This window comes from Prinia subflava, chromosome 2, assembly GCF_021018805.1.
Source record: "Prinia subflava isolate CZ2003 ecotype Zambia chromosome 2, Cam_Psub_1.2, whole genome shotgun sequence".
Taxonomy (NCBI): domain Eukaryota; kingdom Metazoa; phylum Chordata; class Aves; order Passeriformes; family Cisticolidae; genus Prinia; species Prinia subflava.
In genome coordinates this window covers 37,024,810-37,168,988 of record NC_086248.1, presented here as the reverse complement: position 1 = coordinate 37,168,988, position 144,179 = coordinate 37,024,810, and the positions used below count along the sequence as shown (strand labels likewise).

Below are 144,179 nucleotides of genomic sequence, written 5' to 3'. Positions count from 1 at the left end.
TATTGGATTTTTTCTTTCCTATATAGTCTGCTTTGTTCAGGGTAACTGATGATAGCAGTGAAAAAAAAAAAAAAAGCAGAACTTCCTCAGTTTTAAACAACACCCTGTTGAATTAGATTAATATTATATGTTTATTAAATAAACTGACACCACAGATGAGTATTAATATTTGAAATTTAAATATTATGAATTAAATCCCTGCTGCAACTTAAAACCAGTAAGAAGAGGGTCAGATCAAATGCACCTAAGGGAAGAATTGATTTGATCTACTGATCGAATGGATGCAGATGTTTAAGGATATGGTCTTTATTAAGCTGCTCCTTTAGTCCACAATGAAATCTAAGTTATAACACAGATGAGGCTGAAGAGATAATTCTTCTCCTTTTAAGCAAGATGTAAGTTATGTATATGTCACAAAGACAAAAAACAGCTTGCAGTCACAAAGATGAAAAACAGCTTGCACTTTTTCCTTATTTAACTACTATTTCTAAATGTCTAGTTTCCAGAGACTTGCAAATGCACTCAGCAAAGCTGGCTACAACATTTGTTATATGCTATGGGTGATAGATATAATCCTATAATTTCCAATGCAATAATGAGAGGTTTAATTTTCCATTTCTTCCTTCTGTGAGATGGTGTCTGGCTTTGAATTCTCATTTATGTCTGCATGAGTACACAAACCTGATCTACATCATTGTGAAGTCAATACCTGCTCCGACTTCTTTTTCATTGTTATAAAGCAAAGCCTGACCTGTAATTCAAAGACATAAGAAAAAGTTTATCCCATCAGGAGTCTCTCTTTTCTTTACTTTCAATCTCCTCTGATACGAGGACTCCTTGAAGGAGCTGTTAAGAACTGTATCAGTTCCTAAAAGGTTGCTTTCTTTCCTTTTTTGTGACACTCCTTGAAAGGTTAACAATGATTTTAAACTCTGTAAACCAGCACATTTGCAAACTTGCTAAAATAACATGCAAATTTTTTTTTCCTGAAAGGCAGAGAATCCCTATCAACTGTGAGACTAAATCACAGGGGACTAAACACAGAGAGAAGCCAGAGCAGTTCCTGCCCACTGCCAGGGGCTGCTGGGACGTGAGAGCTGGATGATTTCCACCACCAAGGGAGAAGAGGGGGAGGCAAGGCAAAGGGCCAGGAAAACAGTCTTTGTTCTCTCACAGAGAGAAGATAGTATGTAGGGTTGCTATTCTCTTTTCTCACTAGGGAGCCTTTCCAGCTACCCAGAAGGAGCTTTCCTCTTTTCCCCTCACTTGAGGGGGTGGAGGTAAGTTTGGGTAGAGCTACAATAAGTAACAGCTTATTGTTCAGCATTTTCTGTCCACAACAAGCTGAAAACCTCAAAAGTTAAATACAAAACACATTTATCCATCTCTCTTTTTATTGTGCTGAGAAGTGGTTGTAGTTTTTTACAACACAGAGTAAAATGTAATGGCTTGTCTTTAATGCTTGGACTCCCTTTGAGTATATCAGCCAGCTAGCACTGTCTGTGTTTCACATGCTTGTGTGTGAACACCAGGGTGAAACTGCCCATTACAGCAGTGGAAACAACAGACCAAAACTATTTTTTTTGTCAAATATAGTTGTATGTGTGGAAAGGTTCTCAAAATATAGTTTTCCAATACTAATGTCCTAATTTAAGTATAATTTGTACTTTTTTTGAGGGATGGAGGGTACTGGGGCAAAGGGCGAACTGCAAACATATGAAAGCAAAGAGAATTAAAAAAAAACACACACACACAAAACAATTTTAGCCAAACGCTGAAGATTTTTGCAGGGAAATATTAAAATACATCTTTTAACTGAGGCAAAGCATCTCAGCAGTCCCATAAGCAAATGCTTCAGTTCACTGTTCAATATGATCCTTGTAAGCTGTCACAACACTTCATAAGAACTGTATTTTAGGAGCCAAACACTCTCATTTTCACAAAGCAACACACTTCCTCTGAACTGTTTTCCAACCACTGTTCCCATTTTGTACTGCAAGAAGTCCCTGAAGTAATCTGTGCCTCAGTACAGACAGGGAAGGTTGACCCATTGAGGTGAACAAACTATGAGCTATTTGCATTTCAAATGGTGGGAAAATCACAGTTGTGCCTTAGAAAAATACAGTTTAGAAAAAAGCCACAAAAATTTAAAATTGTAGTTTTTAACACTGAGTTGACCCAAGATAATACCTCCTGGTTTGGCTAAATAAACCAAGACATTGTAAATTACACTGGAACAACTTGAAATGAATATTTTGCATTTTGTTTTCAATAAAGGATTTTTCATGTTTTAAAGGAAAAAATACAGTCTTCCAAGAAGAGTAGGGACATGTTTTGATAATCTCTACTATTTATATTGTATCATGGGCCAGAATTTGTACCAGTTTATTCTGGTACAAATTGGGATTAAACCTAGAATATAATTGTGAAATCAAATTCTGGGCCATTGAAGTGACATTGAATACTCAGATCATAAAACTTCAATCCTCAAGTTTAGTTCTGTAGCCTAAACTGCCACTAAGGGATGTCATAAACTGGCATGTCACATAAGTGTCACTGTTGTCTCCCTGGGATGCTCTACTCCCCCTCCAGCTCAGTGCAGGGCAATGCAGAAAAGACCGTCACTTCAAACTCTTTACTGTGCCCTTGCTCATAAAAAATTTGCAGGGTTTCCAGTTTATCCGTGGAAGGATTTTCAAGGAAGAAATTTTAATATGCAGTTGAGAAAATTCAAACATCCCTTTAGGTATGTATGTATGCATGGCAACTACATAATAGAAGTAAGGACAACTTTTACTTCACCGTTTTCCAGATCTGCATAAGCTTTGTCTGTGTAGTTCTACATACCCATTCCTCCAAGGTAGTTGAGTAAATGTATTTATGCCATTTTATATGTGAGATTTTCTCTGATTTGTTAAAGCCACAGAAGCCACAAAGCAAGTTTTTGGATTCCTGTTTTCCTTTTCATCATGGGTCAAATGTCAAATGTCTCTTCAAATTCCGTAGCTCTTTGTGAGGCAGTTTTGGTATGCTTGGATAAAACCAAGCACAAGTAAAGTAAAACACCATTTTCCTGAGCATAATAGGTACCTGCTTATTCTGGAACAACTCCATACATTATTAAAACCATACCACAATCATAATTAGGTTTAAAAAATAAATAAATAAACCACACAGACCCATGGTTGTAATTATGTTTATCTTTATGTAATATCTCGTTATCAGTTCAACTGCTGCCCTACCATTAAGTTGCTTGGTCCTGAAAATTTACTAACAGGCACCAGTGAGGGATGTATGCGCCAACAAAGTTACTCATCCGTGCTCCAGCCCCCACACACCCTCCTTGAATCATTTCTTTATTTCTGTAACACTTTGTTTGCTATTAGGATTATGCGATTTGTTTGTTCAGATTGGGAAGTCTCTTCCTGATGAGCTACTGTGTTCAGTAAACAGCTCCCAACAACAAACAAGGATTTAAATAATCACTGTGTAATCAGTAGGCACCAGCACATCGGATCTCATCTCTTCAAATCCAGGTAGCTGTCTGTCAAATCATGTCTATCACACTAAAAGTCAGATGTTTAGTTGCTTCAGAAACGTTCCACTCACTTTCTAAGGAGTCTTTACTAGAAAACTTACAGTTCTAAGGAGAAGTTACTAGAACAGAGTAATGGACTTTCTGGGTTTGCATAGATTCTGCTGCAATGTGACAGTCTTGAACTTAGCATGAAAGCCCTAAGCAGCACAAGGGGTAACAAGACCAGAGTACTGAGCAGTGCTGACTGGCTATCCCCCAGTCTGATTCGTGCCTAGGAGGGAACATTAGAACAATCAAGCAATAGTCCAGCAAAATTCAGCCCAAATTAAACACCTTTCCAGCAGCTGCAGTCAGTGTCTTTCGGGTTTGGCAGGTACATGTTTATTTGATACAAAGATGCCCAGAACTCTCAAGGAGCTCAGACAATGAAAGCAACTCTGAACTACAGGGTGTATGCACAGGCCAGTGACTGAGTCCAAACAGCAGATGGATACAGGCTGCTCACCAAGTTCTTTAATGTGAAAGGATTCATAGTATTTAATCCATAAAGAGGAGGTGAAAAGTAGGTAGAATGAAAACAAGTTAGATGAGATAAAGAAACTCCTGACTATCAATAAAGAAAAAATGGGCACTTAAAGTGATCACTCTAGAGCGTAGAAAGTGATTTTTAAATTACTTATCTGATTAGTGGGAGGTAATCTGTCAAGTAGAAACAAAGTCACATAAATATTCCATAAATTAAATATTCTCTTGTCACTGAAGCTGCTTTCGATTGTTGGTGGAGATTTTTTTTCATCAGAAGGAGGCAGATTATTACATTGATTTCAGCCTCCAGAATGCATTCTCTAATTACATAATTTTAATTGTCTGGCATTTTTATTTGTATGAATTTCAAAGGTATTGACATGAGTTAGAAAGAAAATCTAGTCTCAAATCTGAAAAAGAATCAGCTGCAATCCTGTACTAAAATACAAGCTGAAGCATATGCTTAAGCCCATATATACTCAAGCCCATATATACTCAATGAAGTGTGTAACTTGTGTTTCATCTTGCTCCTAGTGGGACTTAAACAAGCACAAAGCAGCACATGAACCTACACCTCTGTTCTTGTAGCTGTTGAAGGTGTGCACTGTGCCTTACAGAGGCATGTAAAAAGACTCAGGGATCTCATTAACATTTCAAGAATTTGTTGTTCAGCTGCTGTTTGTTTTCTCTGACAACCAAATGTTACGCAGAGCACTTTTGCCAGCTACAATCTGATTAGGTATCACCTTTTCCATAACACTGCCAAGCCAGTCAAACTCTGGTACAGAGAGAGCCTAACCTTTTGTAGATCTCATAATAAACAACTCCAAGTTTCAGGAGAAAATCTCTGATAGAGAGAGCCTGACTACAGCTTGTAAATCAAAGCACTCAGATAAGATGTGAGAGCCAGACCTCTCAGAGTTGATCAAGATGACAGTTGAGCTTTGAATTCTTACTTTATAAATCACTTTCTTACCAGGCATCTGCAAAATCAGGATTTGTAAGCCAAGGGGAAAAAAAGAAGACGCAGTTTTATTTTGGATTTATTGGTATGATTTGTAAATCTGTTCTAGGACTTACAGATCTGATTTAAGATTTGTTAATCCCATTTAGGATATGGAAATTTTTTCTCTACTTACCATGTACTGAAATGCTTCAGTAAAAAACGAACTAAATATTACTGGTCTAAAAGATGGTTTATAAATCAAGGGTTTGCAGTTAGGATTTGCTGGCAGGTTCTATAAACTGCACAGTGCATTTATAACTCAGCCTCTTACAATGGCAGATTTATAAATCCAACTTGCAAATTGTCAGACAACTGCTATAGGCTCAACTCTAATCTGAGAAACAACAGATGTGCTTCCCTGTGTTTCAAAATCCTGTCCTTTTCCATTGCTGCATCCCCTGTGGCCATCTCACTTGCACCAGGGAGACAAGGGAGGGAAAAGTCCTCCTGTAGCACCATCACTATCACCCTGCCAGGCAAGGAAGCAAGGGTCTGCGAAAGGAAAAACAGGAGAAGAGATGAGGGTTACAGTTCCTGTGTCCTGTTGCACAGCTTCTGGAGCAGCCCAAGCTAGAAGCTCCCTCCCACAATTTTAGCTGGTACCTGGGGGCATAAAGAAAGCAGGTAATCCTAATTCCCAGGATGCCAGACTGCGGGCAGAGTGAAAAATTAAACTTCATGTACAAAACGGTGGAAAACTAGAATTAGCAGGAGAAAACTAGGGCAAGCTGAGGATTTTTTTTCGACAGTCCCCATGATGTCTGCCTGTCTTATCTCATGTTACAACGAGGAACTTCTGGGAGAAACCCTGGCCCTGTGATGGCAAATATCCCATTGATTTCACAAGGATAGGATTTCACCCTCTGAAAAGGGCATTGGCCAGATTCACAGGAGTGCTCTGCCTGCCCCACATCACCCTGGTCACAACAAGCAGCTGTAAACTCACATCTCTGCTGCGGCAGCCCCTCTCCCCAGGGAGGAGAAGAGGAGCCAGAAGTCAGGGCTGTGGCAGCATCCTGAGGCTCCAAGTCAGTGCCAGCAGCTGTGTCTGCCCTCCCCACAGCCATGCCCATGAGGAAAGTGCAGAAAGCAGCATTCCTCAGTAATTGCAAGAAAATTTACACTTGTACTGGGAGTTAGTACTGCTTCCTTTCAGGCAGTTTTACAGTAGCCATCAGATTTTATCCTGAAGCTGAGGGTAATAACAATGAAATAATAGCACTATTTTTCTCCTAGAATGATTGTTTTTTATACAGTGGGAAAACTGTTTTTGATAGGCAATGGTTACTTCTAGATCCTATGCAGGAGGTACTAAAATACATTAATGCCTTTTGACTTTTTCTGAGTTCCAAGCTTCTTTGTTTTGATAGCTTTAGAAAGTGACCTAACATATTTTATTGTCTACTATATTTGAAATTTGGTTTATTCTCTACTATATTTTGAATTTGAAAGTTTTATCAGTGACCTCTTGCTCTCTTCTATTGCAATGCTTTTTTCCCCTTGAATTGCTTGTTGCCTTGGATTTCTTACAAAACAAAATAAATACAAAGATGCTAGAAAATATAAATTTCATAATTTCTTCCTTCATATTGGCCAACATTTTAAAGTCAAAGATCTGATCATTGCAAAACTCAGCAAATATTCATGAGTGTGTTCATGTATATATATACATATATGGAGCTAAATTTTTAGGTACTTTAAGTACATAGAGGATAAACTGCATGTTCAACTGGCTCTAAATACTATTACAAGGGGAATTGAAGCAGGTAGTGCAATTAGAAACAGGAAAATTTGCTTTCATAGCTTTGCATTTAACTGAATTCTCAATTCCACATGCAAAATATAATCTGAAATGGAGGATGGAATTGGGGGGAACTGGTTAATATTCTATAAAATGCTGTCAGCTCTTCATACACTATACATAAAAAATGTATGAAAATCAATTATCCTGAAATCAGACATCACTTTTTTGCTTTTTCATTGTGTATTCCAAAGTACAGAACGTCACTCTCCTCTCGTGCATGTGTCTGACAGACACAGAGACCTACAAAAGTTTGGCCTTCTCCCTTGTGTTTAGCCTAAATGAAAAATGGTAAGAAGAATATATTTGCAAGGAGAAATAGTCTGTGGGAGGCCTCTGAAAGTCAGCTCTCACATCAGAGGTGAGGAATTGCAGCTACAGTTGGAAAAACACTATAAATAATTGCTTTAACAAACAGATGGTACAATTTAATAGAAACTGGGGTTTTTCACATAATTATCCTGCAGGTGATGAATGAAACAGACCTTTACAGACAGTAGCCCAAATGATGTGTTGCAATGCTGAAACTCACTGCTATTTTCCTCATTCCTTTTCTCCTTTTCAGAACACAAGAACAGTTCACTCATTTCAATAACATTCAAATGTAAACTCAACACAGAGGCTATTTCTAGACTGAAGGCAAAAGGCACTTCTTCCTGCCATCCCAGTGTTCTGCCTGTCCACCTCAGCAGACAGAACAGGTCACATCCACCTTCTTGGGTTTCCTTTAAATGGAGAGACATGGGAGGGACAGGGATGTCCCCTGAAGCACCATGTGGGGCACAGCAGGGAACTCTGGAACCCAGGTTAAGAGCCAACAACACAGGCAAACCACTAGAACTAGAGCTCTTCTCTGAGGGTGTAAAGAATCTGTTGCTAAGCTCTTTCGACAAAAATCAAGGAAAATGAAAGGGGTTTTCTACAGCTGCAGTACAAAGAGCACATTTCAAAGTCATAAAATCCATAGCATGAGGACAGGAATAGGAAGCACAATATTGTGGCTGCAATTGTACACTTTTATGGAGCAATGAATTTCAGCTCTCCAGAGGACCAAAGACCTAACAGTGAGCATCTTTTATTTAAAATTTAAGTTGAAAGATTAAAGCCTAAAATTAAACTGAACATTTTCTAAAATTCTAAGTGTCAAGAGCACCATCTGATCTACTCCAGCATCAGCAGAGGTAAAGGTCAAGGGAGTAGAAATGATAGAAGACAAAACCAGTGGCAAGAGAGAGAAACCTCCTAGCTTGCCTGTGAAGCAAAGACACATACCTACCATGCTACTAGCAGAGATGCAGACCATAATAAGCCTATGGCCTTCATTTTTCTGCTGTAACAATACCAAACCTAGCAAAAAAACAACTCTGCAAGGAACTGAATACCTTCCACACCTGTCCTACCTAAACTTTTTTGCTTTATTGGTCCATTCATTTCTCATTTCAGAAAAATGAAGCTAACATGTTCACTGCAATTATTAGCAAAATCTCAGATCATCTAGGAACAGTAACTACACAGTGCAATATACTTCTGCTATGGAAAAATCCACACATTCATCCTTACTTGAATTCAATCAAATTCAAAATTTTTTAAAAAGGAGAAATACTAAGGAAAAATTGTAAATTTTTTTAATGTATATTCCTTCACCAGCAGTGGCAGCAGTAAACATTTTTATTGAAGGTTTCAAAAGCCACGAAATGAGGGAAAAGTGTCCTAATTAAGCTTTGATAAGTTTGTCATTTACTCTGTTAACTTTTTTCCAAAGGTCACTTCACCAGACATGATTAGACTACAGCTCCTTGGGAGCAGTGGAAATTAGCTTCAATGTTTGCCTCATTGATGAAGTTCTGAGTATGCTGGTGGAATTGAAATAAGCATATGTACTTAATAGTAAGCACGTGTGCTGCTTGTCATCTTGAAAGCAAACTCTTCAGCTAAATCATCTGATCTATTCATTTGTAATCCTCTTCTCCCACAATTGGCTGGACAAATAAAAACAGGTCTCCTGAAAGTGTCTGAACTTTCAGTAAGAACTATAAGGCCTTGTCCTTCTTCTGGACAGCACAACACTGGAAAGCACTGGACATTACAAGTTTAAAATACCTGATGCCTTCACCTTTCCACCTATAGGGCCTCACATGGGTTTGATAGTAAAGATGCTTCACTGTTCATCAACAGTTTGAAGCTGACCAAGATTTATGGCAAAAATTTATCACTGTCAGCCTGCCAGCTGATATTCACTTTTCTCTTCAGGGCAACATTTAATCTGGAGCACAGGAATTTAACACAGGTAAAGACACTACCTTGCAAACCCCGAAGCAGCACGGGAAAGGCTCTCTCTTCAGCCAGATATGGGACTAACCCCAGAATCACAAATTCTGCTTGAACTGTGATTCTATCTGAATCTCAGACACTAGTATCATGAGACCTGTGGCCCAAGAAAGGAAATTCTGGATTCTGGCAAGACTGTCAAAGGCCTTGTTATTTATTCTCTACCATGGTTTAAAACAAATGTCCTGTCTTACACAAATATGAAAGCGTGCTGTCTAATTCAACTTCTACCCTTATCACTGCAATGCTGTTGCTCTCCTGTTGCTGAAAAACACCTCCAAAGTCGGGTGTGGAAGGCAGATGTACCTCTGCATTTAAATTATTTTGCATGGGACCTCCCAAGGAGTTAAATACAGCTTTCCATCACTCTTCCCATATGTGAAAGGCTGGAAGGATTGCTAGCTCAAAACATTTCAGCTGTATCTCGGCCTGCAGTGGCCACCAGTCCCTGAAACTCTGGAGGCAATGCTCCACATCTCCCTCCTGGAGCCCCAGTCCAGCCTCAGAAGGGTGAGATGACTGGAAGTCCCAGCAGGAGGAAGGGAGAAGGCCACAGGCCAAAGGGTACTGAGCCCAGGACATGTGGCAAGCATGTGTTTTGACCTACCACCTGTTGGAATTTCTATCAGCTGAACACCACTTGAACCAGGAGTGGTACCGATACTTGTTCTTTCCTATACTTTTTCTGTCTCTTTTTCTCTCTCTTCTAAGTCCCTCTTCTTGGAGCTTTGTGTAAGGTAAAATCAGATGGGCTTGGAATTTAAGTTGAATGGGCTAAGTTAATGCCTTGAGAAGTGCTTTTTGTTGATTGAATGCTGCTCTAAACTTCTGCCAAAGCCTTCTGATTTTCTGAAGTTGCCACTGAAGCTCTTTTTGTTGTTTTGACCTCTTGAGAATATCTTATCAGTATTTCTCCTATGCATCTAACTCAGAGTACATAAAATACCCTAAACCCTTGTCAGAGGCTCGTTGAGCAAGTTTTCTGGGTCCTTACACCAGGACACCCGAGAAAAATGCTGGAACTCTGTCTCTTCAGGAAGCTTGACCAGATTTCTATGGCTTCATAGGTTACTCTGTCAACTGAGCTAACCTAGTCCATAATGTGAATGCTTTTGGTGCATTCCAGTCACAACTGCTGACTTACTTCTCAGCAAAAAATACATTGAACTATGACAAGCTTAAAATTTGGCATTAAACTTTTAGCATTTTACTTTAAACTGAGGTGGGCTAAAAGCACAAAAGTAGTTGTGGCAGAATAACGTCTCAGATCATCATCATTTAATTGTGACTACTTGAACCCTAATAAGTGATAACTCAAAAGTTTGAAAATATTTCAAAAGTTCCAGTTTATTGAAAATTGAGAGAAAATACTTTAACCATTACAGAGAGTAAATGATAAATGGATCAATCTTTACTAGCAAACAGTAGTAATTAGGTCATACCTCATTTCTTTATTAGAGAAAGGCTTTGGTGTTTAATCATCATTACATAATCATTTAGTCTTCTCCAATCTCTGTCTTTATAGATATTGTAAACTTGGGCCCTGATGCTTCAAATGGTTCTATGCAGGAGGAACCCCATGATCAGCTATTTGAATCAAGTCTTGATTTACACCATATTTTCATTTTACAGTCTGTGTTCATATGATAACACAGATAAAACTCCCTGAAGGATTCTAAGAGAAAAGTTCAAAACTGAAATGTCTTTATATGAAGACACTGCTACAAAAATGAGTCTGAAATCACTAGTAAGACACAAGACAAAGCACGGCCTAGGGCACAATACCATCTTGGAGAATGTCCAATCGCCCTCTATTGTCTGAATACAGATGTGCAATTCACCAGATGGACCATGTGTTTGCTTTAGCACAGATCAGTATTGAACTGCTCATTTTCTGAAATAAGCCTCTGAAATCCAAAAAGAATGGGAAACATAATGAATGAGTTCTAAGAGAAATAAACAATGTCAGATCCCCTGAGCCTATGGTTTTACTTCATGACAGACATTTTCTTAAGCCCATTTCCTCTTAAAGGAACCCAGAATGTTCTTATTGGCTGGTAAAAATCCAGTCAGCAGCCACTTATGAGTACAGTAACGATAAAATCAGTAAGGCTTACTCTAACAGGAATTTTTCTTTCCCAAGACTTTGAAAATTATTTTGCCTTACAGCAATTACTGCAGGGAGGAAAACAAAATGTTGCCTCTGTCAGTTTCCTTAGAGAGACAAGGCGAGTTCACACTTCACCACCTGAGAATAGCTCTCCATGAAACACAGGCTCACCTTCTCTTCAGGGGTGTTGAACTCTTCTACTATTCATAAGGAAAAGGAAAAGCAAGTAAAAAGTTAAATGTTTCCAAAAGCACAAAGACATTTTAATTGGAATAAAAACAACTTCATGGTAGGGTGCCTTTTCTTTAGACATTTTAGTGCATGTTAAACAAGTTTCCTTCCTAACCACAGGCAGTAAGACCTAAAACCAACTCAAAGGTCTAATGACAGCCCAACACTACATTGTAGAAGTGGAAATGCTTTGCCATGGTCTTTCCCTAAGGGTCCCCACTTGAGGAATCAGAAAAATAACCAAAGGAAACTCAGTGAGACTGCTTTAATAAAAACATGAACATAACCTCCAAAACCTGTCTTTCTTTCCCACATTTACCTCTTTTTGTTAAACCTGATGGAAAACATTTGGTTGAGCCTCTAAGCCTCCTTCTGCTCACATAACTAAAACTGCAAAGCCTCCTGAGCAGCCCTTCACGCCATGTAAGCTCCCAGCATCCCAGAATCAGCAGAGTGGTGCAACTTCAGGACTCTACACAGTGAAAATCACCTGCCTGATCCAGCTGCTGAGCAAATGTCATCACTCCTAGGTCATGGCAGCTTCTTTTTCATTTCCTCTGATGCTTGGCTATAGTTATCACATTTGTCCTCTGTCTTAACAGAGAGCAACGTGCTGTTGCCAAAATGGGAATTTCTCCTTCCTCCTTTCTGCAGGCACATTCACTCAGCAACACAATCCAGTCTTCTCAATTTCAGCAGTACTGATGCACTATGAACTCTTCCCCTCTCTCTCTCTTTTATTTTTTTTTTCTTTTTTTTTCTTTATGCTTTTGCTAAGCCATCTTTAGCTATTCATTGTGCTGAAGCAAGGGAAAATTGATAGCAGTGGTAGAATGGGGAATGCAAGAGCAAAACTTCCCCTTCTGGCATCTGGAAGCTGCTGGAGCAGCACAGTTATCTTGTCAAATAACATCCTTGTATGACACACTCTTTCAACTTCATTCTTCTCCAGGTTCCATTCACAAGGTGTCAGATAACTATTTGGTAGTTAGAAATTAAAATAAAAAGAAGGGCCCACAAGCTCTGTAGACAAGAAACACTAGAAAAGATTGACAATACTAAATAGGAAGTTGTCAGCAGCCACTGAAAAGTTTAACATAACATAATGGATCCAAACTCCAAAAATTCCCCTTTCACAGGATGATTTTTCACAAAGTTCCTGGTTTTCTGTTTCCTACACCACTGGCTGAAAAAAACGCTAACCTTTTGAACTCGTTCTGCTAGCTAAGCAATAAAAAGAAAGGGAGGAGGCAATCAGAGCCCTCACAACAAAGCACAGACAACACTATCATATACAACCATATGGATATGCATGGGAGGATGGCTCCATGCTGCCATTAGTAGGACACAGAATGTGTCCTGTAATAACATTTCTGACAGAAAGTGACCTACGAACAGGACATATTTCTCATGGACAGAATGAAAGCAAAAACAAAACCAAAGAAACCACAGGGCTTGATGGAGAGAATTAGGTACTTTAATGACCCAAGACATCCCATCTAAAGTACGTGTTGGAAACTGTTCTTGTCCTAAAATTGTCTATTTTTCTCCATTAGGATAAAGAGAGATTAACCTGGCTAGCTTAGGTGTAGTGGTTTGTATCTCAAACACAAGACAGGCAAGGTACAACAATTGTCAAAGTTTGTGGCATTAACCTATGGCAAACATGTGTGTGACTTAATCTAGGTTGGAGTTCCATAAGCATACCCAAATACCCTCACCCTCTAGGTTTCCCTTTCTCATTCACATCCCTGTGTCCTTCACCACAGCTCCTTTGACCCCATACACTCCTCTCTCTCATTTCTGTTCTAGGGATGCCTCCTCCCTTACCATTGGCTTTCACTGTATTAAAGTGTATTTGGGTTGTTTTTGTTGGCCTGTGTGCAAGGAGATATGAGACATATCTGCTGCAAAGCCTTCTAAACTAAAAATCACTAATGTGTTATGACAGGTGACTAGACTCAGTGACTCAGGCAGTGCCTTCTGTATAAAACCTTTTGGTTTAGGTACAGAGCAAATTTTTCACACGTAGTATTCACCTTTCTGTTATGGAGGGCCAGTATGCACAGCTAAAGAATTGCAGCGTTACCAAAACCGTAAAAAAATCTATTTATACCTGATATCCTCTGATTGCCTTATAACTGTAAAAGTAACAAAATGACATTTAAATGAACACAATGAATGAATTTTGAACAGATATGACTGAGATGTACATACATGTGTTGTTCTCCAACAGCTTCTTACTCCGTTGCTGTCCTGGTCTCAGCACTACTACCCCAATAAATAATCCATATCATAAGCTAAGTGGCCATAACAACCTACTCAATACAGGCATTAGTATGTACTCTTTACATGCAGTACATAGAAAACTAGTGAAAGAAATGGGGAGGAAATTACACTTGGTTTTGTATTTAATAGAGTGATTTTCTTTATGATGGTTCTCTGGAGCCCACTCATTTTGTCATGGGTTTAATTTACATCAGGAGACAGTCGGAAATCGCGGTGCTCCTGAAAGGAGGGCCTCGCTGGAACCTTCGTGACAGGGTGACATTGGATCTGTTTCAAAGGGCATCTCGGGAGCACAGGAGCGCTCCTCTACTTCGAGAGAGCCTGTTCTAACCACCAAATTTCAGAGACACACAGCTCTGTGCCCAGGAGCACATGAATGTTTTCAGTGCTGTTTATAAAAAGCAAAGCTGCGCTAAAATGCCTATTTGCCCCCTGCTGCTTAGCAATATTAAAGATTAGAGCCAATTGTTTTGTATACTGAAGAGACTGTAATGGCTTCTAGAGAAGAACGTGTCAGCAAACTAGATAAGGTTCCTATTAAATTTTTGTTGCTGTGGACTGCTGACTTGGGTCATTATACACTTAAATTGAGTTATTGTCATTGTTATATAACAAAACAGAGAGCTTTTTGCCTCCAGTAATGTAGCATATCTTTTAAAGAATGAGCTCTCCTGACTGATTTATAAAATAGTTCTGTTTGTATTACAGTACCAGGCTGCTGGGTGTTTCAAAGTGATTTACATGAACTGTCCTAGGAGTTCGTGCATATTTCAAAAGATAAATAACAGAGTCTTTTGTGAACCTGCTTCCAATAATCTTTGAAGTTTATTGAGTGACAGTGAAAGACATAGTAAAATTACAGCTCTCCTCTCTCCCATAATCTAAGAATGTTTCATTCCAAAAATGTGTGCTTAAGGATTTGTGAGGGAGTTTTAATTCCTGATAATTATTTCTTCAGATTTAAAACCAGGATTTGTCCTGTTTTCTTCATTCCAGGAATATTTTTCTTTTAAAATCTCAGGGTTTTATTCTTAAAAACAGTTATGTTAACACTTTAAAATTTGAACAAAGAATGTGAACAGTGGAAAGATCAGATGACCATAAAAATTAACAACTTCAAGCTACTTTATTTCAAACTAACTATACTGCTGGGGGACACCGTAACCATTCCTTTTCACCATTGTCTTTGCTGGAGCCAAGATTTCACTCTGCACATTTTCTACAGTTTTTTCCCCTTAGATGCATCTAATGGCAGTTCAAGACTGGGTGAAAGCATCTACACATATGCTGTTTTACTTAAATTCTTTTAATTCCCCATGCAATGTCTCTGAAGAGCTGCTGTATTTTAAGAGAAATTCCATGGTGAGTAGTAAAGGAACCAAAATCAGCAGATGTAGGAATATCTGTCTGGAAGAGTTTTATTCCCAGAAGTCTTAGACAAGAATATATTCAAGCATTACAGGCTTACATGAAATACTTCCTGAGTCTATAATTTGGCTAAAAAATAGAAGGACTTTTTGTTTTCTCTCCACTCCCCTCACAGTCTTCCTGGCCTTTCTCTGCAGATTTCCCGCTTCAGCTATCTTTTACAAACACAGGTCATTGGGCTTGTACAGTGATAGTGAAGATCCAGTCACATTCACTTTTCCCTCCCTCTTAGCAGACACATCCTAGAACTGAATTTTCTTTCCATAGCATTGCATCTTTTCTGCTCCTTGTGTCATTCTTGATCAAGCTTTCTTTTCCCTCTGTTCTAATGGTAATACCCTAAATCACAGCAGAAAATCTTTATATGATGTTTGTATTTCAAATTTTAAATTCCATCTTCTTTCTGTGATCACAGTTCTCAAGGTCATCCAATTTTTGCCACTGTCATATTATGATCCTCTTTTGCAATAATGATGCCTCCTCAATTTAAACCATCAGCAAAATTCATTTGGGCTCCAAACATTGAGCCTTTACACAGACATAAATTAAAAGATTGCAGGAGACCTCCTCTAATAGTTTCTCCAGAGGAAGTCTAACAATAAACTCCCACTACCCTATATCACAAATATGGCTATCTCCTTTTTTTAGACAGTTCCTCTTCTGACAAGTTGGGGTTTTTTGTATCATGCTTATTATCAAGTTTATCTAATGGGAAATTTATGCACTATTTTATTGCAATTCTGATTAGTTAAGTATACTGTATCTGCCTTGAAAATAATTCATTATACTAAAGAAGGTGAGAGGATATGCTTGCAGATTTCTACTCTGGTAAGATTTTTTTTTTTTACATTTTATTCAGCCACTAAATTGTTTTGATACCCTTAATTATTATTTCTCTCAAAATATTTTTTCAACTTTATAGTATTCAGCTAAATGATATAGGTTTCTCTGATTATTTTCCCTACAAACAGATTCTATACCCAATGTAGAATCACTTTGAAACCAAGAAAACCGCTGAAAAAGCTGATGCTGGATCTGTGGTTCTGTGGGTTCATTTTCATGATTCTTCAATAACAGTTATCATTATAGTTGCCTTGAAATCATCCATTTCTTTCACTTTGGACATTCCTAGGGTATTCCTTTAAGTGAACCCTGATACAGCTGCATTTCCAACATATTTCTCTCTCTTTCCTGGGTCTGAAATTCTAAACTCATTTTCCATGTTTGATTTATTTACAAGTTTCCTTCACAGACAAGTCTGTGAATATCTCACTCTGCTGCTCTCCTTGGCCAAATCCCCTTCTTTGAGAGCACTTCTCTCCCACTCAGACTGAGAACTCTGCGGGCTCTCCTTTGTCTGTTCTTTCACTCAGACTGAAAGACATCAGGGCCATTCAATTCAAAGTACTCTTGTATTACAGTCTTTTGTCAACAATCTTCATGCAAAATCAAGCTTAAAATAGCATCAGATTTGCTAGTTCAGTGACTATTGGGGAAAAAAATGAAAGACTGCTTTTATAAATAAGGTGGTGGTGGACATCTTCACATCATTTTTTTTTCTAATTTATCCTGGATAAGTTAGGATTTAGTCAAATTAATACATTTCCAGTGCCATTTAGCATTCTGAAATCAATACTAGATCCACAGGTATAGCCAAATCAAGGTCTGATGGTCCATTGCCAATATTACAGCTTTTATCATCTTTCTAAAAGTAATTTTGCCTTCAAGATAGTTTTATCCACTCTATTTGTGGTTTGGTTTGGTTGGGGGAGTGTTGTGTTTATGACAAGCACTGAGTGAAGGTAATCTCATTGATTCTGATTATTTGGACTCTGAATATATCCCTGGTCCAGCCATGGGCACCTCTCTTTCATCTGTGATATTCAACTTCCTTCAGTACATCAACAGTTCTAATGCCTCCATTCTTTGGCCCACACTACTTGCATTGATATTTCGCCTTGTGTATTCCCTTGTGGCCAACCTCAACCCAGTACCTATCTACTCAGAGTAACCTCTTTGTTTTTAAAAACAAAACATTTATTTTCCCACTTCCTGACATTCATGTAATAATATTGTAATTATTGTAGCAAAAATAATTCTCAGATAAAGATTATACAGCTGTCTCAGGGTCATCATCTCCTGTCATTTAACCATTTAAAAAACCTTTTTTCATTTTTGCAAATCAGAATACAAGTATCCTAGTTGTTCAAATGAAATCCATCTGCAAAGAAAATATTTTTCTGTGAATGTGTTCTGATCTTTCTTTGATCCATGATTTGATCTCTGTTACTTTGTCATCCTTTGAGCATCTTTCCGGGATATTGAACAGACAGAATCACAAATGGGTAAAGTTGTAAGGGGCCACACTGGGTCATCAGGTTTAACCTCCCTAGTCAAGCAGAATCATCCTAGAGCACAATTCATGGGACTGTGAGGGAGACATCACAACCTCTTTGGGAAATCTGTGTCACACACACAGTAAATAAGTTCTTCCTCATATTCAGGTGGAACATCCAGTGCGTTATCTTCTGCCCCATGTTTCTTGTCCTCTTGTTTGGCACAACATTCCATTGAAGGTCACTCGAGTCTTCTGGTTTTGATTGTTTTGATCCATTCCTGGATATGTCCAGCTGCATCTGGATATATGATTTGTTCTGTAGTGGAAAACAGGCAGTCATTCTTGCCCTACTGTGTGGAGACTGTTCAGCATGGTATGGAAAGCTTAAGCAGGTTTTAAGAGCATGAAATCTTAGCAGTAACCATGTTTGAAGAGTGCACAGAAAACCAATGTGTGAGGGTATTAAACACAGTTTTAAAAAATTGTCCCTTTCTTTAATACCTAGACAGGTGCTGGGGTTTTTTGTTGTTGGGTTTTGTATTGCTTGTGGGGGTTTATTTATGGTGGTTGCTGAACACCACAAAAATTTAAAATCCTGACATAATCACTGTCATTTGTCTATAGTGACAAAAATAAACCTCTCCAATATGCTTATTCTGTGTGGCTTTATATTTTTCCAGCAAGAAGTCTCTTCAGTAAGTCTCACATGATTTAGAATTGCAAATTCTGAGGCATTCCCATCCCATTCATGAGACTAACAGACATACTAAGTGGATACATCTGTAGTTTCAACAAAAACTTCCGGGGTTCCATGAATGTTCTTGAAGTGCAAATGGCAAAATCTTTTGCAAGAGTCAAAAAAATATAGCTCATGGGTAAATTTTATGTTTACAAAAACATATAAAAGAACTAAAATGTTATGAACTAAAACTTAGTAATTAGTCTCAATCCATCAACATCCATTGCCAGTGGCATCTCCATCAAAGGACCCACTTAAATCAAACAACCTTTCTTCTGGTAAACACTTCTGCAGAACCACCAGCCTTAGCAGCCAACATATCCAGTTTTTACCAGTCCAGAGGCAGAGTGAATATGACACAGGAGTTCTTCACTGAGAATGAGTTTTCTCAAGAGTGCTGAGCTGGTCTAACAGCTTCCTACCACTAAAAATATGGTTCAGCTTTCCCCTTTTTTCTCCATCTCAGCTGTGTGTACTTACCACTTCCTTTGTGCTAGCTCCAACAGTTTGATGACTCAATTCAGCTCGCTCAGCAAGCAAAAAAAGGGAGATAATTTTCTGCCTGTTGAATAAGCTGACATGTCTCATCAAGGGGTCAGACTCGCTTCAGAGACAGCAAAAAAAAAAATGTACAGGATCACACAGCCAGAGTGTGATGGGGAAAAGAAGGCACAGGATCTCCTGTGCTGGTAAATTAGCACAACCATCTTCTGAAATATGTATGTCTTGTCATCCACACCTCAGCACTGAAAATGGCACTGATAATGTGTATTCTCAGATTTATTCCAGGTACTCTACTCTCCATACACCACCAGTTGTTAAACTCAGGCAAATACCTCAAGAGTTTATCTGAACATAAACAAAACTCTATTGCCTAATCAGTAGCTGAAACACTCATAATGTTCACATCTTTCTTTCCCACAGGATAATCAGATATACATATTCACTTAATAATTTTCTTCTAGCTGGAAGCTACATTCTCTGATGGTATGTGAAGAATTTGACCAATCCTGTGACATAAGATCCTGTTTCCTGGCTGCAAATTTCATTAAAAAGACTTGAAATATCTGCCTAATATTAGGCATTGTAAGTAGTGTTAGCTCTGGTAATAGTGGTTTCATTTGTCACAAAGACAGCACAGGATCACACCCAGCAGCCTAGAAGTGGAGGTATTCCGAAATAAACATAAATAAATATCCTTTCGAAATGTGTGTCACACACACACACACACACACACACACACACAAAAAAAAAAAAAAAATCAGGAAATCTTAGTCTAGCAAGTTAATGAACCAGTAATAAGAAAATACACACTTTGGTCCTTATTGCATCTCTTACACAAAGCAGAAAAACTGGTCCCTAAATGTGAGGCTGTGAGTCATGTTTTCAGTTTTGGGCCCCTCACTACCAGAAGGACACTGAGGTGCTGGAACAAGTGCAAAGAATGGCAAGAAAGCTGGTGGAGGGTCTGGAGCACAAGTTCTGTGAGAAGAGGCTGAGGGAGCTGGGGTTGTTTAGCCTGGAGAAAAGGAGGCCCAGAAGGGACCTAATTCTTCTCTATAACAACCTGAGAGAAAGGCCCACCATGTAGGAGCCAGTCCCTTCTCCCAGGCACCCAGGGAAAGGACAAGAGGAAACAGTCTTAAGTTACCCCAGGTGGGTTTAGGTTGGATAGTAACAATTATTTCCTCATGCAAAGTGTTGTTAAACACGGGAATAGGAAGTGCTGGATCACTATCCCTGGAAGTATTTAAACAGGTATGGATGTCACCCTTGGGGGCATGATTTAAGTTGTGGACTTGGCACTGCTGTGTTAACAGTTTGACACAATGATCTGAGAGGCCTTTTCCAACCTAAATGATCCTATGATTCTATTTTATCTGTTGATCCACAGCTCGCTGACTGTTGTATCTCATGCTTTTTTTATAAAGAAGCGGGAGGGGAAAGCTGTCCATTAGATTTGTGAGAGGAGGTGCTCCTCGGGTCAAAGAAAACTCTCTGTAGGGAGTGGGGGTGTGCCCCCAAGCACACTTACCTTTTAGATTCCAGGGTGGAAAAAAGCACAGACTCTGGGGATCAGGAGCAGACACACAACTAGTGTTAAGATCACAGACCAGATTTTCATAGTGTCTGCTGTAACCTGGGAAGACACTAAAACTGAAAGCAGAGCTGGAGGAAAGGACCTGTCCTTCAAGGAGCAACGATTAAGAGAAATAGTTGTTTTCAAAGCTTTTCATTTCTACTCTTCCATAGCAGACTTCAATTATCTCAGTTTCAAAACTAATGTATTCAAAGCTAGTCCAGTAAACAAGGTTTTGATACTGGATGCCCTTTTGGAGGAGAAAGGTGCAGGCAGCTCCTCCTTAGTGCTTTGGCTTGTTGTGCATTCTGTCTCCCTTGGATCAGCAGGCTGTGCCCACTGCTGACCACCCATGCTCCTCCACACTAAATCCCACCAGGCCAACCTTCCTCCTGCAGAGCAGCTTCTGCCCTGTCCCACCGTGCCTGCAAGCACTCAGCTCCCTCCAGCACAGGGCCTGCCCATCAGGAACAGCTTCACCACCTTCCCTAGAAGCATTTCCAGCCTTGCCCAGCCTCTCTGTGCCACACAATCTGATATTTCACCCAAACCCAGGGGCTAGGCATGGCCTTTATCTCTGCATTAAAAATGCCTTTATTCTTTTTAAATTAAAAACTCTAAAATATTGATTCACATCAAAGAAAACTGCAACAGATGTTCTAAGACTAATTTAAAACATTATTCAAAGACTAAAAACTTTTTCATGAATAAGCTTTCTGCACACTTGAGAGTAGAATATGACATACTGAACACAAAAGTAATATTACTCTTTGAGAAAGACAAATTTCCTAGTCAGCAAAAATTTGCTTAAGTTGTATACTTTTGTAAAAAGAAATTAAATCACTGAGCTGCTCTGGAATCCTTTACAGCTAATAGTTAAAAAACCAAAATCTTCTTTTCATCCTGTAATAAATATAGCTAACAATCAAGATAGATGAGACAAAACTAGAAAGGTTTGTTGGATGATTTAAGTTGAAGGAGTTACTACATCAGTATATTGTACTCTAAAAAGGGCATGCATCATTAAAAAAGAAGGCTTTATAATTAATATGTTTTCATACAACCTACCTTATTTCCCCTGAGATCACTAACCAAACCCTTTTAAAAATCGATTAGTTCAAGCACTTAGCCTAGTACCACTTTGGAATGTAGCAAGACAGATATTAGCTGAATTTAAAATTACAACAACTTTATTTTTAATTACTTTCTAAAATGCCAGTTTACATATTATCAAATACATTTCCATGGCAGAACTGACCACTAAGCATTTTTGGACGGGGCAAGAAAAATTAATTATATTCTTTCTAAAAAATTCACTTAGCATTCTGAACACCTGCATTGTTGTCAGGGGTAATAAATGTGATTAAACCTGTATAAATTTCACTATATTAACCAGTACAATGACTCAATAGCTTTGCTGAACTGAGCTGATGTTATACGCTGATGCAACACTGTAGTACCCAAGCATAATGTAGGGGAGTCCTTGAAAAAGGTTTGAGTTCTGAAGGGAAGAATTGCAACCTGCCAAAGACAAATTCACCTTCTTAAGCTGTCAGTAAAAGGGAAATTCCTGGAACTGAGACATTTTAACAAAAAAAAAGTTTAATCATACACCATGCACTATTAAGGCATAGCAATACAATTGTGCTACTTGTGCTAATATATTTAGTTCTCAGGGTCTGGCCATTTTTATTAAGAAGAAAAAATTGTAGCAGAACATGGTTCGTGTTTTGAGGTACTACCGTTGGCTGAACCTAAGGGAATTTTGCAGTATCTCTATGCCATTCTACAGGAGGCTTATGAAACAGGAATGGTGTTTGATCCATCCAAGGAAGCCATACTGCTAACAGTTGACACCTGCATCCTGAGCAAACAAAAAAGCATAAGTAGCAGTATTTCCAGGTAAAAGATATTTTTCTTTTATTGAGGTGAAGTTCCAGACTCCAGAGAACTGTCTAGACAAGCAGTAAAGCACCCTAAACATCTCTCAGAAACCTGGTACCTGGTGCATGCCACTGGTGAGGACAGGAGCTTGCCCTGGAGATCCTTTATGGTGCTCCAGATCATCCAGTGGGAATTTGCTTAGTGCAAGAAGAGGAGATACTGAAAGCGTAGGCCTGATGTGTCCCAGAAGTTCGAGTGTGCAAACCGGAATGTCACGGCTCACCTAGAGGCAAGGGAAGAACTGTGGGTATCTGCACAGGACAATTTCTGCTGCTTAGTCTTCTCTTTTACGAAAAAGTACGCCCCTCTTTATGGTACTTGTTTCTCTGTCTGCCGACTACAGGTGAAGCTTAGATGATGAGAAAAGGAGTCTTGTCTGTGTTTAGATAGTACCGAAGGAGATCTCACTCTGAACTAAGTTTTGCATTTTTCCAAAAGGCTATGCAAGATTCACAGGAGCAACACCCAATCTCTCCACCTAAAAAACATAGTCCTTAGTAATCAGAGAAGAGTGCTTGAGAACCTCACTGCTCAAGTGCAATGTAGATAATGTGCAAACAAGAGCTAAGGACGGGGATACGTGATCTTTGTTTTTGGCCCAGTCAACAAGGATGCACAATTTACAAACAGTGGAGTCAAAACTGAGGAATGAAAATGTGGTGACAGATGTGCTTATTAGAATGTCTGGTCAAACTTGGCATGTCTCATTACTCATTCCTAGACAATGTTCAAAAGTTACAAATATCATGAAGGGAGAAAAGTACCCAGGGACCTTGAGTCAGCTGATATGAAAAGGGTAAGTTATTGAAGGAGCATTGCAAGTAGAAGAGCATATGCAATGGTACCAAGCAATTCAGAGCATGAGGCAAAGGCTGATGTATGAGAAAACATTGACAGGAATCTGAAAGAAAGTTTGAAAGCTTCTTATCCTTTTAAAAAATCCACCTCAATTAGTATAATACCCATTTGAAGTGCCAGAGCAAAGAATATTTTGTGGTGAGGCAGATTTCTGCTTCTGTCTGGGGGGGACTGTTGAATTGATTTCTTTATTTATGTCATGGTCATGAGGAGGGAAATCAGAAATATTTCCATTCACAGGCAACACATCCTACATTAAGTTGTAACACAGCTATTTCCAAGGCAAAAATACATTGCCTTGTAAGTAATGGTGATGCCTTATGGTAATTCACTAATTTAAATTCTAGGGACAACTATTCCAGGGATTAGTTAAGTTATAGGAAACTGATAAAAAAAATAAAGCAAAGATTAAGTCTTGTTTTAGTCTACCCAAGGAGAGGTTCCTTCACTATGTTTTCTAAGGAAGACTATGTTTATTGTACCTATCAATGTTGTAGCTGAGCATCTTTTATCATAGAGAACTTAAATACAATGTTGACAGAAAAAAACACTGCATAATAAGTCCTGTTTCCTGCAGCATATGGACTCAAACCATTGTCATCAAATCTTAGCCTTGTTCTAGCCAGGATAAGAAAGGTCATGATTTAAGCTTTAGATAAATCCAAATACTTTGGTCCTGCAACAGAACTTGGTGCACTCATCATGCAGTTCCCCAGCTCTGGGGAAAATGAAAACCAAGGAGATAAACTTCTCATCTGAGTAATAAAGTGACAGGAAAGTCAAGTTACCTGTCTCTTCCTCCCATGTAGGAAAGCTCCCTCAGTTCTTTTTTCCCATCTCTTTCCTTTCCAGGCCAGAGAAGAACACAAGACACTACAATTTGTCCCCTTCTCAAGGAGTGAGTAATGTGAGGAACCATAGGATGACCTGTGGAGTAACAAGTTTTGGGTGCTTAAAGGTAGGCAGACAGACAGTAATGAGACTAGAGACCAGCACTGCCTTTTCCTAAACCCATGGTGAAGAAATAACATTATTTGTAGAATTACAGTACACATGCATGTAAATACATGCACACAAACACACAAACTGCAAGGGGCAGAGGGAGTTCAAAAATTAACAAAAAGCCCAAAATATAAAATATGCTTTTAAAAAGCAAATATTCACATTTGGGTGCCAGTCTCAAATTATGGGGCCTGGCTCATGATTTTTGAAACTTTAGTATTAGTACCACAGCCTTTTACGCTGTAATTACAGCACTCTTAATTAGATTGGGAGATTGTGCCAAGATTCCTGAGACAACTTCTGTAACAAATATAGACACCCACAAGGCAGCCATATACATTTATGGAAACAGCAATTTAAATAACAGCTATAAATGGATCAAGTGGATCTGATGACATCACCATAACGAAAAAGTATTCTGACACCACCATATGAAAAATTATTTTGAAAGTGACTCATTCTTGTTTTTTTCACTACATCAAAACACACTGATGTGATTTAAAATCACTCCTGAAGGAAACAAATGCTATTCTTTCACTCATCCAGTACAGCACACTTTCTGAACAGAAGTTTATAAAGAAGTTGTGTTACATCAGAAATGGTTCTGCACACCCCGGCTGGACCAGTAGGAAGCTCTTAAATGCAACCCTGACACGGCGTTCTTTGCTTCAGTTGCTCCATGCATGAGGTTACCAGTTCATATGATGAGATTTAAACACATTCCTATATGTTTTTCTTGTTTTCTACTTCTTTCCTAGTGTTTACCTTACTAGACAAATCTAATTTGGGTTTAGCAAATATGAAACAAAGATTGCATTGCCTTGCCAAATTCCCTCCTACCAAATTACTGAATTACTGAAGGCAATCCCTGTTTCAGTAGACTTTGGTTGTTTTGCTTGACCTCCAGCAGGTGTCCAATTAAGTCTGAAAAATTTATATGATATTCCCTTTCCATTGATAGTTCTAGAATTAAACTGATGAGATCTCTAGAGAAGGATCGTCAGTGTTACACCTTTCATCTTTAATTACACCGGTTGAAGATGAATGGATGTACCAGAAAGATCCCAGCTGGGAAGTAGCACGCTTATTAGATAGCTGATAATTTAATATATACTCTGAATTCTGATTATTTTCTTAAAACATCTGAAGAGTTTTGAACATATTTTATCACAAAATTGTAGTACTTATTCAGCTGAACATTGACTGTGCTCTTTTCCTTTAAAAAAAAATGCTGCCTAGATGCAGGCAAAGAACTGTGACTAGCATACAGAACAAAGAATTTTAGACAAGGTGAGTTAAAGGTCCTGGTTAATACATTCAATCTGTTGTTTCTAACAACTGTATATATATAATATATATAATAACTGTATCTAAGAGAGCACATAGAGAAGCAGAGCAGAAGACTCCTAGACGACTCCTTGGAAGAAGACTCAGTCCCTCTGCTCCAGCACTACAGCTCCATGTCCTCCTCATGTATTTTGCTTCTGAGAATGCTTCACCAAAAATGAAATGCTAAATGAGTTCAGCTTCAGAGTGAGTCCCTGCAAAAGAGGCTTGCTCAACAGAGTCTGTAGTAGAGACACTTAACATTGTCTCAGCCACTCGAGGTTGAGAGCTACTTGTCTGGACTTCTTGTAGACTGTTGAGAGAAATAGGTATGGAAATAACGCCTTTCATCTTCAGAAGAGGTAAGAAAAGAAATTAGATAATTCTGCAAAAGTACCACCCTTAGGGGACAATGTGAATGTAACTAAACTGTTTCAGTATTACACTCTTAAAAATACTCAAGTCTTGCCCAAAGCCAGATGCAGTTAAGTACTAGATTTTGTTCATATTTCTCAAGTAGCAGGATGCTCTGCCTAAGCAGGAATACAAGAGCTCAAAACTTGTATCTTTTTGCAGGTTGATAGCTTGAGCAAGGAGAGTTTGCCCTTTGTTGGATCAAGGAGGGTTTGCTGATTTTAGTGTTGGTGAATGCTGACATCATTTTGACCAAACCATCAGACTCCACCACAAGGACATGCCAGACATGCTCCTTGGGGCTGGGACCAGCGAGGAAATACAAGTGCTGACACAAAAGTGAGAGTCCAAAGTGTCCAGCAGTAAAATCAAAGAGCTGCTAATACCTTCTTTCTGCACAAAGCATTTTTTGCTAAGCAAATCTGACAAAACATAGTCTTAAAAATGTCTGTGACTGACAGTCCATCACTTCATACCATGTAAGGCCAGTCCCATTTTGCATGGTGAGGCCCTCTAGCATACATCCCTAAGGCATGTGATGGTCCTTGCCTTGAGTGGGGATGCACCTCAAGGTTACTTCTTGAAGCTAAGAGAAAGGGATGTGCCCACAGTCATTAATAATTGTTTTTTCTAATTTTAATATAACTTTCTGTAAAATTGCATTAATATAATTGCTTCAATATTGCTTTAAAAACAGCTCTAGACTAGTAGTTAGAGCATACTGCATAGTAAATAATTCTGATTAAGCTCTCTTTTTTTGTCCAATTATTATAATTTTAATTAACTCAAGTAAATAATTCATTTTATTTATATAAATACATCTGAGTGGCCATTTTTAGTCCTGTAGGACGAAGATTTATAGAAGTCAATTACACCTGTATAATCACTTAGGAATGGTTGACTGAACCTGTGGAGATCCAGGCTCACCAAGGCTCCTCTCTGAGAGAAGTTACAAAAGCAAGGAGGTCCTTTCTGCACCTTGTGACTCAATGGGAGGACTTGTCTAACAATTTTTTTCTGAAGCTCCCACTCCACCCACAGCAATCACATTGATTTGTTTCACTTGAGTAAACTCACTCTCACATGAACAGTGCCTCTTTCAGTTGTTCAGGGCTTGCCTTGGAAGGGAAGAGGTACAAATGATAGCCTGGCACCTCTGCTATGTCCTTCTAGACTCCAGTGCAGTCAAACTGGACTGCTGCAGAAAGCATATCCTCCACAACAGAAACTAAATCTCAGATCTTCTACTTACGTCTATTCATTGGTAGACACAGCAGAGAACAAAGATAATTTGAAACAATTATGTGGGAAGCTTGAGTAGTCCTTCCACTGGGCATATTCCTATGCTGTATTCTTATTTCCTTATTAATTTGCTGCTTCTTGTTCAAACATGACAATTCACAATACCAGGCAAAAGCCTGCTTAAAGATCACACACACTGAACAGAAACACACCCATTGAGACTAAAAAGAAAGTCAAGGGTGATAGCACTAAGGTCTCACAATTTTTTTGATAGGTTGCATGACTCTGTAAACATCAAATCCAGCCAGTAAACTATTCTTTTACTCCTCTTGTACAGAAATTACAATCCTTTCTATCAATTATTGGCTAGTACGATCGGCTAGAAGTAAAAAAAATATCAGAAAACATTGACTCTTCTTTCTTCCTCTGGAAATCAAAGAACTTTGTGACATTTCAAAACATATTGTGAAGTTTGCTTCATTTAAATTCTGAAAAACTTGAAAGTAGATATTGTCCTGAGCCATGTTCAGAGTAATCAGACATAATATTCATAGTTACTTTGAGAATCATGAAATGAGACCCTACACAGATGCACAGCAAGACCTACAGAAACATATACACACAGCTACAAGTGCCTTCCTCTCTTGTTTTTTTCTGTACAGAGAGAATCTATTCTGCTATTTTGGATTCAGTCTGTTATCAATTAAAAATGTTTTACAGCTCAAACAAGACAGCTCAAAACAAGATCAGTCAAACAAGGGGCTTAGTAAATGTGTTATTTATACAGTTATTTGTTAAAATGAGCTTCATTACATTATAGAATGTTAAGATAAATTATTGTGCCCTTTAGATTCATTATAGATGACAAAATACGAAATAAATCTTAAATAAGCATTCACCTTTCATCACACAGGAACATAAGTGGTTAGATTTTATCAACAGGGGAAGTCTTTTTAATCTTCCTTTATTAACCATAGAAAAAAAATTGTTGTTTTTCCTGCCTTCTTTAAAAAAAAAAAAAAGTCTGATAATTCTTGGCATGGTAGGGGAGAGTGAAAGCAGATCATCTTTCAAGTAAGGAGCACATCAATCTCAGTGAAGGAAAGTCTAACCAGCCTTACTGACTCTGGCCTGTCTTACAGAGACTCCAGTGAAGTATCAAAGGCAAACCAGCACTTTATAAGGGTGCTTTATTGTGCACAAGCAAGGAGTGCATTATCTTATCATCTGGTTTTATAACTTCCTGCTTCATTGTGCTGCAGATTAAAAAAAAAAAAAAAGAGGATACAAATGTCATCTTCTGTGTCATTAACCTAAAATCTATTAGAATTTTATTAGAAAATAAGTAGCAACACAGTACAGATACATTTCCTCCTTTATGCTGTGCTAAATTGCTTGTGAAAGTGATATATTATGACTCTTACTCTACATCTATTGCAAAACATGGAAGAGAAGCCCACATACTGTGTACATTAAATGGTAATGTTAAATTTGCAACAAGGGAATGAACATTTCCCTAAATCGCTAAGCTGGTTCTACAAATTTCCCTTTTGAAGGATAAAGACAAATAAAGAATTTTTTTCCACCTAGGACTAAACAAATGATACTAGTAAGCTTCCTCGTTGATATACCCAGGTCACAAGCTATTAAACTTTTTTTAAAGATACTCTTTTTTGAAGAATAACCAGAAAAGAAAGTGGTCTTGTATTTCTCTGCTTGAGACAGGCAGTTCCTTTTTTATTAAAAGTCAGAAGTCTTCAGAAAGAAAATAGATTTATGAGCCAATATTTTAGAGGCTATGAAAAGTTATTAAGGTTTCTGCAAAACAGAAAAGGTGTCAGTTCATTTGGATTTTTAAATTATACATATTGGAAAGCAGAATTCAGGAGGTATTCAATTTGTCCCTGATTAACTGGTCAGCACAAGGTTAAATAAAGAAGCAAATTATTTGTGGACTTTAGGCTCTCTCTTTAAGGGTCAGTTTTACCCCAAATGGAGCACATGAAGAAACTGCAAAGGGTAGATCAAAAAAGCCAAATAATACATCAGCAAGTGGCAGTCTTAAGCCTCTCTTGGGAGCTCTTTGCTCCCAAGTAAACTTGACACCTTGAAATTTAGTCCTTCTCCCAGAAGGATGCAGGTAGCCTCAGTAAAAGGCCATTTCCAATTCTCCTGCTCCCGTGGCTGTGGATAGTGATGATAGCCCATAAAGCATTCAACTGCACAGAAGAGCACCAGGAGAAATTAAAGCTCTTCTGGTTGGAACTGCTGTTGTAGAGTATAACTGACCCATCCTACTGGCTACTGCTTTCCAAGCTTTGGAGGTTTGAGCATGTGTATTGGGACAGGGGTTCCAGAAATTGAATCAGCGTGCAGGTATGAGCTGAACCAGCACATTTTCAATCCAGTCTTAGTTCAGTTTAAACTGGGATTAAAACCCTTCCAGCTTGGGTCCAAGTTCAGGCCCATAATTAAGATGATTGGGCCCAACCATTCCTTGGAGCATCTAACACTGAAAAATGCTGTATTTAAAAACAAGAATGTGACAAAGGCATGTGGCAAAGGTAAAGCATCCTGGCCCAGCTCAGCCAGAGGGAGGGCTCCTGTTCCCCCAGCAGCACAGGCACTCTTCACACTTAGAGCACAGTAGGGTCCTCCTACCACTCACATCTGACTTGAGAAGATGGAGAGGAGCTGCAGCGCTGCAGGGGTGCTGCTGTGCTGCAGAAATCAAGCAGAAGCATGAGGGAAAAAAGCTCTCTGCTATCTGCATATACCCCAGAGGTACAGAAACTCATATATTCTACAGCAATGCACCCCACAGGACTGCCAAGGTTCAAAAGAGATATAAAGGGCTTTGCTGCATAAAAATGCACCATTCCCTGTTGTAAAACAAAGAAAACCAAAAGAATTGAGCCAAGTGAGCACAAGAAGCACCTGAATTGGTAAGTACCCAACTACCAAGTATAATGGCCTTGTGTCATGGTGCAGAAATGAGGGGTTTTCCTGTCCACACCAGAGTAGGGGAGAGACAGAAGAGGGTTAGGAGCAGGAGAGGCTCTACAGGATGTGGCCTTGTATACCCTAGAAAATTTAGACAATAAATAGCACACCAACTCAATAGCACACCAGCCGAGATGTCACTTTATGGTCAACTCAGCATTTTCAAGTGGCAACTCTTTGCTGGTTCAGTCCCAAACTGACTATAATGATTTCAAAGTTAAAATTTTGTGTCTATCTCTGTGTCAGATAAAAAACTCCAAGATGTGAACCAGCTGTATGCTTGGAATTAGTGGAGGTTTAGCTGATTGTGAAGAAATGAGGGAATAAATAGCCCCATATATGGAAAATTACATCTATTTTTCTTCACAGTTAACAAATTATACCTGATTCTCTTTGTCCAGAGACAGAAAAAATAACTAGATCTTCAAAATTACTGGTGTTGCTGCCACTGTCAGAAAGGCTGTTGGTGAGCAGTCTTCATCAAAGGACATTTCATATCTGCATCCACACCCTTCATATTCTGCTGCCAAAGCAATGTCAGGCTGGGTCATACGCCTTCAAGGCAACTTTAACAAGGGCACATTTCTTCAAAAGACACGAAAAATTATTTACATTTTTCCTGACTAAATCAGCATTTTTGGTATCATTTGTTTCTGTGCCAACTTCCTCTCATTCTTCACCTCTATTCTGGTCTGCCTTTCCCCTCCCTTGTGTGCTCCTGAATACCACCTGCATGCCAAGAAACCCATATTGATGAATGTGAAGTTTGCTTGGCTTATTAGAGAAAACTATATTATACACCCTCCTATGTAACCTACACTAACATTTTTTCTAACATCGGCCTACATCTTTCAAGAATAGGAGTAATTTTTCTGAATAGGATACTTCCTTTACAAGTAGCACATACCCCAGATTTGGACTTTTTTTTTTCTCGTTACATTTTTTGACTCAAGCAGTTAATGCCAAGATGACAGAAAGTAGCACACTGTGACCTCTATCCTGCCAGGAGGAGGCTGAGACGCAGAATTTTGGACTTGGAACAAGCACTCAGATACTGTGGTGATTATTTCACACTGATTACTGTTCTTTACTGCTGATATTTTCCCTGACTGGTTAACTTTTCCCATCCATGTGCCTCTTCCATCAAGATAAATTATTAAACAATCCATTTAGTTTGCTTGAGGACTGTTGGTTTGGGGTTGTTTTCCCTTTCCCAGAAACACATTCAATTTACCTTGCAGCAGTGTGCAGCAGAAATCACAGTGCAATTTCAGGAGGAGTTAACAGACAAGAACTGCACATTATTCATATCTCACAGAACTTGATAATAAGTTGTTATTCCTCACTCTCAAAGGGACAAACTGTGCCATGAGAAGTGGTTGCTGAGATATTCCAGTGCTCCTGCAGGCACACTGGTGTGAATGTTTCCAGTGTGGCTCAGCATACAGTCTTCTACATTTACTGCCAATGCCAAGCACACAACATGAGGGCCCTAAAGTCCTTTCAGATGTTGATGACTCACACTCTTTAAATACATCGCATGCCCTGACAAATCCACCTTCCCATAGAAGGCACCAAATGCCATTAGATGAAGCAGATGTTTCTAGGCAACCTGACCATGACCGTGAAGTGACCCTCATCTATTTTGGATTTATCAAACCATCAAAGGCTCCTGCTCCTGCCAATAAGACTTGGGGCAGGCGATTCAAAGAGGTCATTATATAATGACCAGCTGCCTGAGCCAACTGAGGTACAAAATACTGCTCACAGGGGATTTGGGCTCTTCCTGAGGGAAGAGGAGCCCCTAGGAGCCAAAGGGACACAGAACAGCCAGTGTCCTCTTCTACCAGGGTGCTGACCCACCACAACTGAGAGGAGGGGGTCCAGTGACTGTGGCAGCCATCAGCCAGCCAGGGACCATCAGGCAGGGTGAATGAGTCAGACCTGGGGGCTACTCAGGAAGATCTTTTTGGGAACGAGAGGAGACAGGGATGGGGACCTGACTGGAGCATAGGTTTGAGATCCCTCCAGAAAATCCCATCAGGAAGTCAACACAGAAAGACTCCGAGCAACCCTCAACATTTCTCAGTCCGGGCAGAGGGGGACCTGTACCAAACTGGAACTCTTTATCCATAGGCAGGGCATGCATGGGTGATAATGGCAGCAGAGGCATTTGGGTGCTCTTATGGCCCTGACAGCATCCTTCCCCTTTTAAAGGGCAGTAAATGCCAAGGTTAACCAGCCAGCTTCCACAGCGCTTTTTATCGTACACACACTAGAGCACAAATAATCACAAACATCTGGAGGGCAGCAACTCCAGTCAGCCACCTAACACATCATACTAAATCAGATACCAGATATCAACCACAGTGTCAAAAAGAGGCATTAAGGCAAAGAAAGGCCACTCAGCATTTGCAATTTTATTCCAGAAAGTCCTGGCTTCCCAAGATCTAGCAATACCACATTTTACCACAGAAAATCCACAGCCCACTTACTAAGCAAACATGCCCAAGCTGCAACCATATAAGTACTGATAATGTCAAATTGACAATGTGGAATACAGAGGAGGTAGTACTCCCAGACATTTACTCAGTAACCTGGCAGCAGTGTTACATATGAATTATGCTGTGAAACAAGAGGTTAACAGTGAAAAAAACTAGCTGATAAAGAAGCATTGTAGCAGTTTATTAGAAATGTGGGCTGTGTCAAACCCCTTACTGTAATTACAAATGGAATAGCTTCTGTAGCAATGAGGGAGAAATGAAAGCCGATGACTGCACAGAAAAGGCTCTTTATGAAGTGCTCAAACACTAAGAACTTCTCAGCCAACAATCCTTTTCTGCTTGACTGCTCTTTCCAAGTGCTTTATAGTTTGCTCTCAGAGACTCACACGATCAAAGCCTGGAGTTAAAATGATGGTTCCACATCAGGCAAGTAGCTAAAGGTAGTTTCCAATACTTGTATCAGGCACATTCTTTTTCAAAATGTATTAAACATCTAGTTTACCAAATATAGATCACAAGTTACTCCAGATTATCAGTAGGGAGGAAAATGTTTTGATATCTAACATATCCTGTTGCCTTTGAGAATTTGATAGTGCTATGGTACTTTACCAATTCTGGCATAAACAGGGAAAGCAAAATCAGTAATTGACTTGGGCAACTCTGAAAAGTGGAAATTTCCTACAAAATCAGGACTGATGCTGTCACTGTGGAAGAAGGGTGGGACTGCCTGGAGCAGGCAACTCCACAGGCTCAACTGCTCCCCTGTCTCTGGTCTGCATCTCTCCCTGTTTCCTCATCCTCCCTCTCTCTTCAGAAGCCACCTGTACTCCCAGGGGCAAATCCTGCTGTGGTCTGTGCTGCCCAGAAGACCAGAGCAGGTTCTTGGACTGGCAGGCAAGACGTGGAAATCTGCTGATGCAAAAGCAGCTTTCAGTGATGCCACGCAGCATGCTGCTGCAGCCCCAGTAATAACTGACTTGGCAAATTTCTTTTCCAGACAATCTAGCTCAGAAATGGCAAAGAGACTCTCTTTCTGTGTTGTTTACCTGCTAGGAAGCAGGGAACAAATGAAGCATGCACATGCATGTGCACAACTTTTGTATATTGGGAAAGTTACCTGTCCTTCACTTTCTCATTTATTAAACTCTTACTTTGACAGGTTCTTGCACACATGCTTGGACAATTTTTAGAAGTATCATCAATCTAAGTACAGCTGAGTTGCTCTCTCACCTCCCTGCTCAGTCTTTGACTGAACGGTTTCTTTTAATAAATGAGTGATATGGCTGGGTGTTATCAACCTACTGTAACATTTAATAGATATTCATAACATATATTAATCATGAGCAAGTTTACAAAGGATTCAATCCTGCAAGGTATGGAGAACACTTGAGTCTCCTTGAAGTCAGTGAAAGCAGAAAGGGTGAAATTTTTGTCCTTCCAGGTGCTGCATTACAAATGCCAAGTCTTCCTTCTGGACATTGAAAATGTGAGTGCAGCTTTCTGAAGGAATGCATGAGCCATTTGGTTAGTTTGTTTTACCAGTACCCTGTTCTTTGTGGACAGAAAGATCTACTTTTGTTTTAAAAGTGATACTACAAACAAAAGCCCTCCATCAAATTTATCACAGGTACAGAAATCTGCTCTTTAGCAGAACTTTCTGCATTTTCCCTGCATGCTTTGAATCACAGCAACACTGCTTGGCCTATAAACACCCTTAGAGAAAACGGCAGTGTCCCTGTTCCTTTCCACATGCAGAACTCACAAAAACTTCATGAATAAAAAACCAATCAAGTACATAAGAACAATAACACAGCTTCCCAAAGTCTAGCAACCTATTAAAATGAAATAGAGAATTACAATTAAGATTAATGGGAGACAACCAGAATGAATTTCAATCAGTTTTATTTCAAATGCATGTGGGATCCTGTCCATCATTTATATGAAATTATCAAATCTAACCTCATTACTGTTATTTCTTCCTTATATTGGGGTTTTAAAAATAAAGTTCCAATTCCTAACATAAAATAGTAGGGAAAGAAAATAAGAATGTTTAATTCTAATATTGTTTGTTGAGAACTTTTTTCGTAACAGGAAGATGGCAAAGCTGCAATACACATAACTCTGTTCACTAGATACCCACCAAATTTTCTGGTTTGTTTACAGACACATTCTTGCCCTGACAGCAGTTCAGCCACTTCTTCTCATCATATTGTTATGTTAGATATTTCACAAAAGCTTACAGAAGATGCCACCCAAATTCTGTACACCACAGGAGATTATGGGTTTTTCCCCCAAACAGTATCCCAGTTCTGTAGTTCATTTCCATCTTGAAAAGAGTGATTTTCAGTACCATCTGCAGACTTGGGCTTGGGTGTCGTAACCCGTTTCTTCATTTTTAAACTGAAAAGGTTACAGGTAAGGTCTTATATCTCCACAGATTATATTGAACAACGAGCCTTTTCTCTGAGAGGATGTCTTGACTAGTGGGTACCTTCATCATAAGCAGTACTGAGTCATAAGCAGTCAGAAAATCTAGGTGATTTTCCAGTTACTTCATTCTTCTGAACATTTCTGAAAGAATTTAAACGTGATAAGAAGCAGATACTTTCTCTTATGTCACCAGAGTTAGTGAAAAATCACAGCAAAGCCATTGCCGTGTCTTAGGAATGGCACTCCCCAGTTTAGTACCTTCTCCATCCCTCAAACAAGACTCTGAAACCAGACACCACTTACTTGCTCCCCACCCCATGCCTTCCCCCTTCCCACTCCCGGGATGGAACTCAGAACTGGAGACAAAAAAAGGTGAAATTTACAGGCTGAGATAAGAACCATTTACAGGAAACAGCAATGAGATGAGATAATGAACAGTAACAACATTTATAACAAAAGGTATAAGACAAAGACACAATTTACACAGAAAAATCGAACCAACCTTCCCCCCAGAAATACCAGGCCCTTAGTTCTGCCCCCTGCAAGATAGCATCAAATAAGATTATGTCCCATCCCACTAAAATATTAACCCTGTCCTGCCCAAAACTAGTCCACCAACACAGCTGTTTACTTTTCCAGACAGCAGAAGGTTGAACCTAAAACTAGGTACAAGCCTAGGAATGCAATATTTAGGCAGCTGAAGGAGATTGCACTATGACCCCCGACCAGTGTGAGTAATTACATTCAAAAATATTTTACTTTTGCTTTTTCTGTATTTATACTTTGGGCTCATTTTTTTGCAATGTTCTATGCAAATTGCTTTGCCTCCATAGCCCATGATGAAATGTCAAATTAGATGATACTGCAAACTAGAGAATATTCAACAGCCATGAAGAAGGTTTTCTTCACCCTCTTCGGGCTTCTATATGTAAATGTCTCCTTGTCTCCTTCAACACAATCTAGGCTATTTTAGGCATTCTTTACCTCTGGACATGCTTTCAAATCTCATTATGCAAATCCAGTATGTGACACATAAGTAAAAAAAAATATGTTCAAGTTATTAAGTGCAAAACCTGAATTCTTTTCAAGAAGGAGATACCCAGTAACAGAAATTAACACTGTTAACTGAGAATCAATTCTTCAGCTGTCAGTTTAACAAACAGCAATGAAAGTTTTTTAATCAATTCAGTTGGCTACCTGATGTTTCCCTCAACAAGAGGCATTCTTCCCATGACAGGTCATTGGGAGGAGGCATGACAAACCCCATATACATGGGCAGAATGTCTGTAATGGGAGACATCCTGCTGGCAACAGCCCCTGGAATATCCCATCTCTGATGGCCTGCAAAGGGGTCAAGCAGGAAGTAGAAGGTAGCCAGTGCTGAGTGAGAAGAGGAAATGGGGGAACTATAGTCACAATGAGAAGAAAAAAACAGATGGTGCCAGTAGGCTGTAAGATTGTTGATTTTGGTTTATAATTACAACTGGCAATTACTTTGAAACACTGCTGGTTTTTTTAATTATTCCACTTTGATTGCAATTACCAGCCAAAATCAACAATCCTAATAATAGAGCTCAGAACAGAGCTCCTCTGATTAAATGGTTAAACTCCCAAGTGTTTTTAACTAGACCTTACAAACCTGCAATTTAACAGGAAAACTTATTAACAAGAATACTTTCTGGATCATAAGTTGCATGCTAGTGTAATCATAGCCTAGAACCATGAGAGTAAGAAGGTTACAGTGAGGATAGTTGAAACTTTCTTTTGGAAGCTGAATTACCGTCAGCAAAGGCAACACTTACAAAAGTGCAAACAATTTCATGCACAGTTTTGCTGTAGAGCATAGTTTAAGGCAAATTAATGTCTCAAGACACACCAAAGCCTAAGGTTTTCCAAAGCAGTGAAAATTTTTAAAAATACCATTTTGACTTCTAACTCATTGGAATCCATGTGCCATGTATATAGTAAAACTCATCAAATTTCTTAAGCATTTGCAAGTAGGGCAGGTGTATTTTGAAGCCTACCTACTAGGCTCAGCCAGCACCACAGGCTCACACAGGATGCAAAAAGTCCATTCTAAACATGTGAGAGGTGATCATGAGCATACAAGTGTAAATCAAGTCAAATTATTATCTTTTTTCTGCTAAATAACATCTTTCACCTCACAGTTGCTCTTGAGAAAGAATCTCATCTTGACAGGAAAACAAAAACAGATTAAGCAAAAAAGTTTTAGAAAATCATACTGAAATGACCTCAAGAGTACATCTAATCCTTCCCCTCACTGAGCTATACCCAAGCTGTGCCTGAGACAAGTTCCTCAAGTAGAGATTCCACAATCTTTCACAGATTGCGCTAAAGTCTTTCTGTCTTTGTTCTCATTATATTATTCCTAACTTTCAGCGTGAATCCTCATTACATCAGTTAAAGCCTGTTATTTCTCATTCCATCAGTAGAATGTGAAAGGAACAGTTTTCCGCCCTCCTTTAAGTTGTGCAAAGACTGTTATGTTTCCTGCTAATGTTTTTCTTTCTTTACTTAATCATTCCAATTTTTTAAGCCTTTCTTCATAAATCACATTTTCTGCTCCTACAATTGTTGTTTTCAGCAATCTCTCCAGTTGAGCCAGGTATTTGTCAGAAGTTAGGGCTCAAAACTGGGCATAATATTCCAAATGAACTTTAACCAAAACTTAATAGACCCGGAGATGATTTCAAATACCCTACAGGTAATACTCTTGTGTAACTATCCTATTAACTCACAACAAAATTACTTTTTTCTTATCCTGTTCAGTAGGTGATTCACTGTGACGGGAGATTCAGCCTAACCTCTTATTCTCCAGTGAGGAGGATACTCAATTATCCAGCCTCTTATTCTCTCTCTCTGTGGATGTAAGAAGTTATTCCTGTCCAAGTATAATATCTTGAAATTCTTCTTGTTGAACTCCTGCCTTAGACTGCATCTTTAATGTGTCAAACTCTTTCTCAAGACTAATCCTGTCCTACAGTATGCTCCTTAAATGTTGGTATCTTACGAAAATTCACAAAAAATTCTGAAAAGTGACAGTGAGCTATTAAAAACTTTTAAAATGCAGTTTTCCAAATAGAGTGCAACTATTCTTATTACAATTAAACCTATAGAATACTTTCTCTGCTAGTTTATGAAATGTCATGAGCGATAAAATCAGAATTTGTCAGGAGAAAACAGCATGTCATAGGCTGTTTCTTTCCTATCTATAAGGGTAGTTATTTAGTTCCAGAAAGAAATTAGACAGCTGACATAATCTGATTTTGAAAAATCTATAATGACTGTTAATTCATCTCCTCATCATCCTCCAGATCTTTAAAGATACTTTGAATATTTGTTGTTGTATTACTGCAGAAACTAAAGCCTAGCAGACTAAAGCATTAATTCAAACAGCTGGTGTAAGAAGTACAAGGTACATCATGGTACTTTTGAGTGAGACTCTGGTCAGCTGGAGTGAGTAGGTGCACAAGAGTCTGACTTGCAGCAGCCACTGGCATTTTGGGGTTGTAGTGGAGCTCGTGGTTGTAAATGTTCACACGTGGAACGAGACCTGGGATCATGTCACATGCCAAGAAGAGCCACCATCAAAGACATCAGAAGAGCACTCTAATGTAAGTCACAGCATCATCTCCCTTCTTCTCATGTGCACACTGGAGGTCAAATGCAGACTGAGAAGTGGGGTAATGATGCATTCAGTGGCTTACTGTACCCTGCACCTTGTGAGACATCCCACTCTGACGTACCTACCTCCATCTGCCTTTGCTGCACCTGCTGATGACTCTCAGCCTGCTTTTGCCCAAAGCTTCAGGCAGACCTAAAGATGGACCAAATGGCTCCTTTTCTCTCTATTTTCTTCTCAGTTCCCCAGTCTGTAAATAATGAAATCTCTCCCTCTCCACCATACCTCTCCCTTTCTCTGAGCAGTGCAATTGGAGCTGTGTCAGGGCAGCTAGTCCTTTCTTTGCTCTGATTGAATAATAATGAAAGCATGGGAAACAAAGACTAGCAGCTTTTGAGATTAATCCCCCTTCTGTTCTCAGCTGTCAGACTTACTTATTTTTTCCTTTTTTCAGCTAAATCAGGTCATTATACTACAAATCTTTACTCTGAATGAAAGATTAAACTCAGGTATTTTATTTTCATCAGGGCATAATATTCAGCACAGAATAATTGGCTAGAGTTTCATCTGGATATTTGTATGGGGCCTCCTATCAAATTCCACTAAAACCTTACCGACTCTTTCCATTTTTTTAATTCTTTAGGATCTTACTGTAGTAGACTCCTGGCAAATGGAATCTTTCACTCAATAACACCTATCTCTATATATGAGATGTCATGTTTTCATGAAGCCTCTTTAAACAACCAAGAGAATTAAAAGGTCTTCAGGGTTACCCTGTAATAAAAAATAAAAACAGTAACAGAAAGTAAGAAGAATAATAGAAAATAAAAAAATCCATAACATAAGCGATTGTCCTTGAGATAGTCATTTTTTCTACAATGAGAAGGAAAAGAGGAGGAAGGGGGGAAAAAAAGCAGCAGTAAATAAGAAAAGGTTTTCAGACTAACATTTAACTGCTTTGAAGCCAACAATAAACTTACCACAGTTAAACCAGAAGGCCAAAAAGGCATAGGGTCATCAAAACCAAGGCTCATTGAGCCAGTGTGTTTGGAGAGATGCTATTTCCACTTTGTCAGTACAAGGAGTGCTGTATTGAACAGAGAGAACAGAGCTCATGCTGACATAAAATTAAAACCAGAAAACACCAGGTCCATTGTGGTGATCTCACGAGAAGCAGGCAGCTTTGCTATACATTAGTAAACTCTCTGGTGTGACTATTAGACCTACCTTGATGTTTTTTACTTTACTGATTACTTTATTGACAGTGTCTTTTTAAAAAAGACACTATCACAGAGGGAATGTATTTTCTCAACTGAGAAAAACTGGCTTTATGCCACGTCTGCTCTACCCAGAATCGACCCAACAGTAGCTTTGGGATTTAATTTAAACAGAGAGAGACAAAGCGTGACAAAAGCATAGGGCATAACAACCCAACATGGGCCTCTGCTAACACACAAATTTTTGCTGCTGCAACAAATCAGAATATTTTTGGACTTAGTCTTTCTGTTCATGTTTTGCTTTGTTTTCTCTTTAAAAAAAATCCCCATTTAGAAGTAAAATACTACTATAAAATTCTCCTTAAAAGCTAATAAAGGGCAATGGGACTGACTGATGTTTAGAGCCCTTGAAAAGCTATGCCTTATATTAATGCCTAAAAATATTTATGAAACATTTCAGGTTATTTCTCCCAGAGGTATCAGATTTTCATAATATAAAGGTCATGGGAAGAGTTCATATTAGAATAGGTCGTGCAAAGGCTATTTTGTTGATTCCTTTGTTCTTATGAATGGATAGCACTTCAGACACATTTTTAGTATATGCTGTGCAAAGATAAGTTTAGTCCTTGTGCTCTATGATACAGGCAGTCCATTGACTTTGGGCAGGAGAATCCTAATAAGAATTGCCAGAAATAGTGCTTGGATCAGCAGCAGCACTAACAACTTTGAAAGGTACAAGGCAAGCAGTGTCCTCTGAATGGGCAAATGTATAACTCACCTCTTCTTCGGGTTGCTCATGTCTTGTCTGATTGATATCATTCTGGGGTTTCTTTCAGTTTCCTCCTTTGGTTGAGCTTAGTTTCTCTTGCACATACCACTGCTGGGAAACAAAATATTCTATCATGAGAAACATACAACTAGGAAACAGAGCAAGTATAATGTCCCAGTGACAGCAATGGCAAAGTGGTGCTCAAAGAGAGATGCTTGGCAAGGGCTGGAGGTTCAACCATGGCGCCTCAAAGTCATAGCTCAGGTAGGACTGGGGAAAGCCTTCCACATGACTGCCAGCATGCTTTAACTAAGAAGTTAAACCAGCTTTTACACCTGAAGAAATGAGGGCTTTTATCACCAATGAGCGAGTGAAGTACAGAGAGGAATAAGTGAGGAAACCAGGATGGGGTCCTGAGCAACATGGTCTAGTGGAAAGCATCCCTGCCCATGGCAGGGGGGTTGGAACAAGATGATCTTCAAGGTCCCTTTAAGGTCAACCCGAATAATTCTATGATTTTTATGTTACTCTGAGCTGGACAAAAGCCACCCAAGATATACTGAACCTGAATAAGCACTCTTTGGTTAGAGCAAGAGGAGGTTGCCCGGTTTTCATCCTGTAGAAAGGTTGAAGGATGATCCTGACATATTTCAATGCAATTGCACTTTCAAATGTATCCTGGAAAACAACAGATTGCAGTGATATTAACAAACAACCCACCAAGCTCTGAAATCCTATAGAAACTTGTGGAATTTTTGGACCTAACTAACTTCCTTTAGATGTCTTTGAACACCTCAGGCAGGCAGGCAAACACAATGCCACTTTCAAAAATGCCAAATGAAATTTAAACACTACTGAAAGCTTCATAAAAGTCAGTGAAGAAATCCTTCTTCTGTTTATTATTAATGGTTACAAGATAACCTTTATTTATAGTGCCTTGGGGACTTATTCAATAGGATGTAGTGACACTGATGAGAAAGATTATTTTTTGTTTATACAGTTGCTTAAAGATGAAGGCACTGCATAAATACTCTGGAAAGTATAATTCCATGAAAAAGCTCTTCATAATGCATCAAAATACTTCCTGCATTAAAGTTATTCTGGACTCACTCTTTCCATCACAAGCCACATTTGCAATGCTCAGAAGGCCTGACTGTATCCTTTATCACACAGTATCTGATATGCAGTCAGTGTAAGAAAATCATAGTTTCTATTTGGTAGTCATGTAGTGCCAATAATATGCAAGTCATATTGACACCTTTTGAAAAACCAAGGAAACTGTGGGCTGGTTTGACAGAATTTAAAAAAGAAAGTTTCGAAAAGTACATTAATAGGCCATAGAACTTGCATTCAGAAGTGATAAAATGGTTTGATAAGGACTACATGAAGAACAAAAACCTCCCCATTTTGTGTAAGTACATTAAAATACACCATGTTATTACTAGGTTGTACATAAGCTCAGAAATATCTTAAGTTATAAAAAACACACTTTTGTCCTTAATTTTTAGAACAAATGTAAAAAGAAACTTTATGCACCTGAGAGGCAGGTCAGACAATGCAAAACCTCTGGTTATCACCTTAAACTCTTATTCCTTCCCTCCTGTCACTGGTATTCACGTTGATCATAGGATAGTTTCCACCATGTCTGCCCTCACTTTACACCAAGACCACCAACAATAATGATTTAGTGATTAGCTAAATATATGAACTATTCACACAACCTGTAACAGAATAATTCATGCCAGAAACCATTTACACTAGAAGGACCTGCTGTTTGCCCCATGAGCCCTTTTCTCTTGTGTTCTGTGCATTAGGCTTCTAGTAGAATTTGTCTTATTCAATTCCTTTATGTCTTTATAGGACTATGAATTTTTATATATTTGGAGACTGTTATACCAAACACAACTGAAATCATTCTTCATCATGTTTCTTTTTTCTCTAAGCTCCAGGTCCCAGGGTCCAGCTTTTCCCAGATGTAATGTGCAGTCTAAGGTAGTTTTCAATGAATCAATAACCTTTAATCAACAGAGCATCTCTAGGGGTTGGTTTTAAACACCAAAAATAAATCTGTCTCAGGAGACACACATTTCTCTGTGTCCACTGCAGAGCTGGCCACTCAGACCAGGCACCTGACTTCTGGTGTCCAGCATCAGGGAAACTGAGTGCCACCATCTCTGGGGTCAATTGAACTAAGTTATAACAGTTATTAGCCCATACCCTTATGCTGTTTCAGAAACTAAAAGTTTGGGAAGCTGAAATGCTGTAAATTAATCATAGAATTATAGAATGTTTGGGAGTTGCTATGGATTTTAAAGATCATCTAGTCTCAACCTCACTGCCATGTGCATGGACATCTCCCACCTGACCAGGTTGCTAAGGGCTTTATCCAACCCGGCTTTGAACACCACCAGGACTGGGGCATCTGCAACATCCTTGGGTTCAGAGAGGTTTTGACCAGTGTCTAAACACACCTCACAGTGAAAAATTTATATCTTTTCTTTAATGGAGGACTGGGAGAAAAAATATCTTTATTTTATGGGAGTCATGGGAACAGAACAAAGAGTTATTTTGGCTTTTTCTGCAGAAAGAAATCCTCTGTGAATAAGCCCTCAGAAATTTTTTGTATGTTGAAAAAGATTTTCCGTTAAACTTTTCTGGGCAAATCCATCTAGGGTGTATTAAGACAAATCTAGTTATACTGATCTATTACTTCTGTCTGAGCACTTAGTTTTCTTCAATTTATAAACAACGTGAGGGAGTAGGAAAATCTTTAAGCAATGAGACATGACATACTATACCATGCGGCACTGTTGATTAATGTGTATCCCAGGTGTATGGGGAGTAAGATAAGTGCCTGCACCATATGTGGTGAGTGCATTAATCAATATTAACGTGTATTAACAGGTACAGAGAGAGGGTACTGAAGGAGAGCTGGTTTTGGAGCACAATCCTGCTGTGATGGCAATGGGAGATTGAATCTTGTTGACTCGAGGAGTCAGCCCAACCTCTGAGACTGTGATCTTAGAAAAGAACATGAATTTGATGGACTCCACACCACAGGATGTTGCAGAAGCTAAAAGCTTACATGGACCCAAGGAGAGGCAGGGCAAGTTCACAGATCTTTTAAATAAATAAATAATTTTTTCATATTTTTAAAATAAATATTTTTCATTGTTAAATTATTTTTTTCAGTAAATTTTAAGAAACATCTCCAGGTCAGGAAGTCTCTGACTGCAAATGATTGGAAATAGGGAGTGTGCCTAAGGAAGTATCATGTACTGTGCACCTTATTTTTATCCTCTTTCCTAGATATCCCCTTTTGATTGCTAGAGAGCCATGTGGTACAACTCCATTCAGTGCTTTTATAGTCTGGTGATTTATGTCCTAAATTTACAGCATACAACGAGTCCCCAGTAAGTCTGTGCAAGATGTTCAGCATTCGGAGTGGAGCAGTTTATGCAGCTGCATGCATACCTCCACTGATCCACTGAACAGCATCGAGACTCAGGGAACCTCCTCACTGCAAACACTGGCAGGAAGTCAGCATGGTCTTCTACCACAGAGACCTGATACCACCAGACATGTGCTGCCAGTGATGCAGCACCTCCCTGGTCAAAGCTCTGGTGAGGCATGGAGCCCTGAGAGATGCTGCCTGCCTGAAGGTAGAGAACCAGCCAAGAGACGTAAGTATGGGACACTTCAGGAACCCCACAGCACCACTGCTCCAGTCACAGGAGAGGACTGGGATTTTCAGGAATGAGGCAGCAGCTCTTGCTCTCTGCTGAGTTCAGAAACATCCCCATTTTCTACCCTGACAGATAGAAACGTTATAACACAACTGCCGCGTTAGGGAAACTAAAGAAACAACAATAACATATTGCTTATTGGAGCATATTAACATGCCCCACAGCAGTCTCATTATGACTGTTAAACTTTCACCCAAGATACCGAATTAAACATCTTTTTTATTTACAGCCTCCTCTCTAGACTCTCTGTTACTTCCAGCCCTTCCTACCAGCACAGAGCGGTTCAACAGCCCAACAGCCAAACAATGCTGTCAGCTGCCTACTTTCAAATTAAATCAGGCTTCTCTAATATTTCTAACTTAATGTATTCATGCACATGACAAAAGCAAAGATTTTGGGTTGGCTTTTGTCTGATTCATGCAGTCCTGTGTTTCAAAAACTTTTTTGAGATGCTGAGGTGGCTTTTAAACTATAGTTTCAACTGATAAGTAAACCAACATATTTGTATGGTGATCCCTTTCCAGCACTACAATTTTGACTTTCAAGAACCTTCTATTTTAAAGGTGAAAAACTCTAAAAACTGCACATGGCAGTAAAATATCTCAGCTATGTTTCCTCCTTTGTCTCCATTCTAGGCAATATGAAAGAGCATCTGTAGCTTACATCCAGCTATTAGGATCTGGCCCTGTGTTGATCAATAAAGACCTCACGACTTTACTTTTCAGTTCCAAGCCTTAACTACTCAGTAGACAGCCTGTAATTTCAGCAAGGGAAGAGAGCGCCTGCAGGTGTTGAATTAATGCACCATGAAAGCAGAACTCTGCTGTGTTGCAGTGGAGTTAAAATCAGGCTTCTCTGCTGTTGCTGGCAGTATTCAGCTTCCAGTATATTTCTGACTTTGGATACATAGGATACCCAGTAATTTTGTCACATCTTGAAAATAGAGCAGAGATAAAAATACTTTTAGAGTCTTACTACCATAGGTCATATTTACCATTTCCTAACAGACTATTGTGTTGTGAAAGGAGCTTGCTTCTCCAGTCCCACCACTGAAAGTTTCTTTTGTCTCACTAAAACTCTCAAAAAGGAACTCAAAACAAAAAAAATCAGTGATTTCTTAGGAAAATGATGTAAGTGGGAAGTTAACCAGAAAAATATCCTCAGTAAAAGTCAAACTTTGGGAAAAAAATTATTTTGAAAGAAAAGTGTTTTAATGACATTTTTTTTAAATTTTAAAAGCAGAGCCAAAACACTGTACTGAGTATTTCAATGTCACTGAACCCACTGACTGTGGATGAGAAAATTGACACAGGCAGTGAAGAAAAGCCATCATCAATGCAGCTGTTTTTTAAGCAGACACCTGCTCAGCTATGCCTCTGTGGGTCACATCTAGTTGCCAGTCCATATGTGTGACATTTCTGTGGCCAGATTGCAGTTTCATCTCCCAGTACCTCAGTAAAGCTGAGAAAATTTAGATGTCTCACTAAGGCCATGTTGACACCTGTCTCTGCTCCTAACCTGTACCACTGAGCCACCCCATGGGGAGAAAGAGGAAAACCCTCAGTACTGAGGTGGAGAAGAAGACGTCTGCTCAGTATTTTGAGTACAGCTGCTCTGTTCCCCAGAGCAAGTTTTCAAGTCCTGAGTAGAGATAGTCATCAAGGTGAGGTGATGTAGGCAGCTGCCTCAGGCAGCAGGCTGCCAGGTGGAAGTCAGCCTTTGCTGTGACTACAGCTGGAAACATGAAGGGCAGCAGCTACTTCTGGGTGGGAGAATGAGGAGCCTTATTCAAGAAACAATTACCATTCCCCTCTTCCTTTTAGCAATGATAAATCAGGTTCCCCAAGGGTGTCCCTCTATTTTCTCCACCTTAGTTTTACCTCTCTCCTTGCTAAGAAATCTAAGATTCAGAGAGACAGAATGTCCCCAGGTAACTGCTACAGATTTTGGTATCCCAGTGAGTGATATAGCTTATGCTACCTGTGACCTTCTGCAAAGCCAGGCCAGACCAAGTGTTATAGTTAACAAATCTAGTCCTTGTGTCAGTCCTCTAACATGCACTGGAGTTCACAGCCTTCTATAGTCAGAACAGTGCAGGTTGAAAGGTGTCTCCCAAGGTCACCTTGTCCAGCATCCCACTTGAAGCAAGGCCACCACAAGCACTAGACCAGCTTTGCCTATCTAGGGCAGATGTAGATATCACACAATCTTTCTCAGCAACCTGCTCCACTGTGGCACTTATGGCACAAGATTTTTCCTAATGATAAACCTGAATGCAGTCTCTTGCTGCTGCCCCCGGTTGGATGACCTGCCACCACTGTCAAACCCTGCAGTTGTATCATCTTTGCGACCGGCCTCCAACCAACCTACCTTAGTCCAGGTACAACACCACCAGCATGGACTGAGGAAGAGTTTATTTCCTTTGTCTACCCACCACACTCCTCCTAACATACTCTGCATGATGTGCCTCACTTTCAATAACGCTGCGTTGTCACCTCCTATCCATTTAGGTATCCACCCAATCCTTTTCAGCAGTTATCACTTGGACAGTCAGCTCTCAGTATAATTGGTGAGCATATTTTAAGCAGAGGAGCAGATCAGGAATAAAAATGCAAAACACATCCATAGGAGTTCGAAAATAACATATTCAGTTCCCATTAAGCACTTGTTCTCCCTTCTGTATTTGCACTGCCCACACTAGGCTCTGCCCCATGTTATTATTAAATTCAGCTGTTGGAACTGCCAGTACCAAAGCATTCACAGATGCTTTTAAAAACAGGCTTAAAATCATGATGTTCCCAAATGTAAATGGGACAACTGCTATCGGTTTGATCATTATTTATACATGTTCATATAGGCAGAGTGCATTAAGGGTATAGGCAAGGCAGGGACAGAGTCCTCACTATATTTCCCTGCTATGTCCACACAAGCAAGAAGTGCAGCCCAATAAATGGGGGTTTTTTGAGTGAAATAGTGCTGAAGACTCAGCTTACATTTTACCAGAATTTCAGGGCATTTTATTTCTGACTAGCTCCAGTCTATTCCTATGGATTTGATCAGCCATGAACAAAGTGAATTAGGTACAAACTGAGAGCACACCTTTCATTTTACTTTTATGTATTCCAAGATGTCTCTACAATGTGAGCCGAATATTGTAAACTGTAAAGATTAGGATTTGTGCTCCAGAGGTGCTCTCCTGACTTGAACCAAAATGCTAATGCAGATGTACCTGAGTTTCTTCTTTGTGCACTTCCTGACCCTACTCCCTGTCTCTCAGTAGCAAGAAAAATACAATCACTCAGATTGGAAAATACGTTAAGATCATCGAGTCCAACCTTTAATGTATCACTGCCAAGGCCATCACTAAACTATGTCCGTAAGTGCCACATCTACACCTCTTTGAAATACTTCCAGGAATGCTGACTCCACCACAGGGTAGCCTGTTAAAGGAAAGGAGAAAGGCAGGTGTTGCATGAAAAATACATGTGGTAGAACACAAGCATTCTGACTGAAAATAGTATCTCATGTCTATCAATGTGTGTTTCATTTTACCTTCCTCAACTTGAGCTTGGTTTGTGCTCAGTTATTCATTTTGCATCATTCAAAAGGAAACAAAACAGATAAGAATGTTAAATATAACTACATAAAATGCCTTACTCTGAGGCCCTGAGAATCACTGTGATTACAAGAAAATTTCAGATGTTCAATACCTTTCTCTTTATCTCATGCCTGCAGTTCAAGAACCATTATTGTTTCCTTCTCTGCCTCACATCTCTCATTGCCCCTTTTTTGCAGCATGTATCAGTGCAAATTTAAATCCTTCCTGAAACACTTGAAGGTTGCTCAGTTTATTTACATCCACTAGTACATTAATACTTTCCACTGTGCAATATGAGGTCTTAGCTAATCCTTGGACACTAATTTAGTTGAATAGGACAGTTACAACTTTCTAACATTGCTTAAGTTAATGATCTGATACTTTACAAGAGAAGAGACATTTCAAATGAAATTGATTATATTAATAATTTTATTGAGCAATATTAACAGAAGTGTATTGTTCCACAATGTCCTCAAGCAAAGCCTTTATTGGCACATTAATGGTGACATAATGTCCAAATCCATACTAAGAGACACTTTTTATTTCTATGAAATACAATTATGGATAGCCCAAAATTCTACATTCGAAACTTATAGCCATCCCACTCTGCTTGAAAGCCCTGTCTTCTGTGGGAATGTATGGATAACTGCTGCATGCAAATCACCCGATTTTATTGACAGATTCCCTGTGTTTCCAGCTGTCTGTGCTAGAGAAGAGGACTATCTGGTGGAAATGGGATGAATTAATTTGCTTCTGAGGTACTGAATTGCTTCTGAGGTACTGAAATATCTGGGAGCCCATTTGACATTAGAAAGAGGGGAAGGTAGCCAGCATCTTGAAAAATTAGACTTTTTCAAAGCAGTGATAATAGAGCATTTCAAGTCTTTGTGATGAGTATTGAAGAAAACCTGGTGAGGAAGGCAAGAGGGAAGGGAGTTGGGAAGGACAGGTATACTCTGCTTGAGAGAGTCAAAATAGGCCAGTCAAACGGTCCTGATTCAAAGCTGTTGAAAACCAACTCACACCTTACTTGTTATCTCAGTCTGCTGGACCTAAAAGGACTTACTCAAGCCAAATGTTTTCTCAGCTAGAGGAATGCTGCACTGGCCCTCATGTATATGGATCAAAGGATCAGTTTCTCACACAGATCACAGCCCAAATTCAAAACCAAACTTTTCTTTTCACTGTGGCCATATCATTTATGTCAAGTTGAGTGCCAAGTATGAATGAAAGATTGGAGAATTTTCAATTTTAAAATTTTCTCCATGTCAGATTGCCAAGTGGTCCAACCTCTGTTTCCAGCTCATATATACAGTCACTCTTTGTGAAGCTGCATATCATTATAAACAGCTATGGTCAATCAACTAATGCCATATAATTTGCAGCAGGTGCAATAGGGTTATCTGACACAGTTTAAGGCATAGTGATGAAGAGAGAGTGTCTTCTGCCACATTATTTTAAGCACCCAAACAATGGAAAGCAGAAGACAGTACAGGTCAACAAAATCTTTCATCTCCATCTGCCCTTAGCATTGGGTGTATTTGCCTGACATGACACATCCAGGGAAGAAAACTAGAGGTCATGTGTGATATAATACAATAAATTCTGCCCATGAAGTGCTATGTCAGACTAGCACTCAGAGGGTTCTACCTCAGGAGCTGTGATTGTTTTTTCTCTGCCGGTGGCATTAGTTTATCTCTACTGATAGCAACCTGAATTGCACAACACTCCCTCAGTGTGAGACACCATAGTAGTCACAAGTCGTATGAGAGGCAAACACACCGAGCAGTCTAATTACCACAGAAACATAGAATCATAGTATTGGGCTTGGGTTGGAAGGTGACCTTGAACTTCATCTATATCCAGTCTCCATGCCATGGGCAGGGACACTCTCCATTTGACCAGGTTGCTCAAAGCCCCATCCAATCTGGTCTTGAACACATTAGGAATGGGGCATCCCCAAATCTGGACAACTAGTTCCAATGTCTCACCACCCTCGCAATAAAGAATCTCTTCCTACTATCTAATCTACATTTACTCTATCACTCCAAAGAGATATTTTGGATGCGCTTTGAACCTTGTAGCATTGGTCAAAAACTCTGGCTTGCAAGGGCTTGAAGTTTTCCTTTTGTCATCTTTTATAGTGTTTTCAAATAAAAGTGTCAGACAGTCTGTGGGATGTGGTGAGCATGCCCATAACCCACTGAAGCAAAAGGCTTGTGAGGCATTGCCTTCGAGGAGTAAGACTATCAAATCCTCCAAGCAGCCTTTAGTTACATAGAGTTCTGGCACCCTGCTAGATCAACAAATAGAAAAGACAATAAAGACCATCCCAACTAATAGGGTAAAGAAGCCTACATGGCAAACACTTCTGCCATTTCTTCTGTGTTTTGCTGCTTCCTCCCCAGGTACAAATGATTTCCTGTGCTTACAGTTTTCAAGAGCGAGCCTTGGAAACTGTGTACGATGCAGCAAAGTTTAACAGCAATCCAGCAAGGTGGGCAGCTGAAAAAGGAGGCAGAGGCAATCAGGGGAGAACTGCAGACAATTGTTCCACAGCTGAATAGTAAGCCTGCACTTGCAAACTAAAAAATCTATCTCAGATAATTGACATTTATTTGATTGAAACAGCAGGGTGCCCTCCATCAGAATGGGAGGAGACCATATGGAACAACAGTATGAGTGGAGATAATGTTTGTCTGCTGAGTGTGTCAATGTGTTTAGAGATTATTCAGCGAGCTCAAGGGATTCCAGTATGGTAATGTTTCAGCTAAATTAGAATCAGATTAATTGCTCTAATCTAATGGAAAGACAATGTTTATCAAATTATTGCTCCTTCACCACATGATATTGTGGTGTCATTACTCTTTGTGTTAAAAAAAATAAATAAAAAGGCTCTCTTGTATCACATCTGCTCATGAGCACTGATTTCTGCACAAGAGAGTTAGTGCAGTTTATAACTCTGTAAAGAAATTAATGAGTTAGAGTGAAAGTTTGGTAGAAGACAAATTCTTCATACTATGAGTAGACCTAAAACTACACTAATTGGAATGACTTTGCCTTCTTTTGAACTTGGGCTTTTTTTGGAGGGATTTTGTCTTCAAATTTTGATACTTTTTTACTTTTTTCAAATTTTATTTCAGTGGAATGAGCTTGGTTTTTCATAGTAAGTAGAACTAAAACGGAACCATATAGCAAAAAAATGTAATGTTTTCCTCATTTCTTTCATCTTATTTAAGTTGCATCTGAAAATTGCAATGAAATGACTACAAAAATTGAGTGTGCAGATAAGATGCCTAAAATCCTTCAGATATACTTGCCATTATTTAATGCTTAGGGTCATTTTAGATCGCCTGTCAAATGCCAACCCAGAGGAGATACAGAGCTCTTCAGCTACTTTAAAACAAAATGGAAATCTGCAGTTCTGGTAGCACTACACTGCAAGTGCTGAGTACCTCAGAAAGTCAGATAGTTCTTTAATTTTTCCACAGCCTGAATGGTACAATAGCCTCCAAAGATGTCTTTTAAAAGCTGATTCCAGGTTTTTTACGCTTGGCTTTTTAGAACACTTTCAGTATATGTTATACATGCTAAAACAACATTAAAATATTAGCCCTTTTAAAACTTTATCTAGTAAGCACAATCCTCAAAAGGGGTAGAAGCATGACCTCTTCTCAAAAGTGCTAATAAACCCACCAGGGATACCCCTCCAACCTGATTTTCCACTGTGTTGCCCTGATTTAATGCTAGTGAAAAACGCTGGGACTTTTTCACAGGACTTTGTGTATCAGACCAGAACAATATAGAAGACACTCAGACACTTTGTCTCAACTTAATTTATAATGGTGACACTGTGTTTGTGAGGCATTCAGGCTACGGGCTCAATAGAGCACCGAACAAATATTTTCTAGGCTTCTATAGTAACTAATAGTTTTTCCTGTCTTAAAAGGGTCATATATCCTCTCAAGACATATTTCACTGAAATTCTATTTAGTAAAAGTGAATACCTTTGTTAGTCAAGTGTTCATAATGCCTATTAAAACACATAGTTTATAAAAGTGGGCTAAACACAGCAGCAAAAGTGATTGAACATTGAGCAGAAAGCACTGCTTATGCATTCTGTCCCCAGCAGCTTTCTCTCCCAGGTACAATTCGGCAGAAAGATGCCAAGTTTTTAAGGTCAGGACCTGTGCTGGCAGGATATTTGTTGTGATAATATTCTAGGATTCAGCGTTTCCATAAGCCATTTTCCTCCACATGCATTTTTCTCAGACATATACAGCCAAGTTTTCTGGCCTTCTAGAGAGACAAACTCTCTTTCAGTCTTCCTTATTTGTGACACATTAGAAGTTCATGGCAATTGTCCCACATAAAGCTTTGGGTTTTAAGCCTTACTTGCTAAAACTTAGATCAAAGGTGTAGTGAGATGTGCAGTGTAACTTGGCTGCATAAACCAGATGCACTCTGAAGCCATGATGACAAAGCCCTAGACACTTGCTCTTTTCCGAGTTTCATTACAAAGCTGTTGTTAAACCCTTTTTGGCTACCCAGCTTTTTTATATATCTGTTTGAAACTAACAGACCATCTGCCCTCTTTCCCAGAGTCTTCCCACTACTTTTGAAGTGAGCAAGGCTCCAGAAAGAGCCAAGGTGGGTGGCAGACAGAGACTTACACTGTCATCACTTGGTGCTTGGATCTCACTTGGTACCTTTTGTTCCGAGAGCTCCAGCAATAGCTTCCCCGTTGTTTGCCCGGCTGTAGGAGCTGTGAACTGCCAGCCCAGCCACTCCCTGCTGGGCTCCTGAGCTCTGTACAGCACAAAGATCCACACTCACGTCGTGCTGGGCACGGAACCACACTCCTCACAGATATATATAACTTAAGGATGATGCAGCTTGCTGAGGAATAAAGTGACTCACTGAATAACCCACATCACAAAAACACTCTTCAGGAAAAATATACTAGTTTAGTATGGATCTATAGGCTTTGAAATACAGATGGCTAATCTAAGTGCTTAATTTAAATAAATGACTTATTCATGATCTTTAAATTATCCACTACCATTGTTTGGAAATGATTTAAAGTAGCTGTAGTCCCACACGGGAGAAATGGTAACATGCTGTCGGGAAACCTTTGTTGGTAAAATATACGGATTTATCTGTTTTGATCAAAAAAATGTTGTACACATAGGACACTCCATGTGGTAATGAATTAGAAGATTTGCAAACTAGCAGCAGGGGATAGTGTTTCTGAAGAAAAGTCCTTTACTAGAATCGGCAGGGTACTTCAAAATTGCTATTATTACTATCTATTAAAAATTGCAGTTTTAAAAATGCATAGAATGTTCTACAAAAAGATTAATGTTACGGTTTATTCCTTGCTCCAAAGAATTTAAAACACAGTTCTGCCTCTGGAGACGTTATTGCCATACTCACAGAAGCCTGAAGGACCCAACAAAGTCGAAAGAAGTTGCAGCCTATGATAAAGAGCATGGCTGGGCATTAATGGAGGCAAAACAAGAAGAAAATGTAAGAAAAACAAGATATTCAGATCTGAGAATTTTGACCCTGACTCCTCTTATAGTCTAGTTTAATTGCACTGTATGGAAACCTGCTTTAATTGGGAATCAATACAAGTTTTATCATCTATTTAAATGCAAATTCAATTGACTTCAAGGAAGTTTCCCCAGTTTAGTTTGTGTTTGTGTGTGTATCTATATGCACATATTTTAAGTAAACAACATGAGTAAATTTTGGAAAATAGAATTGTTTACTTTTTTGATTTTATCAGTACAGTTTACCTACACCAAATCTTTGTCCAAACTTGCATGCACTAAGAAATTACACAACTTACACCTCTTTGGTTTATATACCCAAGCAACAATATAGGAGGAATGTTCCCAGATAATTAATTTTGATTACAGTTTTGTTCCAAGCTGTCATTCCTACATGCATACAAAATTCATAAAAAAATGTGGTCTTCTCTATAGAAAGTCACAGATAGCTTTAGACCTAGGAATGACTGCAGTGAGAGGAGAATAACGACTACCACCCTACTTACTTTCCTGTAATATTTTTTCATTGCCTGGGAGCTGTACCAGCAGAGCAGAAGCCTGTGCTGACATGACTTGGTAAATATCTCACAACTTCGGTATTCAACCATGGCATCTGCAGGGTGATCACAAACTGTTGCATCAACATATATGAGGATGTGCATTTTCAATTACATACATTTTTTTTTTTAATCTCTGACACAGATGTATAAAATACTAAGAAAACAGGTTATATATGTGCTACAGAGTAGTTTTACAGCACAAGGGCAACTTTTCACTGTTCAGTAACTCAATTTTTTTCTAATTATTGCAAATTATAACACAATTTCTGAGCCAACAACATTTTTGTAACTGATTTTCTGCTTAAGCTGTAAAAACACTAAAAAAACCTGAAAGTGCCAAGCTCATGTGTGTAATTGGGAAAAAAAAACAGTTTCTGGTAAACAAAATGTGCCAAGGTTTTTTACCTGGAGTAAATTATTACATGTGTTAATAAAAACTATTTAAATAGCTTTCTTAATACATGAGAAACTGCTCAAATAGCTCTGGATGCGGCTCTTTAGTTTTGTTTTATGGGAGCCTTGTAACTGCAGTTGAAATAAATTGACCATAGAATTCAGTATTGCAGGACTGGTGGCTCCTGTAAAGGGATAAACATTGCTGTTTGTCACAGTTGCAGACTTCGAAAGACCCACTTGTACTTCTCATCTATGTCTCAAAAAAAAAAACCCACAAAAAAAACCCCCAAAAACCTAAAAAAGAGCCCACAACACCTCTTCAATTGATTTGCCCTTTGTCACTGTCACAGATATGTTTTCCCTATTTTGACAGGTAGTTGTAATTCTATTAGTAGCCCATCGACTGCCCCGTGAAATCAATCTGTGTTGGGCTACCTAGGTCTTCTTAAACTAGATGATTTATTGCTTCTGCCTGCTAAAAAAAGAAATTAAAAAGAAGAAGAAGGGAAAAAAGAAGAAGGCCTTGTCTGAAAATGAATAATTTTTAGTTTGGCTGCTGGCTGTCCCAGTGGCAGATGAGCAGTGACCTCTTGCCAGCAGCTTTACTGAGAAGCCTCCTGGTGCTGGCATGTATAAGTGATTGTCAATTTCCCTTATTCATTTACCTGACTGCCTCATGTATAACCTAGATCTCATTCACCCGAAATGTCCTCAGCATCAATCCGTCATGTTTACCTAATTTTGTGATTTCTCACTGGGCTGCCCAACTGCCTGACACTGGAGAACCACTTAAAACCTATTCAATGCTTACTCACTGCTGCAGGCAGAAAATTGGGGCACATAAGTGCATTAACCATTGTTGCCATTCTAGTTCAGGTCAGAAAAAGAGGCTAGCATCATATTCATCTTATGTAGTGTCATCTGACCTACAATTCACCGGGGTCTAAATGATGTCCTGGAACTTTAGATTATGTCCTAGTATCTGCCTTGATTGCTCTAATTCTTTCCTCCGGACCAGAAAAATAAATTACTGGCCAAAAAGTAAATTTATGTTGTTTCAGGTTGTTGTGTGGAATTTTTCTATTATCTGAAAACATGAATTTTTGACTGTGGATACAAAGAGATGAACTTAATGTACTTGGTTATCTTGACCAAAAGTCAGTTTCCAGCTGCTTTTTCTAATAGGCTGTGCAATCAAAGCAGAGATTTAAAGAAGGAGAAATACTTTTTTCCTGAATTTAGTACTCCTGCTTCTTACATAATTTACATTCATTTTTTCATCAAGCATGTGCAGTTTGTTAATGAACCCTGAACTATTTTTATTGTGTACCAGAAAGGGTTACAAAAGTACAGAGATGCTGTGTTGTAGGTGGTTATCAGGAAGAAAGCTGACCCACCCAAAACATTTCAGTCTTTTTCCCTCTGACTCATTTTAACATCCATTATAGATCTAAGAGAGCATCTTAATGCTGACTCAAAAGGCCCAAGAAGTAAAAAAAAAAAAAGGCAACCAAGAGCTGTGTGGCTTTAAAAAAGGAGAAAGAGGCCTAGAAGCAAGTACACAAGTATGCACTGAAGATAAAGGAAGAAAATTCAATAATACCCGTTTGAAATGGAGCAAAATGATACTGCTGGAGATGGCTATTACAGTTGATATACTATACTTGGTAAAGAAAGGATATACCAACTAAAAGACTGAGATGAGTAGGAAAAGAAGAAGCTGTCTTGCAATACCTACATCAGAAAAATGATCTAGGACATCTGGGCTTTATTTAGTCCTTTCAAATATTAAAGCCTAAAGAAAAACACAGACCATTGCTCAAGATAACACCTTTTAGAAAGATACTGGCAAAAAGAATTTGAACAAACTAGCAGAAATTTCTCAGGTAAGATTCCAGTGAAACATCTCAGAACACAATGATTGTAGTACTTCCAGATAAAAGAAATATTACTAGTGAAAAAAGCAGAGCCTGAAAACCAGCAGCAAGCAAAAAAGGGGTGCATTCAGGGCAGGTTTTGGACAGGATCAAATCACAGACCTTCGCTCCACAAACACAAAGTTCCCTGCTGGCAAGACACCCCCCAAACTCCCTGAGTAGAGATGACAATGGGATCTAGACCAGATGATCTCCCACTTTTCTGGTCTATTCACTCCCACTGCAGTTCTTTTCTCTGTGGATGTGGCCTAGGCTATGATTTTGCCAAAAGACAGGAAGACATTTCCCACCAGGACTTGGGGCTGGGGTGAGGGTCCTCAAAAAGTCTTCAAAGTCCTACTTATTTTAAAATTAAGAGTTGACCTTCTTCCTTGAATTTTTTATGCCGGATGTAACTAATTTTGTTACAGAACACATTGACTGCCAGAGAACAGTCAGACAGATGTTCTGGATGAAACTGAATTGGGTTATTTGTTATCACAGGAGAAACTGTCCTTTTGAGAATCTGTGGAATGCAATATTACTTGCAGAGGAAATTGTTTGTAATACTGATAAATGTCAACCATATATGGGACTCTCCATAGAAAACAAGGACTTGTTAGCCCTGGCAGTTGCCCAGTATGGCATTTGACACTGACTTCAGCTGAGTATAAATATAGAATAGTGTATAAAGAACATTGGCCTCTCACAGAAAGGAGACTCTGAGTTGAATTTACGTATACAAAAAACAGGTTCTATGGGAGACTGTGTTGCACAGAAAGTTCTTCTTCCTTCCATCTCTTTTCCCAAAGGATGGGACCATAAAGCAAACCTGTGTTTTTTCCTGTCTTGGAGGTGTATGTAAGGATAATAGACTGGAGAAATGTAGTGAAGAAAACACAAATGTGAAGACACCAGCAGGGGTTGTCAGCCCAAGGGGTGGAAGGAAACTGTAAAGTATCAACTTTACAGAACTAAAAGAGGCAGCAGGTTCAAAATGAGTAAAAGGGTAGGTGACAACAGCAAACTCTACTGATATTTGAGACATCTTTGCTACAAGAGGCAGTCATCACATATCCCTGAACAACAGGCTCCTCTTTTAATGGTGAAGCTTAAAGAGCAATTCTACCTGACTTGTGTATCTGACTTTCACCTGTATTTTCTGCACCAAAAGTGACATTCATCTCCTACTCAGGTCTACATAGCAGACATGAGTACATCTGAGTTTATCAGAAGAGTTCAGAAAGTAATTTGTTTAGCATGCTTTTGGTCAGATAAATGATCTTCACCGATGATCTTGGTTAGATCATCAGTGACCACAGCAGCAAACTTGACACCCACTCAGTCATGGATATTCCCACCTAAAATCGCACAAAATAGTCAAGAAGTTCTCTGAAAGAAAGTGCCCAAGCTCACTGAGTAGTGGAGACATGTCCTCTTAAGGGATTTCAGACTTAATTTAAAAGTCCTAGAGAAAAAAAACTTGTTAGGACTGGTAAGGAAACAATGCAGCAAGTGATTAATGGGGAGCTATAATCACAGTGTGCTTGATTTGCTTTGCAACACAGACAAATCCTCAAGTTAAAACTGCAGTAAACCTTACACAGCTTTTGAAGGGAATAGTCTGTTTGTCTTCACTGAACTGAATCCTCAACATACAACAGCTAATTAAAGTCTCCAAAGTCTGTAAATACTTTGACAAATATTGATATATAAGCCTGCGATGCTCACTTGGCTAGTTGGGTAAGTCCTGCCTCATTTACTTCAGTGATGCTCCAAATGACTGTGGTGATCTCATCAACTGAAACTCCTAAAAAACCAGCTACTCCAAGGTGTATGAAGAGGATCTCCCTGGTATAAAAACTAAAGAAATTACTTTTGATAAAAGAGGAAAAAAGGAATCACTCACTGTACATGCCCACTGTTGCAAGGTATCTGGGAAGAATGTTTCCCAAAACCCTTTTAATTAAATTAAATTGAACAATAAAACAAATTAAAATGAACAATAAAACAAATTATCTAATTCAGAGCTGGCTCAAAAATTTATCAAAAATTGGACTCTGACAGAGTCAATGTATTTACACCACTTAGACCAATCTGGTCTAAACTACTTAAAGCATGGTTAGTTGGATGCTTACAGTCTGATGCCTCACATTATAATGTAAGATTTACATCTTGAGGAATATTTTTTCTTTGTCTTTTCCTAGTTCACAGGGCCACTGGCAGCATATATGTGGATACCAGTTTTTCAAATTACACCTAAAGTCTAACAATGGTATCAATTTTTGTTATTTTCCTAGCCACTTGATAGGTTTACCCAAAGGTTATAAGTATAACACAAGTAGCAAGCAAAGGTACATAATGAAGATGCATCCAAAATACCCTGTGCAGCAAGTAAATATTTTCTTCTTAATTATATTATTACTTGGGTTTATGTAACTAAATTGCTACACAATTCCATATATAATTGATTTTCCAAGAAAAGTATTACTGAAGTGATTCTGTAGTTCAAAACAGCATGAACTTAATAATACACAAACAATTTCTATCTCACAACCTATAGTGCTGCATAGTATTTGTATGCTTAAAAAAACATTCCTTCATATTAACAGTAATTTTGAACGTAACATAAAAACTCAAGGGCTTTTTTTTTCACTTTATTTGTTTGGAAGAATACTAACAGTGCCTCCTGTGAGGATATATGTTGTAGGTTCTTTTGCAGATTATGAAAATAGTCGTGAGGAAATATTTGGATAAAGGAAGACAAAGCTCCAGGTAGCAATAGGTTTCATACTGAGTTGATAAATGCAATTAGGGATCAGAAGGATGAACAATTACTTCAGAGGAGTTTTGATACCAGAGTGCAATATCAGATGATTAGAAAACTGGAAAAATATCATCTTTTTCCTATTGCAGGCACATCTAGCAGCCTCAGCACAAGTGAGAAAACCATTGTGCTATGGCAATGGATATTGCATGCCCTGAAGTGTTCATAGGCACAGTAATCAAATATGAGCCTAAAGGAATACCTTGAGATTTTGAGAAACTAAAAAGCTACATTATCCCAGCACAATGCAAGGTGAAGAGTTAAAATTAAGAAGATTTGAGGGATATCCTCCTTGGCCCAGAAAGTTTGAGATGGTTGAAAACATTTCCCCTCCGTGCAGGAGAAGAGCGTGGATGCAGATGACACCACTGCAGTTCTGATGAAAGGTACATGCACTCCACAGCCACTTTTAATGAAGGAACTGTGAATGTACCAATGTTAATATCTTGCCAAACCAATTATAGCAATATCACAGGGTCTGTGTAACTAATTGCCAATATTTCTTGTCTAATTGATTCTCAGAGAGCAATATTGCCTGCAGCAGTCCACCACTGCTGTGAGATGCTGAGCACCTGGGCACTGCCGACTGCCTGAGCTCCTGCCACCTACAGAGGATGCTCAGCCTCCACCAGACTGTGAGACACGGAATGGATCCCTACAGACCTTCAGAGCTGAAGATTTCGGTTTTGAAGAAAAATTAAACTGAACATGGTAACTTAACCTCTGATTTGGTCTCTTACTACTTGAAGAAAAAAAAAAGAATGAGATAATAAAACCTATGCTGATTAGCTAAGCAACACTAACTCAGTTTTTGTTTCCATTATATGACTAATAGTCTCTTCTGAACAGGTTTGATTCTTTTATCTGTTTTCATTAGAGTCAATTTGTGGTATGAGATTGGTGTTATTTATTGAATGCTACACCCAGCTAAAAAGTTAAAACTGTGAAAAGCTTCAAGGAATTTTATTACACTACTGTGAGACACAGTCTTGTATAGATGCTATAAATTAAGTTTAGCAAGTATGATTGGTGTGGTGAATGGTTAAATGGAGGTACCAGATCCATGAAGTTTCTCTGTCATTTCAAAAACTTTGAGGACTGCTGTTTTGACCTGTGTTGACCAGACTTTTAGAACTTGCTTATTTTATGCAGATATGCATTCAAAATCAAGTCAAAAGTCAACTTTACCTAAATATGTAAGGCTAACCTAAGCCTGAATATGTTCAGACTTGAGGCAGGTTAGTATTCAGTATCACTGAGCAATGTGATTGCACACTGGTGACTCTTTAATACATTTGATGCTGCAGATTTTTTCATTACTAAAAATACTTAGTATTCTGAAAGGCAGAATAAATTTGATAGCAACAAACATCAGTGACTTTTTCTATTTTGTCTAAACCCTTTTGCTCTAAGTGCTACAGACAGTCTCTCTCTTCTTGTTCCAATATGTAATTGACAGCTCAGCCCAATGTCCTTCTCTACCTCTTGATTTTTCCCTGGCTGCTAATAGCATGCACCATTTTATACAGTCTGAGTCTATTAACCAAGTGCCTGACCTTGTGGGATGCTGAACACCTGCTGGAATACACTCAGAGCCTGTAATTCTCATTGATTTCATTAGGAGGAGAAAGAACTTGCACTCTCCCAGGTCATTTAGGCTGACCTCCTCCATAAAGACAGTGCTCATGGTGGACTGCTGTTCCAGAAAGTCAGACTAACACCAGAGGTAGCTGCTTCCAGAGCATCCAACTTGGAACTGATGCCAAACAATATTAATTGTCAGGAAAGAGAAACTAGGAGCACAGCTCCTCTTCATTCCTTACACAGTGAGTGGAGGGAAATGCTAAGATGTGCCCCACTGGGTCTGACCAGTAATCCATTTACCCCAGTATCATGCTTTTGACTTGCACAAGAAGAGAGACTACTAAGGAAAACAGAGAAGCCAGGCTGTTTCTACTGCCTTTTCTTTACCCCAGCACCCACAGCCATTGCTGTAGGTATGTCAGAAGGAATGTTCCTACCTCTGATACTGTCTTCTAGAGGGAGGGTTTGGTGAATAGCAGCAGTTCTATCTTTATCTTATCTAGTACCCTGGTGACTTCAGAAACCTCAGTCTTACTCCCTAGTCTTTTCCTCTCCAGATGAAGTATCCCACATCTTCTAACCCCTCCTCATCAGGCAGCTGCCTCTGACTATTAATTATTATACTCACCCTTGTCTACATCATCCCTAGTCCCTCGATTCAAAAATTGGTGTGTCCCATTTTTGACCACTGTAAGCACTTCTGGCCCAGTTTCAAAAACCTTCCAATTCTTGAAACCAGGCCAGAAGTGCTTACAGTGGTCAAAAATGAGGCACACCAAAGGCATAAAATGCAAAATGGTGCCTTCTACTTATTCTGAATGATGGAGGATCTGACCTGCAGAGCTTTGTGTTTATATGCCAGTGAACTGAAGCAGCCATGTACATCCAAGCCAGTCACCTTAACCTCCTTTTAGGCATCAGTTATCTGATTTAAATTTTCACCTATTTTAAGATTAAACGAACAGTACCTTCTAGGTGTCTGTTCCTTCCTGCTGTCTGTAAACATAGATTACATAGATAAGGTAGTTACAGATGCCTGAACTATAGCCATCTGTGTTCTGCTGACCCTAAGAAGCTCTTCTGGTGTACCTTTGATTTCCACAGCTACTCCCTGCCTCCTTGCACTGTGATATGAGGAGAAGCAATCTAAGGGATGGGGTCCTGAACCATCCTGAAGTGAATGAAAACTTGCTTTGATCCAGGCAGGTGTTAGAGAAAAATGGGAGATGTTCATCTAGGCTACAGGTTTTCTGGGCAGGTTTGGTTAAAAGGCAGGGAAAACAAACAAACCAACCCTGGCATTTGAAGCATTACATTTGCAGAGTGATGTGAATGAGAATATAAACTAGTGATAAAGGAATACTGAAATATGATCTAATGAAGGCTGCAAATAAGAAAAGGGAAAGGGGAAAAGACAGATAAATAACATTTTCTTTTGCTTTTCCCTTTCCTGGAGAGTATGTTTTTTGTTTCAGGAATATGACTAGTTTACAATAAGGTGTAGGAAGTGACAGAGAGAAGAAAAGGTTGAGTGCTAACTGCTATACCACCTATTATGTTCTATTCACTATTGCAAGGGTGATTCTTCCTGCTTTAGTTTACGTGCATAAATTTGGCACTACTCAAGAAAATAATTTTTAGGGTTAGTTTAAAAAGAAAAGAAGAAAGAATTAGTACATGAAAAGATAAAAAACAACCACTACACTCCAGTCCAGTCTTGTTTAAGCATCCTTTAAGCTTGAACAGTGAATTAACCTCTTGAAAGACACTTCATGTGTGATTCATTAGGCACCTTGCTTTGGTTTCAGTGAACTTGCCTGTGAGGGAGCACATTATAATCCACTTTGGAACACAGAGTTAGTCACAACCTCTATGGAGACACAAGCATCCCTTAATAATATTTACTTACTGGCTTATTTATTTGCAGTTCTCAAGGTAGTATACTAATAAGCTCCCAGGAGCCCTGCCTGCCCTGCCTATTGCTCCTGAAAAACCTGTAGCACTCCATCCCAGCATTCCAGTCACAGGACTTATTCCACCAAGTGATATCACTAATACCAGTGATACCATAGCTCAGGGAACTGACAAATGCTTCCACATCATCCTCCTTGTCCCTCAAATGCACTTCTAAAAATTCGTGTCATGCCGGTATCACTGCTTTTTCCCATCTTTTTGAGTGATGAATAAATATTTTAGGGAGTCTCCTCTTCAAACTGTAGCAAAGCTGATGTGGACAGTATATAATTATTGTGGAAGGACTGAGTGATTGCTATCAATCTGTCCTTCAGTCTATAAACAATTAGAGCAGTGAGTGAAGCTGCTGAATCTACTAATCATATGCTAAATATTCACATTTTTTCTTCTCTTGTTTTCATGAGATTTTCCCCCCGACTTGTTACCTGAAATCAATAGGGTTTTTTCCACTGACAATTGAAAATACTCCCTGAAATGCCCTGAGTTGCTATGCAGAAATTTCTTGCTATAGAGAAAGAAAAGAAACACTGAGCTGAATAAATAAGCTCATTTTGTTCAGACAAGAAACAAAGTGCACTTTTTCTTTCCCTAAACAAAGCATTTTTAAGAGCAGGATAGAGGATGCCTAAATCAATAACCATTAAGAAGCACAAAGCTGCTAAAAGAATATATCTTTGGAGAAAGAAATTATCAGGCTCAGCACAGAAATTACTGGGTGAAATTCTATTTATGCAGGAGGGATCTAAATTAGATGATCCTAAAAGACCTTTTTGGCATTGCAGTCTGAAAAACTATGAAGCATAGTTTTGAAACATGAGAATAAAATAAATATTGCTTATCCCTGTCATAGCTTTTACAGAAGGCCTCCCCAGTGACAAAAATACTTCACTCATTTGCTTACTGCATTGAATTTATTGTTTTTCTACATATAGTTTATTAGATTAAGTTATTCAAATTGTCAAAATCATGTTTTTGATGAGGTAAATTCCAAGTCCTTCTCTTCTTTTCAAAGTGAAACATAGAAGAGTGTAAGCACAACAGCCACACCACCGACAACTCTATCAAGAGCCTGAGACAAAGAGGTTATAGGGGCAGGACAGGTAAATAACACTACAGGAGTAAAGGATGTTCAATAGACATCAGAGTAACCCCAAGAGCCTGGAAGCTTCTTCACAGGAAAAGCAGGGCCACAATCAACTGATAGTGCCCAAAGCCCAGGAGGCAATAATCTGATCCTACAGATGCCCTTGGGAGTTTTGCTGTTCACTGAGGTGAGCTTTATACTATTAAATACTGAGTAACTACTTTGATTGCCACAGGAAAAGTGTTAAAACATGGAGCTAGATCCTGCCTGGGTCAACACTAAAAGACTTATATAGTCAAGAAAACATGCAGTCTCAAACATCTGGAAATCTGACTCTCTGTCCATTAATGACTGGATTTCCAAGGTCTTCATAAAAATCCTGTTTTTCTGTGAAAGATGGAAGGACCATTCCTTGCTATCCCTCCGTGGTAAGGTAGCATTTCTCCTTCTACCTGATGTGGGTGCTCTAGAGCTGCTACAAGAAAATGGGCTACGACATCTTACAGCCTGGGCTGTAGAAGAAGGTAAAACACAAATGGTCTCTGTGGTGGCTGTGAACAGTTCATTCCTCCCCCTGTTCCCACCCTAGTGGGTTACCCTGCACTTGCCTCTAGAGCTAAGCAAGTACTTGCAGGCCTACCTCAGGAAAGGTCATTTCACTTCCTAAGGACAATCCCCAGAGTATGCACAAACACTCCACACTTCCACTGGAGCAGTTCAGGAGAGTTAGGTTTTCCAGGAAACGCTCTCAGTGCTGATCTTCTATGTAGCTGACCAAGCAACAGGAGACTTATATCAATGTAGAGATATCAGTTTAGCTTCTCTAAGTGCCTCTGCATCTTAGGGTTAAGAGCAGTATGACATAAGCCTCACATTTCTTCTTAAATTCCATAAAGGATATCTAAATACGTGTAATCCCTCCAGAACATGATGACACAAAAGATATTGCTGTGCTCAGGGTCTAAGAATGCATTGCTTCTCTCACTGCTAATACATCAAAATCTTTAGAAATAAACACCCACACTTTGGGGGTTTTTCCCTTCTTGTTTTAGGCAATGTTACTTGCAAAACACAAACCGTGTATTGATCATCAGGATGGGGGAGTGCACCGTTCTGGGACATAGCATTTTTATGCCATAAATTGCATTCCAAATCAAATGAAGATTGATATTTCCTCACACGTAAGAGCACTGTGATGTGAATGAGTTCATCAGAGATGAGGGCTTGTTCAAGAACTTGAAGGAATAATTTTTAGTGTAAAATTGACTATTGGAATTTCATTAAGCTCAAAATTAACACAATTTATTTCCAAATAGTATCAATCATAGTTACTATAGTTCTGCTTCTGACTGCTCTGATACTTTCATCATCCATTTGGAACCTAAATAGAAGCTTAACATGCTCACAATTGCTTGTTGTCAATTGACAAAGTTATTACTGAAACAAAAGAAAAATTAAGTTGCATCTTGAAATGATAAAAACAATACAGTCAATATTTCAGCCATGGTTAAAAAATCTGATTACATAAAGATATATTATCAGAATGGAAGTAGAAGCATGGGGAGACAAACAGCAACTAATCCCTCTGTGAAGCAACTTCAATAAACTTCACTGTAGTTATAACACTGCAAGGATTAGCCCACAAACTTTGAATTAAAGTATGAACCATGCTCTGACAACATTATTGTAATTTTTTTCATTTTAATCCTTGATGAGAGAAAGAAATTGTACAGACTCCAGGAGCACAAAAATAATTGTTACATTTATTTTTCTCCAATTATGGATTATGGGGACTGCTTCTTAGCCATCTCTTTGGTCTTATGAAGGTTTTATAACAAGGCTTTTGAATAAAACAAGTGTTTTCAATAGCACCAGTAAAATAATCACATACTTTTGTAAAGGAGGAATTTTCATTTTGCTTTGATTCATGTTACAACTTATGGGCAATCAACCCTCTATTTGTTCAGATAACTTAATCCTCACTTATGTTCTTAATTTAAGTGAATACAAAGAAAAAACCTCCTAGGAGTGGTCTTTACTATTTCCATTTCTCCCTATAGCATTGTTGGAAAGAGGACATACTTTTAAAGGAATGAAGTCTTAAACAGAGAAGAAATGCAAATACTGTTTTATACTCTGCTCAGCCTGAACTACTCTCAGGGGTCCGGGCTAGAAAAATATCTCCTTTACATCTCAGTGTAGGCTGAGACAGTAAACCCTGAACCCAATCACAAGTTTTCATATGTCAGCTGACCTCTTGGCCAGGTCAGCAGGAAGGGATTGCTAAGGGTTTCAACATCCATTTGCTTTACATTTGATGCCAACTCCAGAAAAGCAGAAAAATTAGTAGTTCACAAATTTTCCTAAGGAATGTTGCTGATTCTCTGCCTGATCTAATACACTATTCTGCATGAAGATTCTATACCCACATACAGATAAAAACAGGAATCAAAATGTAAAACTGGCCAAGATTACATAATTTATTCATTAATTACAAGATTATTCATAAATCATAGATGATAACATATATGATATGATGAGTTAATCTGACTTTTCCCCACACAAATTTAACAACAGATCCTTATACCAAGTCTATAATGTCTCAGTGTTAGCCTGTATCTGAGAAAAATATTAACTATTTATTCAAAAAATCAGGCAATTGAAAAGCTCATATTCCAAGTTAAGTAGATTTGTGGATTAATCACCTTCAATACTAAAACCACACATCTTGTTTTTTAGTCTTATCTTCTGCCTATTGGATCCCATTATGCCTTTCTACAGCATTAAAGACCTATCTCTATGAATATCTTCCTTACATAAGTGTAAATAATAATCAATTCACTCTAAATATCCTCTTTGGAGAATCAGAATACAAGTAGTTTTTACATCTCTAAATTTATGGTATATTTACAGACTTGAAACTTTTTTGTTAAATCTTGGTGAAAGGTTTGTGACAAGGGCCCTAAGATTTCCCTGGTTTTCAGTGTCCTTAAAGATATTCTGGCCTGATTTATTAGTAGTCCCATAAATACCTCTCCAACCCTGAAGAATGCGGGACACCAGTTTCCTGTTCATACTTGATATTTCTTCCTTTCACACCTAAACATTGTGTTTGCCCTCTGTCCTTAGCTCTTTCCAGTGAGTTCTCTATTCAATGTCTAAGCATACCATTACCCTTTTTTCAGCCACACACCTTTTAGCATATAGCACTTGATTTTTATTTTTTTTTAACCACAATTGGCCCAATTTTGCTAACATGAGTTGTTCTGATGAAACTCCACTATGGAAAAGGCACAACTCAAAGGGCCAGATCCCAACCAGCATCAATGCACACAACTCCCCTTGCCAACTCATCCTGTGACATCAGCTGACACAAATGAAAAATCTGGCCTCATGCATTCAACACAAGACATCCTTCAAGCCATTTCTCCCACAATCCTTCACATCATTTTCTACCAGATAGGGCAGAAAGAGGGCAAGGGTTCCACTGGTTTTCCCCAAATACATCTGGAATGTAGGTAGATGATCTGCTTGTCATGGTGACAATAATTATGGAGACCTGACCTGCTGACATGGAGGCTCAGTGAATTGCTGGGAAAGAAGGATACTGCAGATTTTTGTCCTTCTTAGAGGAGCAAAACATTGACTCTGCCTAGCGTTTCATCCATCATGAATAAAAAATCCTAAGAAAAAAATAATCTAAACTTATGTAATACTTATATTTGTGCACCCCAGTGCACAATGACAGGTTTTCTTTTTTTATTCTGATAGTTACTTTAAGTTCTAACAAAAACACATTTTTGTAACATGTCCTTTTCTAACCTGATAAGTTTTTCAGCTCTAGGTCATCAGCTGGGACTAAAGAGGGACAAAGCAGGATTTTAATGTGAAACCAGAGACAGCAATGAGAAGCAAGACACTTGAGAAGTCTGCCAATGTTCATGCCATAGAAAATAATGGACCTACATTTAAAAATTATAGGTCTATTAAAGCACGGAGATATTGCACTAAAGGTGTTAAAATAACCAATTAAACATGCAGTTTTACTCCTGCAAAAATACAGAACATTTCTGTGGAAAAAAATACCACTGTCAAGAATTCACCATGACTGCTAGAAATCAAAATAAATAAATAGATTTAATTGGAAAAAGAATATTTGAAACCACAGTGCAGTTTTGTGGGCAAAGCAAATCTGTTAGCCAGTCTTTTAATAAGTCCACACTGTACTGGATTCAATTTAGCTTTTCTGTGAACATGGACATAACCTGTTAATAATTTAACACACCTCTGGTAAAGCAGGAATGCAGTAAATAAAAGGTAAACTAATAAAACAAAAGCAGGGCTTTGTTTTTGCAACTAGATTGTAAATTAATGGCAAAGATTGCTATCACAGCACAAATTCTGAAAATGATATACACACAGAAATCATGACATCAAAAATTTATGATTCCAAGAGAGGTATTAGCTTTAACGTGTAGCATAATGCAAATGACATGCTTTTCTTCTGGAATGGTTTTTATGTAAAGTGTGTGCTCTCAGTCCAGCTCAGCAGCACTGCTGTAGGAATTTCATTTTATGAAATTCTTCACTGCATTTCACTACAACTCTTTCTCTACATTTATTTTTTTCTCTAGACAGAAGCCGTGTATATTTGATATATGTTCTGAACAAATGATTGAGGAACATGAATACAAGGTCCAACAGAGTTCTCATACACTCTGTTGTAAGTATTGTATGTTAGTGCAATAAAATTTAGTGTATTTATTTGAATGAAGAATGAGTGATAGCTCATAATTGCACCAGGGGTGGAAATGCACTTTGCATTGGTTCATGTACCTTGGTGCATCACACTGGCTGATTATTCCAAGCTTTGCATTGAGTGAAGGTGATGGAGGCGATGAAGGCTCCAGCCCACAGAGGCAAGAACAGCCAGGGGCAGCCGCTGCTCTCCTAAATTTCTGTCTGAGCAGGCTAACCCAGGCCACAACACCTGCACTGGATACCTTTGCTGCATTGGCAAGAGCAGTGTAGCCCTGTTGGGCTGACACCAGCTGCTGAGGGATACACAATGTGTCTGCTGAGGCTGACTGAGCTGCAGGCAGCTCTGCACACCTTCCCTTCCAAAGGCTCCTGTGGGGCTCACCCTGAAGGCAGCAGGACACCAAATCTGCTCCCTCCTAACCCCTCAGGGCACCAAGCCTCCCCTGAGTCAGCCCAACAAGCCTAGACACTGACTGGCCCCTTTCCTGGAGATAGGACAGCCTCCCTGGGCTTCATCAGTTCCCAGCATTCAGTGCCCAGACAGCCTGGGCACCCTCTTCACCTGAAGTTCCCCTCACATTATTTCCTTTGCCGTTCAATCCCACTCTTCTCTGTCTAGAAGCAGCTTACAGGCCCAGGGAGATTCCAGCTGCCAGCACATTTCTGGCTGTATTTGTCACACTCCGCAGCACTGTGGGTCTGCAGGCAGACCCTTTTTGAACAACCCCGGAGGCCAGTGCTGCTCTAGCTCAGAGGAAAGGCAGTCTGAGGAGCACAGCCATCCTCTATGGGATAATTCCCCTATTTGTCAAGCTCTCATTACCTTCCTTCCATAAATCTTTCCGGTTTCCTTTCCAAACACGGTGGAAACTTAAACTGGGCCTGCCTCCACTGTTAAACTTCTATTGAAGGCAAAACTTTGAGTTTATTATATTCTGCCACTTGAGGAAAGCAGAGATTTGAATACTAAATAGAGCTCCATAATCCATAGCCACGTAATTGTGTGTTACGCCAGTAACTTCTGTTAACAACGGAATTCAGGCAGAGGCACCAAGCTGACATGGAGACAGAGGCTGCTGCTGGGAAAATTGGGGGGAAAAGGATGTTTAGGAGGAAAGGGGGAGGGAGGAGAGAGGAATATCACTGAGAAATATGTGAGTCCTGGAAAAGCAGTAACAGAGAGCTCCTGGGAAAGTAAGAGGCGAAGACAGACTAGTCAAGGAGGCTTTGTGGCAATATTGTGATGGGATTCCAGGAAGAGCCTGCTGGAGTAGGTGGCCTGTGGCACCCAGAGAGACCTCACTAGGAAAACACAAAGATTGGAGCACTGTTTTGGTAGTGTGTTCCCCTGAAAAATCTTACCTACACTCAGAGGGAATCTGTGAAGTTGAAAAAATCACTCAAGTGTATCATATCTTTTTTGCATGATGCATATTTCTAGCAAATGTGGAAGAGTTTTAGACAGCTGGTAGTGGAGGGGCACATGGCAGGAGAAAGGGAGATGAAGTCTTTGGTGAGGAGCTTGAACAGAGGTAGAAAGGAATAAGCTTGAGAGCTGCTGCCTTCTGACCTGTCCAGCATGGAGTACTCACAAAGGGCTGTGATGTGCTCATTTACATCAGGATGCCATAGGAAGATGATGGAGCCAGATGTGAAGACCTAGCAGAAAAGGCAGGGGTTTGTTGCAGATTTGTGAGCCTTGCCAGGCATTTGTGCTGAGCTTTGCTACAGGGTTGCAGATTCTGTGTTTTCCATATGGTGATAAGCTCACACAAGCAGCAGTGAAGGCACTGGAATATGTCTGCTTTTCTTATTTCCTTTATATTATATGTCCCTTCTCATTAAACATGAAAGGATCACATTTCCAGTTTAGGATGCATGAGTGAGAACAAGGACAGAAAGATAAGAGAATTGTGCAAAGCCTCATCTCTCTGCTTTTTATTACCCTTGTCATCTATCAAGAGACTGCTTCTCTTGTTTTTGCTTTTTTGTTGTTGTTTTTTTCCTCCAGCATATTTGTAAATGTTATTTACTTATTGTCACTAGCTCCTCCGGGCTGTCTACTTTAATTTTATATCACAAATTGTGACCGGCAGCATTTTGTTGCTGCTGCTTTCTTTATTAATTTGTATCTTACCACTACAGCAACAATAAACAGTCTTCAACCCTCACATAATTTTTGCTCTACTTTGGATCAAAATCTCACAGGAATATTGACAGAATTCCAAGCCTAGCAGGGCTGGGAAGGTACTGTGGATATTGCTATGGCATACCCACACTTCTGATTCAAGTCCTGGGCCCTTCTACACAGAGGAAAAGATTATGCAACAGTATCATTATCAGCACTATCACATTTCTTTTCTCATGACTAAGCCTCAGCATCGGCATATTCTGAAAAATTTTACTAGCATTTAGAGCTTCCATAGTTCAAGTACATAATATAGACCTAAAAATAACGCTTTACCCTTTAAGCATTTTGGACAGAAAATTTTTCTGAGTCTTGAGCAGTTCAGAAAAATCTTTCTTCAGCCAATTTACCATGCAGGGTTTATGCCATCAGAATTATCATTCTACTCAAGTGACTGGCCTGGCCAAGTTTCTCTTGAGTCAACATGTCCATGTTTATGTACCACTGAATTGACTATCTTTTATCTGTGAATACAGTAATGGGATTAGAGGCCTGACTCTTTCCCTGTTTAATACTCTGTTTCTGACAGTATTCATTCCTAATTCTCTTAATTTGGACCATCACATTATCTACAACCAGCCTGTAAACCTGAATGTGATGGTCTGATTATTAAAAATAATTGAATTCATCTTCTCTTTCCACACTTGATCTTCTTTAAATACTCATGTTTTGCCAGAAATAAAATTTGTATAAGCAATTCTTAGTCCTGTTTTTGTGCAGTAGTGCTAATAAAAGCAATAAAATACATACTTCTTGTCATGAAAAACTTGTTTGTGTGTGCAGAGTAACTATTTATATTATGGGATGCTTATTAGTAATAAACTAGTACTAGTAATAATGAAGAAGCTATATTCTATGAAGGGAAGTTCTCCAGACACATTTGGCTACAGGGACCCCCAGAAGGCACACAGTATTGCAGCAGGTCCGGATTTATATTTTTTTTTACTAACATAAATTGAAACGACAGCCTCTACAGTACAATATATTACATTAAAACATAAAACAGATATAACTGAGGGGAATAAGAGGAAGCAAAAAAGGTCAGAAATCTGTGATATTAACCCAAAAGAATTAACTTGTTTTCAAAATGTGTTTAATTGCTATAGGCTTGAGTTACAGTGTTTTAAAGCACTACTCTTATTCTTAAAGGTATTAGTCAGGGTACAGGAGCTGCGAGATAAAAATAAGATTGGATAAATGTGCCTGTGGCTCAGATCAACACCCGTTAAGCAAAAATCTGCCTGTCATTATGCCTGCTTTGTATGCCATCACTGTTGATCCCTGAGTGCAAGGATTCATGGCATTATCACAGCTTCCTTCTCTAGACCTAAATGCTGGCTTCACCGCCATTTGTTTTTTTATTATTATATAGTAGGAAAATTGAAAGACTCACACTGCCCACACACATTGGCTGATGCATTTGTACTCAGCAGTCAGAGCCAAAGGTTGTCTAAATGATACACAGAGTGATGCTTTGAAAATTCACGATAAAATGAGATCTCCCTCTCATTTCTAAATTACCGCTCTTCCTACTTGCAAATGTGTATGAGGCATCCTCACTAGGAAACAAGCTTTTTTGCTATGCCAGGGCTGACCATTCAAATAAGGACTTTTTTTTACCGTCACATCAATTTAAAAAGAAAAAACCCTCTCTATAGGATTTGTTGCACTTGAAATATATAGTGAAAACATCATAAAAGACTATTAATGACTATTAATTCTTAGGGGTTTTAAAGTAATTTCTGTAAAAAAGTATTACATTTTTATTGAACTTGTTCAAGATTTTTAATAGATTTAAGGCTAGAAGGGACTATGGAGTCATTTATTCTGACCTCCTGTATTACTGATAAAATGGCATCCAGTTAGTCCTGTCTTGAGTCCATTGCATTTGTCTGAGTCACACACACCTTTCAGTTTCAGCTCATTCATTCTGAGGGATCCCTGGGTGGAATTGCCTTTTCAAAATGTGGATGGAAGTCACATTTGAATTGGAAAGAAAGGAGTCCTGTTGCTGCTTTTTTCTAGAGAAAAAAAGAACAGAAATTATGAGAAATACAATTCCTGTAAAGCATTTGAAAACAAGGAAATATTGATTACGAGGATTCCTCTTAGCAAGTAAAGCTATAAATTGTTATCTGCTGTCCCCTAACCCTTAATAGTCTGTCCCGTGGCCTGAACTAATTATAGTGATCTAATTAGGTCACAATTTTTGAAACTAGCAAGTCATAAGACCTCTGGTATTTTTGAGGTGTCTCCTCTGGTATGAAACAAATTGCATCCCACAAGTGCCTAGTTTTCTTCATTAATTAATGAAGAAAGACAATTAGCTCAGTTACAGACAGCTGTGCTTGGGCAGATGAGTCTTATTCACAATGACTTGGTATTTAGCAGTCAAAAGGAACAAAAATTAGAAGATCATTATGTAGCATTGCTCTGCTTCACATAAAGCTCAGGGGATCTTCAATACAGTGAATACGAGAACTTGGGATAAACTGCAAATTTAACCTATTAAAAGGTCTGACAGATATTGCTGTCCTGCCTAGAAGAAAAAGTCATGAGAAACAGACTAAAATGGTTCTTATTCAGGGTTAGAAGCACCTAACAAGTACCAATGAGAAAAATGCTTAACCTTCAACCAAATTCTTAAAAGACAGGGCTCTGCAGGAAATAATTCTCTCTCAAGACTTTGTTAGCATCTATGTGCAGCCATGAAATGGTTGGACCAGACAATAGGGGCAATAATCCAGCAGTGACACACAGCACAGTGCAGCCTTCACTATCCACCACTCCTGCCCAAATCCTGGCTGCACCTTCGTGGTGGCTGAGCCCGCTGACAGCAACCCCAAACTGGTACTGGGTCACACACCATCGTAAAGTGGAAAAGCTTCCACCAGTGGCCATACCTCTGCTATTGTTCAGGGAAATGCTGGGGAATGGGGGAAGGAAATTACACTGGCCTCTCATCCCCACAAGCCAAAAACAGTTTGTATTTGAAGAGTGACTGGACAACCTGAAACCTGTGAGACACAGAGGATTTTGTTGGAGGCTCTGCAGCAGACTTCAGAAAGTTTTTGTTACTGTGGAATAACCATTCTTTGACACTGCATGCCCACAGTATTTAGTTTAGGTTTGGATTTCTCAATCACACCGAGCTCCCAAGGAGCCATGTCTATCGATAACGCTTTCTTTTATCTCTGATTGGTTAAAAAACTCCACCCTAAGTAAGTCCAGCTCAGTTATATATGCCATCATCAACTCCCATCTGGATTTTACCCGGTGCATTTTATTTGAACATGAAGTAATCAGACCTTCAGAGATACCTACTAGCTGATTACAGTGAACAAATTATATTACTTTCTCCACTGACTCCACAAAATATTGAATTAAGCTCAAGATTGCAGTGTTTATATTCAAAGTACTCCTGGGACCTCACAAAGCTCTGTCACAATGAAGCTTTATGGTGTAAGAAGAAAAGTTATTTGCCTGAAAAAGAACTGCTTTGTGGTCTAATTTGCAGCTCCTGAATTCCACTAAGCATCCCACTACTTCCTCCAAAGTGTATTTTACACTTAAAAACAACAACAACAACAACAAACAAACAAACAAACAAAAAAAACAAAAAAAAACACCCTACAAAAAACAAAGCTCATGAACATTCACCCCTTTTTCCCAGGGGTGAACTGGCAGAAAAAATGTTATTTGTGGCAGTAAATACTTCAGGATTTTGATGACAGTAAAACTGCTACCACAGTGAACACATTCTAAATGTTGCCCTCTCTGACAAAAGTTGTCATCTTCAGATGGATTAATAATCGTAGAAATTACAGTAATTCTTCTTCATTTGCTATTTATTATTCAGCTACTCTTTTCCTGACTTTTATTGCAGTTGGAGCTCTGGAATGGACCAGAGAAAGTATATATGCAAATAATCTATTCATAATGAAATAAAATGGCAATACATACTGTGAATAACTTCCTTCTATCAGAAGTCACAATTTCTCAGGCAGACACAGGAAGGACAGATTTTCCCCAGTTTACTTATGCTTAGGAAAGGTTCACTTGTCCCCTTTCTCCACCAGACAGCTCCTGAGGTTTATTACTAACCAGAAGATTATATCAGTAATAATATTATTTTCCTACAAGGTAGTGCCCACCAGGAATAAAAGATTAAATCGTGTTTGAGTTTAGACAACTGTTAGCACACACCACAAGAATTCATTCCTGCCAGTTTTAATGATTCTGTCTGAGTGTTTACAGAGCCTGTTTCACAAAATTGCTAACTTACTTTGCAAACCTTTTGCACATAAGAAACTGGGGAAGGGAGGAAAGAGAGAGAAAGAGGAAAAAAAACCAATTTTCCACACAGAGAACAAGGATCCAAATTTTTGTTCTCTATAAGTGAAATACTGGAACTAGTTGCGCATGGAGTTTTGGGGGAATTTGCAAGGATTATCTCCCCCAAAACAGATTCTGTGCTTTCCTCTTGTTTTTCAATCACCTTTAGGAGAATGTTAGCTCCAAAGGCTGGATTTCAAATTGTCCAGTGTTAAGGGGGAAGGCAAAGTGACTCTCTGATGGGGACGACTGTAAGAGGGGACCTGGCAGCCATCAGAGCACAACAGCCATTAACAGCTCTTCCCGAAGAGCAAAGGCAGGGGAACAGCAAGTATTGCTCCTGAAACCAAATTTATCAATGTCAGTGTCGTCCTTGCTAGCTCAGATGCACAGCTTTCAGCCAGCATATTTATTATTAATTATTATTAAATTTATTTATTTAAGTGTGCTTTGCATAGATAGACACATTGTCAGTCACCAAGGACTTAATATCTAAATTAGTTAGGACAAACAAACACGAGATGAAACAACACTGTAACAAAGAGCATGTGAGGGGATTACTAATGAAGAGAGAAAGCGAGAAGTAATTATTTGAAGTGGTGAGTTGAGTCTTTGAAGAAGAACCCACAGATTTTAAAACCAGGGATTATGATCATTAAAATAATCATATGATGCCATAAACAATCTGTAATGTCAAAACGGACATTCACTCAAACATTTCAACCTAGGTCTTGAACCCACCTCACAGGAGCAATTCTATTCCATGTGTATTCACCTCTTTCTGGGATTATTTCACTTCCTGAAGAATAGAAAAAAAATACTCAGAAGATGACGACAAAAAGGTTTTCCCGATAGTGGAAAAATAATCCAAATTCTAAAGAACAACAAGAAGAAAAAAAGAAGGCAAGGGAATAAATGGAGCAAGTGGATTTAGAGGGAACCAGAGTATGCCTGCTCAGGTGAGAAACACACAGAGTGATCATAGGGTAATTAGCCTTACAGGGTTTTAAAGAGCTAACTATTAAAAGAGATGGAGGTAGAAAGACAGTGCAGAATTAATATGTTCAGATCAGCTGAGAAGGACAATAACTGTATCAGCAAAGCACCACTAGATAAAACAACAAGGAATGAATAGGGCATGAAGGCCAAATGAGATCTAAAATGTCTTTGGCTCCTTAATAAAGAGAGGCTTTTATCTGAGGTCTTTTCCATTTCCAGATAGAACAGACCAGCAATTTCTATCATTTATTAGATAAACCAGAATCCATTCTTCAGTGGGTGACTAGATATATATTTGAATTCTTCCAAAAAATGATAAAAGCAGAAGAGGAAAGTACAAGGACTCCCAAGCTTTGAAGGTCAGCTACTTCACCCTTGAGCATCCTGTAGACTTGGTTAAAGCAACTGACAAAGAAATTATGGGAGCATAAGAGACTTTCCACAGGTCATTTTATTGGATCTACTCCCTCTTAAGTGCATTATCAAAAGATTTCTTTTCATCTTGATCCTGCTGTCCCCTTTGGTGGTAATCTCCAATTGACAACCCTTCAATTTCTTTCCATAATATGAAAGCTGTGCTTTAGTAGAGGTTCTCTAAAGCCCAAAATGGCTCATAAAACATGGGGTTTCTGGTTGCTTTGCATCAGAGTCTGCAGATGTTTCAGAGTGCATGTGAGCTGCGTCTGGCTTGTGCAGGTGTGAGTCCTGCTTAATAGTTTTCTTAGGCTTCAGAAATGGACCATTTAGGAATAGAAACCAAAACTGGAAGCCAGAGGGCAAATATTTTCAACGTCTGCTACCCTTTGTGTGATATTCCTCTGCTTGCAGAGGCAGGATTCTTAAAATTATTTTGTATGGCTTTGATTCAATCTCTGAAGTGCATTTCTATAACAAAGAAATACTGTTACTGGGATCTAGTGTCATGGGAAACAAGATTCTCCGATTATAGGGCATAGGCACACCTCCCTTTCCTGCTTGTAGCTATGTAGCTCACTTTCCCCCCTGCAAAGATGACTTGTGGCACTGGCAGCAAATTCTGACATAGAAAAATGATGTCGGAGAAGCATTTAATCTCTTTTCACCTGTTCTTTATGAACTCTAAGTCCCGGAAACAAGAACCATGCCCATGTTATTAAATATCCCCACCAGCAATTCTATCTACGTACTACCGGCAAACCACTTCAGTGTGATTCCTTCGAGCATATTTCTCCCATCCTGCAGTCTCAAGAGCCTGGCTAAGACACATGCTTATTCTTGTTAGATCTCGTTCAAGCACATTTGAGACATTGCTACCAGGTCCAGAACACTTTTCCCAGGGCACTGGATATATTTTTCTCTCATGAAGAATTAATATTATTATCTCCATCAAGAAAAAAATGGAAATCTAAAAAAAGCCCACAGAAAGCATTATTTTAAGCATGCACATTTGCAGGAAAGTCCCAGAAATCAGGGAACATCTTTGTGATAAGAGAAAATAGTAGGAAGAAAGAAGCCATTATCAACAATAATAGATGGAGATTGTTCAAAAGTAGAGCCAAAAGCTGAAAATGCTGACAGGTCATTTTCCAGGTAGGGTGTACAGACATGTAATAGACCACAGCTTTATGCTTTTAGAAGATACAATCATACAGAAATTCTTTGCTTGGGATCTGATGCCTAAAGAAAGGGTGCCCATTTGTAAATGTACAGAATGTCTGAGCAGAAGTGCCTTGTGTGCCTCTTCCTATCCTGCTCTCATGTTACCTCTGGCACAATAATATGACCGTAGTATTGGCAACAGATCCCACGGATCTGCTTTGCAAGCACTACTTGCCAGGAGACCAAGGTCCTTTCAGTTCTTTTAGCCCCTATCTTGTGTTTCCAAGCCTCCCACATCCTCATCTCACTGTTGGAAAGCCACATATTCCACAAAGAGGAGCATCTCCTGTCGTCTTTTCATCCTGGCAGGACCAGTTCTGTCCTCTGACCTAGAGGCCATGAAGGGCAAGCTGTGAACATTGGCAAGTTCTGCCTGTGGATTCAAGGCATTCGCTCTGCCTCCATACAGGTTGTATGGTGCCACATGGTTGCCTCCCCTTAATTTGGGACTTACTTGGGTTCTCTCACTTTCCTGATCTGTGTTGTTGTCCCTGGCTGCCCATGGAGCACAAGAACTTGGAGTGGGATGCTGTTTGAAAGGAAGGTTTGAAAGGTAATAGCCACACTCAGCTCTCCAGTGTATTTCTTCTATTCATGAAGAATATATAGAAAACCCAGACAAAATGAAATAACTTATTCCTAGGAAGCTTTTACATATCACTAAGACATAGACCATTGAACATTTTTTTTAACAAAAAGCAAATGTGAGTCTCCATATGTATTATTTTTTCATTATTTTATATAACTGGAGCCCATTTTGATGTTCCCTCCTGCTTTTAAGTATAGATTTTGCATGATACTTGATAACTTGTACAACCAGCATCTGTAGGGTAACTGCTTTATCAAGCTTCCTATGGTATATCCATGCACAGGGGTGAATAGAAACAGCCACACAGAGAAACACAATGGATGAAAAGGCTGGGCCATATGAACAGCAGTTTGTGTTTCTAAAATTGAGCAATCTAAACCTACCTGAGTCAATCCTTAGCTTTGAGCATAAGGATTATTCACTGGATCCCAGTGGCTGCATTGATACTGATGAATGCAATGGACCAAGGCCTGTCCTCTGCTCTTGAGACCAATAATCCCTGTAGAGCACATATCAATACAGCTGAACTCTCCTCCATGTAAAATACAGGCTACAGCCAAACCCTGACAAACTCAATCTGGGGAGTCCTTAGCCCTGCAAGGACTGTGCTGACCATTCAGCAGCATGCAGACCCCCAGACCAGGGCCAGGGCTCAGGTCTCCCCTAGCCTTGCTCCACTTTCTAATGTAAACTACAAACTACAGTAGTACAGAAGAACAGACATGACCAGTTATCAAATGCAATGGTGGGGTGCAAACACCTAGATCCTACAGACCTCTGCAAGCACCTGGAAGAGCCCCATGTATTGCCACAGAGATTGATTAAAACAATTAATTACATTTTTTTCCTGTACTTGACAGTGGTTAGGTGTGTTTTCAGGTAGGAAAAAAACCTGCATTCTTCAAAATACTTCATGTTTTTAATTTTTTTACATCTGTAATTAATTGTAGGTACCTCTTTACTTACATGTAATTTAAGGAGAAAAAAAGATTTATTTCTGAACAAACTTACAACAGCTATTGTTTTAGTTAGAAAACAGACGAGTCTGAAACAGAGTATTTTTTAAATGTAATAGAAGGTGAAAAAGTCTGAACAACAATAATGGAGATTTTCTGACAATCACAACTTGCAATAAAATTTATTTTTAATGAGAAAAAATGTTGGGAAAAGGCACATTTTAAAAAGAGTATTAAGACCATTGTGCAATGACATTTGATTTCAACACTGAAACTTTCTTCTTTGCAAACAAAAATCTGTCTTTAAAACATGTGCAGAAGGGGGTACAGATATAAATCAACCACAGCCAAAACAGAGCTCTTTAGTCAGTACCACAGTACCACCTTGTGGGGAAATAAAAATGGCTTCAGTATTGACTTCTTCCACTACACAGTTTCAGGAAATACCCATCATATAAACATAAAATTATAACTGAGACAAATGAAACAGACCCAGATATCAGCAATGTATGTGATGCATGATTTCTTCCAGTGTCAAATTACTCTTTTTGAAGAATCCATGTTCCAGATAATATCTTTCAGAAGTCTACTGTAAAAACTTCCTGGAAGAAAAATGTCTCCTTTTACATTTGCTTGCATTCTTTACTTAACTTCCATTTGCTTCAAATTTATTTCTCTAGTTACACTGAATCAAGAGAACAATTGCATCAGGCATGTCAAATTCCACCCACACAAAATGCTTCATAAAGTTAAAGGCTATGACACAAATAAACTAATGCCAGGATCTTTGAGATTACTTTTTTTATTGCTTTTCTGCAACTGATTTAGATATTAGAGATAGTAATATTGCTGACTACATCTGAAGAAATAAGGTTATCAAATACTTAGATCCCCAAAGGGAATTTTCATTTGCTTTTCTCCATTTCTTTCACATAGTGAAAGAAATTTGTATGATTAAGTAATTGCTGGTTGTCAGAAGAAATAGTTGCCCAGCCATCATATTTTAAGAGCTGTATTAAATGCAATTTTCACCCTTTCAAATACAACTTCTTATAGGCATCTCTGAATTTAATGTCCCTAATAAAGCAGAGCAACTAGTTCTTTCTTCCCCAAGTTTGAATGTTGACCAACAAGGCGGAGAGGAGATGGGGGAGGGAGTACTCTTTTGGAGATTTTGTTGGGCTATTTTGTATTTTCTTCCAATATAAAAACAAAGTTTAAATTTGCTTGTCTTCTTGCTGTGTAGAACCTACCCTTGATGGGAACAGTGCAAGAACACACTCACAAGAAATTAAACAAAAATGTATTCACGTTTACTCTTCAGACAGAATTAGGTTGTGACATTTAGACCTCTAGAGTTTCAGAACTCATCCATGTACAGCTATTCTACTAAGACTGATCCTGGCTTTAGCTAGTCTGGGGTCAGATCCCAATAGTGGAATAACCCTTACCTCACTTTAGGTAAGAAATTGGGTGAGCAGCCCGACTGCCCATACATCTAACATCATCTCGGATTCCCCAGAATATGCTTTCTGGACCTTCAGCTCACGATCTGAATCACATTTACCAGCACCATGCAGAGGTCACAGAATCCCTGGGGATCTCCAAAGTCACTAAATGGCTATTAGTAAGAAGCTGAACCAAGCCCTAGAAGTCTAGTTGAAGTTTCTTACAGGAGCTTGCAGTAAAGAAAAAGACATCTTCAAAGAGTAATTCATCATATCCTAACATATTTGGAAGAAATGCCCTCTGAAGATGCCTGTCTCTACTGATCAAAGAAGGCACTTAGAAACCATCTAACTTTCAGGTAATCACATTTTGATGGCATTAAACTGAAAGTTAATGTATAACAGATTATAGACTTTCTCCCTATTTTTGCATGCTGACAATATTAGCATTGTTGGTTGTTGTCTGAGTTGCATTTTGTACATATGATATGTACAATGTGATCTAGCCTGTAATTCATACATGATTCCAGGGTACCAGTCAGCTCAGACGCCATTAGTGATGCCAGTACCAGCAACTGAGGTCTGATTGCCAGCAATGGTTCATATGCATGAACAGTGCCTCTGCACCCAGCTGCTGTTTTAGGATCACATGCTCTCTTCTCAGTGAAGGTAGCACCCCTCTTCTCCAAACATTCATTTAATTTGCCAGAAAGACAGAAAAAATTGTGCCTCCCTCTCAAAATGTTCTCCGCCTCCACAAACCAACACCCTGTGGCATCACACAAATTCCCCAAGTTCAATCTCCACATTCCCAGTCTCCATCACAGTGGATCTGGCACACATCCTAGAGGTAGATGTCTTTCTACAAGATGCCAGCACCAGACACACTGAACTTGGAGGGCCTTCCATTCCACCAGCCAAGTATGCCCAACAGTCTGGGAGACCCACAGACATCTCCAGATAAAAAATATGCAAGTCCTGAAGTTACCATTTCAGTCTAGCTTTGAAGATATGTTTTGAGTTTTCCACCACAAAACCATGAGATCTATGTTTGGGTTTTTTTTTTACAAAAGTTCATTTTCCTTGCTCTTCATGAGCAAGGACCAATAGACACAGACTGAGAATTCCCAGGAGGGCACACACCTCCAGGTCTCATCACGGAAAATTAATTAGACAGTGGAATGTTAAGATTATGCCAAAAGTTGGGCCTTAGCAAGTTAACTGGCTCATCACATCTATTACATTGATCCTGTTGAAACAGGACTAGAAGCTTCTAGAGGAAACACAAAAAATTTTGGTGATTTATCACTTCCATATTTACTGTGACTTTTCCTCCTATATGGTCTCATTTAACTGGAAGCATCATGTATAAAACAGAAGACAATTACTGTGTTTCATTACCAAACAAGTGATACAATGATATAAACTGTTTACTTCCTTTTCCTATAATTTAACTGGCTTTATTCTTCCACTGATAGAAATGTGTGGTCTTGATTACAGATGATTTTGACTGATCATTTTTTAAAGATGCCTTCCAGAAAGCAATACCATCCTACTGATGCATGGCAAAGCACATTAACAAGTACCTCTTCAAAAGAACCAGATCTTTTTGATTTTTATTTTACATTACAGAACACTGACTTTCAGCACACATAACATGTGATTCACATATCAATTAGAAATATGATTATCTGGGCATCTTTGGGTCCTCTGTGTGCATTCATAGGCTGTTTTCCAAACACATCCACAAGCAACAAGAAAGCAGAGCCACACAGGGGACATGCCTGTGCACCCAACCAGGCTGGAGCTGCAGGTCCACAATCCACACTTGTGCCATGGGTTACTGCAAACCACACAAGAATCAGGGCCCCTTCAGTGAGATGTTTCCAGCCTGCTAGCATATTCCTAGGAACATAGTACAGCCAAGATTGGAAGGAACCTTGAAAGATTATCTGGTCCAACCTTGTGTGGGAAAGGGAGGGTAGATGAGATCATGTAGCACCCTGTCCAGTTGTGTCTTGAAAACATTCAGTGGAGGGAACTTCACAACGAACCTGAATATGTTGTTCTAGGCAATGGCTATTCTCATGGTAAAAAAAATTTCTTATATCAAGATGAAACCTGGCACAACCAGTACCATTGCACCTTTTCTTCCTTATGGAGAGAGAAACTCCATCCTCTCTGGGGAAGCCCTTTAAGTACTAGAACACTTGTGATGAGATTCTCTCTTGAGCCTTCTCAGGGAGAAAAGAACTAACTGCTTCAGACTTTCCTCATAGGCAAGTTCTCCATTTGACTGAGAGCTCTATATGTTCCTTGTTTCTGTCAGTTCTAGCTGGTATGAAACCAGAAAATAAGCACACAGAGCACCTATTCCTGTTTCTCATTTAAATAACAGAACAAATCTTCTAGAAGAAAAACTTTGAAGTTCCCCGTAACAGGAGCCTTAGCGTATGTGCTCTCAGACTGTGATGAACAGTTTCCCCTCTTATTTCCATTTCACTGCCTCCATGCTTGGTGATACCCTATCCACTTATGTGTCTTGTATAAAACACACATGACTGTAAACTCCCTTTCCCAATATTGTTTAAAAATCACACCTGCAACAATTCCTTTCAAGTGCTCTGATTAATGAGTTAGAAGCTTTAAAATAAGAAAGATAATGATATTACTTCTCCAAGAAATAAAATACCAAAATTTTTTCCTACTTCAAATTTCACTTCCCTCTTTAGAACATGGCCTTACTCACACAATTCAATGCAATTCTTACTTAATCTTAAGAATATACAGTCCATTTCAATCTATATTCATGTAACGAAATACCATGTTAAGAATTGGTTACATTATTTACACTTTTAATAGCACATTTTTATTCAACATATGATTAGAAGATTACAAAATTAATACAATATTTTGCTTTCACAGATAGCTATGACAAATAAATTATTTCACGTATCAGGACCATCCAGTGAAGTGACTTGCCCCAACTGCAAAGAATATTTACAGATCTCCAATCTGCATGCATTAACAGGGTTCTTGTGCAAAAAGGAGTTTCCTTTTACTTGAATATCACTTTCCATCAGTACTGTTTACCTCCACAATATCTTTATCTTTCCAATCTCTTAAAACAGAGGCAACATATATCCTCCTCTCTGTCTTTGTTTCGCAAGATGAAACATGCCAAGTTGTTTTATATTCCCTTCTGTGGTAAGCCCACTCTTATCTTGACCATCTTTGCAGCTTTTCTCTGCAACTAGTTAGGTCTCAATTCATTTTTCTTGGAAAGCAGGTACCAACACAGTAGAGCCTTTCAGATGAGGTCTGCATAAACTTTTATAGCTTTGCTGGCTATATCATATGGGATACATAAGCTTGCACATTTTTTAGGTGCATTACCTACAAGCCTCACAGTCCTCCTAAAACCAGTTAAATTGTGCAAATTGTAATCTTCTTCACCTCTTCTTCGTAAGTCTTTTACAGGATAGCAAGATGAGTTCTGAGATTAATTCATGACCTTGCACTCCAATATTTTAAATACTAGCCTCTTTATTTGTCTTATCCTTGGAGTCATCTAATTTTTCCCATTTGATATTCTTATCCTTTTCTCCATTAACTATGCTGCCTAAACTTGTGTCTTCAGAATCACTGTCATACTCCTAATTCTCTTATCAACATTGTTAATGAAATTACTTAGAAACTTTCTCTCAAAATTCAATCTTGAAAAAAAAAAATTGGTAACTTAATTCTAACACTTCCCTTTTGATAGTCTCTACTGTGTCCTTACCACTCCCCTACTTTCTTTACCCACTTTCTTCTAATGATTTTTATCATGTCCAGCTTAATTAATGATTTCCCACAAGACAATATATTAAATACATTCAAGATAGAACAGTTCTACTCATTCTCCTTGCCTAAAAATATCACTGAATATATCAAAAATGATCTTTTGTTAATCTGAGATAATCTACCTTTGATTAAAAAGATGTGACATTTCATTCCATTTACCCTCATGCTCTTTATTATTCTCTCCATCACATTTTATTTTAAAGCCTACTGAGAGCAGAGCAAAAGACACTAAGATGTCTGGATCTGTTTTTGCATTTTTCTAAAATACTTTTGTTACTTTATAGCTACCTACATTTCTCTCTAACGCATCTTCAATCAGCAATTTCATGTACCATATCTTTCAGACCTCTCAGTTCAAGATCAGCCAGTCTTCAGCCATCTGTCTCCTTCTCTGAGCTAAATTTGTTACTATCTTTTTCCCTGTGGCCATTTAGCCAAGCCCAGCTGCTGACAGCTGCAACAGAGAAAATGTGTTTGGTTACAGGATTGAATCTAGATAGTCTCTCACCTTTGCTTTGCCCTTACTGCACAGTGGCTGCAGAAGTGTCCTTCCTGGCTCTCTTGGTGGTTGAGACTGCTGGAAAACCCTGGGAGATCTAACACACCTCAGGAGGTAGAATAAGGCTCAGAAACAACTGTGGTCTTTTCAGTTTCTGTAATACTCATACAATAGAAGTTTTCCTTTTACCAAAGTGAATACAATTCCTTGCATACAACCAAGCTTGCTATTTAGCAAAGCAGCTCATCCATTTATTTTACAAGGCTTTTTTAGGGTTTCTTTTTAATTTATGCATTTTTTTCACAAATAATAGGGAACACCACCACTGAAGGAATTAATAGCAATTTAGAAGATTTTACCTACTGCAGGGAAGTCTTCCCAGAAAGCAAAAGAAGCAAGAAAAATACATAAAGCATGCTGGGGCTGTTAGTGTATTTGGCAGAAGATACCCTTGTGCTGTTTTCCAACACTCTGCAAACCATTAATGCAGGACATAATTGAGGAAATCATTGAGATTCAAAGTGAAATCTGACACACATAATATTGCAACCTGCTCTTGGGAAATATTAACGTACAAGCCAAAGGAGTTGCATGAGAAGAGTAGATTAGGCAACAACTCAGCCATGCTGAGAAACAGAAATCTCTCAATATCATCACAGTAATTTGTCCTCATGAGACATTTCCACTGTACCTGCACTGGAACAAGCAGCGAGCTCCTCTGGGGTGCCTCCCAGATGGGACATGAATTTGTGGGGCACGTGTGTTTCATAGTGTTCTCCATAATCCCGTCACCAGGAACTTGCTCTTTAATAACAGAGGGTTCCCACTGAAATAACTTTACTTCATATTTACAGGACAATATTTAACAGGGAAAAAACAGAGTCAGACTTAGCAGAAACATATTCCTGTGCTTAATCTAGAAGGGAACCTTTTTTTGTTGTAGGCATTCCAGTTGTAGATACCATCCAATATGTTCCACCACTGTTTTCTAGTATCAATCTTCAATTGCCTAAAGTAAGACATTTTAACCAACTTTTTAAAAATTGCGTATACTGAAAAAACAACACAAGTTAAAGTCTTCTGAAAGAAGAAATCACTTTGTTTTTCTCAAAATTAAGTTAGTGGAAGATAATGCTTGTTCACTTCTCTTAAAAAATTGTCAGAGTAATTTTAAGGGAGCTGGATGAAGGGTAGCAAGGATAATGTATCTGTGCCTTTGTCTGTATTCATCAAAATGTGTCCAAATTCTAAGCTGTTCAATTCCAAATTATATTGGGTAAATTTTCATTAGGATATGCAGATATTAGAGCTAAATCTCAGTTCTGTTGAGGTGTCCGGGTGGACTTTGTTTATATTTCACATCAGACTTATTGCTGTCTCTTCTGACAAAACAGAGCCCTACAGTCTAGCACAGGTGTGACAAAGAGCTCCACAGCAGCTCTCTCAGGTTTGAGTGTTCATGCACACTCAGGCCACGGTACCCAGACATTTCCAACAATCTATTAGTGATTACCTTCCAGGCAGTGTAACCACTTTCCAATGTTAGAGAGAGGCTACTGAGATCCAGAGGGAGGACTTCCCAGGTTGTAGGTGTTTCCTCTAAACACAAGAGCAGCTTGCCTCCTAGATAAGCACAGCAGGTGCAGCTTTTCTTTTCCTTTTTCTCCTGTATTTGTTGAATAAATATTTTGGGGCTGTACAACCAATATCCAGTCCACAACATAGCTAATCTTAACTAATTAGGACTGTGTCAGTCAAGACAGAAGGGGGGAAAAAAGTAATATCAAAATTACCACGTCCTTAAAACCCCTCCTGATCTTCACAGTAGTGACATTTTGATAATGATGATGACTCTGCCTTCACAAAGAAAGAGCTCATTATTTTTGAGATACTTATTTCCACATCAATTTCTGAAAGGAAATGAACCTTACAAGCAACTATAATTGGAATGCTCTCCTCTGCTGTATTATCACCCATCAACAAAATATAACAAAGGTAACAGAAAAATCTCTCCACTGAAAAATAGAAGACTGCAAGAGCCATTTGCTTGATACATACCTTCAAGAGAGGTCTGTGAAACATAACAAAAAGCCAAATATTCAGTTACATTTACCAGAGATCATCAACTGCCAGCCCCTAAAGCACAACCACCCATTTGGCCATCTTTCTAAAAAGTACTGAAGTAGTTCACCTTCCCCAATGCAAATGTGTCCAAAAATGAAACAAAATTTTAAGCTTTTGGCCTGAGACCATGCTCATGATTGCAACTAGGTATCAAGACTAGCAGTGATAGATATTCACACCTCCCTTTCTTTTCATTCACGGCTTTAGTTGACTTTAGGTGTTCTTTGTCTTGATCTACAAGTGTTTAGAGAACTGAAGCAATTCATACAGCAGTATGAAGCCAGTATGAACCAGTATGAAGATACATGAACCAGACTGAAAGGAGTCTGGTTTTCATTTGACGTGCAGTTTTCTCAATACCTCAGAAATCCACATTCTTCATCTCCCAATAGTCAGTACATTGCACACTCAGCAGCTGAGACAGTAGCAGCTGCTTACACAGTGACACACCTTCCTGTAAGAAGTTCTGAGGTTCAGGTATCAACATGGTTATGACTTGGTTCTTGGTCACAGCATGACAAGACGTGCACTAACAGCGGCTTTTGAGAAAATGAAAATCAAATGCTTTACTGTGTATAAGAGGGTACCAGGGTCAGTATGAACATCCAAATCTATAAATAACCTGAGAAAGTAGGGGCTCTGAATAACCCTACTGCTGGATGAAGCAGATATTAGTCAGATTTTGTGGTACCTGGAAACTTCCCCTGGCTAACAGAAGATCTTTAGATCTTTCTAGACCAAACCATACCAGAAAATCAAAAAGCAACAGAAACTCTGCACAATTAGCATACAAGTCTGCTCCCCATATACACACAGATTGCTTGGGTGATGTAATTGCACTTGCATTTATTGCACCTGCATGTAATTGCACCAACCAACCAGCCCTGCATACGAGTTTCATCTTGCATGCAACAGAGTCAACACGTACTGTGACTACTTGGCTGGGATTTCTGGATTGGTGTACATCTGAAAATCCTGGACAAATTACAAAAGCGAAGAAAAATACAAGAGGAGAGCAAACAACCCATAATGACAACCTGTCACAAAGTGCAGCAGCTCTGATAGAAGTTCTTTCAGTTTGGCTTTTTTACCAGCTGAGCCACCACAAGATTAAGTCACTGCCCATGTTCATTCTTGATGGTTTTTTTCCTAGTAAACTGTTTAAGTGGCTTTCTCAGGCTAGCTCTGTAAACCAGATCTATCTACATTTATGAGACTTCTTTGTGAGGTACAGACATTCACTAGCATGAATTCACTAGTAGAGGAAGATCTAGAAAAGCTTACTAGATCTACTAAAATGACATACTATTAATAGCATTGTACAATAACATAATTTTTTTTATATAGCCCAAAGGCTAAACATATCAAAATGAAGCACAGCTGTTTCAGGGGAACGCAGCAACTTTATTCACTCATCTCAGCACTGATTTCACCCCATGGACTGCCCTGAAGCACCAGTCTGAGACATTTACCACCAAAACATCAATTGGGTGAATGCTCCAGCCAAAAGCAGAAGCAGGAGCAGGAGCCAGTCCTTGTAAAGAGTAGGTCAACACTCCCTTGGAGAGGGAGTAGTTAAAGTATATGTTAATTCCGGAGACTGACACCTTTATTACTATGTGTTTACACCAACTGCTCCATTACCCTCCACTCCACAGCCACCCTCCTACGCACAGGTTTCCCCAGAGAAAGCACCGCTGAAGAACACAAGGGCTGCCCTCGTCCCAAGACCCCATACAATACCTCCTGCCCTGGAACAATACATGCAAATATACATGGAAAAGGCATGACCATATGCATGTGTATGTGTGTGTGTGTGTGTGTGTGTGTGTGTGCGCAGGGAAAAGGCCTGCGGCCCCGCACTCTCATCCCGTGGCCGGTACCACGCGGCCGCGGGATGGGGCCGTGCCCGGCAGAGCCCTGCCGGCCGGACTCTGCCCTCCGTGCGAGGCCGCGCTGCCGCCGCCCCGCTCCGCGCCCCGCCGGCGGCTCCCGGCTGGCGGCACCAACAGCAAGCGGGGCCGCGCCTGCTCCCCCTGGCGGCGGCGGGCGGCGGGGCGGGGCGGGGGCGGTGCCGCCGCCAGGCCGTGGCCCCGCCGCGGCCGCCCGAGAGGCCGCTGCTGCCGGCGCTTCCCTGCCCGCCCCCGCCTGGCGCTCCCTCCCTCCCTTACTGTCTCACTCCGTCCCTCCTCCTCGGCCGGGGCAGCAGGAAGCGGCTCTGATGTCAGCGGCGGCGGCCGCGGCGCGGCTCTGAGCGGCTCTCCCACCCCCGCCGCGGCCCCCTCTCCCGCTGCCGCCGCTGGGGCTGGCGGAGGAGCCCGGCTGCGGCCCCGGGGGCGCCGCCTTCTCTCGCCCGGGGACCCGCGGCCGAGGCGGTCCCGCGCTGCGCAGAGGCCGCGGCCTAGGGCAGTCGGCGCGGCGCCCCGCGGGGCTGCGGGAGGGCGCGGGATGCGCAGCGGCGGCGCCGGGGCCTGTGCCCGCCGCCAGTGAGGCCCGAGGCCCCCGCGGATGCGGCCCCGGCGGCGCCTCGGCCAGGCCCGCCCCGACCTGCGCCGGGAACCGCCGCCGAGCCCCGCGTAGCCCCGGCCCCGGCCCTCGGCTGCCTGGTGCCGGACCCTCGCGTAGCCCCGGCCCCCTCTCCTCGCCGCGGTGAAAGAGGAGGCATGTCCGCTACCGCCTCCGCTGAAATGATTGAAACCTCCCCGGTCCTCAACTTCGAAGAAATCGACTACAAAGAGATCGAGGTGGAAGAGGTGAGTGGGGGTCCCGCCGCCCCCCTGGTTCTCCCGGCGCGGCCAGCCTGGCCCCCGCCGCGCAGACCCCGAGCGCCCCGGGGTTCTCCTTGCCGGCGCCGTCCCTCCGCTGCGGAAGGGGCCGCGGAGGCCTCCCGGGTGCGGCGGCGTGCCGGGACCCCCGCATGTACCTGCCCGGGCCTTCTGTGCTCCCCGTGGATGCTACAGCGGCTGGCGCCAGCGAACCGAGGCGCTCTAGCTGGGAGCGGAGGTGCCAGCTTTCTTCTGCCGGCCCTGCTGCTGGATGCCTTACTGTGGAGTTTTATTTAAACGGGGTAGATTTATTCAGGACTTTAAAGTTTCGCCGCCCATTTTGCCACCCACTTTAGTATGGGTGGCAAACGTAGTTGTCAAGAGGGAACTGTCAATTCTAATGTTTCCTTCAGATCTCTATTCCCCTGCTTTCTCCTTCTGCCAGCAAACTGAGCCATTATATATATAATGATCATGCCACTCTTAATGATTTTCTAAATTTACAGCTCTGTGAGCTGTAAGGATAAACAGATTTTTTTTTCTTAACATAGGCTGGTGATGTTGCACTCATGTATATGTAACATTTCATTTGTGGCCTGTGCCTGTTACCCAGGAAGTGACATTCAGTTATTGTATAACAAAACTGGAAAGAAGTTTTTCTCTGTGAAAATCACATAGTGAAGTTATTTCAGGTGTACCTTTCATCTGTTGGTGGGGGGGGTCCTATGAAAGTAGGGTTGGTGTGATCTAGAATGGCTTGCGTGCTTTAATAACAGGCTCAGTAGTCTCTATATATTGCAGTGTTGTTTGACTCTCAGAATTACACAAAAATATTGCTGCTGGTTTTTCCTTTGTCCCCTGCTAAATTCTCTACAGGAATGAAGTTGCTTCATGTAGATCCATAACAAATTTGATGAGGCCGGCTTGTAGAGTCTGGACCTAACAGGCATCCAAGACGGCTGAAACAGACTCTGTGCTTTTATTTATAGATTACCATCTTTCTCTTTCAGTAATAATTACCCTCTTTTCCTTAAAAAGTGTGTGTGGAAGTGGAGTTTTTTCTTAGCTTTGATAAGTATGACAACCTGTTTCTCAGGTTTTTAGAGCAGTTTGCTAGATACTGGTTTGTTCATAGTTATCCTACTGGGCTTGGGTCTCCTGGGGATAGTTCAGGGACCTTAAAATCTATGTTTCCATGGAGCACCAGGATACTTTCTGCTGTATTCAGGTAGTATTGTGGTAACTTTGGCTTTCACCAAAGCAAGCACTGCAAATTTTCAGAAGACAGTATCTTTCAAAAGATTGCCTTTACCTCTTTCTATGAATCTGGCAACCATAAAGGTTTTTGTTTCTGTAAGTCTAGTTGTTCCGCCTCCCTTTATGCATTTAACTATTCTGAAGTGAAGGTTTTTTTGTTGTTTTTGCAACACTTACCAATAGCTGGGGATCAAATCATATGTTTTGGGAGAAATAGCATTTCTCACCCGGTGAGGAAAGTTAAGGGGGTTATCCCTTGTAAAATGGTGCCCAGTGATGGCTCACAGAAGCGAGTACCACATCTGCTGTGTTAGACGTAGCTCTTTGAATGAATAAAGTGCTATACAAATCTTTAATCCTCACACCACTCTTGGGGACGTTGTTAGCAAGGATTGTATTGCTGGTTTACATGTAGGAAATGTGGAGCTGCGTAGTGTGTAATTGGTGTAACTAGAGTTTAGCATTCTAAGGTTTAGTGCTCAGAGCTTGACTGTGTCCCACACATGTGCACCTGGAGCTCGCAGAAACAGGACTGTCATCACAAAAATGTATCTAGAGACAATGCCCAAGTCAAAATATGTTTAAAGCGTGTGGTTGTGTTATTCTCCACACAATATCTTTGTAGAGATAGCTCATGTGATATAAGCAAGAGAACTTAGAAAGTGCTGTTTCCATGAAAAAGTCTGTTCACAGCTGGCATTGCATTTTGAGTGTCCCTGTCCTCCCAGAAGTCCCTATAGGCAATGGGGATACTCTAGTGCTGTACACAGTCTAAATATCGTTGCACAGAGGAAGAAATAAGACCTACTGTACAAGAAAACAAATGGATTGGAGATCATACTTAGACCTGCTTTTCTGAGCTGTGGGTGTTGACCTCTTACTCATGATGCAGTTTCAGCACAAATAGTCAACTTCGTAGTCATAACAAAACACACATCCTTACTGAGGATTTTCTGTACTCTTACTTTAGGCTCAGAAGTTTTCAAGAATTTTAAGTGGCTGTAAAATCTCAAAATAGTCATATTTATGCTTGGCAAACTTCAAATGTTTCAAAATGGATTGTTAAGAGATCTACACTGGAAACTCAAATGCTTTTATAATCATAGCTTTGCTGTTGTATTATCAAGGCTGTCTTGTCAGCAGATAGCAGTCCCACTCTGCCACTGGTTTATTAATAGATATTGAAGTTCTGGAATACTTGCAGGCCCAGAGACCTTGCTAATAAATGTGAGATCTATAAGTGCACTTTCATTTAGGTTTGTCTGAACTCTACTAAGATAAAAACAAGAATATACCATATTTCACTTGAGCTACCATGCAGATGACTAACTGTAGTATTACTTCCCACCAGTCACACGTGTCTCCAGCTTCAGTCTGCCTTTTCGTTATTTCAAGTGCTTAAAGTGAAGTAAATAATAGAGACAATTATTAAAGAGTTAGAGTCAAATCAAAATTGATGTGACACAACAGGAGCATCTTCAAAACTAAAAGGGGAAAAACAACATAAAACTTGTTTTCAGCAAAAGTGCTCTCTATTTTACTATGCAAGTTTTTGATTGTGAAAATGGCCATTTTATGTTTTTAGTATTAGACAGACAAATCATTAGAAAAAAAAACCCAAAAACTAATATAACTGAAATCAAGTCAACATAAAAAGCCTAATAGCCTTGTTTTAAAATCTCTTATTTAAATGTAGAACAACACTCCTGTTGTTTTTTCCACATCTCCACAGAGGAGTTTCCACATCTAAACAACAAACAGACTTTGGTTTTAATTGTTCTGGCAGCCGACTCCCTGCCACTCTTTCCTGAAAATTCCACAGGCTTTCCTCCACAGGTAACTGAGTAACAGTCGCATACATGACCAAAACGTAGACCTCCTCATCACATGATGTGTGTATCCTTGGATTGCACAGCCAGAGGTGCATGTCTGGTCATGTATACTGCAACCCTGCCCAGTCACTGCCTGATGTAGACAAGTTTAAAACTAATGCCATATTTCTATAGTTGCAAGTTACTTTTGGATGGTCTGAAAGTAAATTATGTGAAAATTGTTGTTTAATGCTCTACTGGTATATTGCAGTTTACAGTGAAGTTTATTTTCAACAATCTATTGGGGCAATAGTTAATTCTAAGAGAATTAGGGTAATGTTTTCTTTGAGATTAAGAGGTAAGCTTTATAAATATTTATTTTAGAAAATTTACATAAGGTCCCAGCAATTAAGAGGATACAATTTATAGTATGTTCACCTATTTTAGATATTTTTGAAATAGTTGAATAACTTCATTAACTGACTGGTGTGCTGAGAACTACATGTGTTCCTTCCAATTCTGGAGCAAAGCAGTTGAGAGGCAAGAGAATGAGCAATACAGCAAGGCAACTGGGTTTTGCTCCCCTTTATATGGTTTTAAAAAGTTAGTGAGATGCAGTGACTGATTATATCCATTACAAGGTAAAGCAGATTTGTGTAAACTGCTGTTGAACATGGAGCTGTTACTACTTCCATTGTTTCTGTGTTCTGGAGAATCATCCCCAGTTATAAAATACCAATCTGAAAAATTGGGAGATGTTTGTAGAAGAACCAGATGTGATTTAAGATCTGAACAGCATTCTTGGATATCTGACATGACTATAGAAGGATTCATTCTCAAGAACCAAGGGTGGTAGTTAAAAATCCATTTGAAATCAGGGGATTTCTCAGCCTTTTCCAGTAAGACTTCAAGGTGCAAAGCTGGATATTCAAAAACAAAGGCAAAAAATAAGTACATGGTGAAAACATATGCCAATATTTTCTCTGATTTTACTTTGAATACGTTTCTGAATTAATTCAAGTAACTACTTAAATGTAGTTTAGTTACACCAGTGGAAGATTCTCTTCATTCATTTGCATAAGAAAATAGCTGAAGTGTCAGCTGGGGTGTGAATTTATAGCAGAAGTTATGCAACACCAATTCCATGTGGATGAAATTTACTGTTCAATGAGTTAGAAGATGGCTAATAGCTAGTTCAGCTCTTAATGTGGCACTTTACACTCATTTCTACACATGCAGATATATTCAGTAAATCAGTTTGTGTCCTGTAAAAGGCACTTATACTTCATTCTCATAAAGAACACATGGGAAAGAAACCTCACAGATCTTCCTGTTCCAGTGATGAAAGCAAGATCCATATTTATGAGATAATAATAGAGTTCTATGTCTAAAAGCTTTCCCTAAGAAGAAAACTAAAATAACAGAGCAAGTTCCACATGTCCCTTATTTGTTCCACCCAGTGGATTGTTACCAGTATTTTACTGGTTGCAGAATACTTGTTTGTTTTTTGGTTTGGTCTTTTTCCAAAGACCAATGATTTTAGGCAGTACCAGTCCAGAAAGCTCATGTTAGAGTCCTGCACCCTGTGTGCCTCTTTACCCAGCATCTTGTTTCTAAAACAATAATCCACTCTCTGGGTTGCTCTAACAGAACAAGTTGATTCATAGTAGAGCATCAGACAGTTTTGTTAATGTTTTTAAATTGCTGGTAATTAAAATGAGTTCAGTTCTTGAGACAGATGTATAAAACCCTATCGGTGTGCAAAAGCTTTTCAGTATGTGATATGCCAGAATGAAAGTATAACTTGATAAGCTGTTATCTTTGAGATGCACGCATTTCTTGGAATGACTTGAGCCATCAAAATGCAGGGAGGTTTGGTTGCATGTTCAGAACAAAGGAAGAATTTCTGGAAACATAATTTTCAAGAGCAGGCTGGATGGGATTCTGAGGAGCCTGGTCTAGTGGAAGGTGTCCTGCCCATTACAGGGGGGTTGGAACTAGATGATCTCCCAACCCAAACCATTCTCTGATTCTCTAATTTCAGGAACATGTAAGATGATACTTTGTTTCTTCATAAAAATATGCTAAAGAAGTTGAAAAGAGAAGTTGAAAAGTTCTTAAAACAGAACTACATTCAGATACACAGGCCACTGAATGAAAACTGTACAGCGTTATACAGCTCTAACATGAAACACTAGATGGGGACCAACTGTATGATTTTGTCAAGCAGAACTTGGCTATATTTATTAAGAATCTAAGTTGATTTTAATAACCAGTTTCTTCCAGGAAGAATTATTTTTTCCTGTGCTGTTTTGCATAACTTTTAAATTGAAACTTGGAAACCTAATCTAAACTAAATGATTTAGCTTACTTCAACTTAGTAGCTTACAGGGGTTTTCGGGGTGGGGGAGTGAAGAGGATTTGGAGGTTTCTTCATTGCTGTGTGAATCCCAGAAAGGAAAAGCAACATTTGGAGTTTTGCTGACACTAATACAAATAAACTTAACCAGTCAAAGAACATAGCTGTAAGAATTGGCAGATAGATCTGAACTCCTTCCCAAAACTGCTGCCAGGGTATTGGCCACAGTCATTTGTGGCACAGGGCCCATTTGCTTCTACCTACTTAATAAAGCATAGCACACACAGAGGAGCTAAAGCTGGAATTTCAGGCTAGTTGAATGAATGTTAGAAAGTGTAGACATATGTTTTTAGAAGCTCTAAACTGTTGTTTATGGCTTCTTTTGGCACTTTTTTTTTTTTTTTTAATTTGTGCTCCATGTGCCATACAGGCAGATATGTGAAAAACTGAAAATATTAGTATACTTTAATGGTACTGCTGGAGCTCTGGTAGACAGAGAGAGTATAAGCAACTGAATTTTAAAATGTGATTCCTTTTTGCATTTTAGAACACATTATAGAACATATTTTTTCTACTCCGTCTTGTGGAGTGTCTGGAGCTTGAGAGATCCAAACATTCAGTTTGCATACATACCATTTCATTAGCAAATATACTAGTAAACAAAACAACATAGATATTAAATATAACTTAAAGCCTGTTGTCATTTTGGAAGCATGGGGGGTTTTGGGTTTCTGTTGTTGGATTTTTGTAACTGTTTATCTTGCTTCCCAAAATCATAAATGAGCATGTCATGCAGTAGATACTGCAAATTATGAAGTCAGTTCTCCAAAGAATACTACGTCTGCTAACTAGGGAGCTATTATATTTTATTGCTGTCTTATATATCCAGCAAGTTTTTTTTTAGAAAGAAAAGCACTAGGTATCCAGCATGCAGAACTACCTTACATGGAAACTTTATGGATAGAGAAAAAAACTTTGCATTTTTATGGTTTTGAGTTAATAGAAAACCTGTGCAGTTAATGGAAAGTTGAATAATTTCTTCCAAAGTTTTGACATTTTTAGGGGATTATGGTGCATCTAAATAAATAGAGATGCATTTTTTTTGTTTTACTTTTTTTGGTCACATCCCTTAGGACAAAATACATCCTTAAGGTCTTAACATATCTTTAGTCTCTATTTCCTGCATGATTTCTAGTCTACATAACTTAACAGTCAGTATAGTCTACATACTTACAAGTCAGTATCATGTATCTTTGTTTATGTACAGCATTTGATACTATTTGTACACAGAGACAGAGGTAATGCTTGTTCCAGGGTTCTTGTATGGTTCATATTCTTTAAATAAGACTCTAAATACATTATCTGGAAAACATGCAAGTGGCACTGTCCTTCACCATGTCACTTTGTCACACAGTAAAATGTGACTTTTTACTGGTATCTATTTTATAGGTAGAAGAATAGTTTTTTAATACACTTTTCAATCTTTGGATTTCTTTAAGTATTACGTCCAGTTAAAAATGTTTTTGTGTCATGTACCGAGTGGTTTTGACAAACTTAATTCTCTTCTGTGAGAAGGGTAGAAGCAGACTTGTTCTTACTCTATTTCTAAATGTCTCATCTACCCTATATTTTCCTTTTTTCTCCTAGATGATATTTAAAGGGATAGAAGCTTTTACCAAAAGAACGTGTTTATTTTTAGATCATTTTCCAAATGTACACAGTGCTACAAATCAACTGCTGTTTATTGATTTGTTGTGTCAATAATTGCATTAACTGTGCTTCATATAATTCCAAATATGCACTATTGCCCAAACATATGGTGTGGCACCAAAAGCAGGGGACAAAAAGGAATGAGCATGAAGAAACTAAAGTTCAGGCAGTGCCTCCCTCCTGTGATATTAAGTTACTTAGTTCCTGCACAAAGTGCTGAAGGAAACTACGTAGTGTTTAAACTGTTCTGACAATATCTAAGACTTACTCCTTTGAAGAATAAATTTAAGGGAAGAAAATTATATATAAGTGGACTCCACCACAAGCTGCATTCTGTCAGTTAGAAGGGGGTTTTTGCTATGAGTAAGGTACTTTTTCCAGATTAAGTAGGAAAAACACACTGAGTTTTCGTATATGGGAAACTTTAATTTATACTGGATCCGTCATTATTTCTGATGGTTGCTCCTTTCATGTGCTATCCAAGAGCCTGAACTGCTTTAATGGAGGATCAGCTCTTCTGTTTTCCCTGTATCCTAGGTAAATATTCACTGCATTCATGTCCTCTTCTCAAGTTCAACCCTCTGCCTGAGCAGGCACCAAGTCACTGATAAATTGTTATGAAACCTTGACTGCATAAGCATTTATCAAACTGTTTTCACCAACAATAAAATTTATGTACCTGAAGGTCTCACAGCTTTCTATTATGTAATTAAGGTTTAGATTGCCTGGTATATACTCTTCCTCCTGGTGCTCGACACTGATTTTATTTTTTATTATTATTTTTTCCCAGTCATCAGTGGAACTTCATAAAGTACATCTGATTCTTGGATTTTTTTCACTTTTCAGTTAAAATATTCATGGCTCAATGTAAAACACTACATTGGGCAGTATACTTGTTTCTGTGAGTTTCTTCATTTAGTAGAAACAGTGTTAAAAATACAAGAACATTGAAAAATAATGTTTTCTGTTTTCTTTAGTATATGAACTGCAAATACATGTACCAGTTCTCAGGATGAAACCTGCAAATAATCATGGATTTATCTGCAGGGGAACAGTATGCATTTATATTGACTTATGAGCTGAATTTAACCATGTGGAATTAAATGGAAGAGATACATGGGGTTTATATTTTTGTTATACATCTGAAAAATAAATATATTTAATGTATAAAAATACATGTAGTGTATGTTGCATAGTCATAATATTAAAATCGTATGCATAATAGATAAGTGTATGTGTACGTATGGACATATACAACTCTTTTCAGCAGGGAAAGATACAACTAGCCAGAAAAAAAAGTAAGCCTGACCCATCACAAACTGCTGTAAGTGATTCAGGCTAAGTAAAGAAAAAGTCAGATTACTTCATTAAATTTTGAGACCAGTCTTTTAACTGATGTGTATGCACTGTTCTCAAATAACTCTTTTTGTTTCTGTCACTGGATTAAATGTAACAGAGTTGTAGTTGAAAACTGTGAAAGAGTATGGGAAAAGATCCCTTTAGAAGAGGAGCCTTCTAAAAGGTGACTCACACAGGCTTGCACCATAAGGCCAATTGTATCCACCTAGGAGAATTCATTATATGCCCTCTCCTTTTCCCTAAGTGGAAGGGAAAGTTCTTCCCACTCACTTAGGTAACCCTGTTTGGATTCCTTCACAGTGTAGGGGAGCAGCAGATGTGGAACTTTTTTGCTGCTGCCAATACACTTCATCGTGCACAAGGTGCTCTGTGGCATCCTTCTCTCATTCCTTAGCATTTCCCAAGTGTTTGCACGGTGGATTTTTATGTGCTTACTAATCACCATTTCTGCGAAATGCAGACTTGTGGCACACACACCAACGGATGAGATTTTCCTTATTCTGGAGGTCTGGTCCTGTGCTGTGCAAGGTGGGTAGAGGCTTTGTAATGGACAACTCTTGCAGCAGTAGGAGGTGGGCGACCTGCCAACCCCAAGAAGATGGTTAATTTTATTCAAAATGTGGCCTTAGAGAGAAAAGAAAATAACAAGGAAAAATGTTTGGGACTTTCATGTCTTCCAGTGACTCATTGTTTCCAATTTGTTTATATGTACTATTTTTGTAGGCTGCTCATCTATCATTCATATGGCTTGGTGTTTCCAACCTCACTTGTGGAATGCAAGAAAATAATTATTCTGTATTACGTCAGGACAGGAGTTGAGGCCCTGCACTTTGGCCGGGGGATGAGGTTACAATCGACAGGTCCTGTTCTTTAGTGGAACAGAATGGGCCGTGTTCTGTGCATCTCCTGTGCATGTCTTATCACAGACTCAGTCTGTGATCCACTCTTGTGGAAGGTAAAGGTGAGATGGCAGGAACTCATGGAAGGCTAAGTGCATGCTGTAATGTAAAAGAGAAATATATTTCTTATAGCAATAAGGAAAGCAGAAGATGAAAGGGCCATTGATCACCATAGCTGTCACAGGCAGCTGTCTGTCATATCCACATTGAAACTTAAGAAATATTAGGCATAATTTACCATTTTTGATCTTTCTTAATGCAAGATCTTGATGGGATTTTTTTTAATTTATATTTTTCATCTCTTCAAATTGGGACCTTGATTGTAGACTTTCTCATATCCTTCAGGGCAGTTTAGCAGGTCTTGAGTTATGCATCTGCAGCTTTTTCCATCTCATTCCCAGGGGAAATCAGTTTCACTATTTATTTATTTGGAAAGCACATACTAAGAACCTAACCCAAGAATGGTTTACATAAATGGTAGTCAGCCCCTTGTTTCTCCTCCCCTCTCCTACTTCTCATCTTGCCTGCCTTGCATTTTTTGGATTTGGAGGAGTTCCCTTTCCTTCTTTGCCTCTGTGTGCCTCGGGTTTCCTCCTCCTCAGCATTTTCTTTTGAGCCTAGGAGTAACAACACACTTGTCTGTACTTCCCTATAGTGGCTGCAGTCACTGTTTTGGTGACTTACTTCAGTTTTACATCTCATGTCCATGTTTTGTCATTATTCCTATATGTTCCCATTTTTCGTCTGAGGAACAATTAAAAGAAGTGAATTTTCAAGTAATATAATTCACCAGTAACTGAAAGTGACCTTCTTTCTATCCTGCTTTCATTTCTATGCTTGGTTTCAAAGAGCCACTCTAAATAATTATAGTGTTAAAGCTTCTTCACAGCAAAGGTTAAAGATTCCTTGAACACCAGTGTGCAGAAGCTGCTACTACTGCTTTTGGAAAGTTACATTGAAGAATTATGACTCTTGTCTGGGAATGTTTTTTTTCATAGTTTTAGGCAGTGTTAATTCTAAATAAGGTAGAAAGCAGACTTCAACAGAAATAGAGAAAGCTTAGTTTATAGACATGGTGCTTTTTTGGAGGACTTGCAGGATAATTTACTGCTATCACACTCTTGAGTCATCTGTGAGAAAATGAACTGATAACTTTGAGCACACTGAACATCTTGTCCCGATTTCGTTATGGTCCTGTGCAGTTGTGTATGTATTTAAATTTCAGATGTCTTAATTCCTGTTTTTAGCAAGAGTAAGCAAATACAGCAGATAGTTATGATTTCATGGGTAAAACCTAAAAAAAAATTAGTCTCATTCCTCTAATTTTCTTCTGAGCAAATCTTGTTCTAAATACTTGAGATTATTTAGAGTACTTTCCTGAAGTACTGTCACTTCACATTAGTAATAAAATGTTTGTGTGTGTGTTTTCCAATTTTCCAGTTGAATAATCTCTTGAGGAAGCTTAGCTAAGACCAGTTATGCTTTGATGGCATAGTATTTAATTCCTACTGCAAAACTCAAGCCTGTGTATCTTCAGTTTTCTAAATTAAATTTCTTTTCTGTTTGTGAATTCCTGCACAGTGAATGAAACTATTTCAAGTTTTAACTCTAGTGTTTTATATTTTGTTCTAGGTTGTTGGAAGAGGAGCCTTTGGTGTGGTCTGCAAGGCAAAATGGCGAGCTAAAGATGTAGCCATTAAACAGATAGAAAGTGAATCTGAAAGAAAAGCCTTCATTGTAGAGGTACAGTATATTTGATGGAAAATACGGGGTTTGGTAGAGCTTGTTCTCTGAAATTCATGGGTGTGTTTAGTGTACTAAGAGCTACGTCTTTACAACAAGATAAATGCTGCCTGTGATACCCAGTTCAGGCCTGGACCCTTGTCTTGCAGAACAGGAGGATTGTCAAAGCACATTGCACCTCCTTTAGTTTGCTTCTCGTAAAAACTGAAAAGCAAGAGTGTGGGAGAGACAAGGGCACAGAGGCAGGGACATAACAGTTCTTGGATTCTGTCCCAGTCTGAAGTTAAGGTGTAGCTGGAATACCCACCAAAGCCTTGGAGCTGATTAACACTTCCAGGGACCACAGCATAGGTTCTCCAGTACAGTTAGGTTGATTTTTGAAATTATTTCTGAGTTTTTCAGCAGTTCTAATATTTGAATAATTTTTTTCTTGTATGTAAGTACATTGCTACCTTAAAGGCAATCGCTGTTTTCATTGACTGTTTGCTTCTTTAAAAATGTCTTGAGTAGTTCAGATATATTGAATAAACTTCACAAGATACGTAATATTTTCTAGAATCAAAAGTTTCATTTAAATGAGATACATGCTGCTTCGTATTTATTCAGTTAGAACTTAGGATGTTAAGGATACGCAAAATACATTAAAAATAAAACTCTTAAATTTAGAACTAACTATAGTAAAATGTGACACACTAAAGGGCTGAAAAAGTATGTTTGTAATAGGCCTTTCTGTAAATACTTACATGTTGTTCATTAAGATGGAAAGTTTTTAAGGTTATTAATCTGAGTCTGGTTTAACGCTGAGTAGATCTGCTCGGTCTCTTGGGATTTTTTGTGTTTGAAAGAGATCTGAGTAGATATTTCCAGAAATGCTTCAGTAATTGTTGCTATTCAGGAAACCCTGCACAGTGCAAGCATCAGTTGAAATATTTTATTCTGATTTTTTAGATCTTTTGAAGTGTATAGAAATAATAGCATTTGCTCCGTAGACAGCATAAACTACTTCAGCAGTCAGTGTAAAGGGAAAAAAATTCCTTTTTGCTTGCTTCTACCACCTACTGGTAAAAAAACCCAATACAAATTACTGCAATCATCAGTACAAATAGTAACAGGTTCTTGAAACTATGTCATCTTAATATTAAATTATTTTACAGGATTGTGGACTTGGGGATTTCAGAACTTTTATCCTCTATATTGTCAAAACAATATGATGTTTGATTCTCATTCAGTATGATTCTGATTTCTTTTATTTAATCAAACAATTTTTATCTAGTCCCAAAATGGTGGGCTCCAGGAAGAGCCCCAAATCTATAGATGTCATAGTTGCACAGTGCCTGTGACTTGAGTGACTTTACTATAGCCTGAAAAAAATATTTTCTTTAAATGTAATTTCTTCAAACTTTCTTTTAAAACACAGTTCCAGTTTGACACAAACCTCATTACATAAATTAAAATGCAAAGAGTGACATAAGTCTTGTAATTTGTAAAATCACCATCTGGGGTTATGCAGACGTAGAAAACTGTATTTGCTCTTGTGGTGTATTATTTATAGCTATGAAAATAAAGCATTATCCTTTCTTTTCCCCTGGTTTGAAACTGTGTGATTTGTATTGCAGCTTCGACAGCTGTCACGAGTAAACCATCCCAATATTGTCAAGTTATATGGAGCCTGTCTCAACCCAGTAAGTTACAGCTTATGTCACTATGACAAAAGGTGACTAACCTAACATATGCAAGCATCAATGCACAGAGCATGTATTTTATATTAAAAACGTTTAGTTTATATATTTTATTTAATTTTATATAAAATTGTAATTTTTATATAATTATTATATATAATATAATTATTGTAAAATTATAAACTTTTATTTATATGTAAAATTCATAATAAGGAAATATACAGATGTCTAGGTTGGTTGATACTTTCAGGTACTTGTTTTTCCTTTCTATTGCCATGAAAAATAAATTCTTTCAAGAACACCCCAAATCTGTTTCTAAACACCAGTTATACTTCAGTTTGTCAAAATATATTACATATGTAGTAGTTACATTCATATCTACAGTCATACTAATTGCAAATCAATACAGAAAGGAAATGCATTATCAGCACATGATTGTGTCTTTTAAATCAGCTTCTATTTTCATACATGCAGTTTTCAGGATTTGCTTGCTTTCTGCCACAGCTGCAGTCTCACATACTCTCTTAGCAGAAAAGAGGTTACTGTCACAGGACAGATGTATCCCTAGCTAATTCTTCTTTGAGCTATTTAATTGCTTAAAATAATGCTGCATCCCTTTTCTTTCTTGGTACTTGTAAAATTCTTTTGGCATGGTATTTAACCTTTTTTTTTTTTTTGTAACCCACTAAAGGAATAAAGTAAAGAGCAGAGAACTGCAGATTGAAGACAGTATTTGCTTTTTAAGTGTGAGGAGGAGAGGGGTCATTCTTTTATTTTCTAATGGGAACTAAGTGTAAAACTGATTTTTTTACATGTAAATACATACATTTCAAACTGACTGATGTATTTTCCATTAGCTTAGGTATGGAGGCCTTCCAGTTGCTCTCACAAAACTTCCCTTTCAGTTTACAAAAGCTGTTTTCTGCCTCTGCATTGAAAATATGCCTGTTTTTTGTCCCCTTCCCCCCAAAGGTGTGTCTTGTTATGGAGTATGCTGAAGGAGGTTCTCTGTACAATGGTGAGTATCATTTCGAATTCCTGGAGTTAAAGTGCTAGTATTTGGGCAAATATCATGTAAACTGTAAGGTGTTTTATAAATATGTCTCCATTCTTGGAGCTATTCAGAAGCCGCCTGAACACAGTCCAGGACAGCCAGCTGGAGGTGGCCTGTTTGACCTGCTTGGTGGACTTCCAGAGATCTCTTCCAACTATTATGTGGTTCTTTGAAATTCTTAAAATAATTTTAAGAAGGGAATGTGCCTTTTAGAACCTCTTTTCAGTTCACTGGTTTGTTCTTGATAGCAGATGCTTATATTTTATACAAGTAATTTAAGGTCTTCCAGTGGAATATCTGAAAACATTCTTCCTTAATTTGTAAATTCCCTGGGCATTTGTTTAAGACTTTACCAGGGATAGCTGACAACAACCAACACTTTTCATACTGAATTTTAACATAAATTATTATGGAAAGTGTACTTAAAAGTGTTTTGTCAAAAAATATTTTGACATTTCTGTTACTTTAACAATCTGCAGAAGGATATTTTTAGTTGCAGTAATGAAGTGTTGGTGATTACTTAGATTCCACAGAGCTTTCTGACTGGTATTTTGTTAACTCCATTGTGTATGTTGTAATATGCAATAAAGTTCTTTTTAGTTTGTGCCTTTGTTTTGCAGTGCTGCACGGTGCTGAACCTCTGCCTCATTATACTGCTGCACATGCCATGAGCTGGTGTTTACAGTGTTCCCAAGGAGTGGCATATCTCCACAGTATGAAACCAAAGGCTCTAATTCACAGAGACCTGAAACCACCCAAGTAGGTTTACAGTTCATTTGTCATGTTTTCTTACAATTGGTATTTAAAATAATTTATAATAATTTTATTGCAGTTAAAAGAAATACCTTTAATTGGCACTAACTTTTGGATGTACGGTATTCCAAATGAAAGCTGTGCATTTGAAACTTAGAGTTATAGAATGCAAATGCAAGTTATAGAATGATGGTTTATGATACAGAAAATTAACTGTAGTCAGTTACTTTCTGTTAAACTGGAAAAATACCGTGCTCTTGCCCTGAATCATGGAAGAGGATTTTATTAGGAATAGGGCTTCTTATCAGAAGCATTTCAAATCTTCCAGTTTTGGAATGGTTATGGTGTTCAATAAGAGAGCATTGTGGGGGAGTTGATTTGTTCTAGTGTCATATTTAATCTGTTGCATTACAGCTCTTTTGCCACGTGGCCATCCTTCTTTATCCCCTCATTCTGCCTGTTCCACTAGCCCTGCCAGAAGCTCCCAGCACTTTCCACTGAAATAAAATTTAATAGTTTTCTACCCAGTCAGTTTGTTATTTGGCTCATTTTACAGCTTCAGATTTGGCTCCACAGATAAGATAGAAACAGATATTTCAGGATCAGCATAATCATCACTTTTGGGTGGTAATCTGCACTTATTACCAGGTAAAATTATAACATGAAGCCACAATTTAAATCTTTAGTTCTTTCTTGTATTCCTCAGTTTTGAGAGTTGTTCACATGTAACTTCAAGTGCTTCCATTTAAATAAAGAGCTAGGTTTACTGACATTAGTGGGAGTCTTGATTGTTCTTTTGGTAAAATTGTTACTGCACTTGTTGGTTTTCAGCCCCTGGCATCTGAAAGTCTACTTTTGTCTATATATTCTTAAGGTTTTACTATGGCTGAAGGTATTTATTTAATATCTAGCTTGTAGAAATGTTAATAAACTACAACAAAGATTACTTTAAAATATGTGATATGTTCACATTAGACACAAATTACCTTCTGGATTTCCCATATTATAAAACAAAGCGCTGAGATACAAAGCCCAAGGTATTCACCTATATTTGAATTATAGTTGTTGGGATTAAAAAAAAAATCAGTGGTTTGTTTTCAGACTATTTTATTCTACAATTTTAATATCCTTTTTTTGTTGTTTTACAGTTTGCTCTTGGTAGCTGGGGGGACAGTTCTAAAAATCTGTGACTTTGGTACAGCCTGTGATATTCAAACACACATGACCAACAACAAAGGAAGTGCTGCTTGGATGGCACCTGAAGTTTTTGAAGGTAATAAAAATTCAATATTACTTTATCTTTATAGGGATGCAACCATGAATTAATGTGATATAGGAATAAGAGCATCATGTGATCTTTAAAATAAAGTTTACTAAAGTTTGAGGTAACAACAGAAAGAGTTTTGGCAGAAGTCTAACAATTTTTTTAAAATCTGTACAAGTCAAATAATTGTCAAATAATTGTGCAGAGGTTTGAAGAGCAGCACTGAACCAACTCTCTCATGTTAAAATTAGACATTTAATTACGTGAAGATGTGGAACCTTTATTTGTCATTGCTGAGATTTACATAAGGAGTACCTTTAGAAAGCTTCAGTTCCTTGTTTTGTAAGTAAGTAAAATACAGTCCGAGGGCTCTTTCCCCACAATTTTGCTGTTTCTAAGATTCTTAAATCATTTCAAACTCTTCTGTCATTTAAATACACTGTCATTATTTTCCCTCCCTACTCTGATCAGCTTTTAACTTTAGAATTTCCCTGTTAGAGTCTCTAAATTGAACATAATTGCCTTCTTTTTTGATCCCCCACTTTCTTGTAACTCCCATCTTCATCTGCTTTTTGTGTAATCTAGAGATTTGATGTACTTCCTCTTTCCTACATACTGAGGAACTTGTTAATACCAGTTAATTTGTTTAAGTAGGAAAAAAAACTGTTTCTTGGAGTGTAATTCGGGAAGACTGATGATACTTGATAATGAGATACCTATAATGGCTGCATAATTATCAAAGAAATAATTCCATAATACTAAATTGCAGATTAAACACCTTTTAACCTGTCCGTACATTAATTATCAATGCAATTTAGCAGTGGTCTGGAAAAGTAATCCCCCTGCTTTAGGAAGCAGGTGTCCTTGATTTGATATATTTGGCAAGTTGTATATATGTGCAGCAGTGGTTTCCCAGATTCTGGATCCAAGTGGCTTCTTTTCTGTTACTGTCCTCATTCCAGGTACTGTCCATATACAGCTTTAGGATCCCTCCCCTTTGGAACTTCTGTTCTGAAAGTACCATTTTCTTCCACATGTTGTTTAGAGTACCAACCCAATAACCCAAGGATTATTTGTTTTACTCTAATGACTGAAAATTTCCCATTATGTCATTTTATATTCAGACACTTCCTCTGTTTTTCTAGCCAGGACTGGTTCTGTTCTTAACACTTGTTTATTATTAAATTAAATTGTATCAATAGGAGATTGTTTTTTCTTTTAGAAATAAGCAATTGAACATCAGTGTTAAAGTTAGATTTTTTGGTGAAAACTCTTATTCTGAAATGGATGTAAATAAGTTTATTGTAGTAGGGATTTACAGTTCATATCCTAGTTCCCCTGGTGTATGAATCCAGCAAAGTAGAACAAAAAAATCTTGTATTGCAGTTATTGTTGGACAGCAGCAAAAAGCCTTCAGTTTACACGTCTTTATGTACTTTTAACTGAAAGCACTTATTGATAAATAGACAAATCATTATAAAAACACAAGTACCAACAAAAGGAAAGAATCTAGTATAATGCATCTTCTATGATGCAGCATATCAAATTACTCTTGAAACAATCATTAAACTACTAAAATGTCAAAATTGTTAAAAATTTCTTTGTGTTACTGCATCAGAATTCAACAATTGAATAAAGGCTAGTATTAATTTGATGCTGTTCAAGTACTAAGGTTTCTAGATGAGAATAGTAAAGGCATGAAAAGCATCTGTTGCATAACATGGTGCTTAGTGAAATAGTTGCTGTAATATTAAGATTATTTTCTCCCATTTTAAACACAAGGGCACCTAAAGCCTTGTACAGATCAAATAATATTATATAGATCAGGATGAAGTAAAAGAGAGCAATTCCAATATCAGGACTCCCATTAGAAGGAACTATTAAAAAAAATTAAATTGCTTTGGTAAAATTGGATAAATTGAGGAATTATTGTGTCTATCCAATCTTAGTCTCTCACATAAGGGAACAATACAGAATACTGTCTCACTTCTTTTGGACTCTCACTTTTCAGAATTAGTCCAAGACTTCTCAGCCACAAAGTAGAATTTTGTTGCTCAAATAGGGGAATAGCACTACTTTAGTTTCATGGGCTGTGTGTTACAAAAGTGCTGTGACTGCATAGATGAGACTATTTTGCTTCCTTTAGTGATCTGCCATTGTTTACATGACATTTTTTTCCCCAGCATCTTTGAAAATAAGCTGACCTTTGTACCTTTTGAACTCATTAACTACATTCAGCTACTTCAATTCAGGTGTAAAGAGTTGTTGAGATTCCACATTCTTAGAGAGTTTTGTAAAGTCCAGATTAGTGCCTTCACTTCCAGAGGGCCTGTGGTTCATGCTGCAGCGTGTTTCTTGTGTTTGTCTTGCACACTGGCTAGGCTGCAGGAACAGGCCAGAGAACAGGCTCTCTGCCTTGCACAGTTTGTCACAGGTAGTGGATGGAGCCTGTTGCAACTGTTGCCATATTGACATGAAACTAGACTTCTTTAATTCCATTGTTACTGAAATGATTTGTCTGAATAATGCTTTCTGACTGCATATAAACAAAAAAATCTCTTGGCTACTGTATGCCAGTTTTAATCCTTGTTTGAAGACAGATGAGCAAATCTCCTATCATTTATATTCACACATTTATTCTCATATCAGTAGCCATTCACATATCTTACTAGTGTTTGCATGAGTTATGGTTACAAAGCATACATTCTTTTTTTGTAGCCTCTGAACATTTTTATTTATTATTCTGTGTCACCTAGCTGTCTTCAGCATTTTTGGAATCTTAGAACTACTGAACTTATGGTCAAAGAATTTAATTAAGTAATAACATTACAAAAGAATAAGAATAATAAACCAGGAGGAAGTCAGATGGTGAGGAACTGAGTGCTCCTGAATTTGTTCATATGGTAACTTAGCAGTTCTTCTGAAGACCTGTAATTAATAAAGAATAATGGATATGATAGATACTACGGGCTAGCATATTGTCACTAAGGTTGGAAGAAGTGAGTTGAAGAATATGTAGAGGAAAAAAAAATAAACTATTAGATCATGAATGCAACAGATATTTTAAACTTAATAAATTGTGGTTTATATTATATAAGGAAACTGTTGTTATCATTTCAAAATTATTCCAAGGATTGATTCTCAGAGAGGGGCATTATTAATAGTGATGCTGTCAAATGATTTCTGACTTAAGTTAGCATGAATCAGCCAGCTTTAGAAAACTGGGTTTTTTCAGCATAATAAATGTGAAATGAAAGTAAGTATGTAAAGATATTTATTTATTGGAGCAAGCTGCCCAGGGGAGTGGTGGAGTCACCATCCCTGGAAGCACTGAAGAAATGACTCAGCATGGCATTTAGTGGCACTTGATTAGCTGACATTGTGATGTTTAGTGAAAAATTGGATTCAGTGATCTTGGTGCTCTTTTTCAACCTGATTCTGTGATCTGCTCAAACTATGTTTCTTTTTAATGTGTTACAAAGAAAAGAGTCAAATTATATTGACGGCTTTCTTCCAGGTAGCAATTACAGTGAAAAATGTGACGTTTTCAGTTGGGGTATTATTCTCTGGGAGGTAATCACCCGTAGGAAACCTTTTGATGAGATTGGTGGTCCAGCTTTCCGAATAATGTGGGCAGTTCACAATGGTGAGTTGAAAATACTTTTCAACGTCTACTTTATTGAAAAATAAGGCATTTGAAGTTGTGTATACAACGTATGAATTTTGTGCTGTTTAAGTGCTCTTAGATGTACAGCTTTAAATTACTAATGTTTCTATTTTGTGCTGCATTAAATACGCATTTTTATCACAAAGACCAAATAGTTAGACACTGCCACTTTTGTGTCAGCATGGGGTTTGAGTTACTTGGCTGCTACAGTGCTTGCTACATGTAACTGGTGTATGAACAAGGAAGGATAAAGAGCTGTGTTCTTGTTATTACAACACTCCATTTTAAAAGTGATCGGAGAAAAACCTCTTACCTGTCTAAATGATGATTTTATTAGCTACATTGTCTTTCTTTTTTTTTAATTGAACCATCTACAAGAAATGTGTAATTTGAAGTAACTTAACCTTATGAGACCTCCTCCAGGGCCATTAGTCATTAAAAATGTTAGGTTTGTTTTTCATCTTTGGTGTTTTGGGGTTTGTTTTTTTCATTCTGCTGTTTGAATGATTTTACCTTTATATCTAGGTACCTGCACCCATAGAGTGGCACTCTACTGTGCTAGGTACTGTACAGAACAGATTTTCAGAAGCTTAGACTATGAAGAGGACACAGTGGTTGTGTTCAAATTGACTGCTTTCTTTAAAGCAGTGGTGTACATTGGTCAGTGTACTATACTGTAGTATCTTCATGCTAGAGGCTTAACTTTTTTACTGCTGTGTTTTTAGGTACCATGGCAAAACAATTTTTTGAGTAATAAAGTAATGATAATTAAGTAGTTCAGTGGATATCTGCAAAGAGTTTGTGCCATTTGTGAGAGACAACAATCAAAGCAAGCAGCAGCTTTTTGGAAGAAAAAATTAACAAGCAATGCAGGCTGGTACTCTGCCTGAGTGTTATTGCTTCAATAGTAAATGATAGAAAGGAAAGGTGAGCACAAGCATATCCTGTTCAAAGAAGAGAACAGGACAGACAGTGATAGACTCAATTAATATTATAGTCTTAATAATGCACAAAGAGAGATGTTTGCAAATACAATTTTGAATGAAGAAATATTCTCCAGTTTTTCGAGGACACTAGACATTGAGATTAGGAGTGATAAGTGCCTTGCATAAAAGCATTAACTGTAAAAGTAAGTGTAAATCTAGTAGTAAATCAGGAAGCCTCAGTAAGGTGTGGGAGTATACTTTAAAATTCCCTATCTGTACCTACTTTTGCTTTAAAATTTTATCTTTTTTATCTGTTTCCATTTTCTTTTTCCTTCTTCTTAAGAAGGAATTGTTAGTGCACTTCATCTCACTTAAAACTATTGTGGCATTCTTACTTCATGTATTACTTGTTCTGTTGAATATATTAAATACTTACTGCTTTCTTTGCAAACCATCACTATGACTTATATATCAAACAACTGGTTGTCCATTAATTGTTCTCAACAAAATTGTGATAAGAGGAGGAACTTGAAGCAAAAACCAGATTAATCGTTATACAATAGTTGAAGTAAAATGTTATTAAAAATGAATATAGGCCATGAAAAAGTCACACAAAATTGGTCATTCCCATGCCTAATAATTTTTCAGGATGTTCTTAGGAGCAAAATCAGCTTTCAGAAATACTTCAAGACTTCTGAGTTTTTTCTTTTATTTTCTTGGTTTTTCTTTTGTTTTGGGGAGGTTTTGTTTGGTTGTTGTTGTTATTGTTGTTGTGTTTGGTTTTTGTTTGTTTTCTTGTTTTGTTTGTTTACTTGTTTGGTTTTGGGTTTTTTCATGTGAATGCAGCATTAGGAACCAAAGACTGTTATTACTTGCTTCCTAGTTTGGCCTAGAAGTTTATTCTTCTGAAAGAAGTAACATTTCATTAACCTTTGTAATATGCTGTATTTGTTCAATTGGTGAATGCATTCAAACCTGTACTGAAGGAAAAGTTTGGTTTTTTTCTACTGCTGCTGTTCTACTGCAAAAGAACTTTTCTTGTCAGTTTTTGTTTGTAAGAGAGAAAGTTAAGTACAAGCCAGTTCATCCAGACTACAATTAACTCTGCATTTTCCTTTCTTTATTTAGCAAAATACTGGAGAGAGATCAGACACTCTCAGTTGTTTCAGAGTCTGTTTAAAAAATTTAAGGGTATTTTCTAATTTCAATTGCAGGTACTCGGCCACCGCTGATCAAAAATTTACCTAAACCAATTGAGAGCTTAATGACCCGCTGTTGGTCCAAGGATCCCTCACAGCGACCATCCATGGAGGAAATCGTTAAAATAATGACACACTTGATGCGGGTATAAACATTTCTTAAAGTATTTCCATCATTTCTTAAACTATAAGCTGGGAAATTTATTTACAAAAGGTGTGCTTTTCATCCCACTCCAAAGGTGGACTTGCATGTTTTCTTTTGCCTCTCTCTGTTCAACAAAAATTATCAAATTATTGAAGTAGAGAAGGGAAATAATTTGTCTTTTATATGTATTTTATATATATATATATACACACACACCATCTTTGGAAGGTTATAATAACTCATAATAGATTTGAAAAAATGAAGTCATAGGTTTATCTAATATATTAAATTATTAAAAATAATTTTATTCATTTCTCTTCTAAATAAATTGTTATAAATTTAATACATAATTTACACTTATAAATTATGAGGTACTATTTAAATAATTTTAAAACAATTGTAATTACTTTTTTATCAAATAATTACTGCTTTTTCACAGTACTTTCCAGGAGCTGATGAACCTCTGCAGTATCCTTGCCAGTATTCAGATGAAGGCCAAAGCAACTCTGCCACTAGCACAGGTACATTTGTATAAGTTAGAGAAAAAGAACAGCAACATGAAATGATGCAGATAGATCATAAATCACATTCTTACATTGATTTTGAACTCAAAATGGAAAAGATTTCCAAAATCTTAAGCATCAGCAGACCCTATTTATTTTGTTAATGCCTCATACCACATCATATTTAGTGTTCTCAGTCAAATGGTTTTGCTGAAGTATACGTGTAATGAAGAAAAAGCTTATAATAAAAGCTGTCTCCAAATGCCCATGTTTAATATCTCCATTTTTTCCCCATGAATGTTGCTAGCAATTGACACCTTTATACTCATATGTAACATTTAGGAGAAGTCAATTTAAAGTTTTTAACTGTTCTTGAAAGCTGCTCCTGCTTTAAGTTGCAATCTCCACAATTTAAACTTGCCTTTGTTTTATGATATGTTGGAGTAAATACAGTCATTTAAAATAAGTGCAAGAAAAATCACTAGAAAGGTGGATGGAACAAAATGTGGGCTAGACTTTCAGGTAGTTTTGCCATCAAAGAAATTCTTTTAATAGTAAAAAAAAGATCATTCAGTTTCCTCATTGTTTAGAGTACATTTTTTCCATTTGAGTAGTTTTTAATCTTATGTGTCTTCAGTTTCCTCTGCTTGGTTGGATTATTTTCTATCTCCAAAGAAATTGCTACTACTTTGGATAAAGCCTCACTGGCTACTTTACAGCTTAGTGACCTTTATATTAACAATGTCTTTGCAGCTTTAGCATTTCAATGACTTTACTAGTTTTTCTCCACCTGTCAGCACATGATTTCAAGACGTAGTTTATCACTTCAAACTGAATATATATTGGCTGATATTTTTCAGGTATTTGTGCTCCTCTATGGTTAATGATGGTCTTTGTCATTAATTGAGAATGAGGTTGCAGTTGTGTTGTTAATATAGCAGCTACCCTAACAATTTCAAGGAGAGTTAAAGATTGGCTTCAGAATGTTATCATAGTATTAAGTTACATATTCTTTTTTCACTCCTCTTGCCTCTTAAACTAATTGCTCTGTAGCAGTCTTGCAACTGGTGTTTCATTAAAAGTTTTCAAAAGTGTTGCTTTAAAGGCAAGTTAGACTTTTAAGACCCTTCCCATGCGGAAATGCACTTCCGTATTTTTAGTGGACATTCTCAAATGCTTTTCCTTATTACCTGTTTCTAGGTTCATTCATGGACATTGCTTCAACAAACACAAGTAACAAGAGCGATGCTAACATGGAACCAAGTGACTTCCAAGGAGCTTCTACCAATGACACTATTAAACGTTTGGAATCGAAATTGGCACAGCAAATCAAAAATACAGCCAAGCAGCCGGTAAGCCAATGTGTGCAACTTTGAACCACAGTAACAAAATGGACATGGGTACACAAGTGTTTTAACTGCTCTGAAACATGTGTCCTCATTCAAAACAGTGCAGAATTTGATCCAGTTAGTTATAGGAGAAGAATATGAAAAGAGATGGAAGAATGTTGTATGATTCTAAAAAGGTAAACTGGAAGGCTTTAGTAAGCTCTCCAGTGAAATTTAAAGAACGATTAATTGTGTTTAAGGGGATTTTTTTAGATTAAAAAGATATGTTTGAAAATTGCTGCCTTAATTTATAACCTAAATATTAGTATGACATGAAAGGATTAAACATTTAGGTGAGTTTTGAAAATACCTTGGTTCATTTCAAGTATAATGCAAAAATACGAAGATTCTCTTGTGACAATATTGGCTTAATTCTGCTGATTTTTTTACCTTTGTGAAATTAGATTATTTTCAAAGCAGCAGATACTTCATTTGTATATATCAATAATAGTTAAATTATTGGCATTTATTGTGTTGTAAATTTTAAATCTCATCGCTTTGAAAATGCACATTGTAGAAACATACTGGTGCATGTTATGGAGGAGTTTCTGCAGAATTTTCATTTCACGACGTGTGGCTGTTAAACAGGGTGATCCTGGCCGTTTGAGTTTGCCCCCATCACGCGGGAGCAGCGTCGAGAGCTTGTCGGATGTTCGCGCACGACCGCCGTCAGCCCTTGTTTCCGGAGAAGCCAAAAGGATGAGCGCTGACATGTCTGAAATAGAAGCGAGAATAGCTTCCATCACAGGTAAAATTTAATGACGTTTGGGGAGTAGACAGCCTTCATTGTCCTTTGTTAATTGTGGGGGGGAATTGCCTTTACTTATGGTTATACACTCAGCAAGACTGAGTATTTTAAAGGTTTTAGAGATTTTGTTGAATTTGATTTTTACCTTTTTAAAAATGCCTTATGAGATTTCTAAATATCAGTCCTATTCCAAACATCCATGCTTCTCCTTTTTATCTGAAAAAGTGTTATTACATCTCTGCTAGCATAATTATTTATATAATAACATTTTCTTCAGGGTTTGCTCTGTAATACTTTTGAAATTAAGAGGTAGGTTTGAAGTTCAGCATGTTCCCAAATAAGTTTAAAAATCCACTTTTACAGATTTCAGAATGAGAAATATAATTAGATTTTATTCACCAGGTTAAGAAAGCATTGTCTTTTGTTAAAAAAACAGCTACAGGTGTTTTGCCAGGTTTCTTTCAGATATAAACTGTCATTTTTAAACCTTAAATCTTTGAGAGAATTAGAATTTATCTGTAAGTATAAATACATCATTTTATGGTGAAAGCAATTTTGATCCATCCCAGAAGAGTAATAAAAATGTGTACACTTGGCAAACACTGTCTTGTCTCTCTACTTCATCAAAGATATTGCTTGTTAATATATGTAAACTTCAGGTTTTAAGTTTCATACGTGAAAGTTTTTTGTGTTATGGCATATAACCACAGATTTAAATAATTAAACAAAATTACTTTGGTTAGTTCAGGGTTATTTAGCTGTTTGACTATTTTTCTACCAATATGAAAATTAGGATAGTCAAGTAGCTGCAATTAATAAGGAATTACACGTCAAAATTCTGGCTTTCTTGTGCACCATAGCTATTTCATTTTTGTTCTTCATTGTGTTATGATTACTGCAGGATCTTGTTTTACTAAATACTGAGGTACTGAAATAATATTTATCTTGCCCTAAATTCTTTTTACTTTCATTTTTTTTTATTTTAAAGCCATACTCCAAAATCTGTCTGTTGTATTGTCAGTCTTTGACTGGATGACTGTGTAGCACATCTCACCTTGAATATCTCTAAAGGTTTCTTAACACAGAAGGCAGCTGTGTATTTACTTGGTAATAACACCATACTGGTCTTATTTTAAAACATGTCAGGACTCACTTTGGTCACTGACATTCTTAATGCAACTTTCTCACATTAGCAGAGATAACCTGGCCCTCCTTTGTATGAGTTTTTAATTTTCCTAGTTTGTCTTCTTAAGTACATTGCTCTGAAATAATAATTACTATTCAGAATAATCTAAGGGCTTTAGGGTTTGGGGTTTTTTTCTTTTTGTTATGACTGTAGGGTTTCTTTTTCTTCAAATAAAAGTACATATTGAACATACTATTTTTGGTTTGGGGTTCTTTGGGTATTTTTTTGCGAAGTCATTTCATGCAGTAGTGGACTATGAGAAATGAGGTCAAGTACATCTGACTGTAACTTTTTCAAAAAGAGGTGAAACAGCACTGTATTAGTTTTGGTTTCTTTTTTTAATCTTGTTAACTATGTGACAGAAATAATATGCTGTGAACCTGAAAAAAAATTGCATGGCTGGGTGAAGATTTGGCTGTTGTTAAATCAGGTTGAAAATTGTTTAATCTTGTTCCATCGTCCTGTAGATTAAATGTAAGAGCAAATCATGTAATTCACATCACCATTACTTAGTGAGATGAGTATACTACAATGTTCTACCTTTGGGAGATGTATTCAGATTTTTCTCTAAATAGGAACAATTTATCTTAAACTACAAAAGTGGAAAAATAAAAAAATGGTATGATTAGATTTTATTTCAAGGTGTATAACATTTCTTGAACATTATTCAAAAATTAAAAAGCTGGTAGTTATATCCAGTTTTCAAAAGAAAAAATCTTTGCTAGTAGGACAAAAGAGTAACTGGCATGAATTCATTGTCAAATGTAATAAAAGTACACATTTTTTTCAGAGGTAGATGAGATTTGCTTTGAAAGGAGGTGGTTTAAAGAAACAGAAGTACTAGCTATTAGACTTTTTAATAAAATAATTTGTACCCAACACTAAAGAGAAAATATTAGTTACATTCAGGCATTCAAGATTTTTTTCTGAATATGCAGGTAAACTGAAATAACTTCATTTGTTCTCTGTTTGGATAATTACATTTGGTTTTCCCTTCTGTGTTGCCATGCTGCTTTCTGTGTTTGACTTTTGTGTTGCTAACTATAACTAATTACACTGTGTTGTAATGACGGCTAGTTCTGCATTTTTTGCTTTTTAACAGTTGCTTTACTATGTGTAAGCATGAGTGGAAGGCAATGCAGTTTATTCTGCATGACACATTTTTGCATGAACTCTAGTTTAACCAAGTATATGAACAATGCAGTATTAGGAATTTAATAATTTTGCTCTTGCCATTTTAGTGTTTTGCATGTGTATTGTATATGTGTATTTTTTCAGCCTATTCCAAGCCTAAACGAGGCCATCGTAAAACTGCTTCATTTGGCAACATTCTGGATGTCCCTGAGATCATCATACCAGGTATCGCAGACCAGGTGAACGGGTCAATTGGTTAAGATGCCAGAATAATGATCAGACTGCTAAAATACTTCTTGCTCCAGTTGCTTTAGGACAGCCTCAAAAATTATCCCACTGTGTGTTTCGTAATGCTTCAGTAAGGAGGAGGGTGATATTTTATAAAAAACTTACTTTTATCAGTAAATTATTCAGTCTTCTAATTCAAATTTACTTCTACTGATAAAGGACTTTTTCCCTGAATGATCTTGATGTTCAGAGTCTTCTTACAGAGGAAAACTATATATGCAGTCTTGTATTATTTGGTGAAAATGGACCTTAATTGAAAAATTCCTGTCTAGGTAATTGTTTTACCCTGATCTTTGTTGTGTTTATGCTCCCATTTTTAATCAGTTAATAGTACAACAAAAAACTAAGACAGATTATGTACAGAACTTTAAATCCATGTGATACTTGTGATTAAAACATTAACAATCTCTATAATTCTTATATTTGACTACACTTTTCTAGGACTAAAATGTGTGTGCATGAGGTATTGCTGTTGTGTTGAAGTTAATGCAAACTAAAATTACTAGGAGAGGCTTCTAATAGGAAAAAAAATAATATAATCAGGCACCATGGATGGGAACATCATTTGGGATGTTAATGAATAATTCTCATGTATCCCAAGTCCTTTTTTAGTTAGCATGACATTTTTCTTTCTTTCATTTCATATTTATCAAAGCCTAAAAATAAGTATAACCCATCCCAAACTGTGATAGGCATACCATTGCCAGGTATGCAAGTCACTTCAAAATGATATGTCAGGGACAGGAAATGCAAGTGATAGTATCCAGAAATCCACTGAAAACTGTGGCACTCCTATTCCAAATTTCTGTCATCTGAGGAAGTTTCCTTGTAAGTCTTGATATTGTTAGGTATTATAAAGTTGAATGCAAAAGATAATTTTGTACAAAAGTTTCTTTCAAATAACTTTATTGAAGGTTACAGCAAAAATACAGAATATGAAAACATAGATTCCAAAGATCAATAGCACCCATAAAAAGAAATCCTCTTCGGCATTGAAGCTAACAAATTGGCAAAAAAGTTTACTAGAGTAGCTTTCCACTGTAACTTTCAAGCAATCCTGGCCTGCATTGACATAAATGAAATCCTGAGAAAGCAAGGAAAGCGAAAGTGAAGACATCTGTCCAATTTCAGTGTTAACTCATGATGAGAGCCTGGTAAATAAGCTCTAAAGCTAATGAGTGCCTCTTGTCTCTGTACACTGTCTGCCCGTAACAACATTGAGGCTTCCAAGAAACTTTGAAACTTTTAGGCAATAATGAAGAAGTCAGTGAAATAAAATACCTTGTTATTTTCACAAAACAGATGGTACCAGTCTGTTGGTTTTTTAGTTAGGCAGAGGCAGCCATTAAAAATTCTTCACCTGGTCTATTTTAATTGAACTTGACAAAATGGGAATTTCAAGATAATCTTGAATACATACGAAAGAAATAGAAACAAAAAGATACATAGGGTTGGAACAAGCATATTAATGAGTTTTCTCAACGTCTACTACTAGGGTATTTAAGTGAAATGAGCAATAATAAAATTCCCTGTTAATGCTTTGTCAGAAGCAAATATTCATTAGGAGGAGAATTAGAGTATCACAAAGGGAGAATTTTGCTGTGACTGAACAGAAACAGGGTAAAATCTAGGGTCATGCACTAACAACGGTTTCTATTTAATTAAATAAAGATGACTTGGGACCATAGCACATGCATGCAGATTATTCCCAGATAGTATGAGCCACGAATCTAATGTAGTTGGGAAAAACTCTGAAATATTAAGGTTCATTACCAGGAAAGATAAAGAAGCACTGACACCATTACTGGTCCTTGTTGAGTTTGAATCAGGAATTGAACATACTGTCGTGATCAGCCATACAGAAGAAACATACATGCACTCAAATAATAAATATGAAGAAGAGTTCCTAGGATAAGAGGGGCATAGAGAGTATAAAAACAAATCTGAAAGCATGGCTTTTTTTAGCCCACAAAATGAAAGCTGAGAATGAATAATTATTTTCTATAGATGAGTCTACAGCTAAAAATTAGGAAGAGAGAACTACTTAAGCTAAAAGACAGTATTTGCACTAAAGAAAAAAAATGTAAATTGTCTGCAAATAAGTCTGGGCTTTATATTGAAAGTTTTCCAGTTGTCAGAGCAGCTTTCCAGTAATAATTCCAAAGCCAAAAAAAAAAATGGAATTAATCATTACATGACAGAATGTGATCGTCTGCCCAGTGAACAAATTATACTCATTTGAATATGTCTCACTTCTTTCCTTACTCTCTCAGCACAAGGCTCTCAGTTCTGGCCTCTGAACACTTTCTGCTTTCTAGACCCCTAAGCTTCCAAGACCCCAAACTGTCATTGCCATCTCAATCCCACCCAGTTATGTTCCATGCTACTTCTGCCACAGACCCAGCTCCTCCAGACTTCCCTGGGTGCTTCCCTCGGTGGGGCGAGCAGCTTGTCCCTGTCCTTGGAGCCGCACAAGCGCCGGTCTGTGCTGCTGCCTGGAGTTGTGCTGAGCACATGGTAGAGCAGCTGCTGCCCAGAGAGAGGAAGCACCAGGCAGGCATGCTACCGTGAGTCAGCTGCTTTGGGCAGGGCTATTTTGGAAGTATGAGCACTACATCTGCTATCATTGGGGCTTTTCATAATGCGTTGCCTCAACTGCTTTTCGTCCATGAGCTGATTATGCTTCCAAGGTCGTAAAATACATACTTTATCAATTAAAGGTAAAATAATGGCAGAAGGGAAAGTTGTTAGAATATATTTGCTCTTCTTTCTAAATAAGTACAATAAGGGTGAATAGAACTATTTGTTCATTTAAGATGCTATGTTGTGTTACTAGGTTACAAAACTTAAAAACTGAAAAATGGGTCAAATAGTTCCTCCTTTGTGTTACAACTTAGCAAATGAGTTTGCAGTGGTGGTATCTGGCAACCATATAGCCTAGTGACATATCAATTCTTTTTTTTTTCATTTGTATAGTACAGGTTATAAGCATCAACTTTATATACATATTTACATATAAAAAATATATTAAAAATTTTATATATAAAAATAAAAACCCTAGTAAGTACAACAGGTTTAAGTGTCTTTATGTTTAAAGAAAAAAAATCTGAATTCTAGTTTGTGTGCTTTTTTTGATGGAAACCATTCAAGCAGCATCTAGCAAATATACCTACAAGTAAGCTGCTCTTCTCTGGCAATGTTAGACATCTCGTGCATTCAGCATGTGTGCATTTGGCTTTGTAATTTTGTCATCTGAAACTGTGCCACGGCGTTATGATTTTTATAGCATTGACACTGCATAACTGATTACTCAAGATAGACACATTTTGTAGAGGGTCTTTAGAAGGTGGATAGGAATTATGGGTCCTGTAGGTCTGTAGCTTTTCTACCTATTTTTAAAATCAGTGTATGCCAGAAATCCCACCCTTGTCTTACCAGATCACTTCATTCTTCTGGAATTCAGATCAGTGTTTTAACTTCTTCAAAATGTCTTGTAGTACTGTTACAGTCATTGATCATCCTGCACTGTGAGAGAGGCTTGAGCCCTGTAGTGTGTAAGGAAGAGAGAACTGTGAGTAAATAAGAAAGTGTAAAAGGAGATGCAAGTATCTACTAAAGGGCAGGGAGAAGAGGTCATAGCTGGTCTGGATATTTGGCGGCTGGGTGGGGGTGGTGATCAAAAGCTTAATAGGCTCTACAATTTATTTTTGCCTAGAGTATGTGGGGCAGGACATGATGGAAGTTTCCTGTTCCTTTAGAATTTAATTTTAGAAAATAAACAACACTATGTGAAATGGGTTTTTCTGAGGCCATGAAGTATATTTGTGACATTTGCTTTTTAATCTTAAAATTCTGTAAACTTCCAAAAGCTTGACCATGCAGCAGTTATTGTGGATTAACTTCTGTCCATGTACAAATCTCTTAGTTTTTATAATCAGGCAAATTTATTTTAAATGGACATAGAGGTAAGAACAAGATCAAAACTGGGAGAGGAAGGCATAAAGAAGTACACATGATCTTTTCAAATAAATATTTTTTGTTGTGTTGTATAGTATATTTTTCAATTGAAATTTGTCTTGAATCTGGAGCAATAAGTATTTGTTGATCCGTAGTCTGTTTCTGCCTTATTGAAGCTATTTGCCAGATGTCTGCAGTATTATACTAATAAAAATGGCATTGCCTAGTAGAGCTTGCTCTTCCCTCATGCTACTAACTTGAAGATATTTCATTTAAAGGTGTTCATTTTTTACAACAGTAGTTTTGGCCCCTCTTTCCCCCCCACCCACCCCTTCACTTCCCGCAAGGCATTTTCTTTTCTTTCTTGCACCCCACCCTGATTATTTTAATGTTTTGGCAGCCATGTTCTAATATTTCAGCAACACATGTGCTGGGTTCTTTAAATTCACAAATGTTGCTAATCTGAAATGAGAATTTCAGATATTTTTGCAAGCCTATTTCAGCTGAGCTAATTTTATAACAATGTTGTTGAATGAAATGCGCACATAATTTTGTAACAGTTGTGGGTGGATTGCACATATGTTGAATATTGAGATGAGCTGTGGCAGCCAGATGAAGTATCCACAGCACAGAATTCTATTAAATGTATAATCTTGTTTGTTAAATGATTGCATAGTGAAAAAGTTCACTGGAAATGAACAAGTTCAAACATTTTGACATAGATTTGCCATTCACAAGATCCCTAATATCAAAGTATGAAACAAACTTAGCCGTTCTTGCTTAGGTAAGTATATACTTTGCCTGAATTTCAGAACCAAAATATCAAGACCACAGAGCAGTTGCAATTCAAATTGGTTTGTAGTCAGAGCAAAAAGTATATTCCTGTTTTAGAATCCTGACTGATTTTCTCATATGCTTGTTTCTTATAGTACCTTCTATAAATTTTAAAACATGACAAATTGGTAAAGTGACACTAAACATTTTGTGTTGCTGTTTTGTGGTAGTGTGTTCCTACATGTAATGGTAAATATATTTAAAAACGTAAAGGCTTATTAAATAATCAATGTGAAGTAGTCTTACATTTTTGTAGTAACTGTTGCAATGCAAAACACGTGTCAGGAGTCGTGGGAATGATGCTGAATGAGAAGTGTCTAAGAGGTCAGCAATGTGATGCCTTTTGCAGGGCTTTGAGTGAGCTGTGTTGGTGGCTGAGTGCAGGCCCGCTGGGCGAGGGGCTGCCACGGCTGCAGAACATGTTTCAGATGCTCCCCTCCAGTAGCAGAGTTACGTAATGCAGAGCTAAGAGCAGGAATTTTGAGCATTGTCAGCTGTTACTCAGGACATTTTGGTGTTTCCTTTTGGACAGCTGACCTGCTCTCAAGATATAATATAAACAATCACTGTAATAAAAATCAAAGTAGCCAGGGAGATTCTGTTGCATAATCTCCTTTTATTTTTAAGGAGATTTTGTTTCCTGAAAATGCCTTTGATTGCTTGTCAGTGCTAAAATTTAAACTGTTTTATGTAGCTGTCACTGGTGGATAATTGTGAACAGGTGGAAGAAGAGGAAAAGATTACAGCATTGTGCTTCGTAGGTTGATGGTGAGATGTGCTTTAGCTGAATGGTCCCCTTTTCACACTTCTCAGAGCATGAGAACAGGACATAGTTTTGTTCCTCTGAAGGAGACAGGAGACTAGAAGGAAGTGCTTTCGCTTCTTAGTTTTCTTGAGGGGAGTGGCAGGCAAGCAGAAGTCCTTGCTGTGTTCCTTGAGCAAGCCAAAGAGCAACAGGTTAAAGCTGGCAGCCTGTTATCTTCGCGGTTTAGTTTTTAGAAATCCCCATAACGTAACGCACTTGAAATAGATGTCGTCATCAGCTCCTGCCCCGAGTACTAAGCCTGACCAAATACATGTGACAGAAGATGGTGGAGTAGAGTGCAGCAGCTATTCATGTGGTAGGAGTGGTTATTGTATTAGGATATACTTTTTGTGGACAGGCCAGCATGTTTTGAGTTAAAATTCTGCAGCTGTCTCTCTCTCCCCCTCTCTCACTTTGTCTCTGTGGATTTGTACAAATTCCAAGCTCCTCTGCAACAGTCGCACCCTTCTTATTTTGTTCTGAATATATTTCACTGGTTTGTTTTTGTTTTGTTTTTTTCCCAGCAGGAAACGGACAGCAGAGGCGCAGATCTATTCAAGATCTTAGTGTTGCTGGAACAGAGTCCAGTCAGGTAATGTCCTTCTCATTTGCCTTTCAGTAAAGTCAGCACCAAATCTGTACTGGGGAACCGATCTGGAAACCTTCACCTTTGATGCTTTCATAGAAATGATGTGGAAGCTTGGCAGACTGTAGTGTTGTTTGTATTGCATTGAAATGAGATTCCATGAGGGTAACTATGAATGAGCTCTAGATGAGAAGCATTTTCTTTATAGCTTATGCAATATTTGTCACTTTTATGTACACATTTTTTGTGTACCACTTAATTTGGCTGAGGGCACATGTTACACAGGAAAGCCTTTTCATCTCTCTGTATGTAGAAAACAATTGTAATTACTACTTATTGTGTAAAACAGTTACATATAGACTCACTTTGCATGGAAATAAAAAGTATGTGCATCAGTATAATAAATGTTATAATAATGATTATTATCAATCTCTGAATCCTGAGTACTAAATTACAGGGATATCTATTTGTTCTGAAAGGTTTACCACAGGGTGTTGTCAGAAAGTTTTGTTTAAAAAAATACTATCTCAAAAAGATACTTTATAATAATATAGGTATTTGTCTGGTATTGTAAATGCCATGGTAACAGAAACAGTGGTATGCTACATAACATTCTCCTACTTTCATTTCAGTTTTAAATGAGAAAAATATAGCTAATGCTTCATTCGGGTGTATTTATTTTGTGTTTTTAATTGCTTCAGTTAATTGCTTCAACAAGTTTAATTGCTTCAACACAGAGGCTATTTGGTCCTTAGTGTGAATTGGCAATTTTGAGATCCCTACTATTATCTGAGTGTGGGATATTGGTGCTTAGCATATTCACCAGGTTAATCAGGTTATTATCGAGGAGATAAGCTTTGATTTTTCTTCAATTCCATGGAGTATGATAGCCACAGAAACCGCATCACTCCTGTAGGTGTTAGTAAATTTACTGTGTACATCTATCAGAAAATAACAAGTCTACATAATACATTTTAATATCTTCAGAGAAGACAGGTTTGTTAGAAAGATACTAATCTGCAAAATTTAGGAACTAATTTAGCCTATTCATTTAATTGTAGAATTAAAATTATGCAAGACTGGGGGGAAAAGATAAAGTGACAATACATCAGTTATACCAAATTGTGCTGATTGATGGATGAATATATTTAATTATAGCTTTTTTATTTAAAAGTTTTCATTCTGTTCATTTTAATGAATGGTTGATATTTCAGATTTTCATCATTTGCTTCATATCTTAATAACAATTATAATCTTTCTTTGAAAGCTGTGCTACTGCTTGTATGGGTGTTCTAACTAAATTGTCCTTGTGAACAGAAGGATTCAAAAATTTTGTTTTATATTTACCTCACCAATTTCTCCTGTGGGTCTATACAAGTATTAGAGTCAGATTTTACTTTCTCGCTTCTGATAGTGTACATATTGGAAATATGTATTTTACATATTTCACATTGTATTATATATTTCATATTACATATTGGCAATGTAAGTGGAAGAATTACAATTATCTGTTTCTATCCTGCAGTTTCTTTTGAAACATTATGGTAAAATCTGGAAAACATAATATTTTAGCACGCCTGAAAAATGCAGTTTCAAAGACATTTTTGCACTGTCCATATAAACAAATAATGAATTTTTATCCCCTTTTTGATGTGAGGAGAGATAGAAAAGTCTGCTGAAACTAATGCTAACTTTTGATGTACACATGCTTGTATGTTAAAAAAAATAATAGAATAATGAAGAAACAGAGCACAGTATACTTATGGCTAAATACTTAAGATTAATCTTTATGGGTTTCTATATGTCTGGACCTCAGTGCCTTGATTTTTTATTAAAAAGTTTGAACTGCTATCCATATAAGCAATCTAAAAGCCAAAGCAGAAAAAACATGTGAGGGGCATAGCTCTGGTCAGTTTATCCAATCTCCCCATATGCACCATACCATATATAGGGTATCCTTTCTAATGTGAAAATCCCCCTCCCTCCCCTCACTGCAAACATCCTTCTTCCCTGCATTCCATTCTCCCTTCCACCCACTCCGTGGCACAGCCTCCCTCACCAAGCAGCCGTGGCCGTGCCTCTGCTCCCTCACCCAGGCTGTGAAAGGCCCTATTGCCACGGTGCCTCTTTTCTACTTTTCATTATTTGACACAGTAAAGCTGATCAGAAATATTAATACTGAACATATTTTTCCTGAGAATTGCTGCTGTGTCAATAGAAAATGGTTCTGCTACAAGTACTGGTTTTAATTAGGAAGATTTTTCCAATTCAGAATGGAATTTTTCTTAAGGTGAAGGAAAACACCAGGCTTGTATATAAATATTCAAATATATGTATATATAATATTAATACACAATTAAAAATGTATATGCACAATAAATATTTAATAATACATATGCCAAAGTTTGGATGCTTAGCTGAAAGGGGTGGATTAAGACTCTTTGTCCTGTGTACCTCTTCATCTGTTTTCATTTGACCACCTCGTATGTTTTATGATTGTATGTCTATTTTATGTCTGTGTGCCCTTGGAAGAATTTTTTGTGTGGCTTGTATGGCTGAGAATTACTATGTTTATGGTGTTGACACACTTAAGGCACTTTAGGATATGGCTCTTACTGGTGTTCTCAACAGCAGACAGTAATAGTGCTTTGCAGAGGGTTTATATTCAGCATCAACAGTTTAGATTGGAAAATTTGCTTGGTCAAAGGTTTTCCCACCTTTGGATCAGCTGTTAGAATTGTTTGGTGTTGAGAACACATGTTTAGGTCTGAATTTTGACAGATTTTAGCACTTTGTGACCTTAGACTGGTCCTTACTCCAAGTGACATGAGCAGCACTGATGTAACTGTCCCTTCTAAAGTCAAATGCTACATTTTTGTTTGTTTCTGTCCATATATTGTGATGCTCTGTTAATTTCTCCTTTTTTTTTAACTGAATTGTTTCTTCTGCCTATTTCCCTGTACATGCACTTTAAAACATTTTAGTCATCTGTCTAGTGCTGTTGCTCTTACCTAAACACCTTTGTAACACAGAAACAGATGTGCAGTCTCTTAACTGCAACTACTAATAGTTTTGGAGATTTGAAAGAACATAGCAAATTGCTGTTTATGCTGCAAGCAGCCTGGACAAAATTTAATGTTTTATACGGATACTGAGAAACATACCTTGCATAATGACCCAAGATCTGCAGGTTGTGATCTGATGCCCAGTGTGGTATCCATCTCCTTGCCTGTGTATCTTTTATTGGTTTGGTTGTTTTGTACTCATCTTTCACAGTACTATCATAAATACCAAAAGTACCTACTTCCTTTTTTAAACATTTTTTTGTTTTGTTTTAGGATTGTTGGTTTTTAGGGGAGAGGCAGTGTCGTAACCATTGCTGGGCCTTCATAAGTCTTACAGTTTACTCTGAAGTGAAAAAAATTGCTGTATTAAAGAAAACCATGTACTGACATGAATAGTTGAGAAGCAAGGTCAGAATGGACATACCATATGCAGGCAAGCTAAGTGGGATAATTTAGGGATCTGATATTACACAGATGAATCATTCTGTCCATGAGATTGTGAAATTTGTCACAGATGCACATTCGGGTTTTTTTTCTCCCCTTTCACAGCAAGATAAAATTCACAGACAAGATGAGGAGTCAGGACTAGTAATGATGTTTTCTTTAAATTGTGTTGCCTGTTCAAATTAAACTTCAGGGAGGATTATTCCTCAGAGTGGGCCAGCTTTCAAGACTAACTCTTTGAGAAATGGAATCTAAGGATGCCATGTGAATTTGACCGCCTGGCAAAGATGATTTGAGAGAAACCTGCTAGCAAGTCTTAGAGGAAGCCAGGATGAAGGGGTAGCAGAAACTGCTAAAGTCCAGACACTGGTTTACCTGTCAGAGGGGCTGGCATCTAGATGGCCTAAAGCATCTCACTCAACACACACACACTGTAATCTAACCAGTGTTCAGTTTGGGAAACTTCCCTTCAACTTTTTAGATATGCTTCAGATGTGATTCCTTCATTTCTATATCTACTGAATTTCATGTAAATAATGATATCAAGGAAATGGTTTTTGGTTGGTGAACCAAAACAATCTGGTAAAGCACTGAGAAGTTACTGTAACCAGAGTATTTCTCAGGTGCCCTTCACTATCCACTATAGATACTCAACAAATCTTTTGCTTAAAGGGCTTTTATACTGTTACAAGTGCTTTCTCTGTCATCTGATCTTTGACATCAGTAGGGTGTGTTTATCATTCATATCTGAGGACACTAAGCTCAGCAACTTAAACCTTACTTCATGTCAACAAAGACTCCAACACAAAAGATTTTTCAAAATATCTGATGCCATCATCTTGAACATACCCATCAGATTATCCCACAGTTTATTGTCTTGTTTCTAGATATTGACATAAAACACAAAATGCTTAATAAACATCACAGAAGAAAGATTATGCATTTCAAATAATGGATGTTCAATGTGTAGAATCTTGTTATTATTTGGATCGTTACTTGGCTGGAATTCTGAATTTTTAAATTTAAAGTAGGATATTTGGAAATACAGTCATAAAGAAGTACAGTTTCTAGTTAATGTATATTTCAGTGCTTCTTTTGAAAAATGGAGTCATTTAATGAATCGTTTTGTGATAAATACACCCTCTTGAAAATAGTTATATTTTAACAGCATCTTTTCTTTTTACTTCATTTTTTTGAGAAACTTGCTAGGGCTTGCAGTCTTAAATCCTTTCCTGTGTTAATTTAATGTCACTGAGGGGGGATTTGAAATAGAAACATATATATTGTAAATAACATTTCAGAAAAAGCAGCTTAGTAGAATAATGAAGTCTGTATTATGCTTTTGTGCTTTGGTAAACAAAAGGATTGGAGGAGTCAAAGAGTACATGAAAAAACATCCTTCAGAATTTTGATTTAGTTCTTAAATTGCTTCACGAGGGAGAATGTACTCATTTTCTGATTGATGTGCTTCAATTGACTGATCCTTTTTATTAAGCTCTTTTTTCATGTTTTCTGAAGATTAATCATATAACCTCTGAGTTAACAAAAGAACCAGAGGAAAACTGTAGATTAATACATGGTAGACTAGTGCAGCTACTAAGCTGTGTTCCTTTAATTGAATGTAGTTCCATTCATTGATTCAACATTGGAAGCAAACTTTATTTCCTCTTTATGTTACCTAGCTGCTAGATTTCACTGAATAATGGTATGAAAATCACTAGACATATTGTTGATTTTTTTATAAAGATCTTGAACACATTGTTCAGCATTGCTTTTTGTTATGCTGAATAGAAATGGGGATGAAATTATCCCTGCAGTGCATGTAAAGTTGACCAAACCATCAGGAGAGCATTCGGGGTAAAAGCTCGGGGAAGGAGAGCATTTTGGAGGATTATAGGTTCACATTTCTTCAATTTTTTTCTTTTTAATGAACTTATCAAAAAATCATCTGTTAACTTGTCATTTTGTTTTATTTTGTCATTTCAGGAGAGTAGAAACAGCAGTAGATCCTCTAGTCCTAGTGTGAGAATGATCACTACCTCGGGACCAACCTCTGAAAAGCCAACACGTAATCCATGGACACCAGATGATGCAGGTAAACCTTTGTTTATTATGTAATTATTTTGCCTGTAAAAAATTTAAAATATTTATTTGATTGTGGTATGAGATGTGTGCTCAGACATTAATAAAAGTAAGAAATGAAGATCATGATTCTTTTAAGTTCTGCTTAAATCCAGTCATTACATTACTGCCTTGTTTTTCACATATGCTTTAAGAATACTTTTTTATAGATTGTTAAATTACATGAACTTGTAAGCATTTTGTTTGTAAGAAAGTACTGTAAATTGCAGTGAAAGTAATATTTAATGAGGATCTTGTTAGCAGTGGTTTTTTACTATAGTGTGGTTTTGGAGAATTAGGAGAATAGACATCTTGGAACATTTTCGTATTGTTCGTTTTTATGTTGACTACATTCAAAGATTGAATACATTTTAAAATTTCATTGCCTGATGTCTGGAATTAAATGTTATGTAGGTGAGTATCAGCTGGAGTAGGTTACTTCTGTTTATCGTCTCTGTTGTAATTTTGCTCATGCAGAATGTAAATGTGCACACAAAATTGCTGGTTTTAAATGCACTGACGTGTCTGTAGAAACATTGTAAATACTTCTAGTGTAGCATCATTGTTCTTTTGTTATGAAATAGGATTAAGAAGGAAGATAATTGAATAGTTCAATTTGAATTTAAAAGTCATAGTGCATTCTGTTATGAAAAGAACCAGTACTGGACTGCAGTTTCGAAAAAAGTGGATCCCCACAAGTTTCGTTTTAGAATAGAAGTAAAAATTACATCTTTGTTACCAAAATGTACATATTCAAACTTAAACTTAGTTACAAGTCACAAGATGGTACTTCTCAGTGCCTCAAATTCTGTAATCTTTTTCTTGTGATCTTTTCATCTGGATGATCAGACTCTTGTCCTGTAAGTGCAAAATGAAAACTCATGTGGTGACTGACTCTTGCACAAGCATATGTATATATACATAAATATGTATGTCAATTTGCCCACTTGCATTTTACCAAATAGAAGGTGATTATGTAAGATGTGGGTTTTTTTCCCCCTTGTCAGTGGGAGGGCAACACACTCTTGTATTTTGCTTCTCTGTTTTCTTCTTTCTGTCCTTTGTTGCTCTGCCTGACGACAGTCAGTGCCTTGTCACTTGTAATTTCCCCAAGGCTTTGCCCACTGCTGCTACCCACCCTGGGCCCTCTTGTGCAGCATGGACCCCGAGTTGCTTTAGGCCGTGGGAGCACTAACAGGAATTGCTGCCTCATACTGGAAGCAAGCTCTTACCCAGTCAAGAGTTCATGGGGAGCTGAAAGCTGCAAGTCGTAAGCCAGTGCACCAAAAGTTTTGCCAAGTTTTTGGTCTTAAACGCAGCACAGCACTGGAGCTAAAAGCCAAGTGTGTTTTCTGGCCCCCAGAAATCGCTCACCTTATACTCAGGCAAATACAGAACATGTATATTTTTTCTTGCTAGATTTATGTAGGCCATGCACAAAGAGTTGTTCAAATTTCTGAAGAGAGAAATAATTCTGGTTTTCTTCAAAAGATGCTACATTTTTAATTTAATTAAGCAAAGTGATAAAACAAGGATGCAGCTGAATCTGGTCAGTCAAGGAAAATTTGCAGTTCTCTGATGCAGTGCTGAAACACTCGGGAATGTCTACATGTATTGATGTATTTTTGAAGCATTGCAATGATTCCTTCATTGTCACGGTGTCCGTATATGGCAATAGTCTAATGTAGGGAAGGCCTTCTCATGTTGATTGCATTTAAGATACCGTGGTGATTAAGTCTCTGGTTTTAGGGTTGTTTTTTTTTCTTTTTCCTTCTTCTTTTTACCACCTTCCAGTTTCCTTACAAGCATACACTTAACCACTTTTTCTCCATTCCCACCCTCTTATTTCTGTTTCCTTTTGAAGCTGCTCTTGGAAATAGCATAGTCTTTGAGGGCAACACCTTAGTTTCTCTACCACGACTACTCTGTGGCAGGTGCTTTTGGGGTATGGGTAAGCAGCCCCTTTTTTTTCCCACCTACCCTCCTCCATATAATCCTCTAGTAGCGATTATGCGGCTGTAAAATCCGTAGTTTCTCCATGTGTCTTTACTCCTGTGTCTCTTAAAGCTTAACAGTAACCTTGTGACCCCCAGCTTGTGGGCTACTGAAAGATAAGAATGCAGAAACATACTGAATATGGAATGAAACCTCTAGAGAAATCCAGAGTAACTGCAGTGCAAGAAGAGAGCAGCCATGCCCAGGAGACAGACCAGTTACTGAGTTCCTTGCTGCCCACAAAGTATCTATAAGGAGCAGAGAAGATGCCCTAGAGCATGTTGTGAGGAAGATACTTAGAGACCTCACTGGGAGCAGGTTTCAAAACTGAGCCAGGAGGCTGTGCTTATTTTATTTTGGAAGAGCTGATTTGCACAGCTTCTAATTTTAAAGTCATTAGATGCATGGGCTGGCTGGCTGATCCTTCATAAACAAGAATGAAATGGCAAATTTTTTATAAACAGAAATTATCACAAACTGTAGAAAAATAGTATTTTTAAAATCTTTGTGCTGTTACATGGCTTCTAGAAATGTAGGTTGATAACCATATTTTTTTTATTTTTTCTTGATGTGATAGACCATACTTTTAATGTTCTTAACTATCAGAAAAACAAAATGATTCATCTGCCTTGGGATTGGAACGCTGCTATTTCCATCTGCTTATCCACATTCAGACCGTGTATTGTGAATTTACTTAGACTTGTTTTTGTCCTGTAAGAATGGTATTAACTCTTTTTAAATACATTAAAGTTTTCTTGGTATTGTTACAGAGACCAATGGGTCAGATAACTCCATCCCAATGGCATATCTCACATTAGATCATCAGTTACAGGTAATAAATATACAGTGTATTAGATTCTCAAGTTTGCATTTCATTCTAACATGTGACTTTGGGGCTGCAAAATATAGTGCCACATAATTACCTGGGTTTATGTTCTGTCTAATTTTTGACCAAGGCTAAAAAAAATATATTATGTAATCTGAGATTGGTTGACTCAGGTTTGATCAAGCTATTAAAAACAAGCCCTGGGAAACATGATCCCTAAAACCAAATGTAAGCTGAGTTTGGCTGTCAAAATAAGACATTAATTGCTTGAGTGTTACTGAATCAAATTGTTGTGTACACTTTGTTTTTTGCGTATGACATTAAACATTGCTTTGATTTTTGTGGTGAGTGTCAGATTAAAAACTTCACATTTGAGTAAACTTTGACATTGGTGCAGTAATATTTTCCAGGGCATGGTTTAACACTTATTTTTAAAGGCTTACTAGTTTTTAAAAGACTGTTATAAATACACTGTAGAGACATTCTAACACACTATTTACTAAGATATCAGTTCATTAGTCTTTAACATGTCTGATTTATTTTCAGCCTCTAGCACCATGCCCAAACTCCAAAGAATCTATGGCTGTGTTTGAACAGCACTGCAAAATGGCACAAGAATATATGAAAGTTCAGACAGAAATCGCATTGCTGTTGCAGAGGAAGTAAGTGAAATGTGCTTAACCTTTTCTGTTCTTATGTTTGTTTCCTATACACGAAGTCTGTGTATAATAATAAAAATACATAACAAAAAGTAAGTAATAGTCACTGTGACTATTATTTCTGGCTTTATGAAGTAACATTTTATAGGGCATAATTATTTTCCAACCATAAACTCAGAAATACTGAGCTGCTCAGTACAGATGAAATGTTTAGAGCAGGTAATTGAACGTTCTGAACAATATCAAGACTGTTCTTCTGGACAAGTCCTCCATAAGGCCATGACAAATCTCTGTATGTAACAAACTGGTGATGTTTGGTCATCACAAATGAAGTGCCTGACCTGTTAAAGAACCTTGGAATTTAATTTGCTACACTGTCCATTAAAATACTTTCAGTTGTAATTTATAAATAATTTAGTTAACAGATTCAAGAATATTGGGTAATATGTCAATGTTTCTTGTTTTGCAGTTAGTTTTAATGATATATCTGGCTTTAGTCAAGCACTGCATTTACAGCAGTATTATTAACCTTCATCTTATATTTTTCTGCCATGGGTTTAAGACCTGATGCTTAAAAGCTGTTATGTACCTTCTCCTTGTGCATTGGAAATAAACTCTTTCCTCTTGCATTGTTTACATGTATAAGTAAAGCAGCTGCACATATTGTTGTATTAGAACAAAAATTATTGCTGATTCAGAATTTGAGTTCATAACAAGTTCTGTTGTGTTCTGTTTCCTGATGCTGGGGACCAGTTCAGAGTTATAGTTGCACACTAGACCAGATAATCAGCTTGCGACCCACCAGTGTCTGAGCCACTGCAGGCAGGCATCTGTTAACAGGGAGCTTGCCTTAGTGTTTGTGGATTAGCTAATGAGCAAAATGTGTGTGTAAACCTTTTGTATAGCAGAAATAGCATACAGAATTAGGGGAAAATGTTACTCTAAGATTGAACTCCTATTACTTTGGGCTTAGTATTCTGTGAACAATTTGGATTTTTCACACGTATCTAGAATTTTTGGATTTGATGAGGAGATAATGATGCTAAAGTTAAAATCTTAATTTTGATTCTATTTATGTTGTCAACAATGGTCAATAAAATATTTAAAATATTATAATATTAAAATAATATATTTAAAATATATTTGTTTCAAAACTGTTAATTTTTTAGTTTTAGATTCCTACTGTTTTGTTGGGTTTTTTCCTAGGGAATTTGTGTTCACATTTCTTCCAAACTGTTTTTTCTTAGTTAGAATGTAATTGTCCATAGGCGTTAAAACAAAAAAAGATGTTGTGCTGAATGAATTTAATGCTGGTTAAGGTAGTTACTAGTTCAACCATCATACAATTGCTACATTTTCTTTAACTGTAATTAAAAACCATATGGCAACAATTAATTAACATGAACTTTCTCCTTTGCTATTCTGTTGCAAAAATATTGCTGTCAGCTTGCCTTCTTGTCACCTTATAACAAAACAGTAAAACAAACTGCCACATCAGTTTTGCAGAATAAATTATAACAAGATTATCAGTGTGTTTGGGCCTCTAAAATCTTTGCTAAAAAAACATGTTGAACGCTTCCAGCATAAATAATGTGAAATGGAAGTTACAGAAGTAATTTCCTTGATTCCACTTTTCCACTGGTTTAATAAGTTCAAGTCCAGATAGAAAATTGCGCTTCACTAAAAATTTACAAAAATTACTGCAATTTTGTATTATAAGTTGTCTTTTAGAGATTTAAAATGTACATATAGATACCTAAAATTTGAGTTGAATATGTTTATGAAATTTTGTGTGGTTCCTTAGGTATTTTACTGTGACCTGTAAAACTACATCTGAAGGACATTATCTAAAGGACAGTTTTAAAGACTGACGCTCAGTCTCTCAGCTATTTTGAAGTTTAAATGTGGATTTGATTTGGAAGGGAATTTTTCTCCAGAACACATTAAAGAATAACATTCTTTTGTCAACTTCTTTTGCACAAAATATCACCAGCTGTGAGTTCAAATTGATGATCAAATACTGATTTGAAACATATGAAGTCATCTACACAGAAATGGAAATAGAATATAAATGACAATGATTTTTTTATTATTATTTCAGACAAGAACTAATAGCAGAACTGGACCAGGACGAAAAAGACCAGCAAAACACATCCCGTCTAGTACAAGAACATAAAAAGCTGTTAGATGAAAACAAAAGTCTCTCAACATACTATCAGCAATGCAAAAAACAATTAGAGGTCATCAGAAATCAGCAACAGAAGCGGCCAGGCACATCATGATTTCCTGGGACCTTTCAAATGAAAAATATGCACAGAAAAGACTGATTTTTTTTTTATTGTTATTATTATCCCTTATTATGACAGCTCATGAGTGTTAGCTTCTTGGTGTGATCTGTACTTGTCTGCTACACTTAACATCATTTAATTTTCTTTTTCCTAGGTGAAATCCAATTCAACAGGTTAATTGAATAGGGTGAAAAAACGCTGACTTGAATTAACCAATAGCCCTCAATTTAAAGCAAGAAGAGTGGCTGTTTGCATGCTCCTTGTGTGAAGGCTAGCCTAACAAGTGTTGAGGAGGCTGCTAAATTGTGAGAACTTATTTTTAGTTTTCGGTGTTACCTCAGTAAGAGGAAAAAAAAACTTTCCTGTTTAAGAATGGTTTTGTTCCAGTGTCTCATCTCAAACTATTATTAAGATGATTATTTTCGTAATAAACTGAAACGTGCACCAAGCTGCAGAGGTGATGTTGGCTGACCAGAGTAATTCATGATGCATTAGTGATGCCTTTTACCTGTAGACATAATGTATTTTTTCCATGTGAAAAATGGTAGGCAAACTGATGCCAGCATTCTTGGTTAAGTGCTTGATAGCCCTGCATTTTGACTAATATATTTCTTGTAATCATTCATTCATAAAATATTTGAAGTAAAAGTCTGTATTTTGTTTACTTTCTTGGGATGAATAACATGCAGTTTCATTTAAATATTGGCCAAAGGTTAGGAAGGTGATCACTGGACAGAGTTGATTCCTTGTATAAAAGATATAATCAAAAATATGTAAAAGCGTGTTTAAAACTTTTAAAATTTTTGTCCCTGTAGAATCTCTGGAAGGAAATTCAGAAAGAAAATTAATACAGACCTTGAAATACTTGCTCCCTTTATGGTTTTGCTCCCTTATTGATTTTGTTTTAGGAGGTTTTTTCTTACAACTTACTCGGTGAAAAGCATTTACTATAAATGTAAATAAATTGTTTTAGATAGGGAGAGAAGAGTTTGGGGAAATGACTTTATTTTAAATAGCAAATTATAAAATGAAGTTGAGTATGCAAATAGTGGAAACTATTAAGAAAATGAGGGAAATAGCTTAGATCTCTATCAGGAATCTCAGTTATTCCACTCATTTGAACATAGCTCAAAGGAAGTTCATCACAGAATGCCTGCTGCCTTTGTGACTGAAGAATTGCATTTAGTGAACTCAAGTGGAATATGTGATCTCAGTGTTGTTATTTACCATTATTACATAGAAGAAAATAATTACTTGTTTACATTGCAGATTGGTTATTTGGATTATGAATTAACTTTTAACTGGTACAAAAACAAGGTACCTCTATATAAAATGATAAATTACTCCTTACATACATACATAAGTTCTGAATGTTCTCAGTTACACGTAGGGTTTCAATAACAATTTTTTGCAAAATTAAAACAGGAAATTGAAGTTTAGCTGCTGAGCCCTATAAATAAAAGAGAAGTTATCTGAAATTTGAAATATGCTTATTCCAAATGAATGGTTACTAATACCCAGAAGCAGAATTTGGAAAAACCTTAAGGGGAAAAACCTCACACTATTTTCTCCTTCTCTTCCTGCCTACTTGATAAAAACCATTAATACTGTTGTGCTTATCTGTGAACAGCAAAGGGGACAAATAACTTACTGGACATCCTGTCTTGCAAATAAATCTATTGTTGGCAAACCTTTGGGAGTTAGGAACCTTTCCCTCATTTTATTTAAATAAAGCAAGGGTTCTCATTCCCAAAACCTTAACAGATAATTTGATTAGTTAGCTGAAACTGATATTGGGATCAACTTAAGGCCACACATATTTATAGCAAAATGTAATTGGGGGAGAAAATAACTCCAGTATTAGGAATAGCACAAGTTATCCAAAGCATTGCTGTTCACATACATCTGTCTATCTGCCAAAATGGAGACACTCAGTGATCAGCAGCTCACTTAACATGGGCTGAAGCATTAAGTAGAACAGCATAAACACTGATGCTCACCTTCAGAGGCATTGATAGTTACATACACAAAATCATTTCCCAGAACAGGTTTTACATTTTGCTGTGTAGTAAAAGAGATATGCTTAAGGTAAATCAGTGTTGTATGTGAAAAGTCACTTTATGGCAAGGTTTGAATAATGAAAGTGAATGGAGTGATAAATTAATGGTACATAATACAAAAGTACTTTCTAGCAGTTGCTTATAATTTTTCAGGGTTTAGATTAAAAAGGGTCTCATAAAATAAGTGCTGTGCTACTTTGCACTGTTGGCTTCAATCAATAGTTTGGTTTTATCACTAATTTTATTTTAATTTTCAAAGGGGATTTGGAGTTTGACTTTTTGCCTTCAAATTGTCCTTTTCTTAATTTTCAAAAATTTAAAAAATACTTGCCCAGATTTCTCACTGAGGTTTTCCATGTGAAAAAATTGTTTATCATAAAAAAAAAAAAAAAACTTACAAGGGTAAAACAGAGCAGTTTGGGCTAAGAAGAGTTTAACAGCTTAACTTTCAGTGACCTTTATTGTTTTCATAAGGCTCTTGTTTTAAAGTTGTTTACAAATGTACTTTTATTTTTCTGTTAAACTATTGGGACTCTTCAGGAACTTTTTTCATGTACTCTTCTGTTCAGTTAAAGTTGTTCCTCTAATAATGGAGACGAAACATCTAGTTCTGGCTGGGCAGTGCCTTCTCAGAAAAGGTAACAGGCTCTGCTTTTTGTTACAGTCTGTGTTCTGTAAGATATTGTGTAATTGAAGTATGCTTCTGTATACTATGCAGTTCTTCCAAAAATGCTTTTTAAGGCTTTTTGGTTTGTTATTTTTTTCTGATGAGGAGTTGAAGATTGTAATTCAAAACTTGTACATAAAATGGTAAATGATTTCATATGATTCAGGAATGAGCAGTGTGGCTTTCTCTTACAGGGTTTTACTGCTTTTTTAGGAATCTAATTAATAAAAGCTGAGAGACTTCCACAAACATGCAGTAATGCCCCAGCGCTTGCCAGAGCATCCATGATCTCATGGAATCCCACATTGGGTGGAAGATAATCATAGTGCAGTTGTTCCCACCACCAAAAAAAATCTTCTGCTATGAGCTTGCCCCTTCCTGTATGCAGAACTAGGGTGTAGGATGAATAGTCTTACTCATAACTGAGTATAAAGATATTTTAAGAATGCCACATCTTCCTTGTGGATGTTCAGCAAAGAGATAAGTGCTTGTCTTCTGTTGGTAAGTTCAGAAAAATTCCTTTCCCTGGTCTCTTATTCATACTGGATTTTACAGCTTGAGAGGTTCTCATAGCAGAAAGAGAGACGACCCCCAGAAGTGTCTCATTGCCTGTGAAGAACACAAAATTGTGCTTCAGATCTGTTCTGAAGTGTTCTGAACAACTTGACCCTTTCAGGTGCCCTGCTGTAACTTGCTGGGAAAGTTTGAAAAAAGAAGGGAAAGGAAAAAAGGTGTGGCACACCCAAGCCCTCAGAATACAGATTTCCCTGGTGAACTAGTTGATGAGGAGGATCTTAGGAAAGTAAACCTGTGTGCATGTATATGTAGATATAAACACGATGTTACGTACGCACGTGTTCTTGTCTACCTGAAAGGAGGGTGCAGCCCGGTGGGGGTTGGCCTCTGCTCACAGGCAAACAGCAACAGGACAGGTGATGCAGTCTTAAAACATGCCAGGGGAGATTTATGTTGGACATTAGGAGGAATTTTTTCATAGAAGGGATGATTAGATGTTGGAGTGGGCTGCCCAGGGAGGTGGTGGAGACACGGTCCCTGAAGAGGCCTAAGCAAAGACTGAAGAGAGCACTTGGTGCCATGGTCTGCTTGATGTGGTGGTGTTCAGTCATAGCTTGCACTTGATCTCATTGATTCTGTGATTGTGCAGAGAGCTGCATATATCAAATCAGAATTGATGTCTTTTTCCCAAAATCAGAGCTTTCTTTAGTTTTTATTTACTTCAGCAGTGTCACTAGATGGGTGATATGCTATCCCTGTGAAGACCACATTCTCTAGAGGCAGATAAATAGAAGTGTGAGAGTGCATCAGTTATTTTCTGTGCCCCTGTAGCAGTTTCCTGCTTCTTGCAAGGACAATTTACATCTCCCCCTGAACTTGGAGAGTTTTCCTGCAAATGTTTTAACTTTGAACCTGGAGAGTTTTCCTGCAAATGTTTTAACTTTGAACCTACATCTATCTGGTCATGGAGCAGTACTTAATGAAAGAGCAAAACCCAATTTAGACTAGTTTTAATTTTTAATTATTAATAAAATACTGTCTTAAAACACTTAGAGCACTGCTAATCCTAGGGCTTTAGCATAAACAAGCATTAATGAAGAAAAGATTTTTGTTCACAGCTGTGTGCTTTACACTAAGTAGCTTAAAATTTGAGATACTCCAAAGGATACAACTGGCTTGTGTCTGCATAATTCCACACAGTTTGTCAGTACTCCCCTTCTAAGCTGAATAAAGGCAGTCATGCACTTGGGAACCATTTTTTTACAGATGGATGGAGAAGAGCACATCATAGAATCACTGGATCATTAACATTGGAAAAGAGCTGGGGGACAGCAAGCTGTCTGTGAGCCAGCGGTGCCCTTGTGGCCAAGAAGGCACATGGTGTCCTGGGACGCATTAGAAAAAGCATTGCAGATTATGGGGAGTGATTCTTCCTCTGTACTCAGTCCTGGTGAGGTGCTGTGTCCAGTTCTGGGCTCCTAGTACAAAAGAGACATGGAGCTACTGGAGCAGGCCCAGAAGAGGAGTTTTGTTTATTTGTTTTGGGGTAGAAAAAAAATCGGGGTGAGGACAGTGCTGTATCCCACATCTCTGGATCAGGGAAGTACACCTGTAGCCTTGGCACAAGCCTTTCTCTGTGCTTCCAAAAGAAATGTGAGGTGAAACAAGGGATAAAGGCGTTCATGGTTGCTTTCCTGAGTGCTCTGAGTTTTCAGACCTGAAAGAAGGAAGAGGCAAAAGCCTTAACAACACAGCTGGGTACTTGAATGTGGCTGGCTTATTGATAATTTTGCATATTATGCTGTGATCTCCCCAAAAGTGCTAGAGGTCAAACTCAGTTTTCAATCTCAGCTGCTTTCATTCAGTGGTTTTAGGACCATTGTGGTGCACTTCTAGTCCAGGACTGTGAGCAAGGGGCCGTGACGCTTCCCCCACGGCTCCTGAGTGTCCTTGGCACCCACCAGACAATCAGGGTAGAAAAGAACGAGACGGGCTCCGCTTGCCACTCTGAGGATTGGATTTGTTAACAGAAACACAAAGCGAACCTAACTCAAAAGAAGCACAGAGGGGAAGATCCCAGACACAAGCTTAGAGTGTCTTATAAACGGGGGAGGATTCAGGGGAGGATACAATTCCTTAGCCAGTAGGTACACTTAGGGGAGGATCATATGGTGGGGTTCACAGTACAAATGACCAACAGGGAGCACAAGGGGTGGGGAGCAATTTGAACCAGCCACTGGGGCATCAAAGATTAGGGATTTCCAGAGTGGGAGGGACTGGCACAGGGTAAGATTGACAGGTGGGTAGGAGGAGTGACTTGGAACAATCGGGAACAAAGGGTGGCTCCAAGGGCGGAGTGACAACTGTATGGAGGGATACAATAAGGATTAAACCAACTATACAAGGAAGGGGGGCTACAAAATAACCCATTGGAAGGATTACAAAAAACAATCACAGAAAGCGTACAATCAGGAAAATGCATGACCACAGACCATGTAATCTGCACCTCTTGAATAAACCTCAGCCTTCACCTGGCCTTCACAGCTGAATTTGCCCCTCTGTAAAGCAGATGTTCTTATCTAAATATTCCTGAAGCAGGACCTCAGGTAAAGAACTTGATATGTTTTTAATAAAATCCTATAGTGGGAAATCACAAAAGCTGCAAAAAGTGATGAATGTTAAGAATCTAACTTGGTTTTAATCATCTGAAAACTCAGATTTTGGTGATTCCTTTTCCTTCCCTGGTGCCCACTCCCAGAGTAAGGAAAAAATGCAAATGTAACCAATCGCACAGAGCTTTTCTGTATTCTATCCAGCTCCTCCAAGTTTAGTCTGTATTAGTGAGGTTCAGTGAGGGGTCTGGAGCACAAGTCCCAGCTGAGGGAGCTGCAGGTGCTTAGCCTGGAGAAAAGGAGGCTCATGAGGAACCTTACTGTTCTTCACAACTCCCTGGAAAGGAGGGTGTAGCCACGTGGGGTTCAGTTTCTTCTCCCAACAAGACGAAATGCCCTCAAGTTTTGCCAAGGGAGGTTTGGATTAGAAATTTCTTCGCTGAAAGGGTTGTCAAGCATTGAACAGGCTGTCCAGAAAAGTGTCTGGGTCCCCATCCCTGGAAATATTTTAAAACTGTGTAGATGTGGCACTTAGGGACGTGGACTTTTCAGTGCCTAACGGTTGGTCTATATCTTTGAGGGCTTTTCAATTTAAATGATTCTATGATTCTGTGATTCTATGTACAGAGTTTAGATAGTTGCTAAAGAAAGTAACAAAATATAATTTTAAAGGACATTCTAGTGAGGTATAGCTCTTACTTGATTTATTTGGGGGTAAATTTCACAACTGAGTGATTTTTAGAATACCTTTATCAGGTAGAACACCAGTCTCATGGCAGGTGTTGATGTTGGAAGTTTTTAACCAGCACTCTGCCTTCCCTGGGCTGAACAGTTGCTGCTAGTCTAGATAGTGAAATTATTGAGGCAAAGCAGAGCTTTGGGATCATAGAGAGTAAACTTAGTTAATCAGTTTCTGAAATCAAACAAAATGCTGAAATCTCAAAAACATACAAGAAAAATGGAAGAAAATGCCAATGAGGAAAATGAATTTGCAGTCACTTTGGCACGTTAATCCAGATGGACGGATTAAAATCTAAAACTGGATGGCAAGGGGGTAAATCATGTATTACCCTCACACCTGTGCAGAGAGATGGTGTTCCGACAAATTTGCTTTTGTCCTACTCTGGCAATTGGTCTGAGATATTGTTACTCTCCCAGAGAGCCAGGGCTGGCCAAGACCCTTGCACTGTAACAGAGGGTTGGTGCTGTCTCTACTCAGTGTGTGGCTAGTCTTCCCATACCAACCATTTTCCCAGAGCTCAGCCTTGGAGCAGGTAGCTGGAGGGCTGGTAGAAGTATTCACAAGGACACTTCCTCCCACTTGCGTCACAGGCAAGGGAGACATGTATTCCTCCCTGGTAAATCAAGCTGAGAGACAGGTTCAGAGTCCTGAAATGGATGGTGCAGAAAATATGTCTCTCTGCCTTACAAGTGAGGCTACACAGGTAGATACAGAAGAGATTACTCTCAGATACCTTTAGCATTTGTGAATACCTCAAGAAATCCCCAGTCATCCGCACCTGCCAGTGAGGAAAATCAGAGATGATACCTACACTCATTTTGACCCATCTGTTTGTTTCTGCTGCTGAACATTATTTTAGACTTTAAAATCTTTTCATAGCCAAATATATAATTGACCAACACTTCTCAGAGTATGAATGCATAGCATAACTTGCCCAGTGTTTTGGACCAAGGCTAATGCATAATAGCCATTTTTATCTAATTACCCCTAGAACTAGTGTTATCAAGAGCAGCACAGTCCATGCGTACCCTTTGTGTGTCTGCAGGCAGGCTGCAGGAGGACCTGTGACACAAGGAGAGGTCTCAGCGTCACCAGAACTCCTCACCCCAAAGAGCAGCGGGGTTGTTAACTGGTGGCAGTGATTTTGCAAGGTTTATGCCTACAATCTAGGCTAACGTTGTTAATTCACTCTGTGGTTGCCACTCAGCAGACAAATTAATGGTGTGAGTCATTGTCAACTCCTACTAAATAAACCAGTGAACTAGAGATGAAAGGCTCTGTATCGAAGTTGTTTTCATTAATTGCACTGTGGGGCAAGGGTAGATTTAATTTCAAGGACGAGAATATTAACCTCAATTCCTTTTCCTTAATTGAGTGTGGAGAAACAAGAGGCGTAAGCAAAGGAAACAGAGAACAAGGTCGTTAGCACTGTCATCTGGTCTCACAGGCAGCTGTGCCTTGTAAAAAATGTCATTGCAGCAACCAGGAGGCAAAAGCTTGTTTGGCAATGCACAGAGCATAGGTAATAAGGAAATTTATATCAACGATTGAATTTCCACCAGTATTTAGATGTACAAGTCTCAGCACAGGCTTATAATGATAAAACAGTAACTGGAGCCCATCTTGCAATGATTCCTAGGGTAAAAACACCAGCAAAATCCTGCAGAACCATCTCCATGGGTGATGCTGGTTCCATAGGAAGCCTTTAAGGGGAAAAGATGTGGTCATTAGGCCCACTTTTATTACTGATACATAACACTTGCAGAGCACTTCTCACCTGAAGGCTTCAAATTACTTTCCAAAAAGCATGATTACAGGAAAATAGAGGCCCAAGGGAGCACAGCTGACCTTCCAGTAAGGAATAAGAATTTGGGAATAAGATTCATGTTTCCTGCCTGTCATTCTGATAATGTAAGTGGTGGACTCCAGTGATTTTGTCACTGAATAATTATCAGTTAAGCAGCACAGTTCAAGAGAGGTTTCCTGGATCTAGTTTTCCTTGGCTAGATCCAGGAAACATCCTTTTAGCTAGCAAGGATTGGGTGCTTTTTTAATTACTCAACTGTTTGAGTTGATTAGGCTGATGCAAATGGAAATAAACCAATTACATACCAGGTCAGCTGTTGTTGTGAAAGGGGGGTAGCAGTGAATGAATGGGTACATCTTTTGGGTATGCATAGCAGGGTGGGTGGTGAAATTACAGCTTAGTGTGAGATAAGATGTCTCCCACATATAAAAGCCTTTAATAAAAGTCCATGAATTTTGAGCTTGCTACAAACTAGCTGACTGTGCCTAATCTCTTTCAGGATCATAATTCTTAATGAAATAAAAAAACCTAAGAGACAACTTTCTGGTAATGCCTCAAGGAACTTTATAGGTCAAGGAGAGAGTAAAATATTCTAAACCAAACACATTATTACTTGTTAAAAATTCTGCAAAATAATTCTAAAATTGAGGTATCATTTATGGTGGATGGAAGAGGTTATCAGGGATTTATTTGTTATACACTTCATGATCGTTGATTGGTACAAGTGGCTGTGCTTAATTACATTTAAATGCTGCACAAGAAAGAATGTGTCTAAAGCTGTATCTCCACATGCACTGCTCAAGAACAGAGAATTTCTCACCAAGCTCAAATTCTATCTTCTCTGCTATTTAGAACACAGGAAACATAAGATCATCTTTCTTTTATGAGTCTAGCATTGATTGCAGAGCTGTAAATAAAAATGCAATTCTTTCATGTGATGCCCGCAAGTGAGCAAACCAAAATTAAATAA

The 144,179-nt window shown here is 38.2% G+C and overlaps 1 protein-coding gene and 1 long non-coding RNA gene across 7 annotated transcripts; one reads left to right on the top strand and one right to left on the bottom strand.

The window, feature by feature from the left end:
* Positions 1–32,162: 32,162 nt before the first annotated feature.
* Positions 32,163–79,008, bottom strand: LOC134546672 (uncharacterized). The gene is made up of 10 exons (XR_010079242.1): positions 78,899–79,008; positions 76,031–76,088; positions 72,862–72,975; positions 47,847–47,951; positions 41,331–41,443; positions 40,775–40,876; positions 39,760–39,866; positions 38,908–39,553; positions 35,639–35,675; positions 32,163–35,277 (listed from the first exon to the last, which is right to left on the bottom strand). It is a non-coding gene; the product is annotated as an uncharacterized LOC134546672 (long non-coding RNA).
* An 11,001-nt stretch (positions 79,009–90,009) lies between these two features.
* Positions 90,010–137,693, top strand: MAP3K7 (mitogen-activated protein kinase kinase kinase 7). Of its 6 annotated transcripts, XM_063389654.1 has the most exons (19): positions 90,010–90,141; positions 101,181–101,291; positions 102,908–102,973; positions 103,943–103,988; positions 104,645–104,783; positions 105,926–106,050; positions 109,559–109,687; positions 111,849–111,979; positions 112,418–112,499; positions 113,682–113,833; positions 114,458–114,617; positions 117,082–117,162; positions 123,346–123,413; positions 128,903–129,015; positions 129,411–129,451; positions 130,902–130,988; positions 131,803–131,864; positions 132,405–132,520; positions 134,619–137,693. In XM_063389654.1, the coding sequence occupies exons 1-19, from the start codon at positions 90,052–90,054 to the stop codon at positions 134,797–134,799; spliced, it is 1,980 nt and encodes a 659-aa protein (XP_063245724.1). In that variant the 5' UTR covers positions 90,010–90,051; the 3' UTR covers positions 134,800–137,693. The 6 variants fall into 6 exon arrangements, with proteins under 6 accessions (XP_063245724.1, XP_063245719.1, XP_063245718.1 ...); XM_063389649.1 differs by lacking the exons at positions 129,411–129,451; positions 130,902–130,988 and having other exon boundaries at positions 123,349–123,413; positions 128,903–129,011; XM_063389648.1 differs by lacking the exons at positions 129,411–129,451; positions 130,902–130,988 and having other exon boundaries at positions 128,903–129,011.
* Positions 137,694–144,179: the final 6,486 nt, after the last annotated feature.

Excerpts from the sequence above, each read along its gene's own strand:
- MAP3K7 (XM_063389654.1), top strand. The coding sequence starts at position 90,052 with ATGTCCGCTACCGCCTCCGCTGAAATGATTGAAACCTCCCCGGTCCTC. Across the intron at positions 103,989-104,644 it reads AGGAGGTTCTCTGTACAATG|TGCTGCACGGTGCTGAACCT; the intron begins GTGAGTATCATT and ends TTTGTTTTGCAG. Across the intron at positions 104,784-105,925 it reads AGAGACCTGAAACCACCCAA|TTTGCTCTTGGTAGCTGGGG; the intron begins GTAGGTTTACAG and ends GTTGTTTTACAG.